Source organism: Aquarana catesbeiana, linkage group LG11 (genome assembly GCF_042186555.1).
Source record: "Aquarana catesbeiana isolate 2022-GZ linkage group LG11, ASM4218655v1, whole genome shotgun sequence".
NCBI classification, from domain to species: Eukaryota; Metazoa; Chordata; class Amphibia; order Anura; family Ranidae; genus Aquarana; species Aquarana catesbeiana.
The window spans coordinates 51459889-51604067 of NC_133334.1; the positions used below are offsets into that span (position 1 = coordinate 51459889).

The 144179-nt window shown below is 43.4% G+C and overlaps 2 protein-coding genes across 11 annotated transcripts in view; both read right to left on the minus strand.

The window, feature by feature from the left end:
• Positions 1–31470: 31470 nt before the first annotated feature.
• ARFGAP2 (ARF GTPase activating protein 2) lies at positions 31471–84623 on the minus strand. Of its 3 annotated transcripts, XM_073604339.1 has the most exons (17): positions 84465–84621; positions 75509–75627; positions 74011–74083; positions 72037–72168; positions 71477–71557; positions 69998–70094; positions 69862–69918; positions 65495–65539; positions 63743–63795; positions 63520–63656; positions 53345–53476; positions 49010–49135; positions 47280–47417; positions 44886–45009; positions 37204–37297; positions 36114–36232; positions 31471–32259 (listed from the first exon to the last, which is right to left on the minus strand). In XM_073604339.1, the coding sequence occupies exons 1-17, from the start codon at positions 84534–84536 to the stop codon at positions 32239–32241; spliced, it is 1620 nt and encodes a 539-aa protein (XP_073460440.1). In that variant the 5' UTR covers positions 84537–84621; the 3' UTR covers positions 31471–32238. The 3 variants fall into 3 exon arrangements, with proteins under 3 accessions (XP_073460440.1, XP_073460442.1, XP_073460441.1); XM_073604341.1 differs by lacking the exon at positions 71477–71557 and having other exon boundaries at positions 84465–84623; XM_073604340.1 differs by lacking the exon at positions 65495–65539.
• Positions 84624–96855: 12232 nt separating this feature from the next.
• PACSIN3 (protein kinase C and casein kinase substrate in neurons 3) overlaps positions 96856–144179 on the minus strand; it is a 170627-nt gene continuing 123303 nt past the window's right edge. For 5 of the 8 annotated variants that reach the window (XM_073604343.1, XM_073604347.1, XM_073604346.1 and 2 more), the window contains 9 exons: positions 138511–138667; positions 136866–137101; positions 121854–122009; positions 120530–120705; positions 119842–119962; positions 113695–113834; positions 109258–109320; positions 106585–106742; positions 96856–98664 (listed from right to left, as the gene is read on the minus strand). In XM_073604343.1, the coding sequence (XP_073460444.1) occupies positions 98549–98664; positions 106585–106742; positions 109258–109320; positions 113695–113834; positions 119842–119962; positions 120530–120705; positions 121854–122009; positions 136866–137101; positions 138511–138667 (1323 nt within the window). In that variant the 3' untranslated portion in view covers positions 96856–98548. The remainder of the gene's footprint in view (positions 98665–106584; positions 106743–109257; positions 109321–113694; positions 113835–119841; positions 119963–120529; positions 120706–121853; positions 122010–136865; positions 137102–138510; positions 138668–144179) is intronic. The other 3 variants (XM_073604349.1, XM_073604350.1, XM_073604348.1) reach the window with 3 other exon arrangements.

Consider the following 144179-nt stretch of genomic DNA (forward strand, 5'->3'; position numbering starts at 1 on the left):
TCAGCAGCGCCCTGCACCTGTGAAGCTCTGCGGAGTGATGCAATAGGGTGCCTGCACTAAAGCTGCCCCCTAGAGGACATCCTGCCTCGTTGGATTTGTGCCTCCTCCTCCTCTCTTCACTGAGGCACCCAAGTACAGTCAGTGACCTCATCATCCCCTCCCTCCTTGTCACTGGAGCAAACTTGGCATTATCCTGCAGCTGGGGGAACATGACTGCCAGTTTCTTGTCCTTCTTGGGTACCCCCTCTCTCTGGGCTCATGTTACTCCCTTCCTCAACCCAGGAACCAACATCAGAGCCTTCAAATTGCTGCGCATCCTCCAGCAGCATGTACCCAACACTGTGGTCGAATAATTCTGGGGACTTCTCCGTGCATGATGGTGGGGTTACGGAAGGAGTGACTGTGGACAAGGAGCCGATGGAATAGGGCCACTTTGACAGCTGCGTTGGAAGGCAAACTACTCTGAGCCTGGGTGACAGAGGATGAGGACGGCTTTGTTATCCGCTCCACCAACTCTTCTGCATGTTCTGGCTCAATAACACGGCCAGCAGCAGAAAAAAAGGACAAGCGTGCCCCACAGTCACCTGCAGAGGATGCACCATGTCCATGATGTTGACTGTAGACACAGAGGCTGCTTGCCCTCTTTTAGTGGCCTGTAAACATTTGCCTCTCCTTGGTGGCCTTGATGTATATTTTGTTTTGCAATGCCACACTACAATGTATTAGATACTGTGTATACCGCCTGCACTGTATTAGCAACTGTACTACGGCTGCACTGCATTGTGTGCTGTGTACACCACCAGAAGTGTAGTAGAAACTGTACACACTGTATTAGATACTGTGTATACCGCCTGCACTATATTAGCAACTGTACTACAGCTGCACTGTATTGTGTACACCACCAGAAGTGTAGTAGAAACTGTACACACTGTATTACTGTGTACACCGCCTGCACTGTATTAGCAACTGTACTATGGCTGCACTGTATTGTGTACACCACCAGAAGTGTAGTAGAAACTGTACACACTGTATTAGATACTGTGTACACCGCCTGCACTGTATTTGCAACTGCACTATGGCTGCACTGTATTATGTACACCACCAGAAGTGTAGTATAAACTGTACACACTGTATTAGATACTGTGTACACCGCCTGAAGTGTATTAGAAACAGTACACCATGGAATGCACTGTAGATATAGGCTACACTGGATGCAGAATTTGCAGGATTGCTTTACTGTTATTGTTTATTTTTATGACTTTGCAAACCACTTGTAAATAAAGCTGGCAACCCGCCAGATTTTAAAGAAACTGCCTGCACGCTGACCTTCATTTCGAGAAAAGGTGATCCCCCACAAGCTAATCTCCCACTATATTATATCCTGGCAGAATTTATGATTTCTTGGTCATTTTTTTAGAGAATATGAATAAACACAAAAACTTTTCTTTCACTCATGGTTAGTGTTTGGCTGAAGCCATTTATTATCAAACAACTGTGTTTACTCTTTAAATCATAATGACAACAGAAACTACCCTGATCAAAAGTTTACATACCCTGGTGACTTTGGCCTGATAACATGCACACAAGTTGACAAAGTAATTAGTGTGTGTGTGTATTTAAAAGGTCAATGAGTTTCTGGACTCCTGACAGACCCCTGCATCTTTCATCCAGTGCTGCACTGGCGTTTCTGGTTTCTGAGTCATGGGGAAAGCAAAATAATTGTCAAAGGATCTGTGGGAAAAGGTATTTGAACTGTATAAAAACGGAAAGGGATATAAAAAGATATCCAAGGAATTGAGAATGCCAATCAGCAGTGTTCAAACTCTAATCAAGAAGTGGAAAATGAGGGATTCTGTTGAAACCAAACCATGGTCAGGTAGACCAACTACAATTTCAGCCACAAATGCCAGGAAAATTGTTTGGGATGCAAAGAAAACCCCACAAATAAACTTCAGGTGAAATACAGGACTCTCTGAAAATATGTGGTGTGGCTATTTCAAGATGCACAGTAAGGAGGCACTTCAAGAAACATGGGCGAGTCGCCAGAAGAAACCCATTACTATGCAAATGCCACAAAGTATCCCGTTTACAATACACCAAACAGTTTGGAGTGATGAGACCAAAATTTAGCTTTTTGGCCACAACCATAAACACTACATTTGGTGAGGAGTCAACAATGCCTATGATGAAAGGTACACCATTCCTCATGTGAAACACGAAGGTGGATCGCTGATGTTTTGGGGATGTGTGAGCTACAAAGGCACAGGAAATTTGGTCAAAATTGATGGCAAGATGAATGCAGTATGTTATCAAAAAATACTGGAGGAACATTTGCATTCATCAGACAAGAAGCTGCGCATGGGTCGTACTAGGACATTCTAACATGACAATGATCCAAAACACAAGGCCAAGTCGACCTTACAGGCCATGGATACTGGGAGATCTCCTGAAAGTGAGCCGGTGGGCTGGTGAGTGTTAGCCTGGAGGACTGTGAGGAGAAGTTAGCCTGAAGGGCTAGTGAAAAGGGCAGCTGCAGCCAGGCAGGTTGGCAGTGCCTGAAGAGGTGGTGCTGGTATCAGTAGCCACAGGAGTAATGCAAGCTGGACGCTGAAATTCTACTACACACCCAAGGGGCTTCGGGTTCTTGCCTGTAATAGGCTATTGCTTTCATCTGACTGAATGACTGTCAGATCTTCACAGTGATCCAGCTAAGTTCTACAAACAAGAGTGTGCTGGAGGAAGAAGAGGAGCTGTATGTAGAGCCTGTGTATAGGAAGTTATTGAAGTCAAATGGACATTCCATAACCACCGATGCCTATCCAAGTTATTATCGTCAGTAAAGAACAACAACAAAAAAAAAAAGTCACAGACTGTTCTCGGACACTGAAGTGCCTGTGAAAATTCAGTGTGCCTGGTTGTGCAGGGTGGGGGATCCCAGTATACTTGCAGCTCCTTAGGGGGTGTGCTACATTACAAAGCAAAAAGAATACATTTGTAGGGCCTATCCTGGTATCTACCAGCTCTGCTGTTTGGAGGACAGTAATTAGCAGATTGATGCCATAGATAGAGCCATATAGTTCCTGCTACTTGAGATTTATTAGAGGTGGGAGCAGTCACATAGGGCACAGTTTAGCAGGTGTGACACCACGTCCCATTTGCAGGTTGTAGCAGACACAGTATGATAGCATTTGTTTACTTTGAAAAGCAAGCCACTGCATAATGAATATGAACACAAATGCTGATATTTGATATGTAAAATGACATACTATTAAGTCTAAGTAAATAAGATTTGGATTGTGTCAGAACCACCTGCAGCATGAAGCTTTTCCCAGAAAGGATTTCATGCTTATGCAATAGTTTTAGAGAAAACATGTACTGACAGAAATACAAGAGCTGCCATTATTAACTACCTTCTGAAAATGTTGGTTTCCTGGCTTTAAAGCAAAACTACAGACTTGTTTATGACAGTCAAAACAAGTAATGAATCTAGTTATATATGCGTCAGGGCTGGGCTCAGCCCTTCCTTCTCTGAGCTGGCCACTCAGCTGTCGGCTAATTGCCAGCTCCCATCTCTCCACAGTTATTCACCTGCTAATGATATCCTGCTCGTCAGTCCTGCCTACTTCAGCCATCCAGTCCAGAGGAGCTCTGCCTTCGCCTTGGACAACATCACAGAAATGATCTCCTGTGATCCTGTTCAAGACTTGCTTTACTGACATCCCTTCTGGCTCCGCTTGCTGTACATTGATCCCTAAATTCTGGCTTGGCTGACTATCCGTTCCGGTTACTGAACTTTGGTTATGTTTTGACTACGTTTGTTCTCTTTACTTTTATTATTAAACAAGTGTGATTTAACTGTACTTCTGTCTCGGCCTGATTTCATGGTTTCTGATAATGTGATGCACAAGCTTCAATGTAAAAAACAAACAAAAAAAACTTCCTTTACATTTCCTGACTGGCACAAACCCTCCATCATTTGTGTCTCACATGCTCCCCTCTCGGACAATGCAGCTCACAATGGGGGTGGGAATCAGCAGTAAAATCAGTGCTGTCAATCCAGAAAGTGATGTGTGGGACTAGGTGTTGCCAGGTGCTAATCGGCAAGCTACATTATAGTGAATCAGCGGTGATAACGGCAAAGGCCAAGCCCCATGCAACATCTTGTCATCCCACTATTGTGCAAACAGGCAGAATCTACATGAGAATGACAACTCTGCATGGAATTCAAGAGCAGTGCAGCATCATTACCACACCATTACAGGAAGCTGCATTAGGTGGACTTCACTGACATAATCAACAGGTGTCTGTGGGGCTTTACACAGGGACTAATGCCGTGTACACACAGGCGGACTTTTCGGCATCAAAGGTCCGACGGACTTACGACAGACTTTCTAATGAACGGACTTGCCCACACACGATCACTCCAAAGTCTGACGGATTCGTATGCGATGACGTACACCGGACTAAAATAAGGAATAAAAAGAAAGTCTTGCGAGCCACAACAGTCCAATACCAATAAAGTAAAAAGTAATACTACTCAGCTGCAGACGCAGATCACGAGTACACCCCTAAGTGAAAATATCCAAATTGGGCCCTATTTCCCTCCCCAGTGTCATGTGACTCGTTAACGTTATAAGGTCTCAGGTGTGAATGGCGAGCAGGTGTGTTAAATTTGGTGTTATCGCTCCCACTCTCTCATACTGGTCACTGGAAATTTAACATGGCACCTCATGGCAAAAAAATCTCTGAGGATCTGAAAAAAGGAAATTGTTGCGCTACATAAAGATGGCCTAGGCCAGGGATATGCAATTAGTGGACCTCCAGCTGTTGCAGAACTACAAGTCCCATGAGACATAGCAAAACTCTGACAGCCACAAGCATGACACCCAGAGGCAGGGGAATGATGGGACTTGCAGTTTTGCAACAGCTGGAGGTCCGCTAATTGCATATCCCTGGCCTAGGCTATAAGAAGATTGCGAAGACCCTGAAACTGAGCTGCAGCACGGTGGTCAAGACCATACAGTGGTTTAACAGGACAAGTTCCACTCAGAACAGGCCTCGCCATGGTCGACCAAAGAAGTTGAGTGTACATGCTCAGCATCATATCAGCCTGTCAGTGCTCAGACCATACGCCGCACACTGCATCAAATTGGTCTGCATGGCTGTCGTCCCAGAAGGAAGCCTCTTCTAAAGATAATGCACAAGAAAGCCCGCTAACAGTTTGGTGAAGACAAGAAGACCAAGGACATGGATTACTGGAACCATGTCCTGTGGTCTGATGAGACCAAGATAAACATATTTGGTTCAGATGGTGTCAAGCGTGTGTGGCGGCAACCAGGTGAGGAGTACAAAGACAAGTGTGTCTTGCCTACAGTCAAGCATGGTGGTGGAGTCTCATAGTCTGGGGCTGCATGAGTGCTGCCGACACTGGGGATCTACAGTTCATTGAGGGAACCATGAATGCCAACATGTACTGTGACATACTGAAGCAGAGCATGATCTCCACCCTTCGGAGACTGGGCCGCAGGGCAGTATTCCAACATAAAGACCCCAAACACACCTCCAAGATGACCACTGCCTTGCTAAAGAAGCTTGAGGGTAAAGGTGATGGACTGGACAAGCATGTCTCCAGACCTAAACCCTATTGAGTACCTGTGGGGCATCCTCAAATGGCAGGTGGAGGATCGCAAGGTCTCTAACATCCACCAGCTCCGTGATGTCGTCATGGAGGAGTGGAAGAGGACTCCAGTGGCAACCTGTGAAGCTCTGGTGAACTCCATGCCCAAGAGGGTTAAGGTTGTGCTGGAAAATAATGGTGTCCACACAAAATATTGACACTTTGGGCCCAATTTGGACATTTTCACTTAGGGGTGTACTCATATTTGTTGCCAGCAGTTTAGACATTAATGGTTGTGTGTTGAGTTATTTTGAGGGGACAGCAAATTTACACTGTTATACAAGCTGTACACTCACTACTTTACAGTGTAGAAAAATGTCATTTCTTCAGTGTTGTCACATGAAAAGATATAATAAAATATTTACAAAAATGTGAGGGGCGTACTCACTTTTGTGAGATACTATATATCACATGTGAAAATAAATGTCAATGCGCAAAAAATTATTATGGAACTTTCAAATAAAAAAAATAATAAATAGTGACAATACGGCCCAGAATCAATAAAATAATTTAAGTATTTACTCATTTGTATTTTATTGATTCTGGGCCACGCTGTCACTTTTTAAATTTGAAGGTTCCTTAATAATCTTTTTACACTTTTTGCCTATATTGAGCTTTTTTCAGCGAGGTCTTTATTAAATTGACATTGTGTCCAAACAGGCCTGAGCTCATCTCCAACCTCCATGCTAGTGCTGAAGGGTGTTTTAAGCCAGGGGTAGCCGCCGGCAAGAATCAGCAGATAATGGCTGGCGGTTCTAAATGCTACCCAAACACACTGTATGAGACCGGTGGTGGCTGTCAGATTTGTACTCTGTACAAACCAATGACTGGCGCCACTGCTTTTCACATGGAACTGCTCATCTAAGTGGTTATATACGAACAAAGCCTCCGACTGACCCTGGATGCAGATAGCGTGTGACCGGGTTTGAGTTTTCTGCGGAGTTCTGGCTGCAGCTAATCAGCCAGTTTGTATGCCGCCATACCTTAGCACAGTGTTGCTGCATTCAGAGGTGGCATTTAGTTGCCTCTGAATGCAGCAAACTATCTGCATTCAGGAAGCCGTGTGAATGTAGCCACAAAGTTGCATGAAGCGGGCTGAAATCTTTGCAACTGTTTTGTACAAGTTTGCTGTACACACTGTTCTATATAAGCTGAAGCCTTACTAGGGAACAAATAAGAAGAGGGCACTCGTATTAGGGACGAAATAAAAGGGGGGCACCCCTACAATAGAACAAATAATGCAAAAGAGAATCCTTACTGTAGAATGATGGATCATTACCTCCCTGGGACACTAGCTTCACTTGCAGGTCAATGACTGAAGCCACTGGACCAGCATGACAGCCCGGGAACTAGTACTTTCAGAAGTAAAGAGCAGCAATTGCAGGCTCCTTGCTTGCTGAGTACAGGTTTCCTTTAACCACTTCAGCCCCGGAAGGATTTACCCACTTTCTGACCAGGTAATTTTTTGCGATACGACACTGCGGCGCTTTAACTGACAATTGCGCGGTCGTGCAACGCTGTACCCAAACAAAATTGATGCCTTTTTTTCCCCCACAAATAGAGCTTTCTTTTGGTGGTATTTGATCACCTCTGTTGTTATTTTTTGCGCTATAAACAAAAAAAAATAAAAAAAAAGAGTGACATTTTTGAAAAAAACCCTACATTTTTTACTTTCTGCTATAAAACATTTCCAAAAAAAAATATATATTATATAAAAAATAAATAAATGAAAACGTATTCATCAGTTTAAGCCGATATGTATTCTGCTACATATTTTTGGTAAAAAAATCCCAATAAGGGTATATTGATTGGTTTGCGCAAAAGTTTTATGGCATTTTCATTATTTATTTCTAGTAATGGCGGTGATCAGTGATTTTTAGCAGGACTGCGACATTGTGGCAGACAGAATGGACACCTGACATTTTTTACACTTTTTTGGGAACCAGTGACATTATTACAGCGATCAGTGCTAAAAAAAATATGCACTGACATTGTACTGACACTGGCAGGGAAGGGGTTAACACCAGGGGCGATCAAGGGGTTAAATGTGTTCCCCATTTGTGTTTCCTAACTGCATGGGGGACTGTGTGACTGGAGAAACACAGATCCGTCTTCCTGCATAGCAGAAAGACAGAATCTGTATGATCTTGGCTGTCAGAATGGAGATTTGTCTTGTTTACACAGGCAGATCCCCGTTCTGTCACTGCGGGGCACGATCATGGGTGGCCGCCAGAGCATGCGCGCCCACAAAAGCGAGTTCCTGAGTCAACATACAGCTATGGCGATTTGTGGAAACGAGCCATCTTGCTGAAGTATAATGACGGCGGCTGGCCGGGAAGAGGTAAAATAGTATATCAATACCATTCACTATGCCAGTGATAGTGAACCTTGGCACCCCAGATGTTTTTGAACTACATTTCCCCTGATGCTCGTGCACTCTGCAGTGTAGTGGAGCATCATGGGAAATGTAGTTCTAAAACATCTGGGGTGCCAAGGTTCGCCATCACTGCACTATGCTAATTAAGACAAATACTTTGTGGGATGTCACATCAATCATACAGACACCAAAACTAAAGTTCGTCATACACAGAGTGAGTTTTGTCTGGTGCTTAATAATGTTGGCACCACTCTGCCCAACCACCTTCCAGTTAAAAAATGACCGCATAGCACCTGCCTTCAATCAGATACAGGCACTGTTTGGGTGTTCTGACAGCAGAATACAATAGTCGCAGCAGGAGATTCATCCATGCAATCTATGTGTTTAGCTAGCTTAGGCCTGTAGCTAATTAAAAAAGTTCCTCCCTGGAGTACCTACCTAATGGAAGGCAGGTAGTTGATCCCATCTTGCTTCATGCAAACACAGCAGGCTGCTCCCATTGCATGCAACTGTCCTCTCCCCCTATCCCAGGTGTAGCCAAGGTGTAGGTGTAGTGATGTGTAGCCAAGAACACCTTACTGCTTCAGCTGCAATCATTGCAGCAATTTCTTCCTTTCTCCTGTCTGTCGGTGTCACAGATCGTTAAGGGGGCCATACAGATCAATAAATCATCTATTTCTTTTCCGATCATTCTCTTTTTATAGGAATATACATTTATAGTTGATTAATCGTGCCTCTGTTTTCACAATGCAGTCTCATAATCAAATTAATTGAAATAGGATCAAATCCATGATCAAAGCATCTCAGTGTTGCCGATCAATACAGCACATTTGAAAAAAAATGTGCCCTCATCAATCACTTCAGTTTGACTGAATCTGATCTAAATTGATCGGAAAGGAAAGTTATGCCTATCCGGTTGTAAGCCAATTTGAATGAACCACACATCGATGAGATAAATAAAAAAGAAGTGTGTATGGCAACCATTAGGTTACCTGAACATGGGCGGTTTGGCTTGTCACCTTCACATGCCTGGGTTTTTCTGGAGGCACATGCCCAACATCCAGCCCTGGCAGCAGCCTGTTAAAATCTATGATGGGCTGAAATACATGGCTGGACGCTGCACTGAGCGCTACTCGCATTTAGGGCCGCATGCGTTCAAAGACATATGCCCTGAATGCAGGAATTCTGTGTTCGGCACATACGTTCCTGGACTTGGGTACTACTGGCAGCAGGGCTGGATGTTGCACCTGTGCCTCCTGGGTGCCCAAAAACTCCAGGATTTGAGGATTATGGACCAAACCACCTGTGTGCATTAAGCTGACCATAGACTAGTGGAAATTCATTCAAAATTTTTCATTTTAAGAATGTTTGTTTAATTTTCTAAACGTTAGTGGGGTCAGAAACAATGGAAAATGTTAGGCAGGCCATACACGGAGCAAATTTCTTTACTGCAACCAAAAACATTTGCACAATTCCCCCATCAATACAAACAGTGCTGACAGGGAAATCCCTCCTGCTGGGCCATTGTCTTCTCCTGGCAGGGGCGGAGAAGACAGTGATTATCGCTAGCGGCTATAGCAGCTGCTTGAGATAATCGAAGGCGAATCCGGCAGGGTGGTTGTATCCAAGTTGACCGATCATCGAGGCCCTGATCAGATGTACATTTACCTGGTGCAATTGGACTTTTTTGTATATCCTTTTTATAAAAATACGACCTCAGTACAAAGTACTGTAAAACCACATAGTACAGTTTGGCAATATCTGGTAAAAGCTACAGTTTCACTCAATAAGGAAGGAGGTGTCGCAGGGCCGATCCTTGGTGGGAGCATGAGCTGAGGCAAAGGGGGGAAACAAACAGTGTTGCCAATCGCCCGTTCTGAAGCCTGCCGGGATCAGGAAAGCTCGTACACGCTCGGCTGGGTGGTGCATGTGCAGTGACATAATGGTGCCATTTTTGAATGTCACACACCGCGTCACCAAGAGATCCCACATTCTTTCCCCGTTCTGCTTGTGCATCGTGCAAGGAGGGTCCCAGCTGGATGGAGGTAGGAGCAGCCTGTGCGCCGTGACAGGAGGGCAAAGAGCAGCACCGGGGGCCCGGCTAGTGATGTCACCGGGGGTGGGCGAACATGGTGGGCCGTGCTGGGCTCTCAGAAGATCAGAGCTCCCTCCCCACATTGGGGGGCTTTCCATGAATTGTGGTGACACATGTCTGCTGGGGGATTGTGGGCATCTCACGTACCATGTCTGCAGTCTCTGACCATCTCACATGCCATGTCTGCAGTCTCTGACCATCTCACGTGCCATGTCTGCAGTCTCTGACCATCTCTCGTACTAGGTCTGCAATCTCTGGACCATCTCTTGTATCATGTCTGCAATCTCTGGACCATCTCACATATCAAGTCTGCAATCTCTGGACCATCTCACGTATCAAGTCTGCAATCTCTGGGCCATCTCATGTACCAAGTCTGCAATCTCTGGACCATCTCATGTACCAAGTCTGCAATCTCTGGACCATCTCTTGTACCATGTCTGCAGTCTCTGACCATCTCACGTACTAGGTCTGCAATCTCTGGACCATTTCTTGTACCATGTCTGCAGTCTCTGGACCATCTCACGTACCAGGTCTGCAATCTCCGGACCATCTCTTGTACCAGGTCTGCAATCTCTGACCATCTCAGGTACCATGTCTGCAGTCTCTGACCATCTCACGTGTTGTGCCATTAACTCGATGCCAAATAAACATTTGTAAAGGGGAGGAGTTAGTAAGATGACAATGCCCATGTGGGGGTGTCAGAAATATTTCTGCACCCAGGTGTCTGTGACCCTAGGATTGGCCCCGAGGAGTCGAATATACCAATCAAAATTTGGGAGGTAGCGGCTGTCTGGAAGTGGGGTTCCTAATTCTGATACCACACTTAGGTTAAGATCCTGTGGATTCTGGTCCCCTCTCTTGGTATAATACAACCCCTGGCAAAAATTATGGAATCACCAGTCCCTGAAGATGTTCCTTCAGTTGTTTATTGTTGTAGAAAAAAAGCAGATCACAGACATGGCCAAAAACTAAAGGCATTTCAAATGGCAACTTTCTGGCTTTAAGAAACACTAAAAGAAATCAAGAAAAATAATTGTGGTGGCCAGTAACAGTTAGATTTATAGAACAAGCACAGGGAATAAATTATGGAATCACTCAACTCTGAGGAAAAAATTATGGAATCATGAATAACAAATAAAATAACACTCCAACACATCACTAGTACTTTGTTGCACCACCTCTGACTTTTATAACTGCTTGCAGTCTCTGAGGCATTGACTTAATGAGTGATAAACAGTACTCTTCATCAATCTGGCTCCAGCCTTCTCTGATTGCTGTTGCCAAATCATCTTTGCAGGTTGGAGCCTTGTCATGGACCATTTTCTTTAACTTCCACCACAGATTTTCAATTGGATTGAGATCCGGACTGTTTGCAGGCCATGACATTGACCTTATGTGTCTTTCTCAAGGAATTTTTTCACAGTTTTTGCTCTATGGCAAGATGCATTATCATTTTGATAAATGATTTCATCATCCCCAAACATCCTTTCAATAGATGGGATAAGAAAAGTGTCCAAAATTTCAATGTAAACCTGTGCATTTATTGAAGATTTAATGACAGCCATCTCCCCAGTGCCTTTACCTGACATGCAGCCCCATATCATAATTGACTGTAAATGTTTTCTTCAGACAGTCGTCTGCATAAATCTCATTGGAACGGCACCAAACAAAAGTTCCAGCATCATCACCTTGCCCAATGCAGATTGGAGATTCATCACTGAATATGACTTTCATCCAATCATCCACAGTCCACGATTGCCTTTCCTTAGCCCATTGTAACCTTGTTTTTTTGTGTTTAGGTGTTAGAGATGGCTTTCTTTTAGCTTTTCTGTATGTAAATCCCATTTCCTTTAGGCGGTTTCTTACAGTTCGGTCACAGATGTTAATCACCTGAATGACCGCAACATACAGGGATATGTAATGTAATACTGACATATAATCACACACATAGGTTGGACTTGATGGACGTGTGTCTTTTTTCAACCTCACCTACTATGTAACTATGTAAGATGTTGACTCCAGTTTCCTCCCATTTGTTTTGTTGTACATTTTCTGTTTTCAAGGCATATTGCTTTAAGTTTTCTGTCTTGACGCTTTGATGTCTTCCTTGGTCTACCAGTATGCTTGCCTTTAACCACCTTCCCATGTTGTTTGTATTTGGTCCATGTTTTAGACACAGCCGAGTGTGAACAACCAACATCTTGTGCAACACTGCGTGATGATTTACCCTCTTTACCTACATACTAACAAGCAGATTTAATCTGATACAGGTGTTAGTGTTTGTAATGAAAATTTACAGGGCGATTCCATAATTTTTTTCTCAGAATTGAGTGATTCCATAATTTTTTCCTCAGAATTGAGTGATTCCATAAATTATTCCCTGTGCTTGTTCTATAAATCTAACTGTTACTGGCCACCACAATTATTTTTCTTGGTTTCTTTTAGTGTTTCTTAAAGCCAGAAAGTTGCCATTTGAAATGCCTTTAGTTTTTGGCCATGTCTGTGATCTGCTTTTTTTTTCTACAACAATAAACAACTGAAGGAACATCCTCAGGGACTGGAGATTCCATAATTTTTGCCAGGGGTTGTACTACTGTTATAGAATAAGTTTTCTACCATGCTGTAGAAATAGAAAGAGATAGCCTGGCTGCCTGCCGCACACCTTACCTAGCCCAAGTATTAGGCAGGGAAAAGCAGCCTCCGCTTGACTCATCTACACCATGTCCTCAACATGTTTCACCCCACCCCAGGGATTAATCATGAGGCTGCTTTAACCTGCCTACCACTCGGGGTGGGTGAGGTATGCGGTGGCCACGCTATTTTTTCCCATTTCTTCAGCATGCTTTGGGTCTGGACAGACCCCTCCTCAGCCTGAACCCTTACCAGTTATTGGTATCCAACTCACTAGACCTTGTTGGCCCTTAAAGTGATACTAAAGGCTTGTTTATTGTTTTTAAAAAATAACAAACATGTTTTACTTACCTGCTCTGTGCAGAGCAGCCCAGGTCCTCCTCTTCTCAGGTCCCTCTTCAACTCTCCTGCCCCCCCCCCCCCAATTGGCTCACTGAGTTTGATTGACAGCAGCGGAAGCCAATAGCGCCCCACTGGTGCCTCAGCCAATCAGGAGGGAGAGGCCTGTACAGCCGAGGCTCCTGAGCAACATCACTAGATCAAGATGGGCTCAGGTATGCATTAGGCAGGCTGCTGCACACAGAAGGTTTTTTTTATCTTAATGCATAGAATCAATCAAGATAAAACAACCTTCTGCCTTTCCAAATCAGTGTAAGCATTTATCAAGGTTCCTACCATACTACTTCATACAGAGGAGGGGTATTGACATATCCACAACCAGCAATGGACACATACAGCTGGTGTTTCCTCTGTAGCACTTTTTTTATTTCATTTGAGGGGTGTAGTGTGAGCCATGCAAACCCAAAGACAATAGTTGGAACACTAGATGCTTGGGGTATACTGTAGGTATTTGGAGATTGTTAATTAGGTGTATATTTATTTATATGTGCCTCTATAGGTGTCTTACCCTGAAATATTTTGGTGGCACACTAGGAGTGACATCTTGAACTACCCCACTTCTCAGCACTTTGTAATGTATTATCAAGGGAGTTGGAAACACCTGAATTCATTAGGCATATATATGTGAGTAAAATTATTTTTCACATGTCCTTCGTTATACAACTTCATAGCCTTTGCTATTTGATAGAAAATGATGATATTATGTTTAATCTTTAGATAGTGGTAACATCCAGGTGAAAGACAGAACACCAACATTTCTGGCAGACATAATTCAATTTTAGTCTTTTCTTCAATTATTGGTAGTTTTTCAGTTATGTAAAAGGATGTGGCACAGAATACTCCTTGTCTGCATCCTTAGTACCACCCTGGGGTAGTGTACTTATATTTGCTCAAATCTAGAAAATAAAAACTTATTATATATGCCTTAAATGCCAACTCCTTTTGGACTACGTTTCACCCATATTTAGAGTATCACATGAAATATGGTCAGCGTGCACAATTTATACACACATCCTGAGGCAAATTTACAGAGGAGCCAATTATTCTACCAGGAGGTCTTTGGAATGTGGAAAGATACTCATGGAAGCACAGGGGAACATGCAAACTCCATGCACATAGCTTCCCCTCTGGGATTAAGACTAAGGATCTCAGTGCTACAAGCCAAAGAGCTAACCACTAAGCCACTGTGATACCCACATTATTAGTCTCCTAACAAAGACAAATGATATAAATATTGTATGAAAATACAATCTTGTGTCAGAAGGTGCTAGCACACTGTTCCTAAGGCTCGGTTCACACTGCTGCAACATGGAAACCAACTTGTGAGACCCCAAGTCGCATGACATGTCAAATTCAAGGTTTCCCTATGAGAGCCTTCTTAACTGACACTACACAAGTTGCTCTGACTTTAAAAAAAGGTTCCTGCACTACTTTGGTCCGACTTGAGTGCGATTTCAGGCCTTGTAAGGCTTCCAAATAGCATCCAAGTAGGAAAGGAAGGCGCAGGGCAAAATCGCACTTTGCCTTCGCAGCGGTGTGAACCAAGCCTTAAGGGAATATAAAGTTGTTTCTTTAGCATATATTTTATTATTTACACTGTTCAGGGCTAAAAATACAAAAATAGGACTTTTAACAATAAGTTTAGTTTTTTTCCCCCATTTAGTCATAAATATGAAATGTTGCACATACAAGAACTGTCTATTTACATTGGCAGTCTGTGGGTGCCAAGGCAAACAGCTCCTATTGTGTTCTTTAATTAGAAAACCCATAATGCATTGTGCCACTGTGTGTGTATCCTCTATTAAATGTGCGATAAATGTGTCAGAACAATTATTTTAAATTTAAGGTGGCAAAGTAATGTGGAAGCGTTCTGCTTTTTTTTTTTTTTTTTTTTAGCTACTTATAACCTCTCATAGAGGATCACTATACTCCCCCTGACAATACCTGATTTGCTTTTCCCTCTGTAAGTAAAGAGCCATCTTTATTCACCATTCCCATCACGTCCTGCACTGAAATGCTGCACAGAAATCGCACAATTGTGTAAAACCTGACACCTGTGCAGTTTTCAGATGTATTCACAAATATCATAGATCAGCCTCTAATATTGTGACCTTCTACAAGACTATAGTGGTGCAGTTTGATCACTTTTAGCCCAATTCTGAGCACAAAATAATAATTAAAAAAAAAAGACAGACACCTTATTCTAGGTTTCCACAGGCTCCCTCCAGTGGTGCTACTAGGTCACTGCAGCCTCTTCTCTAAGCTGGTGGTTACACGCTCGCTCTCTCCACCTACTACCATGTTTCCCTGAAAATAAGACAGGGTCTTATATTAATTTTGGCTACAAAAAACACATTAGGGCTTATTTTCAGGGAATGCCTTATTTATTTATTTACGGTATGTACAATAATCAACATTTATTCAAATACATCATGTATTTTACAAATGTCTTCTTCTTATGGAAAAAAAAAAATATCCTGATCAGTTAAAAGATGATAGACAGCAGAGTGCTTGTGCCGTGTCATTTACCCCTCTCTATGTTCTAAAAAACCTGGAATAAAACAATAAAATGTTTTTTTAAAACGTTTCTGTGCCCCCTCTCTTCTCTCCCTGTCAGCTCAGGAGTCAGCATTATGACATTCTGTAATCCGAAAAATAAACCTTGGTTAAAGTCATTGTAAAATTATGTAATCCATTTTGTAAAAAAGATTATATAATGTGCAGCGAGTCTCCTTTTGTAATGTTATTGTGGAAAATACTTTATTTACAGCGCCACTGGGTACTCTGTGCGCACAGGTGACTCGCTGGAGCTCTTCTTCGCTCCGAATACTGCAGAGGGAGAGGTGGAGATCCCTGCTGATGTCAGCCCCGCTCCGAGCACTGCAGAGGGAGTGCTGCTGTCAGCCAAGGGGAGAGGAGAAGATCGTTGGCGGGTCACGTGAGCGCCCAGCGGTGCTGTAAATAAGATATTTTCCACAGTAGTTACAAAAGGAGACACACTGCACATTATATAATCTTTTTACAAAACGGATTACATGTTTTTACAATGACAACTAGGGCTTATTTTCCGGGTAGGGCTTATATTGCAGCCATCCCTGAAAATAACGCTAGGTCTTATTTTCAGGGTAGGGCTTATTTTCGGGGAAACAGGGTAGGCAGGGTTAATAGCCCTGCATTGTAATGATGACACTAAGCCCTGGTACACACTAATGCGATTTCTGATGTGTCCCAGAATGCATGGAATCGCATGACAAATGAAATAACATGAGTTTCTATGAAGGCCAGTGACACCTGCAGCGCAAATCCGGGTCCTGCCAGAGTTTAGTGCGGTATGATTTGTAGCTCCATAGATTTGAATGAAAACTGCATACAGATTGCTTATCTGTTCTAAAATCAAATGAAAGGATTCCAGTACATTACGCAAGTGTTTGCTTTGTTCCTGACCTCCCATCCCTGGCCCATGTACTAATAGAAGGAAAGCAGGGGGGTGGGACTTTACATGAAGCACGTGGCAGCAAAACAGTAAATGGTGAACATGTAGGAATTTTATTGATAATTACAAAGATATATACGAAATAATAATGGTATCAAAGGTAAGATAAAGGTCAAGATAAAACCTCAATAATATTCCAAGGTCCACCAAGAAAAATGATAAAAAAACATTTCCAAATTGATGCCTACAGGACCTATAGCCTCACTGAGCCTGTATGTATGGATAGTGTATAGTAGCTTGGGAGTCTTGGGTAGGTATTATTATTATTATACAGGATTTATATAGCGTCGACAGTTTACGCAGCACTTTACAACATTAGGGCAGACAGTACAGTGCAATACAATTCAATACAGGAGGAATCAGAGGGCCCTGCTCGTTAGAGCTTACAATGTAGGAGGGGGGGTCAAGTTATACAAAAGGGTAATAGCTGCGGGGGATGAGCTAATGGAGAAAATAGTGCAGTTGTTAGATGGAGGCAGGATAGGCTTCTCTGAAGAGGAAAGTTTTCAGGGATCACCTAAAAGTGGATAAAGTTGGAGACACTCTGACAGATTGGGGTAGGGAATTCCAGAGGATGGGCGCGGCTCGGGAGAAGTCCTGGAGGCGGATATGAGAGGAGGTGATGAGGGAGCTAGAGAGCAGGAGGTCTAGAGAGGAACGGAGATGGCGATTAGGTTGGTATTTTGAGACTAGGTTAGTGATGTAGCTGGGGGCAGAGTTGTGGATGGCTTTGTAACTTATTGTTAGTATTTTGAATTTAATTCGTTGGGTGAGTGGCAGCCAATGGAGGGATTGGCAGAGGGGGGTAGCAGACACTGAGCGGTTTGTAAGGTGGATGAGTCTGGCAGCAGCATTCATGATGGACTGAAGGGGGGATAGTCTATTTAAAGGTAAGCCAATGAGGAGGGAGTTGCAGTAGTCAAGGCAAGAAATAACCAGGGAGTGAATCAGGAGCTTTGTGGTTTCATTGGTTAAAGGGACGTAGTTTAGAGATGTTGCGGAGGTTGAGGCGGCAAGCTTTGGAAAGTGATTGGATGTGGGGGTTGAAAGGAGAGTTCAGAATCTAGGATAACACCTAGCACCCTGACATGTGGGGACGGGTGGATGGTTTTGCCATTGCTCTTGACAGAGAAGTCAGGGGAAGAGGCACATGGGGGAGGAAATATTATAAGCTCGGTTTTGGACAAGTTGAGTTTGAGGAAGGTATTGGTAGAACCACGGCATTTGGTAGCTCTATGCGTGCCCTGGTCCATGCCTGCCCTGGTTGCTGCCCATGTGGGTCGTCTCTGCCGAATTGTCCACCACAGCTCCCGGCTAGTGGCACCCGGCCAAGCATACCACCAATCTACGTACTCACGTAAGTAAGCATGCACCGGGTGTGGGGTTCCCTTTACCCTACCCTTGTTCATGTTTTTCATTAATCTAACTTTATCACTCATATATCATTATAGATTCATCACACGTTCTGCTCCTGACAAGTGGTTCAAAAGCCACAAAACGTGTACCGCTACCAAATGCCGTGTTTCTACCAATATCTACCCAAGACTCCCAAGCTACTATACACTAACCATACATACAGGCTCAGTGAGGTCCTGCAGGCACCAATTTGGAAATGTTTTTTATCATTTTTCTTGGTGGACCTTGGAATATTATTGCGGTTTTATCTTGAGAAACCAATGTTATTACCTTGTTCATTGTTATGATTTTTACCTTTGATACCATTACTATTCGTAATTATTCATTGTTATAATTCTTACCTTTGATACCATTATTATTCATATGTATCACTGTAATTATCAATAAGTCCTCATGCACACGGACATTTTTACAGCTGCTTTTTTGAGCTTTTTTTTGCAACTTAAAAAGGCCTGTCTATGTTAGTCTATGGCTTCATGCCCACCTAGGCGTTTTTGAGCTGCAAGTGGCATAGGCGTTTTTAAGCTGTAAAAAAAACCCAGGACCAGTGGGTTCTGAGAGACGTTTTTCAGCTGTAAAAACGCTCTAACGCTGAAGAACGCTCAAAAACGTCATTCACCAACGTTTTTTAGCGTTTTTGATCCATTGAAAAAAAAAAAAAAACGCTCAAAAACACTAACGCGGAAAAACGCTCAAAAACGCTAATGCAAAAAAGCTGAAAAAAGCTGAAAAAAGTTTTAAAAAATCACTGCAAAGATACTGGCGTTTTCATAACGTTTTTTTAACAGCCTGTGTGCATGAGGGCTTAAATTCCTACATGTTCACCATTTACTCTTTTGCTGCCACGTGCTTTATGTAAAGTTCCACCCCCCCACTCTCCTTTTGAACTCATAGGGATGGAAACACATGACCTTACCAGGCCATGGTTTCACTGAAAGTCCCGGGGATGGAAATACAGGGCCTTACCAGGCCTTGGCTTCATTAAAGTCCCAAATAAAACTCTCCCTTTTGTATATTAATCATGTACTAATAGAGGGGAGAGGGAGGATAGAAATCAAAGCTGTATCCAAATTGTCTCAAAAATGCATTCAAATCCAATTGAACCGCATAAACATGGACTGTAGATGCTCCTTGAAATCATACTGCAAAAAAAATTGAAGGGCCAGTTCACACCACAAAAATGCACTCCGGATATGTTTCCAGATCAGTTATTGCATACAGTTCACACCACACGCAGTTCCAGTGCATTTTTGATACAATTTGCTATGTTCCAGTACAGTTCCGTGCAGAAAACATGCAGCACGCTCTACTTTATTTTCTGCACCGGAAACTGACTGGAACTGACTGCACTGGTGTGAACTAAAGCCATTGGAATACATGGAAAACACTGCATGCCTTTTTAGTGCAGAAAAAAAGCGCACAAAACTGCATCTGGTGTGAACTAGCACTCAACTCACACCGCATCAGTGTGAACCTAGCCTGAGGGAGCAGGCCAGAGCTTTGGAGAAAAGAGGGCAAAGCTGGGGATGGGGTAAGTAATAGTGCATCTTGTTCACAATCTAGGCATAACAAGCATTTAGCCCTTGTAGTGCAGGGGGTAGATTTTGACTACCTCCTGGAGTTGGGCTTTAAACCTAATACATTCCTTCTTGGATTAAAGGACTCTCTGTCCCAAAGAAAGAAACGATTTTGGGTGGCCAATATTCACAAATAATGTCGAGCAACATTTGCAGCAACAGGCCCTTTCTGGGTTAGTTTGGGGGCACTAATGGGGCGTTCTGCATATTAGGGCCTCTGTTTCTTTCCCAAAACCTACCACTAACCTATACGTCAGTCCTGACAATGTAAAGGGACACTAAACCTAAAGCCTGCTACACACTATTAGTAATGAAAAAATTTGAAGCGCTCAAGAGTCGCCGCTGTATTAGGTATGTGATGTTAGTACAGCGATCTCTCCCATTGAGCTATTGTATTTGGACAGGGGGACAGGGACACCGGTGTAGCGTCATATATGGCGACCCATCACATTTGCGACGCCGCCATATGCATTCCAACACTGTGGCGATCTGCGCTTGCGCAGAATTTTGTCGCCACACCCCTGAGTCCAGGTTCAAGCCCCACCATCCAAGTGGACACAGAGATAGATTATAATTATGCCGAGCGAAGCAAGCCCGTGCCCAAAGCGTGGCGAGCCCGTAAGGGGCCCTGTGGCAAAGTGGTCTTACAACAGTGTTGGAATGCATATGGCGGTGTCGTGCATGCGCACTCCAGCGGGTAGCAAAATGTGATGGGTAGCGAATGTGACGTGACACCCCCCTCCAGGACAAACCAAGGGCTGAGAGCGCTGATCGGCAGACCTTTTTCGGTCATGCCCCCTTCTCAGAAGCTGGCGGAACAGCTGGCTTCTGAGGGACCGGCTGGTGTACACACGGGCCGAATGTCAGCCGGTTTCTATTGAACTGACCAATGCTGCCTGATATTCAACCCTTGTGTATGGCCCTTAACAGTTTGGTAGATCTAGAGAGTGTTTCTAGAATGTACTAGAGTAATTTGGATCACCATTCTAAAAAAGGTAAAAAAAAAAAATCACGCGGTCCCCTTTTATAATTACCATATTTATCGGCGTATAACACGCACTTTTTTTCCCCCTGAAAATCAGTGGGAATTCGTGTGTTCGTGTTATACACCGATTCCTGCAGTCTCTGAGGGAAGAGGAGCAATCGCCGCTGAATTACACAGAGCCGCGATCTCCTGTGTACCAGGCGCTGCTTCACTCACAGCCACGCCTCCTGGCCCCGCATTGGGCCACTGTTCTGTCTAGGGTTGCACCGATATTAGTATTAGTGCCGATACTGAGTATTTGCACAAGTATCAGTACTCGTGCAAATGCACAGATACTTTCAGGCTCAGTCAGTTCTTTGAGCTGTCAGTGGGGATGAACAAATGTTCCTCTGTTTAACCCCTTATTAACCCTTAATTTACTCTAATCAGCCTTAATTAACTCCCTATTCTCCTCCATTTAATTATTTTCCTGCTTATTTTTTTTGGTTCATGTCTATTTTATAAAGATAAACAATTAAACATTTTTTTTTTTTTGCTTTGTTAGTGAATATTTTCACACATATATATTAATATATATATTTACACATTTCACATTAAAAAAGCTCAAAATGAACAAACAAAAAAAATTTATTTATTTTGTAAAATGACTTTTCAATGCTTTGTACCATTGCTGACAGCTGAAGTGTAAACAAAACAGGTGCGGTAGGTATTGGTAATGGGTACCGGTACTAAAAAAAAAAAAAAAAAAAATGGTATTGGTGCATCCCTAGTTCTGTCTATCATATGAGCAGGGCCAGGAGGCGTGGCTGTGAGTGATGGCTTTTTTCCTGAAACTTCCCTCTTAAAATGAAGGTGCGTGTTATACGCCGATAAATACGGTAAATACAATGCAGATTTTCCGATGAAACCCTAAGGCTGCTCTTCAAAATAGACAAGGACAATCTGTGTATTACTGATAGTGACTGGTCTTCTTAAATCATTGTTTTTAGTAAGAGTAAGTAAGTGTAGTCAGAATCAGAGGTGCACTGGAAATTGGGGCCCATTCACACTATGCATTACATCAACACTCCCTGTAGCATATAATAGCACTGTACATGGCTTCTGTGTGCAGTGAAATGCACATTTTATCACACAGTGTAATGCATTACCGTAAATAAGTCCTAAAGCTGGTTAAGGGTGAATGGGGGAAAAAAAAAAAATAAAAAAAAAAACTAACAGGTTCCTCCATCTACACTAATGGCACAAATGGACAAATCTCTCTGCTGGGTTATTGTATTCTGACAGCCTCTAACATGTGGGTAGTGTCTCCACATCCAGCTTTACTCTTTTTGGATACAGTGGTTTTAGGTCTGAACTATAGTGTGCAAGCTAATGACCATGTCGGGACTGGTGGCTCAATGCACAATAGGATTTGCTCTCATTTTATCTCAGAATTATTTTCTCCTAAAAGCATCTAAGGCTGGCCATAGACGTTGCAATTTTTTTTTTCCCTACGACCACAGGTTGCAGGAAAGAAATTTGCATTATTCCCCCATCATTACAGACAGTGCTGACAGGGAAATCCCTCCTGCCGGGCAATTGTCTTCTCCCATCGCTATAGCAGCCGCTTGCAAAAATCGGAAGTCCAGCAGGCTGGTTATACCCAAGTTTATCGACTGATCAACTTCGTACATTCAGCCTGCCCATTAATAGTTCGAATCTTGACCGGTTCCTGCTGAACCAGGCAAGATTTGAACCGTGTACCTGCTTCTTAGGCCTCATGCACACTGGCCCATTTTACAGCTGCAGTTTTTGGCTTCAGATGTTTTTTTCTGCAGCATATAAACTCCTCAGCATGTTATCCCATGTATCCATGCACACATAGGCTGTTATCAGCAGTTTTTGGCCAGGGGCGTTTTCTATCTGGAACACCCCCTGACCCCCCCCCCAGATTTAGTGGGTTTTGAGAAGAGTTTTTCAGCTGTAAATCATCTCTAACTCTGAAAAACAGGATTTTTTTTTATAACAGCTTACCTGTAAAATGCTTTTCTTGGAGTACATCATGGGACACAGAGGGACATAAAAATCCTATTTTCTTTATCGTACATCACGGGACACAGAGCCACAATAATAACTGTATGGGATGTCCCAGAGCAATGCCACCTGAGGGGAGGGGACACAAACAAAAGTAGGGTGCAATCAGACCTGAGGACTTATACTGCTCCCTGCAGCACACTGCGCCCAATGGCGATATCCTCATGCCTTCTTACATCCACCTGATAGAATCTTTTTTTTTTTTTTATTACGTCTTTATTTATATTCGTACAAAATACATCTCAATATGCGATATACTTACAAAAACATATTACTAATAGGACAAAACACCACTCTTAGATGTACATAAGAACCCCGTAACCAAAAGTGCTCTATTATTTTTATCCCTTTTTTCTCCCCTCCCCTCTTCCCTCCCCTTTCCCTTTTTTTTTTTCCCTTATGCCTTATCCCTTCCCACTCTTACCTTCCCTTACCCCTTCCCCTCCCCTTAAACCCCCCTATCCCGTCCCCCCTACGCATCCCATCTCGTACACCTTATTCCAACACATGTTAACATTCCTACTCGTAAGGGCCATATTTCTATAATTCCTTATAGCGGGTATCCCATTTCCTCCAACCAGGGTCTCCAAAGTTTTTTAAATGCTTTTATATTCTTCCTTCTTATATATACTGCCTTTTCCTTCCACATTGTTTCAGTCACCGTTTTAATCCATTCATCTTTCCGTGGGGGGGTACTTGCCTGCCATCTTTGGGCGATTAACTTCCTTGCCTGAAAGAGACATCTTTGGACTATTGTAATTTTGCAGCTTCCTACATCCATACTCTCCCCTACTCCTAACACACATAATTTCGGGTCCATTTTAAGTTCTAAGAAGAGGACCTTATTGAGGGTTTCTACAATCTCTGACCAATACCGGAATAATTTCGGACACTTCCATAGCATATGCAACAAGTCCCCCTCCTCTTGACATCTAGGGCAGTTGGCGTCCATTCTCCTCCCAAACTCGAATAATCTTTTTGGGGTGTAGTACGCCCTATGGATCAACATTAGATGCGACATCTTTTGGGCAGGGGAGACCGACACCTGATGTCCCCCCACTAGTATCTTCCTCCACTGCTCATCTGAAAACGCACCCAACTCTCTCTCCCATTTACCTCTACTTTTAAGTTTTCCCGGGGTCTCTATACTATTTTTACAGATATATGGGTATATTTCGGCTATGGACCCCCATTGGCCCATCTGGTCGCCCAATTTCTGAAGCACGCAGGTCTCATTCCAGGAGGGACCCTGTTCCCCAAACTGTGCCTTAAGGGCATGTTTAACTTGTATATAGTTATATAGAGAACTATCTGGTATATCGAATTCTTCTTTCAGTACGGAAAAGGATTTTAGCGAAGCCTGATTATATAACTGAACTAGTTTCTTTATTCCCTTTTTTTCCCATATTTTAATTTTTCCTATTTCTTGTAGTTCTTGTAGGTTCTTATTATTCCACAGCGGAGTACATTTTAACCAACCATCCATTCCTAGCAGTGCTTTAACGGACCTCCAAACTTTTTTTATTAGTTTGACCGTAGGGGTTTTGTGTATAAAGGAGTCCGCCTCCAGGGTCTCTAGCACGGTCCCATGTGGGGCTCCCGTGATCAACAAACTCTCATTGCTATTTTTCCCTAAATGTTGCAGCTGAGCTGCCAGAAAATAACTACGAGGGTGCGGTACTGCCATCCCCCCTTCCCGCGAGGGGAGTTGTAGGGTCTGTAATCTTATTCTGGAAGATCCCCCTTTCCATATAAGGTCTCTAAATATTGTTTCTATTTTGTCAAACCATTTCCTGCTTATCCATATTGGCGAGTTCTGCATTATATACAGTAACTGGGGAAGCCAAAGCATTTTAATTAGATTACACCTCCCCGCTGTTGATAACGGAAGGCCCTTCCATATTTCAATCTTACTTTTAAATTTCTTTAACAAAGGGGTTAAGTTATTATCTAAGTATCTCTCTGGATCCTTGGTTATCTTAATACCTAGATATTTTGTTAACGCTTTTATTTCTAACCTACTATTATTTGGAGGGGTACCTGCACTGGCGGGGTCTAATGGCAATAAAACTGATTTTCCCCAGTTTATAGACAATCCCGAGATTTTCCCAAACCCGGAGAATATCTCCATTACTTGTCTCAGGGATCCCTCAGTGTCTCCCATGAATATGAGGTCATCGTCCGCATACAATGCGATCCGCTCCTCACCATCCCTCCTCTGGAACCCCACTATCTTCCTGTCTTGCCTTACTGTTGTAGCTAATGGCTCCATGGCTAGGGCAAAAATCATGGGAGACAAAGGGCATCCCTGCCTTGAACCCCTCTCTAGTTTGAAACCGGTCGAATATTCATTATTGACTTTTACTTTGGCATATGGTTCATTATACAATACTTTAACCCAGTTTATAAACGAAGGACCAAACCCATATTCTTTTAATACTCGCCAGACATATTCCCATTCTAAACTGTCGAAAGCTTTTACTACATCCAACAGAAGAATTGCCCTCGAGCCACTGTTTTCCGTGGGAATCTGCAAGTTCAAAAGAACTCTCCTGATGTTCATACTAGTTGTTCGATGGGGTATGAATCCCGTCTGGTCCGGGTGAACTATTTTATGGATCACTTTCTTTACTCTGGTGGCTAAAATTTTTGCTAATATCTTAACATCTGCACAGAGTAGCGATATGGGTCTATATGACCCAGGGTCCAGGGGGTCTTTCCCCTCTTTGTGCAATACTATTATTGTAGCTTCTGTCATTGAAGTGGGTAACCTCCCTTGCTCTTTTGCCCAATTAAAGACGTCTAAAAGTTCCTGCAATAGTACCTCCCCATACTGTTTGTATATCTCGACTGGGAGACCATCGGGACCTGGTGATTTATGATTGGCCATTTCTGATATTGCCATTTTGATTTCTTCAATGGTAATTGGTCTTTCCAGTGCATCTACATCCATCCCCTCCAGTGTTGGTATATTAATATTTTGAAAAAATTTGTCCATTTCCCCCTCATCCGCGGCCCCTCTAGATTTATATAACCTCTCATAGTATTCTTTAAATGTTCCAGTAATCGTTTCTAATTGAGATGTTATCTCACCTGCCGGGGTCTTAATGGCCGGGATCACGGATGGGGGGGAACCGGACCTAACTATTTGAGCCAGTATCTTTCCAACTTTTTCCCCTTCCCCGTACATAGCTTGCTTCTGAAATGCCCTTTTATTTTCTACTTTCCTTATTATTATATCTTTATACCTTTGTTGTTTATTCTCCCACACACTGCTGTCACCTGATAGAATCTGATGAATGTATGGACTGAAGACCAGGTTGCGGCCTTACAGATTTGAGCCATGGAGGCTTGGTGATGCACTGCCCACAAAGCACTAACAGCCCTGGTGGAGTGCGCTTTGACCTGAAAAGGTGGAACCTTCTTCTTCAAGCCATAAGCTTGAATAATTATCTGCCAAATCCATTTGGCAATAGTGGATTTCGATGCTGCCTGTCCTTTCCTAGGACCTTCAGGCAACACGAACAAAACATCCGTTTTTCGAATCGGAGCAGTCGCCTTCAATAGATCTTGACTGCTCTCACTACATCCAAAGAGTGTAGTGACTTTTCTTCCTTGGAACAGGGTTCTGGAAAAAATGAAGGTAAAACAATATCCTGGTTTAGGTGAAAACCTGAAACCACCTTTGGCAGAAAGCTAGGATGAGGGCACAATACCACTCTATCCTTGTGAACGATTAAATATGGCTCTTTACAAGAAAGAGCCGCCAACTCTGATACCCTTCTTGCAGAAGGAATGGCTACCAGAAAAACTAGCTTCCTTGTCAAAAGGACCAAAGGAATATGTCGTATTGGCCCAAAAGGCTGTTTCTGTAATGCCAACAGAACTAAATTCAAGTCCCAAGGGTTCAGGGGGAATGTTGATGGGCAAGGTCCTTACGGTTCTGGACCATTTCCCTTGGACAGATGCTTCTTCCAGGACTGCTCCCCAACCTGAAAGGCTGGCATCTGTTACCACCTTCCAGGTAACCGGTAAGAAGGATTTCCCCTTCTGCAGATTCTCGGATATCCTCCAACTGAGGCTCTGGCGCACTTTTTGCATCAAACGCATTGGAAAATCTAGTGCCTGAATCTTGTTCCAGGTCCATAGGATATTGTTTTGCAGCAGTCTCGAATGAAACTGAGCATAGGGAACTGCTTCAAATGAAGCCACCATCTTCCCTAACAACCTCATACAAAGGCGAATGGAAGGACCATTACCCCTTGGACCAGCGCTGATCTTTGCCTGGGGTAAAAATACCTTCTCCTGGGCTGTATCTATGACCAGACCCAAGTACTCTAATCTTCTTACTGGCTTTAAAGACTATTTCTCTAGGTTGATGACCCAACCTAGGTATTCCAGATAGTCGTGGTGACCACGTTTTGGCCCAAGCGGACTACCGACCGGTCTATTAAGAGCAGGTCGTCCAGGTATGTTATTATAGTTATACCTTGAGTCGTTAACCTGGCCAGGGGAAGGGCCAGAAGTTTTGTAAACACCCGAGGTGCAGTAGCTAGACCAAAAGGCAAGGCTACAAACTGAAAATGAAGTCCTTCTACTTCGAAACGCAGATACTTCTGGTGAGCGGGGAAAATAGGTACATGCAGGTATGCATCCTTGATGTCGATTGATGCTAGAAGCTCTCCCCCTTGTAGGATGGAGACCACTGATCGGATTGATTCCATGCGAAAAGAGAGCGAATCTTCAGGAATCGATTTAGATCTTTGAGATCTAGAATTGGCCTGACATCCCCATTTGGTTTTGGTACCGTGAAAAAAAAAAACCTTTTTTTTTAAACAGGAATTCCAATTTTTTATCAGTTGGATCCCTAAGCATTTGTGCATTGTCAACCAGACAAGTCAAACTTTTACTCACAGAGGATATAGCAGCGTCAATTGCTGGTACACGCCACATCTTAGTGAATTTTTCCTCCATAGGATAAAGTGTTGAAAACTTCTTAGGAGGAAAAAAGTGCTTATCTGGTTGATTCCACTCAGAATACATAAGCTTTTCTAGTAACGAATGGACAGGAAAGGCACGCAAGGCTTGTGGGGGCTTTAGTGAACCCAAACAGGAAGTGGGCTCTTCAACTGACTCCGTTAAGGGTAGCTTAAATGTGGAGCGGACCATTTCAGTAAGAGAATGCACCAGCAACTTCTCAGCATGTGAAGCTGAAGAAGATCCTTCCCCACTTGATTCCTCGGAAGAGGAATCATCAGCCTGTTCACAGTCCCCTGAGGGGGATTCATCTTCCCCCTCCCACAGTTCCTCCGTTTAGGGATCCTGGGTGGTAGAAGGGGACCGAATGCGTTTTCCTCCACTCTGTGAAGACGTGATTAAAGCCACTAATCTTTCCTCTAAGCCACTCATAGCTGAGGAGAAAACCTGCTCAGTTATATAGACAGGGGCTGAAGTGTCGGAAGCAATTGCAGCCCCTGATGGCTCACTCGGACCAGCCTCCTTAGTATGGGATGGTGTTGCAGAGGGAGGGTCCTTAGGACCTGAGGGCGACCCCTTCGTGTCCTTGGTCTTTGCGCCATTTGAACCACCTCCTCTCGTCATAGTGCCGAGCACAACGCAGAGGTACCACCAAAAAAATGCACGCACTGTTGAGCAATAGTTCAACAACTGCTGCTGCTTTTAAGCTCAGCCTGATGCTTAAAGTAAATGTGCCTGGGAATGCCTGGGTCACTCACACGCCACCCATCCGCTCTGTGCCCCTCCTAGCTGTATGCACCTGAAAAAAGGTGCATTTTATAGCTATGCAGCCCGCGTTGTGGACGCCAATTTGTGCCAACACTGCTAAGCCCCGCCCCCTTCCTCCAACCACCCATTGCGCCCCCCCCTCATCTATTTTAAAATAGAGTGTTTTCCTGCGCGAGCGGGCACCGATCCTGCCCGGACCGCATGGAGGAGGGATGGGAAAGAAAGAGAGGAGGGGAGCTGCCAATGGGAACCACCGTAATTGCGGCGGGAGTGGGGTGGCACACCATCTGATGCCATGCTCCTACTGCCTGGAGGAAGCTATCCAGGTGGGGGGACATTCCTAAGAAGAGAAAAAAAAAACCCTTTCCCATGACTTTACTTGGAGCCTGGGCCGGAGGAAGTGTGCAGCTTGTACACCGAGACGAGACTGACAAGCCCCTGGTGGTGACTATAGGCATAGCAACATTTGCTTTAAAGGAGAAAACCCACAAGAATTAGAAAAATTCCTTTAGGAATCTCCCTTACCTTATCCAGCTGCAGGGTTCTGTGGTAACAGACCCAATCTTCACCTCTCACGGTGGGCTCTGTTTAGAAAACCTTCAGGGACTGGGGCCCCCTTTTTTATGGTGGGATCCAGAGCCCTGGGTCCATAAAAAGCACCTTGCCAGGAATATGGCCAAAAAAAACAAATACTGGATCCCGGGGTCCAGCTCTCTAAAAAGTAAGGCGTTACAGGCAAAACCTCGTTTCTTCGGACATGAGGCCCGGGTACCATTCAATTCAGCCTGGAAGAGACACTTTGAATGGATCCGGTTGCATGGCTTGACCCTGCGAGGAATATTACAGTGGAGCTCAGCAAAGCACATCTTTACTCGTGACCAACACTTAAGACACTGGCGAAAAAACCAACACTTAAGACACTGGCGAAAAAACTGAGGTACTCCTGGTAAGGGGAGGGGTTATATGGGGAATTGAACTTCCTGTATAGGGTGTGCCAGTGTCCATCACCTAAGGCTGCCATATAACCCATACAGTTATGACTGTGGCTCTGTGTCCCATGATGTACGATAAAGAAAAAGCTCAAACAGCTTAAAAATGTGGCTATTCTGTGTTTATCTGCATTTTTGAGCCATAAGCTTTTATGGGAGTATAGTTTTGCTTCAAAAAAAGCTAAAAAAAAAAAAAAACAAAAAAAACAAAAAAAAACAAAAAACAACCCGCTGAAAAACTCACGGCTTTCTACAGCTAACGTTACTGCCTTTTTTTATAACGTCCAATGTGCATGAGGCCTTATATGCAAGACTGTTTTGGTTCAGATTAACCTCATGTAGTGTTAATTACCACCTCCTTATAGCCCCTTCCAATCGTTAATCTGAAACTTGTTATTTTAAAAGGAATGAGAAATTGTGTTTTTTTTTTTTTTTTTTTAACAGTCAATAAGTCAATAGACCCATTGAGGAATAAAATCAAGTGCACGTGGAGACTTCCTGCTCCAACTTCTCCTAGACCCTTGATTAATGCTTCTACTTCACGATGGGCTCGAGACTTATCCTATAGACTAGGGCTTAGCCTGGTACACATGACGAGAATATCAAACAACAATCATCCATTTTTAAAATTTTTTTTGCATGCTAGTCTCATATCGAAAATGAATAAGTTACTAGGATTACGAAAATTCTCGTAAAACAGAATACAAGTTTGCGCAATGTAGTGTTTTGTATACTTTTATTTCTGAGCATGCGTAGTCTTGGTCACTCGATTTTTTACAAATACTTTTTTTTTCTGCTGAGTAAATGAAAATCATTTGTTCGGTTATTGTTCAGGGAAGAAAAAAAAACTTTTTGTGCTAATTTTGCATGAACTGTCGTGATAAGCTCTTAAAGGCGTTGTACTATCAATCAGATTATCGCGCGATTGCTCCAAAAGCAGTATTTTTCGTCCAATTGTGTCATGGTGTGTACTAGGCATTAGGCTGCTAACCCCCATTTTGACCCACCTTACGGACCCATACATAGACATCACTTCACTAATTTCCTAAAGCAACATGTCTAACATGGCCGTTCGTTTCTACAATTTGTAGGTTTCTCTGTAAATGTCCTTTGACTCTACTTTGTGTTTTATGTATTTTCTAATAAAAATTCAATAAACCTAGTAGATTGTTTAACCACTTCCCGCCCGGCCTATAGCAGAATAATGGCCAGGAGGTGGTTCAGTTATCCTGACTGGGAGTCATATGACGTCCTGCAGAATAATAGCTGCCGTGCGCCCCCGGGGGGCACATCGCGGCGATCGGTGGTGCGATGAGTCAGTCTGACACACCGCTACACCGATCTCGGTAACGTCGCTTTCGGAAGTCGCAACGCTGCATTTGTAAGTGTAACTTCCGGTCGGAACACTGTATTCGTAAGTGTAAAGTCCGCCTGTGCATGGATGTGAGATGTTCCGGGCGCTTGTTATGTTATCTGGGGCTCTTCTGGCCATGCCGGAGGTATCCAGGACCAGCATGGAGCACAAGTGACCAGCATTTAAGGCCGTTCGTAAGTAGGAGTCATTCGTAACTCGAGGACTGCCTGTATTTATTATCTAGCCAAACTTTTGGTGAGAGTGGGGGATAGTGAAAAACTCTACAAAGTGTTTATTTCTATTTACTCTCCTCAGGAGAATTTCCTTTGATTTTAGTCTCACAAAGACATCGGTCACCGGAACAGGGGTGCCTATTGGATGATTTACCATTAATTGTATTGACAACTTTGGTTGTCAAAGTTTTAGATTTCCCATCACTTGGATTACTTCTGATTGGATAACCCCAGAGGCTAACAGAGTCCATCGGGCGTTATCGGCTTCAACTAAATCAGGTAAGAAGACGCACAACATTAAAAAAAAAAATGGGAGGACTTTATTCCCCAAGACTGGAATATTTTCACATGAACATCAACTCTTTCTGCTGTCCAAAGGAAAAAAAAAAAAAAAAAAAAAAAAAACAAGAAGGACATACAAAGTAATTGTGCCTCAGTATTTTTATTTACTTGTATCTGGTAAACACTGTACGTGGCTTTCAAGGCAATTTACATCCCCTACCTCACATGTGATCGGCAATCGCAGGTCTACCAAGAGACATGAAAATAAATACACATGCAGCCAGCCTCTTTAATTGCCTCACCTGCCATGCCAGGGCCTGCATAGTCTCCGTGTCCCATAATAGTCCAGATGAAAAGGATTAAAATGACATAAAAGTAATGCTGGGACACAAGGGGTTAATAAATCACATGATGGGAATTCACTCAATGATGGGAGGCCTCACCCAGACAGTAACAGTCAGAGTTTCTGAATGAGGTTCCCAATACCCTTCCGTACTACACACACTCATCCTGTCCACTACGCACATTCATCATCTGTTACATATACATCCTGTCTGCAGCAACATTACTGGGGTCCTGCACAACACACCCCATCTATCATCTCACACAAACACATTAAAAGCACAATCTCTGGGCATCCCTAGCAGGAAGGGGAAGCAGCAAATCCTCCGAGGAGGTTGGGAGCAGCTGATGGGAACAAGCAACAGTGGACACTGTAAGAGGGGGAAATGATCCAGTGGTGTTTTGAGGAATACTGAAGCGGCCGTCTCCAAAGAAGGGGTGCTATCGCCACTTGCTGGAGAGAAGCAGGTCACTCTCTCCCAATCTGACCCCTCTATTTCCCCAGCCCTTATCTGGTGGGTACATGGGTAAGATGCTACAGCAGTAGACTCCACATTCTTCCCTGATGACTTAGTAGGAACTGTATCGATCCTGGGAAAGGAGGATAAAAGAAGTTTAGCATTTTCATTTGTATGCATCATTATGCATTTAGGAAAAACAAGTTTGACGAAAAAAAAAAAAAAAATTCTACACAGGGACCCCCATTTATTTATTACAAAATTTTAAATTGTTCTCTTCGATCCGCCCATGACCTCCTGCTCTCTTGCTCCCATTAAACCTCCTCCCATGCTTGCTTTCAGGACTTCTGAAGAGCCACTCCAATCCTTTGGAACTCCTTACCCCTATGTTCCATCTATCTCCTACTCTGTCCACTTTTAGGCAATCCTGAAAACGTCTCTTCAGAGAATCCTATTCTGCCCCCATCTAACAGCTGTACATTTTTATTTTCTCCATCAGCTCATTTTCCACAGTTATTACCTTTTGTATAACTTGACCCTCTTTTTTTAGACTGTAAACTCTAAACAAGGGGGGCCCTCCAATTCCTCCTGTATTGAATTGTATTATAACTGTATTGTCTGTCCTTATATTGTAAAGCACTGTACAAACTGTTGGCACTATATAAAATCCTGTATAATAATATAGGCAGTTTTTTATACTTCGTGGTGTAGCAGTGTGCATCCTTTCCAGGAAAATACTGACTTGCTTTTGAAGGTGCATGATCCTATATCCTACTCTTTTTGAAATTCTTAATTACTGTCAGGGAATAAAGCATTTGTCTCAGTATTTAAAATTATTGTTCAAGACCAATGGCTAACCCAGGTGTAATAGAAGAAAGTCCACAGTCCCATAGCCAGAACCAATCATTTTAGGTTCTTTTAAAGGAAACCTTTAAAATAAAATGGCAGGTGCTATAAGTGACTCCCTTTAAAAATTGCTAGCTGCATGGCAATAATGTTAATCCCATCCAGCACCAATACTGAGACACTGGCCTGGAACATCAGAAGGTCTGACTTCACCTGCTGCATGCTTGTTCTGGGCTAGTGAACCTACAGTATCTCACAAACGTGAGTACACCTCTCACCTTTTTGTAAATATTTTATTCTAACTTTTCATGTGACAACACTGAAGAAATGACACTTGTATAACAGTGTAAATTTGCCGCCCCCTCAAAATATCTCAACACACAGCAATTAATGTCTAAACCTCTGGCAACAAAAGCGAGTACACCCCTAAGTGAAAATGTCCAAAGTGGGTCCAAAGTGTCAATATTTTGTGTGGACACTATAATTTTCCAGCACTGCCTTAACCCTCTTGGGCATGGAGTTCACCAGAGCTTCACAGGTTGCCGCTGGAGTCCTCTTCCACGACGACACCACAGAGCTGGTGGATGTTAGAGACCTTGCGATCCTCCACCTGCCATTTGAGGATGCCCCACAGGTACTCAATAGGGTTTAGGTCTGGAGACATGCTTGTCCAGTCCATCACCTTTACCCTCAAGCTTCTTTAGCAAGGCAGTGGTCATTTTGGAGGTGTGTTTGGGGTCGTTCTGTTGGAATCTGGCCCTGTGGCCCAGTCTCCAAAGAGAGGGGATCATGCTCTGCCTCAGTATGTCACAGTACATGTTGGCATTCATGGTTCCCTCAATGAACTGTAGTTCCCCAGTTCCGGCAGCATTCATGCATCCCCAGACCATGACACTCCCACCACCATGCTTGACTGTAGGCAATGTAGGCAGTGTGCGGCATATGGTCTGAGCACTGACAGGCTGACCCCAACCCCTTCAACCTCGGCAGCAATGGAAGCTGGAAGCACTTATATGTCTATTTCCCCAAGATAACCTCTGGATATGACACTGAGCACGTGCACTCAACTTCTTTGGTCGACCATGGCGACGCCTGTTCTGAGTGGAACCTGTCCTGTTAAACTGCTGTATGGTCTTGGCCACCGTACTGCAGCTCAGTTTCAGGGTCTTGGCAATCTTCTTATAGCCTAGGCCATCATTATGTAGAGCAACAATTCTTTTTTTCAGATCCTCAGAGTTCTTTGCCATGAGGTGCCGTGTTGAACTTCAACCCGTGACCAGTATGAGAGAGTGAGAGCGATAACACCAAATTTAACACACCTGCTCCCCATTCACACCTGAGACCTTGTAACACTAACGAGTCACTTGACATGACACCGGGAAGGGAAATTGCTAATTGGGCCCAATTTGGATATTTTCACTTAGGGGTGTACTTACTTTTGTTGCCAGCGGTTTAGACATTAATGGCTGTGTGTTGAGTTATTTTGAGGGGACAGCATATTTATACTGTTATACAAGCTGTACACTCTCTACTTTACATTGTAGCAAAGTGTCATTTCTTCTGTGTTGTCAGATGAAAAATATTTACAAAAAGGTGAGGGGTGTACTCACTTTTGTGAAATACTCTAAGTATTAAAGTTAAAGGAATGACATTACAACCAAGCACCTAGCATTTTCATAAAATGAGGCATGGAGTTACAACATTTGTAAATACAGTAAAACCTTGGTTTACGAGTAACGCGGTATACGAGCGTTTTGAAAGAGGAGCAAAATTTTTTGAAAAATTTTGTCTTGATATAGGAGCAGTAGTTTTACTGTAAAAACAAAAGAATTACACTCACAGTGTTAAGGAGTCTGGTGTTCATCCATATAAAGCCGTTGTGTATATGTACAGTAAAGCTGTCGGAGACACCCAGAGACATTCTCAGCTGGATGGGGCGAGCGTAACGTGCGTTCGGAGCACCTGGAGGTGTCAACAGTTCCTGAGTGTCTCCGAGTTCTCCAGGAAGCGCTGGGAGCCACCATCGTCCCGAACCTCTGGTCACATATAGCGCCGTACACAGTACACCAGCGGCTTTACCTCAATATACACAGTGGCTTTACATGGATGAGCTCCAGACTCCTTAATATTTTGAGTGCAATTCTTTTTTATTTTATTACATTAAACTGTGATTCTATTTTTTTTTCTACACGGAGGTACAGTACAGAATTCCTACTACAGAACTGTACAGTATTAATATGATCATTTTTATATGAATAAATGGTTGTGGAACAAATTATCAGAGTTTCCATTATTTCTTATGGGAAAATTTGCTTTGATACGAGTGCTTTGGATTACAAGCATGCTTCTGGAAAGAATTATGCTTGCAAAACAAAGTATTACTGTAAAGTCTTTCAATCCATACAGTTGAATTATCATCAGCATAAACCTTATGAAGCATCATATTTCAGGGCACTGTCTTGTAAACAGGAGTTTTGATGCAACATTAGAGGAACACAGTTAATGTCCACAGTCCAACTACTTTGTAATTTGTATAGAAATCTAAAGAATAAACTGAGAAAATAACAACCAGCATCTAGCATTTTTAAGATAGCCATTAGCCATTTTAGTACTTATTTTATGATGGTTTATTTGTTAATACTTCTTGATCACTGCAGCTTTCTTGTTGCCATTTCCTGACAAATTCAGTTTTCAGACTTTTAGAGGATTTAACTTTGAAATGGGGTCCAAAATTAGCATTTACAAAAGTTACAAGAGAAACATTAAAAAGACTGCCCCTTTGCCAATTCAAGTGGAATTGGCGTGTATGAAATATAAAACGCACCTCCAAACCTATTACTAAACTCTTCAGTGATCCCCCACCCATTCCTACGTTGAACAAATCATTCTTTTCACACAATATCTGTCCTGATGGCCTTTAATTGTCACAGCTGAAGCTCCCTTTTAGTGCTGGAGGCTGCCATTGCCTGAGCCCCAGGCTGGGCTATTCATTCCAGGGCAAAGCAACATCTTTTACAGTGATGTGGTGTAAGGGAACTTAGTCTGTTCCTGAGAGTCAGGCAATGGCACATCTAGGAGAACCTCTGTTGTGACAGGCGACATCCATCCTGACAGATTCCTTTACAAGCCCCTTTATGTTACCTGTAAGGTGTTCATGACACCGTTTGCCAATACAGCCATCTTGCCTGCAACAGATTTCACACCCTGCTTAAAGTGGGTGATATCAGCAGAGGGCAGAACATTCCCCAACGAGACTCCAGCTGCAAAATAAAGGATTAAACCAATGTAGTACCTGTTTGACAAATTTCAATTGCTGCTTAAGTGATATTAAAAAGGCAAAAATATTTTTTTTAAATAACAAACATCTTCCACTTACCTGCTCTGTGTAATGGTTTTGCACAGAGCAGCCCCCATCTTCCTCTTCTCAGGTCCCTCACTGGTGCTCCTGGCTCCTCCTCTTCTCTGAGCGCCCCTACCCTATAGCAAGCCGCTTGCTATGGGGGCAATCGTGCATGCTCGCTCCCGAGCCATGCTGTGTGTGTCCATAAGACAGACTTTGAGAATGGGGCTTGGCCCTGCCCACCACTCATTGGCTCCCGCTCCTGTGTCTCAGTCAATGAGGCAGCCGAGACCCAGGACAGCAGCCGCTCTAGTGCACATCGCTGTATTGGGATCAGACTTGTGTAAGTATTAGGAGGAACTGTTGGGGAAGCTGCATACTAAGCGATTTTTATCTTCATGCATAGAATGTATGAAGGTAAAAAAAAATTAAAAAAAAATAAACCTGCAACCTTTACAAGCACTTTAATGATCTTTTTATTTGGCCAAATATCAAAGAACAGAGGACAGTGGATGATGCCTCCCCTATTATTTCTCTCTGTAGTATCTATGAGGCACAAACAAAGCAGGCCCTAAATTTAGGGACTGATTCAAAGGAGATCTCCAAACAGAATAAAAACCATTATCATTACAAACTTGCAGGTTATCAAACAGGTTATGTGCTCTTTGTAACTTTTTGTGCAACTACAGCTCAATCCCAAAACACTTTTCACTGTACACTGTGTGTAATTGGTAGGCTTATCTAGACCCCACAGAAGCACGACAATGAGACAAGCTTCCTCTCCTGCTACAAGCCCAAAAACAGCATAGATGCAGGTCATTTTTTTTTTTTTTTATTCCTGTGGGTAGCAGTGAGATTCACACAAAAGGCAGAGTATATTGGAGAAGGTACCTGCTGTGTTTACAGAGTCTGCGTCTCCAAAGAGGTCAGCTGAGCTGATGGCATTGCTGGAGGAGAGCTGCTGCAGACGGGACCGAGCTTCATACTGCAGAGAGACAAAGATCCATCAATTATGAGCATCACACATAACTTGTGCCAAAATATCACCAAATGATCTACAATCACACCGACGTGCTACACAAGACTCCAACACAAAAACAAAGAAATAAGAGAAACAAAAAAGTAATAAGTTAAATACTGACTGACCAATGACTCCTCGAGACTGATTTGGACCTGGGGTAGCTAAAACCACATGGGGGGGAATGCAATAAAGCATTTAGGACACATTTGGTCCCTTTAAACTCAGAGGCAGGCCAATGCTGAATCATGTCGCAATACACCCTGCCTCTCACTCTTCTTGCTGCCGTGTGCCAGATTTCTGTCCTCTAATCTCCCCAATATCCCCCCTGTGCACTCTTACCACATTTACCCCTTCCCAGCTATCCCCTGGCTGCTCTGTGGCCTCCTCCTTTCCCATGGTAACCTCTCCCTTCTGCCCCCATCATCTGCCTGAGCACTGGGCATCTTGTTTGCTAGGCCACCAGTGTCCTCAAAACCAATAACACTTCCTCAGCCCCATTTAGCTGCTGGCCAGAAAATTTTGTGGCCGAGTGGTGCAAGTAAACGAAAGGGTGATGAACCTGGCTGGTGGGACAATAGCACAACACACACAATTTACATTAGGAAGTGATAGTGACCTCAAAAGTTGGTATCGAAAAGTCCAATGCGTGCAACATCAAGTATTAGTACTTTTAAGAAAAGAACCTAAGTATATGTGGAATTCTAGACAAAAGTACTGTACACTACAAAGAGTACACTTGGTCCATTTTATACTAATGATCCTTTGCAGATGGGTGACCAATCACCAGTGATTGGTTAGCTTGATTGTCTAGATCCTAATTGTTTTAAACACCTGCCAACCAGCCGCCGCAAATTTTACTGCAGAATGGCACGGCTGGGCAAAACGATGTTACGTTGCTTCGCCTTTTGGTCACAAGGGTCAGGCACACGCGCGCCCGAAGCATGTGCCGACCCCCATGCGAGTGCCCGGCGGGCGCAGTGACCGCTGGGCTCCCGCAATCGCTCATGACAGAGCGAGAACCGGGATCTGTGCGTGTGTAAACACACACACAGATCCCGGTTCTTTTCGTGGAGAGGATACAGACTGTGTGTTCATACTATATATGAACACCGATCTCCGTCTCCTAGTCAGTCTCACTTCCCCCACAGTTAGAACACGTACTAGGGAACACTATTTACTCCTAGATCGCCCCCTAGTGTTAACCCCTTCCCTGCCAGTGACATTTACACAGTAATCAGTGCTATAATTGTCAATGGTTTCAAAAATGTGTCAAAAGTGTCCGATGTGTCCGCCATAATGTCGCAGTCCCGATAAAATCGCAGATCGACACCATTACTAGTAAACAAACAAACAAAAAAAAAAAAACACGCTATAACTTTTGCACAAACCAATCAAACGCTTATTGCGATTTTTTTTTTACAAAAATATGTAGAAGAATACAAAGACATGCTGGTAGGTTAATTGGCTTCTGTCCAAAATTGGCCCTAGTATATGAATGGGGACCTTGGATTGAGGGTAGGGACTGATGTGAGTGTGCGATGTACAGGGTTAGGGACAAGGGTCAGGGTTGTAGACACACACTCACTCAGGTTGAACTGGATGGACTGGTGTCTTTATTCAACCTTACTAACTATGTAACTATGTAACTATGTAACTATGTAACTATGTAACATATCGGCCTAAACTGAGTAAAAAAATTGTTCTTTTGATAAAAAATGTGGGATATTTATTATAGTAAAAAGATAGTATTGTTTTCAAAATTGTCTTTTTTTTATAGTGCAAAACATAAAAACCACAGAGGTGATCAAATACCACCAAAAGAAAGCTTTATTTGTGGGGAAAAAAAAGGACGTCAATTTTGTTTGGGTACAGTGTTGCACAACGGCGTAATTGTCAGTTAAAGCGACGCAGTGCCGAATCGCAAAAAATGGCCTGGTCATTAAGCAGCCAAATCTTCCGGGGCTGAAGCGGTTAATATTTATAAGACAAGCTTGATGTTCAGCTGGGATTCCCCCCCCCCCCAATGATGATGGAATGATGTAGTTAGCTATAGTTTGTGTAGCCTGCATGTTGTTTCTGGAATAGAGCACAGAACTATGAATTATAAATGGTGCTGTTCAGCGACTAGCAGAGAAAAGGTTACAGGATGAGTTACAGTGGGAAGAAGAGTGGGCCAGTCAAGCAGAGCAAATTCAAATTTATGTTGGGCCAGGCAGAAACCGTGCAGGCAAGGACATAAGGCTGGTGTTTTCAGCATCAATTAATCATTGTCCTGGAAGAGGAATCTGCACGTTAAAATTTTTCATGGGAGCCCTTGCTTACAATTGCTATATCTAGAGCTTACTGTACGTTACTGTAGTGCAAACAGTAAGTTGAAGGATACATTTTAAAAAAATAAAAAAAGAAGAAGAAAAATGTGGTATGTTTGGCATATTTGAAACAAACTATTTGACAATCATTTTTGGTATAGTAATGAAATAAAAATGATAAATAAAAAGCATTTCGGCTACGCTACATGGGGAACAGAAACTGCCTACAGGGTATGGCATCTGCAGCAACAAACTGCACCGTGCATTTAAAACTACAGGAGCCACATGTCTACATGGACCAGTTTCTGTAAAAGGTGAACTTATCCTTAAGGCCCTTCTCACACTTGTGCAACTTGTTCTGCGACTTGAGACTGCAAAGTCGCATAACAAGTCGTAACCCCATGATTTCCAATGAGTACCATTCATATCTGTGTGACTTCCGACTTCAAACTTTGGTACTATTTTGGTCCGAATTTAATGCGAGTTTAGGTCCATAGACCTCAAGTTTACACAGGATTTCCTGAAATTGTGCCAAAATCTCGCGACTTTCAAGTCGCGGCAGTGTGAAAGGGGCCTTAAGCCGCACAATTATTGTAGCCATCCTTCCCTATTTCCACTGGCTAACCTACAAAAATACAAACACTCTACTTTTAATACTATATGCTATACCAATGTACAATGTATATGTAAAGCGCTGCGTAAATTGACGGCGCTATACAAGTACCTGAAATTAATAAAAAATAAATAAATAAATATACCAGCCACTCTCAACCAGGGTTCCATGGAACCCTAAGGTCCCTCCAGATATTGCTATAGGTTTTTTAAGCTAACTGACCTCCCAATCTGATGGTTGCTGCATAGTTCCAGGCCCGATGCCATTTGGCAGAGGGTAACGTTCTGACTACCACTGTACAAAATTTATTCTTCTCATTGACCACCACTGTAAAAAGAGGCATTTTTTCCATTGACCACAATTGTAAGAGGAATATTTTCCAAATGACCCCAAGACCTGAAATATTTCAAGAGTTCCTCTGGGATTAAAAAAAAAAAAAAAAAAAAAAAAAAAAGGCTGAGAAAGGCCATGCTATATTAGTGTTTCTCAACCATTTTTCAGTCAAGGCTCCCTTCAACGTTATGGACAGTCTTGAGGCACCCCATTCTAAAATGTAAAAAAACTAGTCCAATAGCTTTACATAATGCAACAACACCCACACTTAGGACACCCAATGTAAGAGGCAATTTAATTCTTCCAAAGCAAATACACTTTTGCACACTGGTACTGATTAGTATGCCAATGTTTCTCTTCTCTCAGCTTCTCTCCATCACTCAGCTAATGTAACCCCCATGCTGACGGAGAGGGGCAAGGGAGGGTCACACAAGGATGCTGTGTAGGTGACCGACATCCTCCTTACCAACTGATGACATCATTGGTTGTTAGGATGCCCTTGGCTAGAAGGTCATACTGACCCTCGGGCCGCAGTTTGGAGACCACTGATCTAAGCCATGGTGCAGGAGTCTTTACAGAAACTTGTCAAATTAGAATCTGCCAGTGACAACTTGCTTTTAAAAGATTTATATCCCAGGGTGGCCCATGGACTATGAAATGTGAACAGCCAGTGACATTGGGAATTCAAACCCACCTACTTGTTCATAGACACCGATTCATCAAGCAGCGAGACATGGACAATGAGAGCAGCAAAGCTTTTATAATATAAACCAACAATGGAGCCTACTAAACATTCATCCTTGAAAAACTTCCTATAAAGAAAACTGAACTTGTTGGCTTTATGAACAGTTCTAGGTTTCAGGGTTTTACCCCCGGGTCAAACTGTTTGGATCTTGAATCTAAAAACGCTTTTGGATAAACAGTTCAACCCCAGCAGGCCTCAAGGAAGAGAGTTAGGAGGTATATGCAAAAGTTCAGGTTAAGCCAGCCATACATGGATCGAAATTTGGGCGGTTTAGCAAGGAACAGCCAAATGTCAATCCATGTTTGGGCACCCTGGTTGTACACAAGTCGATCGATTGACTTGTGTACAACCAGCCGGTGACAGTAATTATTGTGTTCTGCCGAAAAGGATGGCTCCCCACCAGCAGAAAACAATAGCACCGTGGAAGGGATTTCCCCATCAACACTGACTGTGTTGATGGGGAAATCAAGCAATTTTCTTTCCTTCACACTGCTGCAGGGTTGAAATTGTACAAGTTCAACTGAACTCGCACAATTTCATTCCTGAATGTCAGCCTGACTTCGGGGGCGATTTCAGAGACATCTGTGCGGGTTCCTGCATTTCTATTGAAATCGCACCCGAAGTCGCCAAAAGTAGTACGAAAACTATTTTTGGGAATCGGTGCGGCGTCGCACCGATTCGGACGTTGCCATTGCCGGCAATAGCTGCCGATTTGGCATTCGATTTGACATGTCAAATCGCATCAATATAAACCTAGGCTCCATCCGTGGTGGAAGGAAAGGAAATTGCATAATCCATGGTCTGCATTAGACCACTGAACAGCTCAGACAATAGGGTTTTCTTTTTTAAATTTAGACAAGCTAAGTGGTTTTGTATGTGCACAAGTAATTACACACTTTTCGCTCAATTTAGTGTTGGTACATACAGTATTTGTTGCATTTTATAGGATTTATTATGACTCATTTAAAACGCTTGTATTATAGATTTTATGAATAAAATTTATGCTTGGAGCCTTGGATACCCTTAGGGAGGTGACATCCTCCAAGCCAGAGGTGCTGCAACTACAGGTGCTCTGTACAATGTGCACAATCGGGGGCACACCACTATCACAGATGCCTACACACTGCAGGAGGCTGGGTGACCAGTAGGGGCAGTGTGTGGAGACAATCACAGATGGGTGGAAGGAATTGCTGAGCTCCACAAATGATCTGCTGGATATGGAGCCGGTTGGGGGTGGGTCCCCCACCAAACTCTGGGAGACCGCAGAGACATGAAAAAAATGGCATTCTACAAAGCAATACTATTATGCTAACTGGTGGGGTATTATACAATTATATATTACACAATTCATGTTATCACATGGTATATTTTATAGCCAATAGGTTACGCGGTACTTATGCCTAACATAGTGGAGCCCCATATTCTCAAATGCATATCACGTGTTGGATTTGATTATGTAATACAGGTTGTTCATTTTATTGTTGCTCTCAGATATTCACTGAAAAGTGGTTGATAAGTTAAATTGTTGAGATAGAAGGAAAAGCAAGAAGATATATTATGCTATTCTGGGCTTAACATTGTAAGTGCATTCATTTATTACTGTATAATTATATGTCAATTGAAGGAGGTGATCTCTATAAGTATGTACGAAGAGAGATGAAGAGTATGTATGGTCCCCTAATATTGGTGAGCTTCGCTCTGATGAAGAGGCGATTCCTCAAAATGCGTTAGCAAGAATATTAGAGGTTGGTCTTCTAATGAAGCACTAATTGATGGATGTGTGCCTTCATTGGTCGAGTAGATGTTGCTTATCAAAATTATGAAGTGTGTCTTTATATAACTTTTGTGAGTACAATATATTTAATATAACCGATTAAAAGGTTTTTTTTGGAGGATCCTACACTATGCCAGTTTATCGGAAGCAGCATTTATAATTTTAAACAAGCCACTAGCAAGTAGAGCTGCACGATTCTGGCCAAAATGAGAATCACATTTTTTTTTTGCTTATAATAAAGATCATGATTCTCTCAGCGTAACATCATCTTTCACATTATACAAAAAAATTGGGCTAACTTTACGGTTTTGTTTTTTTATTAATTCATTAAAGTGTATTTTTTCCATAAAATTGCATTTGAAAGACCGCTGCGCAAATACAGTGTGACATAAAATATTCCAACAACCACCATTTTATTCTCTAGGGTCTCTGCTTAAAAAATTATATTAATATATATATATTATCTCTATCTATCTATATATAATCCCCTTGCCGCCGAGCGTACGCAGATACGCGGCCTTGGCTTTCGGGGGTTATACCGGGAAGATGCCCTGCAGCTGCAGGCATCATCCCGGTACAGTTTTTTAGAACGGGCGATTGGCTATCCAGGGATAACAACCGATGCGGCTAAAAGCCGCTCGGTTGTTATCCCGGAGGAGCGGGAGGGGACATCCACCCCCCCCCTCTGCCTTCCGACACTCTTACCGATCATTGATCCGCCTCCTCCGTCGGCTAGAGAGAGACTGGCACGAAGCTGGAAACGGCTTTGTGCCAGTCTTCTCTTTGTAAAACGCGGAAGTGACGTCACAACGTCACTTCCTGTTTACTCGGCTGCCAAAGGCGCTGGTTTTTAAAAAATATACAGTATTCAGAATCGAAAATGGCGATCTGAATATTTTTTTTTTTAAAAATTATGAAATTAAAAAAAAAAAAAAAATTTTTAAAGCGCCCCCGTCCCCGTGAGCTCGCGCGGGTAAGAAAATGCATACGGAAGTCGCGCCCGCATATGTAAACGGTGTTCAAATCACACATGTGAGGTATCGCCGTGATCGTCAGAGCGAGAGCAATAATTCTAGCACTAGACCTCCTCTGTAATTCAAACCTGATAACTTATTTTTTTTTTTTTTTTAAATGGCACCTATGGAGATTTTTAGGTACCGTAGTTTGTCGCCATTCCACGAGTGTGCACAATTTTAAAGCGTGACATGTTTGGTATATATTTACTCAGCGTAACATCATCTTTCACATTATATAAAAAAATTGGGCTAACTTTACTGTTTCATTTTTTTTTTTCGTGTTCATGAAAAAGTGTCTTTTTCCCCCAAAAAGTTGCGTTTAAAAGACCACTGCACAAATACCGTGTGACATAAAATATTGCAACAATCACCATTTTATTCTCTAGATTCTCTGTTAAAAAAAAATATACATAATGTTTGGGGGTTCTAAGTAATTTTGCAATCTCGATTCTTTAACAGCTGTCAGCAGAGAACTCTCTGCACTGAATAGGGAAAATGCTGGGGGGGGGGTTAGAATTGCAATCTGGATTCTTTAACGATTAATCGTGCAGCTCTACTTGCAAGCTTTAATACATTTCAAGCAGAATTGAATCAAGTCTGTTGAAGCCTGCTAGCAGCTCGTTTAAAGTGACAGTCAGCACGCTCACCATGATCTATGTCTCCAAACTGAAGCTGACGATTATTGTAATGGTTTCAGAAAAACTATTTAAAGCCGTTAGCAGGAGAGCATCAAGAAGTGCTTAGCAGAGGTTATGTACTTACCTCAGCATCCTGCTCTCTGCCAAAGAACATGTCTGAGGAGATGGCTTTGGCGCTGGCAAACTTTGTGCGTGCTTCGTTGGATTCTGGAGATGGGGTGGGCTCTAGTTTTCTCCTGTTTGCAGGCCTGAGTGTAAAGAATACAATACATGAGAGCTCATCAATAACACACTTTATAAGAAAGGTATTATATATGCTCACAATCTATTGCTCTGGTCATTACAGAGACCAAGAATCACTGCTGATTTTTATGCTTCCAGGTTCCCTCAAAGCCATTAGAAAATCAAGGTAGTCTACCAGTAACACTTTAGATCGTTTCATGGTGCAAAAAGTAAATATTGAAGGTAGACTGCATTTATGGGTTTGTTAATTGTTGCCAACGAAAAGTGGCAGAAAGTGGTTTATATTACCATTTGTGTGCAAAGAGATGAAGGTGTGAAGCCAAGCAGACAGCAGAAGGTGCCTGCAGACCTTTCATGGCCACAGGAAGTCATACACCTGTCAGGTTATACTGCCACCTAAAGGAGGATTGGACACTGGCAAACAAAAAATTTGCAAGCCAGCCCAGGAAAACCCCACCTACTGTCAGCAGTTTTTTTGCTAATTTCATAGAAGGATGGGTGTCTTTTCTTTAGCTCTGCTGAGAAAGGCCAAGCCACTTGTGGTGCTTTCCAGACATCGGGCACTGGTAAAAGTTAGACATGCAGCGCTTTCCAGGTCTGGAGCTGTGTCATTGCCTCGGTGCATGCCCCGTCCCTAAATGCTCACTTCATAAGTAGGCTGTTTGGACCACAGAGCACCTTCAAATGTATCACTTTCCAGCAGTTCCACCACAGAAGGATTTTAAGGCTGAGGAACTGGGCACAAGCGTCAACAGCTGGGTGGAGTGTTACGTGCACTCCGTGATCCCTTTCTTGCTATCCAGTGTTGAGGAAGCATCTTCCATTGCTACTTTTTATATAAGAGTCTCGATTCCCTGCCCTACCACACCCCTACAGTGACCTGGTCACTTTTGGCCAGCCGGACCCTACACCTGTTTCCAAGCAGTTGGGTTTGAGAGTTCTGGAGGCTTTGCGCTGTACCCTGAGCTACATTGCTTTTCACCTTGCGGTGCAACGTCTGATTCTGGACACGGGGGGCCAGTTTTGCTGTATGGGGTGTCTCCACCTCACGCTTACTAATATGTTCAGGCATTTGCAGCCTGGAATTTTGCCCTCTGCTATTCTATGCCATTTTTTGGAGTCTTCCCTGGCTCTATCAGGCACCACCTCCTCTGCTCTGTCTAGGGAGGACTTCACAGCCATCAAGTACTTTAAATGTCATAACAGATGCTTGCTGACTCTGACGGCAGAGGCCACAATAGCCCCCCAGTGCCTTCTCCTGCAGATTCTGAGCCAATCCTCCAGTATAAGCAGACAGTATACTACCTCCTGTGTTCTTCAATGGATGAGAAATTGCAGCCTATCATTCCTAAGGTGTGGTGTCTGCATTTGGTTTTCTTTTTATTGTTTTTTTTTTTCAGGCTTTCCTTTATTTCCACCTGGTGAGCCTTCCAGTAACACATTTCCTGAGACAACGCTCACTCATTGTATTGTATCCATAGAGCATGGTCACACCAAGAAAAAAAAAAAAAAAAAAAAGACTACAGAACTTTGCCCTCATCATAACAAATGGGGATGAGAATTGTAATACACAGAGAACTGGGAAGGTAGCAGCTAATAAGAGTGCAGCAGAGGCAGAAAGTGCAAAAGTTATCAGCTCACTAGATTTCTGGCAGGATCGACAGATTTATTTTTCTTTTCATTTATTTAACAGATACAAGAACAACATTTTAATGTTATTTAACAATTTGTGATAGTTAAACAAACCTAAATGTAAAGGGAGGCCTTAATGACCAATAGAAAAAAAAAAAAGCAGGAGAAGGGTGGAGTTAAATGTTCTTCAGTAACAGTTGCTGTTCAAAGACCTTTAGGTGTCTGCTGAACATGTGTGATTGCACCTAAAGCCCAACTTGGGGAACCTTGAAAATTGCAAAAGTGGATTTACTTACCTGATCCTCCATGCTGCTAGAACAGTCCTTGCAGTTTCTTCTCCGATGATCCAGTGGTCTAAGGTCCCGACATCATCAAGATGAATGTAGGGTGCGTAGCCCTTCATTAAATGTGATGATGCAGAGGGACAGTCCACCACCGGAATGTGGGAAACTGAGGATTAGGCAAGTAAAAATGCTTTTTACTCTCCCCTAGACTAAATTAGCAATTAATCATTGCAGCGTGGGTGCAGCCTCTGAGTTGGGCTATAAGCTGAAGGTGAACACAAATTTAAAAACAGGAAAAAAAAAAAAATAAAAAAAAAAAGTACAAAATACTTCTCTAATAACATAGTGAGAAAACTCACCGGTCTCGTGCTGGCTGAATACTGGAGATAGTCACCTCTCGCTCCTCCTCACCCTTATCTGCAGACCCCCAGGTAGAGTTTTCAGTTTCCCATCTTGAGCTAAATCCTTCAGCTAGCGAGAATGGGTTGTCTTTATATCTAATAAAAAATAAAAACCCACAATAAAACAAACACACATTACAAAATGTAGTTAAATCAGGAACACTTAAAAATTTGGAACATATCTACTAGGCTGGAAACAAAGGAATGCAGTGCTACTACCCCACAGGCAATCTAAATCATCTCCGAAGCCAGTGTTTTGGCAAAAACGGCTGCTGAAACCTCACAAATAATCAGTCTAAAAAGAAAGCCGGCACAATAGCATATATAACTGAGCATCATAACTGAGTTTTTATTGATGCAGAGTAATACAGGCGCAAACTGGTCAACATGTTTCGGCCATCCTGGCTTTATTCATGACTGTCTTGAACAAGGCCAGGATAGCCAAAACATGTTGACCAGTTTGCAGCTGTATTACTCTGCATTAGAGCTGCACGATTCTGGCCAAAATGAGAATCACAATTTTTTTGCTTAGAATAAAGATCACGATTCTCGCGGTGTAATATCATCTTTGACATTATACAAAAAAAAAAAAAATTGGGCTAACTGTACTGTTTAGTTGTTTAATACATTAAAGTGTATTTTTTTCCAAAAAAGTTGCATTTGAAAGACCGCTGCGCAAATACAGTGTGACATAAAATATTGCAGCAACCACCATTTTATTCTCTAGGGTCTTTGCTAAAAAAATAAAATAAAAATTATAATATATATATATATATATATATATATATATATATATATATATATATATATATATATATATATATATATATATATATATATATGATTTCAAAGTAATTTTCTAGCAAAAAATAATGATTTTAAATTGAAACCAAGAATGTCAGAAAGAGGTTTAGTCATTAAGTGGTTAAACTTCCCTCATACACACCTGAAGTCCATTCCTTTGATCTAAGTCGCTGATGAATGTTGTGATACTCAGCAGGCTGCCTGTTTTTTTTTTTTTTTTGACAGCTAGCGGCTTCAGCAGAGAATTCTCTGCATAGAAAGAATCGGGAAAATGCTTTGTCAAGATCGCAAGGGGGAAAAGATCATAACGATTCTTAACGATTAATTGTGCAGCTCTACTCGGCATCAATAAAAACTCTTCAAGCTGCTAAAGTGTGCCATTGTGCCAGCTTTCCTCTTGGACATATCTACTTGGCCCCCTTATAAAAAGAAGGCGATACACATATTACAATGCTCATGAATACACTATACCTGCCATAGAATTGCAGTATATTACAACTGAAGATGGATAGCTACCACAATAGCATAAAAGGAAAGGGATGGTCAGCACTCTGGATGACATCCAAAATATATATATTTTTTTTATTACATGCATGTACAAAGCTGTAAAACAGCCTATGCGTTTCGGACATTAGTCCTTAGTCACGGCTGATAAAAAAAACTAAATAAGTAACACTTAAATAGTATATACAAAGGGTCACAGGTGAATTAAAAATGAAAAAGGGAAAACCCGTCATGATTCGTGCAATGGAACACATCACAAAAAACGTCCCCCTTATGAAACAAAGGCGATACATGTATTACAATGTCCATGAATACACTATTTCTACTATAGAATTGCACTATATTATAACTGAAGATAGATAGCTACCACAATAACATACTTTGGCGGTCCAGAGGTGAAGCTGGAGTCTTCCAACAGATCAAGCTGAGATCGTGACGATTTAGTTGCAACAGGCGTCTCCTGTTCGATCACATGCATCTCTGAGAGAACCGAATGCGAAATAGAACTGTGCAGAGGTAATGGCATCGTAATAAGCATTCTGCCAAGCAAATCACTAATACATTCTTAAAAGGTTAGGTCTGCTTTCAAATGGATAAATGTAAAATTAAACATTCCCATCCTCATCAAAAGCTCACACACATTTAAAGGCCTCAGGTTTAGACAACCATTACTGTGTTCTTCACAAGGCCAGATACTATTTGCAAGTTCCCACTGTGCTTCCTTCAGACCATACTGCTCCATGCACTAGGCATAGAGTATATAGCTGCCATTTATAGAACTACCCCATGATGCACAAAATCTGGAGCTTTCATGGTAGAGCAGAAAGTGCAGCAATGAAAGGCTGCAAACATTTCCCGGCTTTGAGAGGCCACATCAAAAGAACTTCAAGCACGAGTTCTCTGCCTATGTATATGGGGTTTAAAGTCAAGCCAAAGCAGATCAGTTCCACAACAAAGCCAGTAAAGTGAAGAACAAAGCTGTGAGTTTGTTTATATAACTAAGTGGAGCTTCCCCCTTTAACCTAGATTTAAATCGAGGGGGAGGCTACTTCAATAAGCAGACTTTGCTATAGGGGTCTACAGTGACTGATACATACAGTTGTGTTCATAAAGTTTACATACCCTGGCAGAATTTATGATTTCTTTCAGAGAATATGAGTTCTAACACAAACTTTTTTCACTCATGGTTAGTGTTTGGCTGAGGCCATTTATTATCAAATCGACTGTGTTTACTCTTTTTAACCCTTTCATGACTAAGCCTATTTTTGAAATTTGGTGTTTACAAGTTAAAATCCATATTTTTTGCTAGAAAATTACTAAGAACCCCCAAACATTAATATATATATATTTTATATCACACGGTATTTGTGCAGTGGTGTTTTAAATGCAAATTTTTGGGAAAAGGGACACTTTCATGAATTTAAAAAAAATCCAAACAGTAAAGTTACCCCATTTTTTTTGTATAATGTGAAAGATGATGTTACGCCGAGTAAATAGATACCAAACATGTCACCCTTTATAATTGCACGCACTCGTGGAATGGCGACAAACTACGGTACCTAAGAATTTGCATATACGACGCTTTACATTTTTTTTACGGTTACCAGGTTAGTGTTACAGAGGAGGTCCAGTGCTAGAATTATTGCTCTCGTTCTGACGATACCTCACATGTGTGATTTGAACACCGTTTACATATGCGGGCGCGACTTCCGCATGCGTTTTCTTTGCTGCACGAGCTTGTGGGGACGGGGGCGCTTTAAATTTTTTTTTTTTTTTTTTTTTAATTATTTAATTATATATTTATAAATTGCGTTAAAAAAAAAATTGATGACTTTTATTGCTGTCACAAGGAATGTAAACATCCCTTGTGACAGTAATAGGTGGTGACAGGTACTCTTTATGGAGGGATCGGGGGTCTAAAAGACCCCCGATCCCTCCTTTGCACTTCAAAGTATTCAGATCGGCGAAAACGGTGATTCTGAATACTGTGTATTTTTTTTAAATCGGCGCCATTGGCAGTCATGACGTCGCTTCCGCGTTTACAATTAGAAGGCTGGAACGAAGCCACCCACAGCTTCGTTCCAGCCCGCCCCCAGCCGCCGAAGCCAACCGATTGGCCAGATCGGGAGGCCCGGCAAGAGCGGCGAATGTCCCCTCCCGCTGCGCCGGTATAACAGCCGAGCAGCTTTTAGTCCCATCGGTTGTTATGCTTGGATAGCCGATCGCCGGCTCTAAACAACGGTACCGGGATGATGCCTGCAGCTGCGGGCATTATCCCGGTATAACCCCGGAAAACCGAGTACGCACATCTGCGTACGCAGGGCAGGAAGGGGTTAAATCATAATAGCAACGGAAACTACCCAAATGACCCTGATTAAAAGTTTACATACCATGGTGATTTTGGCCTGATAACATGCACACAAGTTGACACAAAAGGGGTTTGAATGGCTTTTAACCACATGCCGACCAGCGCACAAAGATATACATCGGCACAATGGCACGGCTGGGCAAATGGGCGCACAGGTATGTCCCCTTTAAGATGCGGCATTGTGGGCGTGCGCGCCGTGACCGGAGCAGAAGAACGGGGTGATGCCTATGTAAACAAGGCATTTCCCTGTTCCGCCTAGTGACATGACAGATCACTGCTCCCTGTGATCGGGAGCAGTGATCGCTGTCATGTCAGTGGTAGTCCATCCCCCCTACAGTTAGAATCACTCCCTAGGACACACTTAACCCCTTGATTGCCCCCTAGTGTTTAACCTCTTCCCTGCCAGTGTAATTTACACAATAATCAGTGCATTTTATAGCACTGATCACTGTATCCACAAATACCACAAAATACTTCAAGCTGTCATTTATGTTAAAGGGGGCAATACACGGTATGAAGAACTGGGGTACAGTGGATATAAAAAGTCTACACAACCCTGTTAAAATGTCAGGTCTCAGATGTAAAAAAAAAAAAATAGACAAAGATAAATAATTTCAGATTTTTTTCCACCTTTAAAATGTGACCTATAAACTGTACAACTCAGTTTAACAACAGAAATCTTTTAGGTGGAGGGAAGTAAAAATAAAAAAATAAAATAATATGGTTGCATAAGTGTGCACACCCCTAAACTAATACTTTGTTGAAGCACCTTTTAAATATATATTAGAGCACTCTGTCTTTTTGGGTATGTGTATCACCATGTCACATCTTGACTTGGCAATATTTGCCCACTCTTCTTTGCAAAAACACTCCAAATCTGTCAGATTGCAAGGGCATCTCCTGTGCACAGCCCTCTTCAGATCACCCTGCAGATTTTCAATGGGATTCAGGTCTGGTCTCTGGCTGGGCCATTCCAAAACTTGAATCTTTTTCTGGTGAAGCCATTCCTTTGTTGATTTGGATGTATACTTTGGGTTGTTCTAATGCTGAAAGGTGAAGTTCCCCTTCATGGTCAGCTTTCTAGCAGAAGCCTGGAGGTTTTGTGCCAATATTGACTGGTATTTGGAACTGTTCAGAATTCCCTCTACCTTAACTAAGTCCTCTGTTCCAGCTTAAGAAAAACAGCCCAAAAGCATGATGCTGCCACCACCATGCTTCACAATGGGTATGGTGTTCTTTTGGTGATGTGCAGTGTTGTTTTTGCTCAAAACATATATCTTTTGGAATTATAGCCAAAAAAGTTCAACCTTGGTTTTATCAGACCATAACATAAAATTTTCCCACATGCTTTTGGGAGAATTCACATGTGTTTTTGCAAAATTTAGCCAGGCTTGGATGTTTTTCTTCATAAGAAAAGGCATAGGAAGAATATGTGAGATTGCTGTCACATGTGCCACACAGCCAATACTTGCCAGATATTCCTGCAGCTTCTTTACTGTTGCTGTAGGCCTCTTGGCAGCCTCCCTGACCAGTTTTTCTTCTGGTCTTTCATTTTTGGAGGGACATCCAGTTCTTTGTAATGTCACTGTTGTGCCATATTTTCTCCACTTGATGATGATTGTCTTCACTGTGTTCTATAGTATATCTAATGCTTTGGAAATTCTTTTGTACCCTTCTTCTGACTGATACCTTTTAACAATGAGATTCCTCTGATGCTGTGGACGCTCTCTGTGGACCATGGCTTTTGCTGTAGGATATGACTAAGAAAAAGTCAGGAAAGACCTACTAGAACAGCTGAACTTTTTTGGGGGTTAATCAGAGGCAGAGCACTCTTAATGATGGCAGGTGTGTACTGGCTCCTATTTAACATGAGTTTGAATGTGATTGCTTAACTCTGAACACAGCTACATTCCCAGTTATAAGAGGGTGTGCACACTTATGCAACCACATTATTTTATTTTTACTTCACCTCCCTAAAAGATTTCAGTTTGTTTTTCAACTGAGTTGTACAGCTTAAAGGTCACATTAAAAAGGTGGAAAAAGTTCTGAAATTATTTTTGTCTCATTTTTTTTACATCACAGAAACCTGACATTTTAACAGGGGTGTGTAGACTTTTTATATCCACTGTATGTAAACTTTTGATCAGGGTCATTTGGTAGTTTCTGTTCTCATTAGGATTTAAAAAGAGTAAACACAGCTGATTGATAATAAATCGCTTCAGCCAAACACTAACCATGAGTGAAAGAAAAGTTTTTGTGCCATCATTTATAGTCTCTGAAAAATAGCCAAGAAATCATAAGGTCTGCCAGGGTATGTAAACTTAATGAGCATAACTGTGTAACATACCTCCTGGGAGCCAAGCCCATGCCCAGCCGCTCTGCCTGCTCACGCTTCTTCCCTTCCAGGTTCTGTAGCTTTTTCTCCTCTTTCTTCCTATCTATCTGAAGCTCCTGGTAGGCCAGTCTCATGGAAGAAACACTAAAAGGAAAAGAAAAATAGTTTGAACAATTTTGCATACATGAAATTATGCCCCATTCAATTTAGCACTGTCAGAAACAAGTGTTACCGTGCAATGAGAAGCTTCCTCATATGCACATAAAATACAAAAAAAAAAAAAAAAAAAAAAAAAAAATCAGCATTACCAGAGACTAGTCCCAGTGAAAACCTCATATCAAAACAATTGGATGATCCAGAGATGAGGGCAGTTATGTGCACATCTCAACTTGTTTCATAAAAGGCAAGTTTGATCGTATCTCCTGAACCTACCCACTGGTCACTGAGGCCAGTCATCAAATAGAGAGGACCAAGGATGGCCGAGGCAAGCTCAAGTCTTGCAGGAAAAGTTGACACTTTCCCATCATCCGCCTCCAGGACTTCTCCCAAGCCTCGCCCACCCTCTGGAATTCCCTACCCCAATTCGTCAGACTGTCTCCAAATTTATCCACTTTTAGGCGATCCCTGAAAACTTTCCTCTTCAGAGAAGCCTATCCTGCCTCCATCTAGCAACTGCACTATTTTCTCCATTAGCTCATCCCCCACAGCTATTACCCTTTTGTATAACTTGACCCTCCCTCCTAGACTGTAAGCTCTAACTAGCAGGGCCCTCTGATTCCTCCTGTATTGAATTGTATTGTACTGTCTGCCCTAATGTTGTAAAGCGCTGCGTAAACTGTCGGCGCTATATAAATCCTGTATAATAATAATAATAATAATAATAATAATAATAATAATAATCATTTGGGCGGCACAGTGGTGTAGTGAATAGCACTCTCGCCTAGCAGTAAGAAGGGTCGCTGGTTCGAATCCCAACCACGACATTACCTGCCTGGAGTTTGCATGTTCTCCCTGTGCCTGCGTGGGTTTCCTCCGGGTACTCCGGTTTCCTCCCAGGTTAATTGGATCCTGTCTAAATTGTCCCTAGTATGTATGAATGTGAGTTAGGGACCTTAGATTGTAAGCTCCTTGAGGGTAGAGACTGATGTGAATGTACAATGTATATGTAAAGCGCTGCGTAAATTGACGGCGCTATATAAGCACCTGAAATAAATAAATTTCAGTTGCCTATATCACTGAATTAGCCCTTTGCTTTGACATGTTTTCTCCAAGGAAGACAACCACTTTTACATTTTTTTTTTTAATCAAAGATAAAGTTTATTGAGCATAATAGACCGTACATATTGGAAATGTTAAAGTACAATGTATAACATACACTGGAAACAATTGGACTAGCTTTTATACTGAAAGTCTTGACAGATTATTACAAACCAATGTCAGGGTGTACCTTTTAATTAGATTAGTAAGAGGTTTGGTCATAAGTAAGGTTAAATGCCATTAAACCAACAGTCATGTACATATTATGTATTACCCGTCCGTGCACGTAGAGGCTTTGTTTATCCATCTATCCCATATCTTGTGATATTTGGCTGGGCAGCCGCGGTGGGTATACAGAACTTTTTTGTAGGGTAGGGTAAGATTCACTGCTCTCTTCCACTGTTGCACCGTGGGGGGGCCAGGCCGAAGCCATAGTTGGGCAACTTGCAACCTGGCTATGAAGAGGGATTCCTGCATAAATATTGATAAATACTTCTCCTCCTCTGAGACCACGAGCAAACCAAGTAAACATTGGCGAGGGCATAGTGTCAGAGGGGAGCCCATTTGGTCATGAAGAAATTTGACTACTTGCATCCAGTAGTTCTGAATAATTGGGCAGGACCATATTAAGTGATAGAATGTACTGGGGGTGCTTCCGCATCGAGGGCAGTCTGAAGTAGCCTCTGGCCTATATTTAAGGATGCGTGCGGGGGTGAGATAAGATCTGTGGAGGATATATAAGTGGGTGAGGCGATCTGATAATTTCGGGGAAACTTTTGTGCAAGTCTCAAGTATGTCCCCCCACTGGTCATCATCAAAGGCTCCGGTGTCTGCCTCCCATTTAACTCTTAATTTTTGTGTGTGGTTGGTGGCCGCAGGTAGGAGGAGGATATTGTATAGGGTGGAGATCAGTTTTTTGGGGTCATCACCCAGGAGTAAATCTGTGACTGTTACCACTTCTAGCGTGGGGATAGAGTTGTTGAACTGAGATTGAAGGGCGTGGCGCATCTGGAGATACCTAAATAACATATGGTTAGGAAGGGCAAATTCATCTTTCAGAGCCTGAAAGAGCCTGACCTCTCCCCCCGCAACGACCTGATGCAGATATATGATTTTATAGATGATCCATAGCTTGTAGTCAGGGATGGTCAATAGTTCAGGGAGCTGAGGATTATCCCATAGCGGAGTATGAGCGTGGATAGGGGGAGCTCCAATAGTGGTGAGTGCACGGTGCCAGATTCTGCTGTGATGTTGTAGTAGTCGGTTCCCGCCCACAGGACTAGAGATACCCCTGTGTTTGCAGAGGATTATCTGGAAGGGGTGAGCCACAACGTCAGAGGCTCGTGTGCATGCAAGGGTAGTGTAGCGAAGCCTGTCGTGCTTGTTAAAATAGTAAAAGTGGGACAACTGGGAAGCTAGGTAGTAAAGTGCGAGATCTGGGGTGGCCGTGCCCCCCAGGCGGGTAGGGCATTTAAGGGTCTGCCATGATAGCTTGTGTCTGGATGTGCCCCATATAAATGTGTTGAGTATGGACTCAAGGGACCTGAACACATGAGCTGGGATATACAATGGAGCATGCCAGAATAGGTACAACAGCTTGGGAAGTAGAATCATCTTCACCAAGCTGTTGCGACCCATCACCCCCAAAGGGAGTCTGGACCAAATTTGCATCTTATTTTTAAGATATTTGAAAATTGGTTCAATATTCAGGTGTATGTAATCTGCTAGGGATCGTGAGCACTGTATGCCTAGATATTTGAGCTGGTTGGTTCTTACCAATGGGAGGGGCACCTGAGTATTCGCTGGAACAGAGATATCAATGGGGAGTATTTGGGACTTAGACCAATTAATTTGTAGCCCTGAGTAGGTCCCATGCTGCTGAATAAGCTGCAGGGCCGCAGCCAGCGAGGGACCAGCATCTGATAAGTAGAGTAGCATATCATCAGCATATAAACTAAGTACCTCGGTGAACTGCCCCCGACGGAGGCCCTTAATGTCAGGGTGCGCTCTGATGGCTATGGCCAATGGCTCAACAGCTAGGGCATACAGCATGGGGGAAATTGGGCAACCCTGACGTGTTCCCCTTGACAGTAAGAATGGGGTGGACATTATCCCGTTGACCTGGATCCGAGCAGTGGGAGCCTGGTAGAGGAGTTGGAGCCATTTAATGAACCTGGGGCCAAAGCCGAATCTATGGAGGCACTCCCAAAGGTAGCCCCACTCCACATAATCAAACGCCTTGGCGGTGTCCAAGCTGACCACTACCCTGGACCCAGTTTCATCATGTGTAGCTTGAAGATTGGTAAATAGTCTTCTCAGGTTAAATGCTGTGTTCTTATTGTGCATGAAGCCTTTTTGGTCAGGGTGGATGAGGCTAAGAATGACTTTGTTGAGTCTCATGGCTAGGATTTTAGCGAGGATTTACACATCCAATTGAAGGAGAGAAATTGGGCGGTAGGACTCGGGTTGAAGGGGATCCTTGTCGGGTTTGGGAATGAGGACAATCAATGCCTCACTCATGGTGCGCGGGAGTGTGCCTGATGCGTATATGTGTGAATATAAAGTCTCTAATCTGGGGATGAGGACCTCCTGGAACTGGGAGTAAAACTCCAGAGGAAGGCCGTCTGTGCCAGGGGCCTTTGACGCCAGAAGGCTCGCTATCGCCGCTTTGATGCACTCCTCGGTTATAGGTGCCTCCAAAGTTTCTACCTGAGTGTTTGAAAGGGAGGGAAAGTCTATGCTATCTAGGAGGAGATGTAGCTCGTCCATAGGGCGGTTGGTCCTAGAGGTGTAAAGGTCGGCGTAGAATCTTTTGAATTCTCTGGCAACTTGTTCAGGGTCCGTGAGCATGGTACCATCTTGTGAGCGGAGCTGAACCACCACCGGAGGCAAATGGTCCAGATGGGCCATGTAGGCTAGAAGTTTCCCCGCTCGTTCTCCATGCTCAAAGATCCTTTGTTTTCTAAAAAATATTCCCTTCTTTGCTTTCTCAAAGTGAGCCTAGATTGCAAACGCAATTGGGCAGAGTTTGAGGGAGTTGGGTGTGACAGGAAAGCCTGCTCGAGGGAGCCCAAGTGCTCCTCGGCCTGTAGTAGAATGTTGTTAGAGGAGGCTTTGTGCCTGTTGATGTGGGTGGATAGAATCAGGCGGGCATGGGCCTTGAAGGCCTCCCATACCGCTCCGGGTGAGGCCGACCCCTGGTTAGTCTGAAAATAGAGAGACCATTCGCGCTGTATGATCTCTATGTCAGTGAGGGTTGTGAGCCAAAATGGATTTAGTCTCCACAGGCGAGGCGACGGGGAGGACTGGAGCCTCAGAGTAATCCAGTAGGGTGAATGGTCAGAGAGAACTCTCACGCCGAATCCCGCTGCAAGGAGGTCCGGAATGAGAGTGGGGGTGAGCATGATCATGTCTATGCGAGACATTGCGTTTTGTGCAGGTGTGAAGCAAGAGTATGCGGCTGTGTTGGGATACTTAAGTCTCCACGTGTCGGATAGGGCAAACTCCGAGAGGAATCTACCAAATCTAGTGAGGGTCTGTTTGGTTTGTGGCGTATCTGATGGGTGAAGCCTATCCAGGGAAGGGTCAATTACCATATTAAAATCCCCCATCCAGATCGCTGATACCATGGGGTGTTCAGACATAAAGGCTAGCCCCTCCCTGAGGGCAGTAAATTGGAAGGGTGGAGGTATATAAAAAGCCAGTAAAAGGGTTTCAAGACCCCCCACAGTCACATGCAAGAATAAAAAACCTCCCCTGCTGGTCCGACCTTATATTGTGCAGTTGGAAATTAACTGTTTTGGCTATGAGGATGGCTATACCTCTGGAGTTGTTGGTGAATGGAGCCTGGTAAGTCCAGCCCACCCATGGTTTTTTTAGGGCTACTTGAAGTTGCCCTGTGATGTGTGTCTCCACTAATACAGATATATCCGCGCGCATGCGCTTAAGGTGAGACAGTACGGCTAGGCGTTTGGACCTATCGCACAACCCCCTCACATTCCATGTGACTATCTTTAAAGAGGCCATCAGGTAATTGAGTGAAATGTGGTGACAAGTCGGACCAGCAGGAGAAGACCCACCACCCTAGTTATCACAGACATTCCAGCACCGGGTATCACAATATAAAAGTAATAAACATTTCCAACTTCAGAGGTCCCGGCTGGTAGATCCCGCAGACCGGCAAAAAAGCACCATAGCGTAGGCTCCGCCAGTCTGTAGGAAGCCCCACATAACAACGGTACAGTGAATACAGACATAAACCGACTATCTGTGTGTTGTATGGCATATAGTGTCAGACATTGCTCGTATGTAAAGAAGTCAATAGCATTAACGAATGAAAAAAGAAGAAAAAAAAACTGTGCCAACTCTGGACCAGCGTGGCTCATCAAACTTGTGGCAACCCTCCACATCCGTGGGGGTTGTTGCTGGCCAGGGAAACTTTTCTTTATACAGATACAGGGGGGCACCCAGACCGATCAGTACCATATGCAGGGGATTTAAAACCAGGGATATAGCTGGAACAGGTGCCACCTCATGATCTGTTGAGGGCGAACAAAAGTTAACTGAAGAACATGGTGGTGCTAAACAAATCAGCATCCGAACGTCTGAGGGGGGTGCCTCATCCTGCTTGAGCCCGGCTGGGCATTCAGTTCGTCTTAGGGGGCTGAGTGAGATGTCGAATTGACAGAAATTGGGGATGGCTTTAAAGCCGGTTAGGTGTTGGAAGAGAGAGATATGCAGTCAAACAGTATAGGCATCCTTTAAAGCAGCAGGGAGTTTGGGTTTAGCATGAGGGGGGGAGAGTAACAGGGTAACTCACTGTTAGGATGATGTAAGTCTTCAGGATGGTAGATTTCTGCGCATCGCGGGATGGAAGAGTGGAGGAGTGGTGTTCAATGCATGATGTCGTCTGGTTTGGCGTGACTCAGCTCTCCAGCCAGGAGATGACCGCCGAGGGATCCTCGAAAAAGTGCGCCTTGCCGTCCCGGACTACGCGGAGGCGCGCTGGAAACAGCATGGCATATGCCAGGTGACGGTTGCGTAGTTGGCGCTTGGCCTCCGAAAATTGTGCCCTCTTTTTTTGCACCTCAGTGGAGAAGTTGGGATAAACCGCTATATGCGTATCTCCAAATGGGATATTACCCTTTTCCCGGGTAAGGCGTAGGATGGTGTCTCTATCTCGAAAGTTTAGCAGTTTCGCGATAAAGGTTCGCGGAGGGGCTCCAGGAGCAGGTGGTCGCGCCGCCAGCCGGTGCGCGCGCTCCACCACGAAGGTGGAGGAGAAGGCCTCTCTGCCGAAGTTGTTAATCAGGAGATTCTCCAGGAACGTCGGGGGGTTAGAGCCCTCCGCTTTTTTTGGAAGTCCCACAAACCGGAGGTTGCAGCGACGCAATCTGTTCTCCATTTCGTCCTGTTTACTTAGGACTGTGTTCAGTTGATATTGTAGCCTCTCTACATTGATCTGCAATGGCGGGAGTTCATCCTCTGCCTGGCCAATCCCGCGTTCCGTCTCGGACACTCTCTCCCTTAGCTTGTGGATATCTTGCCGGATAAGTGAGATATCCACCTTGACCTCTTCTATTTTTGAGGTGAGGGTCGTTTGGCAGACTGAAACTGCCTCCAGGATCCGAGCAGTGTCTCCGGATGCCGGGGCCTCTTCCCCCGAAGCCGGGGGGGCGCCATCTTCACTCGCCGACTCCCGCTCCTCATGGCGGTATTTGTCCAGCTTCCCAAGCATCCCAGTGTTTCGCTTAGGCGGCGACATGATCGCGGAGGATGGCTGGGTGATCTGTGGTACTTGTCGCCGAGTTTTAGGGGTGATTCAGCCCCGAAGGATGAGTTTGCAGGATATTTGCAGCCGGAGCTCTCACACCGCACTCCTCACTCCATGAAGCTTCAGGCCACGCCCCCCACCACTTTTACATTTAATGTAGGCGCTTTCCTTAAACCAAACTTTTAAATTTAATTGTACACATTTAGGATACAGTACATCCCCATTACATTACTCTTTATTACTTCCATTCCACTAAACGCAGTTAATGGGGTAATGCAGTAAGAGAGGAAAGCAGGGCAAAAACATTGGAGGTTTATTTTTTTTTACCTTAATGCAGAGAATGCATTCGCTGCATGGAAGATGGGCTTAAAGTGATATTAACCCTTTCATGACTAAGCCTATTTTTGAAATTTGGTGTTTACAAGTTAAAATCCGTATTTTTTGCTAGAAAATGACTTAGAACCCCCAAACATTATATATATTTTTTTAGCAGAGAATCTAGAGAATAAAATGGCGATTGTTGCAAAATTTTTGGAAAAGTGACACTTTCATGAATTTTAAAAAATCCAAACAGTAAAGTTACCCCAATTTTTTTGTATAATGTGAAAGATGATGTTACGCCGAGTAAATAGATACCAAACATGTCACCCTTTATAATTGCACGCACTCGTGGAATGGCGACGAACTACGGTACCTTTGAATTTCCATAGGCGATGATTTAAAAAATTTTTACGGTTACCAGGTTTGAGCTACAGAGGAGGTCTAGGGCTAGAATTATTGCTCTCGCTCTGACGATCGCGGCGATACCTCACATGTGTGGTTTGAACACCGTTTACATATGCGGGCGCGACTTCCGTATGCGTTTTCTTCGCTGCGTGAGCTCGCGGGGACAGGGGCACTTTAAAATTTTTTTTTTTTTTTTTTTTTTTTTATTTAATGTATTTATTTTTGTACTTTATAAATTGTGCTTAAAATTTTTTTTTTTTTTTTTTTTTTTACTTTTATTGCTGTCACAAGCAATGTAAACATCCCTTGTGACAGTAATATGTGGTGACAGGTACTCTTTATGGAGGGATCGGGGGTCTAAAAGACCCCCATCCCTCCTTTACACTTCAAAGTATTCAGATCGCCGAAAACGGTGATTCTGAATACTGTGTACTTTTTTTAATTCGGCGCCATTGGCAGCCAAGTAAACGGGAAGTGACGTCAAGACGTCGCTTCCGCATTTACAACAAGAAGGCTGGAACGAAGCCGCTCGCAGCTTCGTTCCAGCCTGCCCCCAGCCGCCGAAGGCAGCCGAACGGACACCGGGCCTCCCGATCGCACGGGAGGCCCGGTAACAGCAGCGGGAGGGGGTGGGGGGGGGTGTCTCCTCCCGCTCCTCCGGTATAACAGCCGAGCGGCTTTTAGCCGCATCGGTTGTTATACACGGGTAGCCGATCGCCCGCTGTAAACAACGGTACCGGGATGATGCCTGCAGCTGCGGGCATCATCCCGGTATAACCCCGGAAAGCCGAGTACGCATATGTGCGTTCGGTCGGCGGGAAGGGGTTAAACCCAAAACCAAAAGTGTAATATACTGCAGCTTTCCAATTCTTAGATGTGGTGGGTGCATTCGTTTTCTTTTTTACGCCCCCCCCCTCTGTTTTCACCCAGTGATTTGGCCAGTAACACACGTCCTGTATTAGATTGCCCCCAACTCTGGATGAAAGGTGAATTGTCAGTCTGGGGGGAGGGAAGTGTTAGATGTACTAGCAGATTGAAGCCAGCCATAGACTGTTTGAATCTTGGCTGGTTCAGCAGAAACCGAACCATGATTCGAACCATGTATGGGCAGGCTGAATGTACCCAAGTTGATCGATCAACCAGTCTGTTGCATTTTACATGCAATTATGGCTAAGCCGCTAGCAATAATCAATGAGGTTGATTTACTAAATGCAAACAGCCTGTGCACTTTTCAAAGTGCAGTTGCTCCAGAGCTTAGTAAATGAGGTAAAGCCTCATTTTGCAAAGAATACCCAATCACGTGCAAGGAATATAATAATCAGCATTTTTACTTGCACATGATTGGATGATGAAGTCAGCAGAGCTTCCGCTCATTCACTAAGCTCTGGAGCAACTGCACTTTGCAAAGTGCACAGTCTGCCTTTAATAAATCAGCCTGTGTTCTCCTTGCGGGGACGGCTTCTCTCACTGGGAGAACACAATGGCTCCACAGGAGGGATTACCCCATCAACACTGACTGTGCTGATGGGGGAAATTGAGCAATTTTCTTGTCTGCAACCCGTGGTTGCAGGAAGGATATTCGCTCTGTCTATGGCCAGCCTTAGATACACTAACAAATCTGAGCCAAACTCCAGCTCACACAAGTAGTAACAGCTACAGTTTTGTTCCTTTGGGGATAAAAATTTTACCTAAATAAAAGTGGATTATTATAAGCACCCCAGTGGTAAATTGTTTGTCTCAACGCTCTAAGCTGCTGCATTTGCAGCAGAGCTTGCTCTTTTGAAAGAAAGAGTTATGCCCTGTACACACGGTCGGATTTTCCGACGGAAAATGTGCGCTAGGACCTTGTTGTCGGAAATTCCGACTGTGTGTGGGCTCCATCACACATTTTCCATCGGAATTTCCGACACACAAAGTTTGAGAGCAGGCTATAAAATTTTCCGGCAACAAAATCCGTTGTCGGAAATTCCGATCGTGTGTACACAAATCCGACGCACAAAGTGCCACGCATGCTCAGAATAAATTAAGAGATGAAAGCTTTGGCTACTGCCCCGTTTATAGTCCCGACGTACGTGTTTTACGTCACCGCGTTCAGAACGATCGGATTCCCTGACAACTTTGTGTGACCCGTGTGTATGCAAGACAAGTTTGAGCCAACATCCGTCGGAAAAAATCCATGGATTTTGTTGTCGGAATGTCCGACCGTGTGTACAGGGCATAAGACAGATCATCAGATCAAAAAAAAAAAAAAAAAAACCCCACACAAAATTCAGCCATTACTTTTAAACTCAAAAGCAGCCTACCAATTCTTAAAGCTGCTTTATTTGCCTAAATGAGCCCTAAGGCATGTTAACTGCTTCTGTTAAATCTAGTGTTCTCTAATTGCACCAGGATAACAATAAATGCACAATTTGGTAAATCAAATACTTACAGGGACTCTTCTGCTTCCTTCCTCATTTCAGCCACCTGCTGCTCTCTCATCTTTTCTGCCACCTGTGCCTGTCGCTCGATCTCACTGAAGCTCTGGCTGCTCACCTTCTGCGCACCAAGACCTTTCTTTGCCCCCAGCTGCAAGACAGAAAAGTTGACTGGGCTACTGTCACTGCTTGCTGCAGTGTTGCTATAAAATGAACTTATATGCAAAATATACTCACTCCTTTCTTTGTCGCAGCAGGTTTCTTCTTTCCAATGAGAGATGGCTTCATCTCTAGAAAATAAAAAGATTTGCAGACATAGGAAAGGACTGTAGCGCACATGCACCAAGGGATTAGTAAGGTGGCAGAGCCCCATAGCACAGCAAGGTGCCCTGTGCCAGAGAATTTGAATTAGTTCACCAGATACTTTAAAAGGCAGAGTATACCGAGAGCAAGCCAATGAACATAGTCTTCCCTTCATTTGAATACAATGGCTAACTCTGTAGCAGCAATAGTCACTAAAGTGATAAAAAGACCAGTAAACCTAAAGCCTGCGACATATACATTTTTTACCACCGAGTTGAATAAGAAAAAAAAAAAAAAAAAAAAGGGGAGGTTGCTGTACTAACACAAGCGATGTTAGTGCAGCAATCTCCCCCACTGTGCTATTGCGTTCTGATAGGGGGACCCCCCCCACCCACCCAAAAACACTCAGCGCTCGCAGCCATTGGGATGGTTTTCCAGCATGCTCGTTTGACAGAAGCTGGGTATATATACCTGCCTTTACACGCACTTTAATGCCATCCCAGTATTAGTCTGTAGGGCTCAATATTGAGTTGGCCCACCCTTTGCAGCTATAAACTACTCCAACTCAATTTTTAAACCCTACGGACTAAGACTGGGATGCCATTAAAGTTCATTATCATGGCGGGGGGGAAAGAGAAAAAAAAAAAAAAAAAAAAGTAAGACCTTCTTCTGCAAGCATGAGCTGCAGGCATCTAGGGATGCACACACCTGAAACAGTCTTCAATAATCCTGCCATTACGGTTGAACAAGCTGTTTTAACAGGCAAAGCCCAAATAATTCTGGGTACGGTTTGAGCTTGCCGCTACCTCTCGCCCTTAAAGCGGTGTTCCGCCCAGAAAAAAAAAACCAAACAAAAAAAAAACCAAACAAACAAAAAAAAAAAAACACACAATTAAAAGCCAGCAGCTACACATACTGCAGCTGCTGGCTTTTAACAATAGCACACTTACCTGTCCTGGAGTCCCGCGATGTCGGCACCTCAGCTCATGTTTCCATCAGCTGTCGGGTGCTGCCGCCGCCATTGCGGCAGTGTAGCTTTACAGCTTCATGCCCCGAACCCTACTGTGCATATGTGAGGCCCCGCTCCTCTCTCCTACTGGCCCGGCGACAGGGAGAGGGAGCCCCGCGGTGATGTCACGGGCCACGGCCCGGACTCCCGGAAGTGTGAACCGGATACCTGTCAAAGACAGGTATCCTGTCTCCCCTCTCCCCCCAGAAAGGTGCCAATTGTGGCACCGGAGGGGGAGAGGAGACAAATGAGTGGAAGTTCCACTTTTGGTTGGAACTTCCCTTTAACCTACTTTACTACTGGCCCATTACTATAACAGTCTGCCTTACCGGCCAACAGGAATGTGCAGTAGGTAGGAAGGAGCAGGCAAGGTTCGAATCGTCACCATAAAAACTGAAGCTTTGCCAGTTAGAATAACCAGCATTTTGAAGGCTGCTGCAGGTATGAGAAGTCACCTCTACGTTCCATGTACGATTCCAGCAGTCTTTTTCTTAGGACAGAACCTCTAAGTCATTATTACACTGGACTGCACTGCAGGAAGCACCAATAACTATTGCAGCTACAAGAGACTCCTTAATTGAGAAGACGTTCTAGACTTCGGCATCTCTGGTATGAAAAAACGCAAAAGGCATGCCAAGCACACAGCAGCCAGAGCGAGCCAGTCACCATCTGGTCACCTGTGCTGGGGTTCGGCTCCTGAGCACTGAGGCACATGGCCAGGTCTGAGGAGAGAGGAACATATGGGTTTAGCTGTTGCATGAGCTACAGGCATAATATACAGCCTCAGTAGAAGTACAGGATATGGCCATTGTCATACCTGGTCACACACCCTATGATTTTGATTGGTCAGGCCAACAAGGTTTGCATTATTAGGTGAGCTACACCTTACCAGTTTTAAGACTGTGGAGTGTCCCACATTTCAGAATTGTTAGTGAAACTATTTTAGTTGGCTGGTAAAGTCCTACTGTGTGACCATTTAAAAATGATACCTAAAAATATATACACTTTACACGTTTCTTACTATTGATGGCTTCTACCATGTGTGCACATTTGTAAATAACTGCATATTTGATAGAGAAAAGAAAACAGCATGAAGCAGACAGCAATGGCTTTTAAGGTGTACTTAATAGCACTTAAAAAAATGCTACAATGACAATAATATTGACAGAGAGGTCACTTTAGCATGCCTTAAATACACCTTATCATGCCTACTTAAAGTTCACAAATCTGGGCCAAAAAGTTGCTGTCTTTGGTTCAAAGGAATCCCATTATGCACTGTGCAGTGAAAACATCCTCCAACGTCTCCAAGCCTATAGCTAGCACTGGGAAGTATGTCAAGCAGAAACCGGGAGCACAAAGACTAGATCACAGTTGGCCACCAGGACAAAGGGATTCACAGATCGAATAGAAACAGAGGTGTAGCGACATCACTTTGCTTGTAGTCCATTTAATTCCTCCAGCCCTAGTGTGGTAAGTTGGTACCTGGGGCGGAGAGGTAAACAATACAGGAGCCTGCAAGCAATGCTCTGCATGACTGACTGCAAAAAAATAAATGCACATTTTTCTTTATCAATATGACTGCATTATTAAAGATCAACTATGCCTTTAAAGTTTAAATTCACCTTTGTAAAAAATGAACGCACCTATATTTGTAGGTAAAAAAATTGGCATTCACTATTTGTTTTTTTTACTAGGAGCTTGCAAAGCACCTATGTGCAGCAGATCGCAGGTGCAATGAAGGGCTCTTGCTGACTGTCAGTGGAAGCCATCTGCTCATACCTCGTACGGGCAGGCAGTTACACACTAACAGGAAGCATCAATTACCAGGCAGCGCCCTGGTAATTTATTGAGAACTACAAGCTGACAGCCACAAACGCTGTTGGTACTTGTAGTTCACACATTCACAGGGATCTGTGTACAAACTATGGGCCTGGGTGGGCACAGCACTGCACAGCTGCATTCTTTTTTTTTTTTTTAAATTGCGACACTGAGTGCGTGGAGAAGATCTCCCGCTTGCTGGTACAACAGGGGATAGGGGTGATGTGGGGGCTGCTGCAACAGTAACATGTTACACCCTGAATACGAGTGTAACATATTACAAAAGGTGAACTTTTCCTTTAACCTGAAGATCACAGGACCTAGGATCTATTTATCTATCAAATCCAGCTGCTATCGTTTAAAAAAAAAAAAAAGAAAAAGAAAAAAAAGAAGTGTACTTTAAACGTAACTTTACGCACAACAACTTGATCAAAATGATATTCTTTAGCAAGGAACATACATTCCATGCTAATTATACTACCAAAAAAGTCCCAAAAACTATGTCACTTTCTGCAATTAAAATGCATTTTCCAGTCTTTATTTTACATCTTGGCTCAGCTAGAGTGCTCAGGTTTATAGGAGAGAAAGTCAGGGAGATAAGATAAGACACTATCCTGTAAGTTAAAGGCTTTTGTGTCTCCCTGACAGCAGAGTTTGTTCTATCACCTCTGCTGCTTTTCTTATGTTCTCCCCCCGCCTAGAACCGTCTGCGTCATTCCTGTTGCTCCGCTCCCCCCCAGCAGAAAATCTTAAAGCGGTTAGCAGATAAGCCTTTAAAAAGGACTCACTGATTAATCGGCACAGTGCCGAGAATACAGGACAACTGAGCATGTGCGCAGAGCAGGGTGAGATCATGCAATACTGGATTTTAAAACAGTATAGGAAATGTTTTTTTACATAGCTGTAGCTTCATAAAGGTCCCAGCATGAAGTAATGCATCAGGACTTAATGTTCTGAATACAATTCCACTTTAAGCTGCGTACGACTGTCTTTCCATAATGCAGCACTGGGTACCTGAGCAGCCAATCGCTAGGCCTGAAAACCATCACATGGGTAGGGGAGAGCATGCTAAGCCCTCTGTAAGCTCCAGACAGATGGATTTGTAGTTTACACTGGGATTTCGATTTTTTGCTTCTGCGGCCAAAGTAGCAAAGGTAAGTACTTTATATGCAACCAAATTGCAGTCCAATGCAACTTATTGAAAGAGAAGATGTAAAAACAAGGAGGAGGCGTTGTCAGTAGCGGCAAGTAAGGCTTCATTTACACGAGACGCTTTTTAACCTCTCAACGATTTAACTTGACAGCTAGAAACCGACGTCTACAAATGTCCGTTTAGCCATGTTTATGTCTAGAAGTGCTTTTTTTTTTTTTTTTTTTGGTTAAAATGAAAAAAAAATGTCTGTAAATGAAAACGCTGCTAAATGCGAGTTACCGGGTTTAGTAGCACTTACAGGCTGTTACAGGCATTTGGAGTTTCAAATGCCTCTGAACATCCATCCTGAACGCATTTTTTTGTGTTCCAAAAAATGCTTCTAAACTCAACTGCCTAGAAAGGACTATAAAGGACCCAGTGTACATGTACTGATAAGATAACAGAGGAGAGTTCAGGGGCAGCTGAAAAAAACACCGATCCTAAATGTCTGTTTACCAGCAGCGTACATGAGGCCTTAGATGTCAGTCTTTATTTTGTAACAGAAAACAAAATGACTTACTATGGGTAATATATACATTATTCAGTTTTACTAAGTAATACACAATATTTTCTGTATGGAACTTTGTCACTTCGAATAAAGTTCATGTTACTTATATGGTAACATATCAGCCAAGGAATGCATCCAACATGTTACAGTACTAATGAGGAGGCAGAAAGGAAATGGCCATAAGTTGATCTCGGTCTCTCTACAGAGGATTCGAACATACAGTTTTGAAGTGATATTAAAAGGTTCATTTTTTTGTTTTTTTTCTTTTAAATAACAAAAATGTCATACTTACTTGCTCTGTGCAATGGCTTTGCACAGAGCAGCCCCGTTCCTCTTCTTGGGTCCCCTCGCTGGTGCTCCGGACTGCACCCCCCCCCCGGTTAGTGCCCCCAATAGCAAGCCGTCGCTCCCGAGCCCCACTCTGTGCATCCACAAGACACAAAGTCGTGTCTCAGCACCGCCCCGCTCTCTCCTCAGTAGCTCATTGACTGACAGCAGTGGGAACCAATGACTCCCCCTGCAGTCTTAGCCAATGAGGAGAGAGAGAGACCTGGGACAGCCAAGGCTCCCGTGCAGATCACTGGATCAAGAGGGGGCTCAGATGAGTATTAGGGGGGCTGTGGGGGGAGCTGCACATGGAAGTTTTTTTACCTTCATGCATAGGTAAAAAAACCTTCAGCCTTTAAACGAAGAGAACTTCTGTAAAACGTAGGTTTCCATCATTTACCAAGCTGAGAAAATATGTAGGGCAAGCGCTCTGACCAAATCTTGAAAAATGCTAACTGCCAGGCTATCATGCCAACCCTCTGAATCTCTGACCCAGAATAAGAACGCAACCAGTGCAGTCAGAACTGATTTCCAGTTGTACTTAGTCAGGGTTTTTTTTTTTTTCTTTTTAAGAGTTTTGAAATCAATGCACGCAGCAGTCAGTTGAGCACAGGGGTTAATTTCCTAAAACTGGAGAGTTCAAACTCTGGTGCAGCTGTGCATGGTAGCCAATCAGCTTTTAACTTCAGCTTGGTTTCTAGGGAGAGCTGCACCAATTATTGCACTCTCCAGTATTAGTAAGGCTCCTTTCACACAGGTTGTCCGATCGGGTCCGCCTGTCATTTTTTTTTTTTTTAGGTGGACCCCGATTGAACACCGCATTGTCCTCTATGAAGCGGCGGATGTCCGCTGACACCCGTCACTATCTGATCCCATTTTCTCTTTGTCCAGCAGATTGGATGGAAACAGACAAGCGGTCCGTTTCCATCCGATTTCCCCATAGAGGAGCACAGCAGAGTGGACAGGACCAGTCATCTGCATGCTCACCGGAGCATTCATTGACCCCACAGAAACTGGAACCTGCATTCTTTTTTTTTTTTTTTCCAACACAATTTTCTTTATTATCACTGTTCCGAAACAACTAGGGAAAAGGCCTTGAATCCTAACCTCCTTCCTCCACAGCCTATTCAGCTAGCTCATAAAGTGATCCTGTTTGAAACAAATAAGATTCAGAACAAGTAAGTTTTAATGAGACTTACCAACTGTGGCTTTGGGTGACGTGCACAGACTGTCAACACTAGGGCCAGTCTCCACACCTGCAGACACAGCAATGAATGTTACACAAGAACTCAGAACAAGTCACAGCACTGCCAAAAATAAAGAGCCAACACTCACCAATCGGCTCACTGCTCACAGAGACACCAACCGGCTGTTTTGCAGCTGATGGACTTGTCACAGCTGCTTCAGTTACTGGTGCTGCCTCCCACGAGGACTAAAAATTTTATAAATAAAATAGTTTCTCAGTGTGAGAATACACAATCCATTCATTCATAACAAAGCAGCTATAAGACCAAAGGAATGCAATTTTACCTAAAATGAGCTCACCCTCCCCACATGCATACTTACTTCAATCCAATGACCATGGCCTCTGGTGTTTGTTTATATCCTGTGCTGACATTTTCAGTGCGCTGGCCTTTCCTGCACAAAAATTCCCCATAGCAGAGGTCAAAGACGCTAAGGACCCAAGTTTTCTAACAGGGCTAGTTCCCTTTAAAGCAGAACTAAAGTCCCAATAACTTGTCCCTCGCCAGCATCTTGTACCCAGCTTCTACCTGGTGCAGGCTGCGGCCATCTTCATTGGCCAGAGATAGTTGACGTCACTCAGGCACATGCGCAGGAGTTCAGGTATCTTGGCACACAGGCACAGTGCCAGAATGTAAACTGAGTTGTGCTTGCCTGCGAGAAGGCAGTTTATTTTATTGCAGATATGTGGCTTATCACTTCTGCAATAAAGATCTGGCCTGCTCGTAGTCTTTAAATCTGGGACTATAGTTCAGCTTTAAAGTATTGACTTTTGCTAAAATTACAGAGCCTGGACTTAGAATCCCATTCATTCCCCATGCCGTATACAGCCTGAACCTAGGATCCCCATCATTCACCAGCGCTGTGTACAGACTATGGCTAGGACCCAAACTGCTTCCAAGGTGACCAATCTGAAGATTAAAGAAGAATTTCACTTTTACAGACAAAAAAAAATAAAATAATAAATGCACATATTTTTGTAGAAAAAAAAAAGTGCATTTATTTTTTTTCCTGCAGGAGCTTAGAAAGCATTGCACTCTTGATCAGTGAAATAGAGGTGCAATGTTAGACTTCTGCAGACAAGTCCTGCAGCTTTCTGCCCATACCTCCATATTGCCTGGCTGTCTGAAAGCTGCAGGGCTTGTGAATGAACTACAAGAGTGCTCATCAGTGCCCTCGTGGTTCAATCACACCTACAACCTGTCAGCAATGGTGGCTGACAGTACTAGTAGTTCATTAATTCACAGGAAACTGTGAAAGAATGACACAGCTGTGTGGTGGATCCTCGCATAGCCACACTTTTCAAAAAGCGATAGCTTATGTGGGGAGAAGATCCCCTCCCACACAAATTTTTAGGCATGTCACTGATTTTACCCACACCTTGATAACTCTTCAGCATTTTAAAGAAAATACACATGTAAAGTATTAAGCTGTCAATTAGATGAAAAAGAGCAGGCACCTGGAGTTCAAGTCAAACTTCAAAACCTGAATGTTGTGCAGGTGCCTCTTGCATCCAGCCAGAAGTTTACCATTTTTCATGTACATATGGGTTTCCTTCATGATAAGACATACCTGGGTCAGTTCAGCAAAGAAGTCAGACTCCTCCTTCTCTGGGGAACTAGCAAGGGTGCAATTCATTCCATCTATCCACAGCTAGAAGAAAAGTCCACAAATATTGTTCACGTTCTTTCCAGGACATGATTATTTGTCTTTGCATTCAAGCAGAACAAGGCCCTTTTTGTAAACAGTGAGTGTTTCAACAGAATTTTCACTGAACAAGATTTGATATGATACATTTAGTGGCATAAGAACTGCATTTGCAGCCTTTAATTGTAGGAAGCGGTGTACTGACAAATGGCTTCACCGCTCTGTAGCCTAGCTTCCGGTGTTAGGACCTGAATGTACAGAGGTTCAAGGGTCGAGCAGAGAGATCTGAGTTACCAGTAATAAAACACTGTAATGAACAAAACAGGGTTAGGGGGCACTAGGGAGGGTAGTACAGAAAAGCAAGCTGACCTAAGTCTTCTTTTCATGTACATACTTGCACTTTGTACTCCAGTAACACAATGTTGTATGATACTATCTTGCATAGGAAATCCCAGTGCTGCATAAATCCCTCTGCAAATACTCACATCAGTGCCATGTTTGGACATGGCTGCACTGGCCAATTGCCGGACCTTCTCCCGATACATTTGAGCACTGCGACTGTTGTACTTGGCATTGGTGTCATTAGTGGTACAGCCATGCTGGTGGAAGAAAGCATTCTGCAGCAAGAACACAAAAGAATTAGGTGAACAATCACAAGCTTCAAAGGAACCCAGGTCAAAAATGCAAAGTATAGTAGAAGCGATCATCAGGTAAAACTGTGTGTCATATGCATACACTACATACACGGCTGACAGCGGCCACAACAATTAGTAAAGGAAATCGTTTGGTTTGGCCAGCTTGGCCCAAATGAACTACATAAAGTGATACTAAACCTGGCGTTATGCTCTAAGTCTTATCTTTATTTCTCTTATATTGTAATTGATCATTTTAACCACTTCAATACCAGGCACTTTCACCCCTTCCTGCCCAGGCCAGTTTTCAGTGCCGTCACATTTTAAATGGCAATTGCTCGGCCACGCAACAATGTACCAAAATTACATGTTTATAATTTTTTGAGGCAGATAGAGCTTCATGTTGGTGTTATTTTATCATCTCTGTTTCTGTTATACAAATTTTCTAAAAAGTAATTTCTCTTCACTGAATTGCACCGATGAGGCTGCATTGATATCAGTATGAACAATGTACTCACTGTGCCCTGTCAGATCAGCTCTCCTTTCCTCACTGTTTCCATGTGACCAGCACTTTTCCGTGATCTGCAGTGGCCAAAGCACACAGCGGTCACAGTGCATGCCCCATGGGGCACGTGGGAGGCATGCATATTGGCGCATGTCCATGGACGTCCTCCCAGAACTGGAGGCCTGTGCTGTAACGGTCTTTCAGCTATAGAGCAGGCGGGAAGTGGTTAAACTGTTTTTGACTTGGATAGATTTTAAAACACCCTTTTTCTAGTGAAGTTGTCTCTTTCCCTCCAGTGCTCTGCGCTGGCATATGCAAGTTAACAGCCCTACCCCTATCAGAAGTTTCCTCACAGAGACATATAGGGTAGATTAACAGATGGGAATGCCTGTAAGATCTATGGCGTGCACTGGGCAGTGTGGTCAAACTCTGCTATCCATGCGATTGTGCAACTGCTACAACAGGAAGGTGGATTTAAGCTTATAAAAGTGTGTGTGTGTGTGGGGGGGGGGGGACTGAATGTCTACTTCTGTAACTTCAATTGGTCCAAGCTCTTCGTTACAGGCTAGTGAGGTTGCCTATTACATTTAAAACCTGTAGGAATGCCTGGAAAGCGTAGAGGCAGGGTAAAACTGACCTTTGAACAGAAACAGATTTGCAAGTACCTTGCTGCCTATATTACTAGGTATACTGATTGTTGTTTGATATGTGTGTGTTTTTGTAAGTTTTTTAAAGGGATTGTACTTTTTTTAAAATAACAAACATGTCATACTTACCTCCACAGTGCAGTTCGTTTTGCACAGAGTGGCCCCGATCCTCCTCTTCTGGGGTCCCTCGGCGGCTCCTAAGCGCATCGTATAACCCCCTAGGAGAAGTGCTCTCCTGGGGGGTTACCTTGCGAGCTCGCTCCAGAGTCTAGCATTCGGCATCCATAGACACTGAATGTAGGACTCGGCCCCACCCCCCCAGGTGTCCGCGTCATTGGATTTAATTGACAGCAGCGGGAGCCAATGGCTGCGCTGCTATCAATCTATCCAATCAAGAGCCGAGAACCCAAGGCAAAGGAAGTGCGCATCTTTGCTGTGGGAAATTACAGGACTCAGGTGGGTAAAACGGAGGGAGCTGGGGGGCCGGTCACTAGAAGAAGTTTTTTCACCTTTATGCATAGGATGCATAAAGGTGAAAAAACACAAGAGTTTACAACTCCTTTAAGCTCTGGTTATGTTGGCATGCACAAACAGTTGTCATTTTCTAGGTTTACGACAGATCACATTAATTAAAAATTCCTGCGGCATAACTAGATGCCACTAGTGGTTACTCACAGCGTTGGCATTGCCTCCAACTTGCATGCACCTCAGCTGATACCAGCTCCAGTTGGAATCAAGTTCAGTTGACCTGAAAGAGAGACCCAAGTCAGCACTGCTTCCATTTTTGTGAACTAGACAACACAGTGGCTTAGTGGTAAATGCTACTTCTTGCTTTAAGCTGACACTATACTCTGATAAAAATAAATAAATAAATAAAAATCTATTCATGTATGTATTCTTAACTCAAAAAAATATACCTTCTATTGCTCTGTGACCTGTCTTCCTGTTAGGGCGTGTCTACAGTCATTCTCCATGGTCCCACTATATGTATGAATATAGCCACACTGTTTTTCTTGCTCACAAGATAGACTATGGGATTTGTAGCGTACATAGAGCAGTGCATATAAAATCGCCATTAACATGCACTACTCGTTCAAAACAACCAGAGGGGAGGAGAAAACGCAGCAGTTCCGGAGCACACAAAAGGATGCAGAAAGACACAGTAAGAAACAATTAAAAATAGATTACAGGACCATTAAGTAGTGAATATGTATGAATTATTTTTTTTTTGGGGGGGGGTATCATTTAATGTAATTTTAACAAATGTAGATTAAAGTGGTTGTAAACCCTTACAGACCACTTTGACCTACAGGTAAGCCTAGATTAAGGCTTACCTGTAGGTCCAAGAAATATCTCCTAAACCTACACGGTTTAGGAGATATTTGCAAAAAGACAGGCACTGCTGTCTACGGTGCATGCGTAGGGTGTAGAAAGGGTTTATGCAAGCACCATTGGGTGCCTGATGAACAGACAGTATGGAGGCTAAAAAGGACCATTCTGTAGAATTAAATATGAAGCAAACATAAGGGGTTCATTTACTAAAACTGGAGTGCAAAATCTAGTACAGCTGTGCACTGTAGCCAATCAGCTTCTAACTTCAACTTGTTCAGTTAAGCTTTGATCCAGTTTGGACCAACAGAACTATGCATTTACCATACCTGGCTGATGCCCCTGGAAGCGGGACATCACTGAAATAGACACAGCTACTCCACTGACCTCCACTAGCTTCTGGGTCCTGCGCTGAGCGGCTGTCCTGCTGCATTCCAAACACAGGAGGTTGGCCACTCCGTACAGTCACCATTCAGAGAATGTTTTGCAGCCTTGAATGAATGTAAAGCGTTCTCTGATTTGATGAGGTGGAGAGGCAGGGCACTGATGTAACATCCACTTCATCCGATCAGAAAACCTATTATCTGAATGGCACATGTCCTGAGTAGCCAATTCCCTGTGTCCAGATTGCAGAAATGCAGCTGCTCAGCATGGGACCTGGAAGAAAGTGGAGATCATTGGAATAGCTGTGTCTACTTCAGTGATTTCCAGCTTCCCAGAGCATTGTCCAGGTATAGCGTTTTGCATACTTACATAGGTCCAAGCTGGACCAACCTAACAATGTATAAAATATCTACATATTTCAAAAGCTTTGCTCATGCTGTGTCTACTATCTATCACCCACCTGATGAAGCTGAGATGAACTCCCAGAGATCGATGTATTCCAGAGCAATCAATGCATAGAAAGACTCCATAGGGGATGCTGGCCCAGCTGGGGTTCTTCGCTCCACAATCAAAGCAAGACTGGAAAAATGAGAAAAACAAACAGATGAAGCAACCAGTGCAGCAATTGGAACATGTATGTATGTATGTATGTATGTATGTATGTATGTATGTATGTATGTATGGTCATAACTTTTCAGCTTTGGATAGAGTAGGGAAAGGTTAGAACTCAATCAATTTATTTTTTGCCTGTGTTCTATTGGGGGGTTTTCACTTCCCATCCCAGATATACAAGAGGAAATCCTTCTTGATGGTGGTCTTCAGGACAGGAGTCCCTTTTCATATATTTACCATGTTCTACAGTTCCAAAGAAGAACTTCAAATTTGGGATTTCACTTCACTTTCTGACACTGCGACAATGAACAGCAAAACAAAGGGAGTGCAAATTTCCCTAGCAGGGCAAAGACTGCACTAAAAATGTGACGGGGTTCCAATTCTCCACGGTTCTGTCCAAACCTTTAAAAAAAAAAAAAGTGAGCTCTACATACACTTTAAAAAAGAAGTGCGGGAATCGAAAATAAACATTGAGGCCGGGTTCACATATGTGCGACTGCGGTGTGGTGCGTGTCAGTTCACCGGTTCAGGTGTGATTCCGGTCCGAATTTCTGCCTGAAATCGCACCCAAAAAACGCACAGGTCCCTTTTGCAATCTGCTCCACAGCCGCTCTGGACCTGTGTGGACCGGCTACATTGAGAGCCAGTAACACTTGCCTGTCATGTGACTTGGAAGCAGTGAAAATCTCATCCAATTTGCACATATGTAAACCCAGCCTTATACTTCTCTAGATGGCTGCAGCATCGATCCGATGCTGCAGCTGTCCCCTCACCAGCTCTACACTGAGAGCTGAGCAATCAAAGACCACTGATCGTTCTCGGTCTTCATTGACCTAATCAGTGACACTTAATCACAGCTCCATGCTCTGCCCCTCCAGCGCTCACTGGAGTCCCGGGCTATGGAGTGGACAAGAGTGGCTGGCTTTGGCCATCAGCGGCACGCTATGAGGCTGAGCCAGCTGCTCATCAGGCATCTGGGCAGATCCCGACATTATTGTTGGGATACCTGCAGGGCCTGCACTGGCTCTGTGACTCCAGCCAATGCAGGCTTCAGCTGAATCTAGGTCACAGGAGTGCAAAACTAAGTGCATTCCTGTGACCTATAGGAGAAATATGGCCAAAAGAGTTTTGGGTATACTACTCCTTTAATTATAAAAGATAAGCCAACAATGATTTTTTTCCCAGGGTGAAACATACACAACCTTGATAGGTCAGGGGTAACATTCACATGAAAAAGCAAATCAATCTGTAATAAACCACATGATGAAAAAAGGAAAGGTGTGCCCTAATGGCAGGTCTTCACTCATAAACCGGGTTGCCAACTGCACCCTGACCACTTCGAACCATTTTCCTTCATTCTGGCCACATCAATGGTGGATATGCCTTTGGGATCATATGCATACTTACATATCATGCAACCCTAAGGGCACATTCATAACTGCACTATTTAACCACAAGGCAAGTGTCCTTGTATTCGTAGGCAGACAGTAATGGTGGTCAACCTTTTCAGCACAGAGGAAACTTTGAAATAAGGTTCCGGTCTCAGGGAAACCCCCCATTAATAATGACTATATCCACAACTCATGATACATGAATGAGATGGTCAGAGGGAAGAATGTCCCCTTACAGATTGCTAAAATAATCAATGATGTCTGTGGGAACTTATTGGAGATACAGAAATTGTTCATTGCTCAAGGAACCCCTTAGCAACCTTTGGAGGAACCCTAGTTGAGAATCCCTGGAATAAGCGGGCCATACACTGCGACTTTTTCCCTGCAACCCATCCTCGCCGGGAGAAGACAGAGACTATCGCTAGAGACTATCGCTAGAGGCTATAGCAGCCGCTAGCGATAATCGTAAGAGAATCCGGCAGGCTGGATGTACCCAAGTTGAGGAATCGACCAACTTGGTAAATTCAGCCTGCCCACTAACATTTCAAATCTCAGCCAGTTTCTTCTGAACCGGTCTAGATTTGAACAGTGTATGGCTGGCCTTAGAGAATTTGTACTCAAGAAAAAGCAAGGGTGTCTGGAATCAACTCTCCAATATCACAAGCAGGGAATAAAAGAGGAATTCCCAGGCTACCAGATTCCTCATACAAGTTGTTTGGGTGAACTGGTGCAATAGAGAAGTGCCTGGTTGACAATCCCAAACCCCGAGCACAAAAACTGCGTTCCTGTATGGATCTCAAGGCTTAGGTTCCAGTAAATAAAAAGGACAGAAAGATGGGAATTGCCCATGGAGAATAACATTTAAAATGCAAGCTTTGGTCTGTCATCCCGATCCTATCTTCACTTCACTAGTACACAGGCAGTAAGTTCTGACCAGCGCACGTCACTCACTATCTGGAGTTGGCAGGACCTGGATAAAAGCAGCAATGCCGGTTGGTTCCTCGCCACTATACGTTCACCAGTAATGCACTGACTGGCCATCCCTCTAATGCAGCATTTCAGTTGCATTAAGGGGGGGGGGGCAGCTAACAATTCAAGAAGAAGGTCTCCCTTTGGACTCAATTACACTTCGTACAGGACCCTGAATTCACTACATCTGGTCTCCCACAGAACATTGAAAATGCAATTATTTTAGTAAATATAAACTGCTAAATACCTTTTCTTGTCAGCAGTATATAGCAGTCTTGTGATTTCTATCAGTGCCTGGTTAAAGTGGTTGTAAACCCTTACAGACCACTTTGTGCTACAGGTGAGCCTATAATAAGGCTTACCTGTAGCTACCCAGGATATCTCCTAAACCGGATATATCCCCTGTATTTGCATGTGCCGACCTCATCTGCACATGCGCACTGACACAAACTGAAGCACGTATGTGCCTTTGCTTCAGTGGGTGTGCCGTTACTGCGCACATGCGTGGGTGTGACATCACCGCGGCTCCGGCCAGTCACAGTGCCGGAGCCGCGATACCCGGAAGTAACCCCCGGGAGTGGGTGTATGGACACTGCAGCGAGAGCTTCGATCTCAAGTGGGTATTACATAATGAGCTCGGATGCAATGCATCCGAGCTCATTATGCCCTTTTTTTAAAGTGGGTTTACAACCACTTTTTAGCTTGTAGGAGGCGTTTTTATTCTCCCCTGGTTGTCCTATGAGGCTGCAGGACCCCTGACCCTCCGTCTGGACAGTACTGATTGGCCCTGTGCTGATCACATGCACCCCCCCCCCCCAAAAAAAAAAACAAACACTCTAGTAATAACACACCAAACTGAGCATATGCAGCTCGTCCCCAAGGCTCTGTTTCATCAGCAGATGGCTTGGGGACAGTGGAGGAAGGAGAGGTTACGCGAAGACAGGATCAAACAGCCTTTTTACACAATGTAGAGGATTAACCCCTTAGGTTCCACAAGCATGCTTTATTGCATATACAGACTGATTTTACTGTTGTGGGTTTAGTAACACTTTAAGCATTTGACAGGCGGTGAGGTGACACTGTATCACCTCCTCACTGCTTGTTTTAACCCCCTAAAAGTTAAAGGACTATTGCACTGCAACCACGTGCATTGTTCACAGTTGCAGTGCAGCCCCATTCATTTGAATAGGTTGTGTTTGGCAGGCAGTAGCTAACCACAGCGGAGGGTATAATTCCTGCCGCGACATGTGTACATCCCCAGCCAGTGCCTTTCCTGCTAAAGAGGGGCCAGTTTAGGGAGGTAAAAATGGGGGATGAACTGTGCCGTTTTATTGTCCGCCAACTGTAAACAAGCTCTTACAGTGGAGATCAGAATACCAAAAAACAACTAAAAATGATCACTGATGTTGTGCCGCTGGCTCTTTCAAGTGGCATTGGCTCAGGAACTAACGCAGGCACCATCAATAGGAAGAAAAAGTAACCAAAACTCAAAGAACCCCTAGCAAACTCTGGTAGAACCCTGGTTCAGAATGGCTGCTCTAAATAAATCTCAGGTGGTGTGCAGTCACCATAAAAAGCGTCAACATACTAGGCTAACAAGACCATTGATAAGGGGATTTTGCTCCGTCATGGTAAAGTCCAGAGCAATCAATAGCAGCCTTTGTGTGACCCTGTACTCTGAATAGGGGGAAGGGAGGAGGAAGGAAGCTACACACCTCCGCCAATAACCTTCAGGACAGCAAATCTTGCATTGCCCAACAATACAAGATGATTTGTCACCCAACCAGACCACCATCAACTCCCAGGGCAGAGCTGGATATTCCTGATCGATCACAGTTCTACCCCAGGATAGGACAGACACTCACATCACACAACACTAGGGTGACATGAGAACGAATGTTCAGGATGTGATCACTTACATAAACAAATACCTGAGCCAACCTATGCCTGAGGCTATCTATGCTATAGACAGGACTAAATCTGACGTGTGTGCAGGAGAATAGATCTGACTCCACACCATCTACATTCAGATTTGTGCACCTGCTACTGCATGCATGATCAGTTTTGACATGCGGCTGTGTCCATGCAGCTTCTGCATTTGAATCTACATCTATTGGCGCCCCGTGCACAGCCCGTGGAGGATGCACACTAAGGAAGAAAAAAAAAAAAAAAAAAAAAAAGGCTCAGCCTGGCAGGACAGGTAACAGCACCCGTCTGAACCTCAAAAAGAAAAAAAAAATGTCAAATTGCAGATTACCTGTTTATAGGTGTGGTGGCTGCATTAGTTTTAGTTGGAGCTGATTGATCGCTTCCATGGGTGCAGTAACATCACCCCCACTCCTCCGGCCACGCTCATCCTGTGTGCCTGGGACAACCATGGTGGGTATCAGTGGGAGTAGCGGGGGGGCTGACCTGCCAATGAACCCGGAAGCAACAAGCATTTTGTCACTTCCGATTTCAGTGTTGTCATTTCTTGGCAGCTGTGGTCAGGAAAAAAATCCAATTGACCCGGGCAACACAGTGGCTGAGTGGTTAGTACCTCTGCTGAGTGTGCCAGGTGCACCAATGATGACTGTGCCATACATATAAGGTAAGGCTGTGCTTGTCAGGAGGTACCGCAGTCGCTCTAGAGCCATCAATCCCTGTGAGCTCTATACTGATGACCTGTAAAGGCTTTTAAACGCTTCAATACCAGGCCCTGCCCGGGTCCTTCCTGCCCAGGCCAATTTTCAGCTTTCAGCATTGTCACACTTTAATCACTTCAGCCCCGGAAGATTTGGCTACTCAATGACCAGAGCACTTTTTGCGATATGGCACTGCGTCGCTTTAACTGACAATTGCGCAGTCGTGTGACGTTGTACCCAAACAAAATTGACGTCCTTTTTGTCCCACAAATAGAGCTTTCTTTTGGTGGTATTTGATCACCTCTGCGGTTTTTATTTTTTGCGCTATAAACAAAAAAAAAATAGCAACAATTTTGAAAACAAACAAACACAATAATTGGTACTTTGTTATAATAAATATTCCCAATTTTTTTTTTTTTAAAAAAAAGCAAAAAAAAAGCTAAGTTTTTTTTTTCAGTTTAATTTTATTTTTTTATTTATTTCAGTTACTTAAATTTATAGCTTAGGCCGATATGTATTCTTCTACATATTTTTGGTAATAACAAACGCAAAAAGCGTATATTGATTGGTTTGCGCAAAAGTTATAGCGTCTACAAAATAGGGGATAGATTTATAACATTTTTTAAATTTTTATTTTACTAGTAATGACAGCGATCTGTGATTTTTATCTTGAATGCAACATTTTGGCGGACACATCGGATACTTTTGACACATTATTGGAGCGATTGACAAATTTACAGCCATCAGTGCTATAAAAATGCACTGATTACTGTATAAATGTCACTGGGTGGGAAGGGCTTAACACTAGGAGGCGATCAAGGGGTTAACTGTGTTCCATGACTGTATTTTCTAACTGTAGGGGGAGGGGACTGACTAGAGAAAATGACAGATCGTGGTTCCCAGCTATTAGGAACTCACAATCTGCCTCTCCTCTCAGAACAGTACAGAGATGACAAATGCGCGGTCATGCAACACTGTACCCATATGAAATTTTCATCATTTTTTTCACACAAATTTTGGTGGTATTTAATCACCACTGGGTTTTTTTTACTTTTTGCTAAAACAAAAACAAAACAAAAAAACGAAGACTGAAAATTGTAAAAGGAAAAAAAGTTTCATAGTTTCTGTTAGTAAATGTTTTAAATTTTTGATTTTTTTTTATTAGATTTTTTTTTTTTTATTGGTTGAACTAGATAGACTTTTTCAACCTACCCTGTTTCCCTGAAAATAAGACCTAGCGTGATTGTCAGTGATGGCTGCAATATAAGCCATACCCCCTAAATAAGCCCTAGTTAAAGTCCTTGTAGGTCTTATTTTCAGGGTAGGGCTTATTTTTGGGGAAACAGGGTAGGGCTTATTTGGGGGGTAGGGCTTATATTGCAGCCATCACCGACAATCACGCTAGGTCTTATTTTCAGGGAAACAGGATATGTGAATAATTATTGTTTTTCCTTCACTGATGGGCACTGGTTAGGTGAGTTTCTGTCAAAATAGACAATTCATCAAGATCTCCAAATTACTGTAAGCCGTCAGTAATTGGAGATTTAGACGACTTGCCGTTTTGACACAACACCAGCAAGCGTGTACACTCCGGGACACGGATACTTCGTTTTTTTGACACACCAGCGGGTAACAAGGAAAAAGTAGTTGCTGCTGCAGAGGCGTCCATTTTGTTGGTTAGTATCGGAGGGCACTAACAATATCCGCTCATAATACCGTGTACCGGAGTGTATACGGTTCCTGGTGTGGTGTCAAAAAGCAAGTCATCGAAATCTCCAGTTACTGACGGTTTACAGTAACCGGAAGTAACGTAATTGGAGATCTTGATGAATTGGCTCTTTTGACAGAACAGTGGAATGGATGAGGCGGCACTAATATGCCGCACTGATGGGCATCGATAGGCGGCACTGATTGGTGTCACTGATGATCAGTGCTACGATTACCTGTACAGGTCCCCCTGTGAGGAAATCCTGTTAATCGGCTCTCCTCGCCTCACACTCTGTCAGTGTGAGGCGAGGAGAGCCGATAAACGGCACTTCTGTATTTACATGCGATTGGCTGTGATTGGACAGAGCCGATCACATGGGTAAAGAGCCGCGTCACTGGCCCTTTACTAAGATCAGGGTTGCGCCGTGTCCGCGGACATGCGAGAGCAATGACACCGGGGCGACGTCATCCCAGAATGAGAGGGGCGGTTAAAGCGTCACCCATGGACCATCCCGTGCACAGAAATTGGCCATTATATTACGTTTGTGTGTGCGAATATTAAACCCGAACACCAGGCACAACACACTTTCATTTAAAGACAAGGTTCAATAGCCACAAAGGATATAACCCCACCCCAGTGTTAATTTTGTCGACTAAAACATTTTATTCGACTAAATGAATACTATTTTAGTCGACTAAAACAATTGAGATGACTAAAATACGACTAAAAAGGCATTTTAGTCAAAAGACTAAGACTAAAACTAAATTGAAATTTGACATCAAAATGAACACTGGTCTGTAGTGCATGTTCATACCTCAATGTCATAATAAATAACATATTAGATTTTTTCACTCCAGCAGAATATAATGAGTTTGGAAATTATAGAGAAATGTTAACTAATGCATTACAAATGAATTACACCCATTAGATTTTAGATGACTAAAATGAGTTTTAGTCTACTTAAATGTACTGGAGATTTAGTCGACTAAATACAACTAAAACAATTGCAGAAGACTAAAATGGGACTAAAACTAAAATGCCGTTTTAGTCCTAAGACTAAAACTAAATCGAAATTTGCTGCCAAAATTAACACTGAACCCCACTTTATGTGCATTGTACGCCTACGCAAACCCAGACAGGACACAGTGTTAATTTTGGCAGCAAATTTCGATTTAGTTTTAGTCTTAGGACAAAAACGGCATTTTAGTTTTAGTCCCATTTTAGTCATCTGTAATTGTTTTAGTCGACTAAATCTCCAGTACATTTTAGTCGTCTAAAATCTAATGGGTGTAATTAAATTGTGATGCATTCGTTAACATTTCTCTACAATTTCCAAACTCATTATATACTGCTGGAGTGAAAAAATCTAATATGTTATTTATTATGACATTGAGGTATGAACACGCACTACAGACCAGTGTTCATTTTGAAGTCAAATTTTAAGTTAGTTTTAGTCATCTCAGTTGTTTTAGTTGTATAGTCAACGAAATTAACACTGGCTGTACATGGCCTGTGCAGAGAGCAGAGCTGTGGGAGGGGCCTGGGATTCTCCGCCCACTTCCAGGCTGCCTGTAGAAAACAGGAGGGGGCGGAGACCAGACCGGTCACCTGACACAAGGGCAGAGAGCCGCAGTGAGCGGTCTTTATTACAGGGAAGGATGTGGAGGAAATACACAAGGCACACGGAGACTGAAGGAAGAATACACAGGATGTACTCCGCATTCCCTTCTCCTGGAGGTCTGCTCTCACTGCAGTGTATTATTTACAGAAAATACGGGTTCATAAAGTGTTGTGCTGATATTACATGACGGAAAACATTGGAACTGTCCCCATTGTACTCTCTGGGATCTCCGCCTCATATATCCGGATTGGGGGATTACCGAATCTTCAGGCCTAATATGTGAAAATAAACAGAAGAGGTAATGAGAGGTGTGGAGGGGTAATGGTGTCCTCCCTCCTGGACTCCCCTCACTATACATGACTTGGTATGAATCCTCCTCCATGCTGGGACTTGTAGTCCTCCAGAACAGTGCTGGCAGATAAGGAGGCCATGACACCATAACAAGACCCCCCCAAGTGCAGGCCCAGGCCTTCCCCCCTCTCCCTCCTCACCTTGTTAGTCTGTACAGCCCGCAGCCTCTTGAACACGGATTGAATGTCCGCTTTAGTCGGCTCAGCAGCCATGTTTCCTTTCCTCACTCTACGGCCCTTCCGCCTCTCCTCCAATCACAGAGCTCAGCACATTCCCCAAAACCACACAGGCAACCGGCCAATCACAGAGCTCGGAATATTCTCCGCACCATTTGGACCAATCACATCGCGTGCACCCAACGACCACTACACCCAATGACGAGTCCAGACCTCCCGCCCACCAGAACACAAGCCACTCCCCCGTCATCTCTGGTCTCCAATCTCCTGCATGATATTACCACGTGACTACTCCTTCGTACGTCCCATCACAAGCCACTCCCCCACCTCCCATTCGTTCTTGATAGACCTCATAGACTTCACGTATTCCCTAGTACAGCATCCTCATTTGGCCCGGCCCCTTAACCTCCCGCAGTTCCTCCCTCCTCAGCCCACACCAACCAAGTTGCATCTCCCCGCCCATCATCTTCACTGTATCCCGCCCCCCTCCACCCCTAAAGCCTCCTGCAATTCCATACTCCTTAGCAGAAAACCCTCCGCCCACAGACCATCCAAGGCACTGTCCCCGCCCAGTATCTTCCCTGGGTCCCGCCCCCGGATTACTGTGCAAGTTCTCTCCGCCCACAGTCCATTAATTCCCATTCAACTCAGGCTCCGCCTCCAGACACTCCCCCACCCCATCAGACTACCTCCCCCTCAGTCCCTTCTCTGGGAGATGTGTCATCAGATAGACGCAAACCGGGCGTAATGTGGGCGCAACAGAGGCGTAAGGTGAGCCCTAGCAAGGCGCTGGATAGGCGTATTGTGGGCGCAATGTACGGGCACCGATAGTGGTAGTAGATGATTATAGGAGATCAGAGGACACATATCGGAGCTCGTATCTCCTCCCACTACCCAGAGAGAGACCGGTGTCTTGTCAAATAGAGTCCCCTATCATATAGTGTCCTCCCTGTACTGCGCAGGCGCAGTACGGAGGACAAACGAGCTATGAGGGCGGCCGGAGTCCCGGACATCGGATTGGCTCTGATGGCAGTACAGGGGGCGGGGCGGAGTTGTCTGGTGTGTAAATGACAGGCTGAGCCCTGGAGATCGGGGGGCGGGTTCATCACCAGTGCCCGGGATAAGAGGGGTTAACATTCACCACCACAGATCACCATCACCACGGGGGTCACAGAACTGACACCGATGTTCTGGCGTCACTGAACGCAATAATTACCCCAAAAATCAGTGTAGTGTAGACCAATGCAATAATAACCCCGGGCATGGTGTCAGTGGGTGCAATAATAACCCCGGGGCCGGTGTCAGCGGGTGCAATAATAGCCCCGGGGCCGCTGTCAGCGGGTGCAATAATAACCCCGGGGCCGCTGTCAGCGGGTGCAATAATAACCCCGGGACCGGTGTCTGGGTGCAATAATAACCCCGGGGCCGGTGTCTGGGTGCAATAATAACCCCGGGGCCGGTGTCTGGGTGCAATAATAACCCCGGGGCCGGTGTCTGGGTGCAATAATAACTCCGGGGCCGAGTCTGTGGGTGCAATAATAGCCCCGGGACCGGTGTCAGTGGGTGCAATAACTTCCAGAACAGGAGTGGCTGCAAAAAAAAAACAAAAAAACACTTGGCCTTGGAGTCAGCGATTTCTAATTTCATGTACACTGGACTTTTCTCTTGTTTTCAAAAAATAGCCAAAAATGAAAAACGCCTGTAAATGTGAGTTACCACGTTTAGAAGCGTTTGGCGTTTGAAATGCCTCCAAACTCAGCTTTTAAACCCATTTTTTTGTTTTATAAAAAAAAAAAAAGCCTCTAAACTCAACTACCTAGAAACCACTATAAAGGACCCTGTGAACCTGTACTGATAGGATAACATAGAGGAGAGTTCAGGAGCAGTTGAAAAAAATGCCCAACTACTCCTAAACGTCCATTTACCAGCAGCAGCGTACATGAGGCCTTCGGGCTCATTCACACATGAGGTTGGGGGGCAGTAAAATCCTGTGATTGAGCCACATTCTTACCACGCTTAACAGCTATGCCCTTTTGCTGCACCAGTTAAGGGCACAGCTCTGCTACGGCCCCCAGCAAGAATTTTACCCCTCTTAGCACAGTCTGGCCACAACCAGCATTCTGCACAGTGCACACTTAAGCCCCGTACACACGATCTGATTATCGGACGAACGATCGTCCGTTTTTTTTTTTTTTTTTTTTTCGCATGCTAATCTCACGTCGAATCTGATGAGTTTATAAAGTACCGAAAATTCCCGTACGACAGTATAAAAATTCGGAAGTGATGTCGTGTTGTAATGCATTTGTATTGCATTTTCGAACGACAGCTGTACTGATTGAATGAAAATCGTACGATCTGGCATCGCATGAAAAAAATTTCCACGCACGTCCGATAGAATAATATCGGCTTTCGAAAGCTCTGTACTAACGATCTGATTATCGTAGATCATTAAGAATGCAGCATTTTTCGTACAGATTTTCGGATCGTGTGTACGGGGCTTTAGGTAAGCCATAGATGGTGCTACTTTTTCTTCTGCAACCACAGGTTGCAGGAAAGAAAAACACTCCATTCCTCTATCAACACGGGCAGTATTGATGGGGGAATGCCTCCCATGGAGCCACATGTTCTCCCAGCAAGTGTGGAGAGTGCAGGGAGCCACTCTTGCCAGGAGAAGACAGTGAAGATTGCTAGCAGCTACAGGCCACACAGCTACGCCATTCATTTAGATCGAGGGTGCAGGAACTAGATTTCTCAATGGAGCACCACACTGTGATGTCACCACGCTTGTAGTCAATTGTTACTCCCTATAGCCCCATAACTGAAAGTATATCTAAAAAGGCAAAGACTTTTTTTTTTTTTTTTTAGTTCTAGGTAGAGTGGAAGTGGTATAAAACACCTGTCAGGTTTTTTTTGCTGTGTCCACCTTGGGGAGATTCACCCTCCATTTTTTCTGTATACCGTTATTACTAAATGGAAGCAAATTCATCTCACTTCCTGTTTTGGCTGTGCGACAGGAAGTGAAGGGAAATCCCCCGACTGGGTTACAGATAGCAAAAAAAAAAAAAAAACCTGATGGGTTATATCCCTTCCTTACTCTATCCCAATTTTTGTTTTAAGTATCTTTAGTTAGTGATACTTTAACCACTTCAGCCCCGGAAGGATTTGCCCCCTTAATGACCAGGCCATTTTTTGCGATAAGGCACTGCGTCAATTTATCTGACAATTGCGCGGTCGTGCGACATTGTAAAAACAAACAACAAACAAAATTGATGTCCTTTTTTTTCCCCCACAAATAGAGCTTTCTTTTGGTGGTATTTGATCACCTCTGCAGTTTTTATTTTTTGCGCTATAAACAAAAAAAGAGCGTCAATTTTGAAAAAAAAAAGAAAACAATATTTTTTGCTATAATTATCCAAAAAAAAAATAACAAATGTCTTCATCAGTTTAGGCCAATGTGTATTCCACATATTTTTGGTTAAGAAAAATAAATTAAAAAATTGCAATAAGCGTATATTGATTGGTGTGCGCAAAAGTTATAGCGTCCACAAACTAGGGGATAGATTTATGGCATTTTTATTATTAAGTTTTTTGTTTTTTTACTAGTAATGGCGGTGAACAAATTTTTAGCGGGACTGCAACATTGCAGTGAACAGATCGAACACTTTTGACACTTTTTTTGGGACTATAAAAAAGCTTTGTAATGTGTTTACACTAGGGGGCGATCAAGGGGTTAAATGTGTTCCCTGGGAGGAGTTTCTAACTGTGGGGGGAGGGGACTGACTGGGAGTAGAGAGAGATCACGGTTTCTGATTACCAGGAACAGACGATCTCTCTCTACTCCCCTTTCAGAATGGGGATCGGTTTGTTTGCATTGACAGATCCCAGTTCTGCCTCTCTGTGGAGTGATCACGGGTGGCCGGCAGACATCGCGGCCGCTGCCCACGCGCATCGGCTCAGCGCCTGCTTTTGCTCTTAAAGCGGCTGACGTACACCTACGGCAATTCCCGCAGCCGTGCCAACTTGCAGTATAATGACAGCGGCTGGTCGGCAAGCGGTTGAAGTGGAATTTAAAGATTCTGTTTTTTTTTAAAACAACAAACAAGTTATACTTACCTGCTCTGGAATGCCACAGGGTGCTGATGGCCAGATGATGCCAAGCTGAAGACCGTGAGCCAGCAAGTAAATCATCCATACCAAGCTGTACATGTTTAGAACTGTTGGCCAGGAGCTTGATAAAATCCATTGTCGGACTTGGCCTACCCCATCTGGAAAAGTTCATGTACAATCCTGAGGAGCAAAAGTGGATATGATGACCCTTTATAGTGGAAGTAAAGGCAAAACCCAACGCTAAACCTGCTCCCATCTCCATTCTAAACCTATCTAGCCCTGTAAAAAAAAAAAATAGACGACCACTAAACTTGCCTATTCTGAAGCCCCTTCGGTCCGGTCCAGTCCCAGGCTGAGCTGTCAGCGGAGGCTTCAGTGTGCAGGAGAGGCAGCCAACAACGGAAGCCCCATAATAAGTCTATGGGTGATGTCACTTCCCAGGCATGGTTGGCCTTCTCCTGCACACAGAGGGTTCCACTGGAGACCGGTGTGGATCCAGAATAGGCAAGTATAGCAATGTTTTCTTTCCAGGGTTAGATAGAGTAGTCTTAAGCCCCGTACGCAAAGCGTCAGACTTTTGTCCGAAGGGCGTTGGCCAGGAACTTGTCTTGCATACAAATGGCAGGGAATTGTCGGCCAACAAAACACAAACGTAGTGACGTACTACGAGCCGATAAAGAGGAAGTTCAATTGTAAGGCGCCACCCTTTGGGCTCCTTCTGCTAATTTTGTGTTAGTAGAAGTTTGGTGAGAGTGTTGATTTGCGCTTTTCATTTCGTTTCTGAACGGCCGTTCGTCAACCAGCCATGTTGCGGAATCGGAGGAGATAACGTGTTATTATTGGCCTTGGAGTTATTGCTTTGACCCAAGTTCAGTCCAGGAACAGGAGGAGGAGGATTGCCTTTGACCAGAAATTGGTTGCTTTATTAAATGTGACCAATTATGTCATATGCCTTTGCTGCGGGAGCTCCAGTAGAATAATCCGATGATTTTCAGAATTATCCCCAGATGACGGACCCCTGCTTTCACCAACTCTTGACAATGCTGACCCCCTATATTAAGAAGCAGAACACATGCATGAGGCTTTTATTTTTTGGTTGAATAATGATTTGATTTGATATATTTTCTATATTTTTGGATGCATAGAATGCACTTTTTGGTTAAGTTCTATTGGCACATAGTATATCTAATTTTGTTTTTTTTAATGCACAATAAAAAAAATTGTGTAGAATAATACTTGGGTATGTGGTTTACTTCAAATGACAATTTGGGAGTAGGCAGTTACATTTTAAAAAATACAATGTAAAATTAACAAAGGACACCAACATAGTTGTATCTTTGATCTTAAAAACTGGGATAATAATGTTGTGGTAACTTGCCCAAATAAAAAAAAAAAAAAAAAAAAAAGAAGGATAAGAATTCTTGATATCACTAGAAAAATAAAGCCTTTGAAAATGTGTTTGCCATAACTCCATCAGTATCACCAGCAAAGCAGCTTCATTATTATCCCATTAAAGAAGAAGAGAATTGTGCGCTGCATTTCAAGATTTCATAATTAGCCACGACATGAATGTTAATTCTCCATTACGAACGCTAGTTTACAAGACCGACCGCTTCTGGCTTGTCCTTGCTTCCGAGCATGTGTGTTTGTACTTTGGATTTTTGTCTGACGGACACATGATCGGAAAATCCAACAACAGATCATTGTCCGTGGAAAATTTTAAAGCCTGCCATCCAACATTTGTCCGCAGAAAATCCGACAACAATCGTCCGATGGAGCGTACAAACGGTTGGATTTTCCGCCAACAGCCTGTCATCACACAATTCCCGTCAGAAAATCCGATCGTGTGTACGAGGCTTTAGGATGGGGGTAGGTTTAGTTAGTTAGGTTTTGCCTTTACTTCCAGTCTAAACGACCCGTATGTTTCGACTTACCCTGGTGTTCCCAATGTGAACTAAAGCAGTAGGGCATAGCAGACATTATGAATTAAAAAACGAGACATTATTTTTCTTTTGGCAACTTTCCCCTTCCCGCTTAGTCCTACCTTATCGTTTGTCTTTGTTCATGCTAGACTGATTAAAACACTGCTTTTTTTTTTATGTGTCTAAAAACCTCAGCGAATAACTTATTTTGCAGATCCTTACCAGTTTTGTTATGCAGAAATTCAAAATAGATTTTAAAACGCATTTCCCAAAATAATTACTACATGGAAGTGTTCACATTTACAATGATGAGTTGATCATTCCTACTGAAATATTGAATGCTGCTTTAGATCACGTGTCAAACACAAGTCCCGCAGGCCAAATCCAACCTGGCAGGACATTTCATGTGGCCCTTGCACTTTTCCTGCAGCTGCAGCACACCCCCCCCCCCCCCATCATCTCTAAATGCAATATTCCCAACACACACATTCCTGTATAAATAAATGGCTTTATTCAAGAACGGGTGCTGGAGCAACCAACGTCCGGAACCGTGTATAGTCAAAGGAAGTAATGTCACCAGCACACCATGATCTCCAAAACTGCGTCCAAAACTTTAATCGGCGATCACATAATTACAGCAGATACATCACATGCCTGATGAAGGGGTCCTGCGTAGCTCGGAAATGTCGCTTTCTGCTGTAATTATGTGATCGCTGATTAAAGTTTTGGACCCATTTTTGGAGATCCTGGTGACATTATTTCCTTTGACCCCCCCCCCCCCCCCCCTCATCTCCACCCCCACATTGTCTCAGCAGTCGGCAGTAAAGAGCGTGACAGAACTCCACAGAGAGGCTCGTCTACCCCTACCACCCCCCATTTCAGCGGTCAGCAGCAGAGGACAGAACTCCTCCTACAGATCCTGCCCCTCTCTATGCAGCCACAGCACTTCCTCGTCTCTGCCTCCCCTGGTCTCAGGCCTCCTCTGGTCCTCCTCCAGACGCTGTCCTTTGGCTTCCCAGCTCCTGTTCTCAGCTTCTTTTTCTCGGCAGCAGCACATGGTAAGCGAAGGTGCACCGTGATGTAAGGGAGTGTGAGAGACTTTGGACATCTGATGTAAAAGGGGTAGGAGGAGGGGTGCTCTGGACATCTAGTCTCATAAATCCAACAGGCCCTATGAGGTCAAACATAATACTGATGCAGCCACAATGAAATGGAGTTGGATAGCTCTGCTTTAGATGAACAGCTTTTAGGTGTATGTAGCCAGAATACAGATTATCTTATAGGCCATTTGAGGCTGAAGGAGGCTTTCAAGTGACAGAGTTCGTTTATGGCCATGCAACCCACTAAGTTAGAGAAAATCTCTTTAACACCAAACCACCTTTATTTTTAAACAGAACTCCAGGAAAAAGGAACTCCAAGTCTCCTCCTCCTAGGCCAATTTTCAGCTTTCAGCGCTGTCCCACTTTGAATGACAACTGCTCAGTCATGCAACACTGTACCCATATTACATTTTTAGAGCTTTCTCTTGGTGGTATTTAATAAAATCGCTAGGTTATTTATTTTTTGCTAAATAATAAAAAAAATCTATTTTTTTTTTCTCTCCCATTTCTCTTATGCCCCGTACACACGGTCGGATTTTCCGACGGAAAATGTGTGATAGGACCTTCATCACACATTTTCCATCGGATTTTCCGACACACAAAGTTTGAGAGCAAGCTATAAAATTTTCCGACAACAAAATCCGTTGTCGGAAATTCCGATCGTGTGTACACAAATCCAACGGACTAAGTGCCACGCATGCTCAGAATAAATAAAGAGATGAAAGCTATTGGCCACTGCCCCGTTTATAGTCCCGACGTACGTGTTTTACGTCACTGCGTTCAGAATGATCGGATTTTCCGACAACTTTGTGTGACCGTGTGTATGCAAGACAAGTTTGAGCCAACATCCGTCGGAAAAAATCCTAGGATTTTGTTGTCGGAATGTCTGAACAAAGTCCGACCGTGTGTACGGGGCATAAGAATTGCTGTCATCTACCGGCCCTCTGAACCAGTATCAGCCTTCCTTGATGACTCCTCTGCCTGGCTACCCTACTTTCTCTCTTCTGAAATTCCCACAATTATTCTCGGTGACTTCAACATCCCTGTTAACACTAACACTACTATTACTTTTAAACTTCTCAGTCTAACCTCATCGATTGACCTGAAGCAATGGATACAGGCTCCTACTCACTCCAACAGCAACACCCTTGACTTTGTCATCTCCTATCTGTGCACTCCGTGCAACCTTTCCAACAATCCTCTCCCACTCTCTGATCACCACCTTATTAGTTTTGCTCCCTGTCTTCCACCTCCTCTCCCTCCAACCGCCTAACAGTTACACGTAGAAACCTTCGCCACCTCAACCCTTCTCTTCTCTACTCTGCTACTGATCACCTCTATGACAAAATCTCACCCCTGTCCAGCCCCAACCTAGCCACTTTCATCTACAACAGCTCACTGTCTTCCTCCCTAGACAAGCTTGCCCCTCTCACTACACGCAGAATTAGGCCCCAACTGCTACAACCCTGGCAAACAGATGACACCAGAAGTCTCAGAAAACGTAGCTGTGTTCTTGAGCGCCTACGGCATAAGACTAAGTTCCAGGAAGACTTCACACAATATAAATCTGCCCTCCTAAAATACTATTGCTGCCTTCACACTGCCAAACAGACCTACTTTATCACACTCATTAACACCTTCTCATCCAGTCCACGTCAACTCATCTCTACCTTCAACACTCTACTCTGTCCTCCACTGCCTCCACCCAACAACTCACTCACTGCCCAGGAGATCGCCAATCACTTCAAAACTAAGATTGATACAATTCATGAGGAGATCTCCAATGCGCCAAAACCTCCCCCATGCAACACCCCAAGTCCACAGATACAATCATTACTTCCCTCATTCAACCCTGCTACTATTAATGAGATTGCTAAACTTTTATCCAACACTCATCTAACCACCTGCCCCCTGGATCCTGCTCCCTCGCAAATGCTACGCTCACCCTCTGACTCAATTCTACACTCTAACTCACATTTTCAACTTCTCCCTCTCTTGTGGCATCTTCCCAAACTCTCTAAAACATGCTCTAGTCACCTCCATACTTAAAAAGCCCTCACTGGCCCCACCAATCTTAACCTACGTCCCATCTCCTTACTCGTCTTCTCCTCCAAACTTCTTGATAGACTGGTCTACAACGATTAAGCGACCATCTGACCATGAATAAACTTCTTGATCCCCTTCAGTCTGGATTTCGCCCTCAGCACTCCACGGAAACTGCGCTCCTTAAACTCTCAAATTACCTACTAATGGCTAAAACCAGTGGACACTATTCTGTACTACTTCTCCTGGATCTCTCTGCTGCCTTTGACACAGTGGACCACCCCCTCCTCCTCAATAAACTTCACTACTTTGGTCTCCGTGACTGTACTGTGACTGGAATGCTCTATCCCAATCTGTTCGATTCTCTCCTGCTTTATCCACTTTCAGACGATCCGTGAAAACTCATCTCTTCAGAGAAGCCTATCTGGCCCCCACCTAACAACTGTACATTTATCTTCTCAATCAGCACATCGCCCACAGTTATTACCTCTTGTATCCCTTGACCTTCCCTCTTAGATTGTAAGCTCTAAGGAGCAGGGCCCTCTGATTCCTACCGTAGTAAAGTGTATTGTATTTGTACTGTCTCTCTCTTCACTACCTATCCCACCGCTCCTTCAGTGTCACTTACAACTCTACTTCCTCCTCTCCTCTTCCTTTCTCTGTTGGGGTCCCCCAAGGTTCTGTTCTTGGACCTCTCCTTTTCTCAATCTACACCACCTCCCTGGGTCAGTTGGTTGCCTCCCACGGCTTTAAATATCCTCTCTACGCTGATGACACCCAAATCTATCTCTCCACCCCCCAGCTCTCTCCATCTGTCTCCTCACGCATTACCAACTTACTAGCAGACATATCAGCCTGGATGTCACATCACTTCCTCAAACTCAACCTATCTAAAACCAAGCTCATGATATTTCCTCCCTCAGGTGCCACTTCCCCTGATTTTCTCTGTCAATATCAACGGCTCAACTATCAACTTGTCCCTCCACGCCAAGGTCCTAGGTGTAGTCCTGGACTCTGAATTAACCTTTCCGCCCCACATCCTATCGCTATCCAAAATTTGCTCCCTCAACCTCCGCAACATCTCCAAGATACGCCCCTTCCTAAACAATGTCACCACAAAGCTTCTAATCCACACCCTGGTCATCTTCCGCCTCGACTACTGCTACTCCCTCCTCACTGGCTTACCTCTAAATAGGCTATCCCCACTTCAGTCCATCATGAACGCTGCTGCCAGGCTCATCTACCTCACAAACCGCTCAGTGTCTGCTATACCCCTCTGCCAATCCCTCCATTGGCTGCCACTCAGTCACCAAATTAAATTCAAGATACTAACTATAACTTACAAAGCCATCCACAACCTGGCCCCCCAGCTACATCTCTAACCTAGTCTCAAAATACCAACCTAATCGTTCTCTTCGCTCCTCCCAAGACCTCCTGCTCTCAAACTCCCTTGTCACCTCATCCCATGCTTGCCTTCAGGACTTCTCCAGAGCCTCTCCCATCCTCTGGAATGCTCTACCCCAATCTGTTCCATTCTCTCCTACTTTATCCACTTTCAGACGGTCCCTGAAAACTCATCTCTTCAGAGAAGCCTATCTGGCCCCCACCTAACAACTGTACATTTATCTTCGCCCACAGTTATTACCTCTTGTATCCCTTGACCTTCCCTCTTAGATTGTAAGCTCTAAGGAGCAGGGCCCTCTGATTCCTACTCTATTAAAGTGTATTGTATTTGTACTGTCTCTCAAGTTGTAAAGCGCTATGTAAACTGTTGGCGCAATATAAATCCTGTATAATAATAATAATAATTAAAAAAAAAAAATTTTTGAAGGAAAAATAAATAAGCGTTTGTTTCGGTTATAAAATTTAGCAAATAATCTCCTATAAGTTTAGGCCAAACTGTATTCTGCTACATTTCAGTGTATATTATTTAGTCTGTAGGAAGGTTATAGCGTCCACAAACTATGGTATATATACAGTATCTGATCCATCTTTTTTTTTTTACATACTGTCACAAGTTCCCTACAGGGTCATCATATAACTTGTCTGGCAGTGATCAGAGACACTGGTGACAGCAGGTAAAAAAATAAATTATACAGCATCTCTCAAAAGTTAGTACACCCCTCACATTTTTGCAAATATTTTATTATATCTTTTCATGTGACTACCCTGAAGAAATGACACTTTGCTACAAAAAGTGAGTACACCCCTAAGTGAAAATGTCCAAATTGGACTCAATTAGCCATTTTCCCTCCTCGGAGTCATTTGACTTGTTAGTGTTACAAGGTGACAGGTGTGAATGGGGAGCAGGTGTGTTAACTTTGGTGTCGCTCTCACTCTCTCATACTAGTCACTGGAAGGTCAACATGGCTCATCATGGCAAAGAACTCTGAGGATCTGAAAAAAAGAATTGTTGCTCTACAAAAAGATGGCCTAGACTATAAGAAGATTGTCAAGATCCTGAAACTGAGCTGCAGCACGGTGGCCAAGACCATACAGCTGTTTAACAGGACAGGTTCCACTCAGAACAGGCCTCGCCATGGTTGACCAAAGAAGTTGAGAGCATATGCTCAGTGTCATACCCAGAGGTTGTCTTTGGGAAATAGATGTATGAGTGCTGCCAGCATTGCTGCAAAGGTTGATAGGGTGGGGGGTCAGCCTGTCAGTGTCAAATTGGTCTGCATGGCTGTCGTCCCAGAAGGAAGCCTCTTCTAAAAATGATGCACAAGAAAGCCTGCAAACAGTTTGCTGAAGACAAGCAGACTAAAGACATGGATTACTGGAACCATGTCCTCTGGTTTGATGAGACCAAGATAAACTTATTTGGTTCAGATGGTGTCAAAAGTGTGTGGTGGCAACCAGGTTTATTTCCTCCCAACATCGGTACCCGATATCAAAAATAATCTTTGAGTGGGCACAAAGTCCCAGAGATACAATCCAAAATCTTGTGGAAAACCTTCCCAGAGGAGTGGAGGATGTTACAGTCATAAAAGAAGGGCGGGAACCCATCATTTTGGAATGCAATGACCAACAAGCTCATGTAGGTGTGATGGTCAAATGTCCACAAACTTTTGGCCATATAGTGTATATTAGCCTCTTTAAAGAACAAGTTGCCCGCAATCTTTTACATTCACACCATTCATGCAGTATCCCAGAGACACAAAAGCAAATTAAAACTGTGGATAAAAACAATATGGTTTTTTATTATTATTTAAATACAAAATACATTTTTCACAATAAGGTCACTTGCATGATGCGATGGCACAATATTGAACCTCCCTACTCGTGTGTCTCACCAGCGCAAAAAAAGTGCTTTTAAAAGCCTCATGCTAATCTCATTGGCTTCCTGAATTTTGGGGGGTCATCAGAAGACAAATACCTGACCAATGACCGAGCGAGAAAACACACTCGGAAGAGTTATTCTTCACAAACAGTATTTAGAATAAATCATCCAATCTCGACATTTACTAAAGTAAAAAAACTCCGATCATCATCCCAAACTTATATCAGGAAAAAATAAATCCTAAAAACAAAAACTTTTTGGGAATCCTTTATATCCCCTGGCTACCAGAGACTGGAGATGCGTTGTAAATGTAATTCCAATCCTGCCAGCAACCAAGGCAATAGTACACCAACTAAAAAATTTTTGTAACAGACTACAAGGTGTTTGCTGTGCAAAAGGTGGAAACTTTAAAGGCCAACACCATCCAAAATGGATTTCGATTTTGGGTGGGCACCAGTAAGCAGAATTGTCCAAAAGTTTATTGTATCTTATCTAGAGTCTATTGAGGAAGTTAACCAAAGTTTTTTTGTGTCCCCCTCCAATGAGGTCATAAAAGGAGTTGTCAGCTCTCTTGGATTCCCTAGTTATGTTTTTATTCTACATTATCCCAGAGGGGATAATGGGATGAGATGGGATAGCTTTAAACTAGTAGTCCCCAAGATATAAGAAACCATTATATTTGTATGCCAGCAGCTGTACAAAATTGAAATCTGACTGTTTGGATTTGGCCTTTAAAGTTGCCCATTTGTTCACAAAGTTGTTCACCAATTGCACAAACTTAAACAGCTAGGGCATTACAACTTAATCCCCAGCACGAGGGGCAAAAAGGCTGGCACCTGTGGGCTTTATCCATTTGGCGTTTACATATCTGATAATTACAATACTTTTTACAGGTCACAACCTTAAGAGGATGGTATGTTGAAGACACCAAGTCTAAATGGCGTTTAGCACGATCTTTACACTTTTGTAAATTCCTCAACAATGTTCTCAACATCCTCCATATCCAAGAGCTTTAGTATTTACACCCAAGAATGACTTTAAAGTGTCAATTCACCCAAAACTGGATCTTTTAGGTTTTTGGTAGATACAGGTGGTGTTAGTCGCCCACTCATTTATATCCTTTGCTGAAAGCATTGCCCCCAGCCACTATATAGCAACAAAGGGAGTCTTGTTACTCCTGCTATACTATCCATTATCTAGATGAAGAATTTGATGGCAAAAGTGAGGCTTCTCATCAATTATGGCTGGGAGGCAGAGCTGGGAACTTAAGTAGAGTGATGCTTGAGTGAATTATATAAAGACAAAGACTGAGTCACTCCTCCAGCATTCTCCCATAACTAAAATTTCAGTTTTGGGTAAACTTTCCCTTTATTTCTCATAATGCTGCAGAGAACATCCAGATATTATATCTTCTGGGTTGTTTTATTAAGAAAATAATAAAGAAAAGAAATAACTGCATGTCTAAAATAAAATGGTAAAAGCAGCAATGGATTCACTATTAGGATCCAATGTTCATAAGTTTGCCCCAGTCCTCACGACTACTCAGGGCACACACGCACACAGCTTAACGGAAATGCAAGGCTTGGTCAAGTCTCAGGACACAACATCCTCCACGTAGTTCGCCGGATAAAGTCCGATTTTCCCAGAGGTGAGGCGTCCTCGGCACCAGCCCTGTTCATCTTCTGAGCCTAGTTTTATGAGCTCTTCCCCTAAGGAGCGAAACAAGAAACAATGCAGGGTAAAGTCAAGCCTTTAAGACATGTCGGCAACCGCACTAAACGCGGGACTAAACTCAATGATGTTACATATTGCAAGGTTGTGAAAGGGAGTCTGGGTTTGACTATACAAGCACACTAGCCAGGAATATTATGTGCAGAATTTTTGATGAATGTACAAGGTAGCATTTCAATCTCAACCTGGATCTTAGAAGCAGTGTTCACTGCAATAATACAAACCTTCATTGGAGCTTAGTACTGTTGGACGAAGTATCTAAAAGAGAGGGGTCTGTGGGACTTTATATGAGGAGATGAAGTTGTCATCAGCATCCATCCCCATTTTATACAAAAGAGAACAGGGAGGCGGGACTTTAAATGAAGTACGCGGAGGGTCAAGTGTTGTGTGGCATTATATTTGACATATCTATAATATATGTAAAGGAGTAGGACATGCAGGTATTTAATTATATGTGTAGTATATCAATTTTCTATCGAATATGAATTATGAGACAACTGTCCTACTCCTTTACATATAATATAGATATGTCAATTATAATGCCACACAACACATGACCCTCCGCGTACTTTATTTAAATTCCCGCCTCCCTGTTCTCTGTTCAACAAAGTATGAACTGGACTGATAAAATTAGTAGGATCCTAAGGGTTAATTAGTATGGTTTTTCCAGATGCTGGTTAAGGATCTCTCCAATTTTATAAGTCCAGTATACACTCCTGAAAGTGATATTAAAGGGGTTGTAAAGGTTCATGTTATTTCACCTTAATGCATCCTATGCATTAAGGTAAAAAACACTTGTCAGTGACCAGCCCCCCCCTCCCCATTTTACTTACCTGACCCCTCGAACTTGACCCACGGGGATGCGCTGTCTCTCTGCTCGGGGTTCTCTGCTGTTGATTGGATTGATAGCAGTGCAGCCATTGGCTCCCGCTGCTGTCAATCAAATCTAATGACACGGGGGGCGGGGTAGAGTCCCGCAAGGTAACCCCCATGGCGCTTCTCCCAGGGGGTTAACTGATGTGGGGAGGAGCCGCGAGAGCCATCGAGGGACCCCAGAAGAGGATGTTCAGGGCCACTCTGTGCAAAATGAGCTGCACAGTGGAGATAAGTATGACATGTTTTTTTTTTTTTTTTTTTTTTTTAAAATAACAAACACCTTTCGTGTTACTTTAAAGGCAATTAAAGAAAGAAAAAAAGTTAAAAATATTATATATGTTATACTTACCTGCTCTGCGTAGTGGTTTTGCACAAAGCAGCCTCGATCCTCCTCTTCTCGGGTCCCCCGCTGGCACTCCTGGCCCCTCCTGTCTGCTCCCAGAGCAAGCAGCTTGCTCTGGGGGCACCCAAGCAGGCTTACTCCCGAGCCGCTGCTTTGCGTGTCCATTCACACACAGCCCCACTCCCTCTCTCTCCTCACTGGCTGCGATTGAAAGCAGCGGCTGTCCCAGCCAATGAAGAGGGGGGTTAGAGTCCCCGGAGAGCCGAGGCTCTCGGGCACATCGCTGGATTGTGATAGGGCTCAGGTAAATATTAGGGGGGCTGCTGCACACAGGTTTTTCCCCTTCATGCATATAGTGCATGAAGGTAAGAAACCTTCAGCCTTTACAACCACCTGAAGTTTAATTAGTATGATCGCTTCAGATGCCAATTAAGCAAACTCAGGATCCGATCCCTCCATTTTATCAGTCCAGTATTTGCTTCATTCAACAGTACCAGACATTGAAAAAGGGAACACTTTGAACCCCCAAAGCACATTGGATTTTTATGATACAGAATTAAATCTTGGCTTCATATGTTCTGTTTTAGTGCTTTCTTCACCTAGTCCCAACAATAAAAACCTGTCAGGGATTGGCTCGGAGCTGCCATATGGGGCAAGTCCTCTCTACTCGAAAATTATGGTTATATACCACTGGGGATAGAGGACTTAAAGCAAAGCACAAGTTTGCATTTAATGTGATTGTAAAGTCTCCTCATTTTTTCAATAAACATAACAAACATGTTATACTTACCCACCCTGTGCAGTTGGTTTTGCACAGAGCAGCCCAGATCCTCCTCTTCTCGGGTCCCTCTTTGTCTCTCCTGGCCCCTCCCTTTGAGTGCCCCCACAGCAAGCAGTTTGCTATGGGGGCACCTGAGCCGTGGATACACAGAGCTGCCCCTGGCCCCTGCCCCTCTCTCAATGGCTAACTGACTTTGATTGACAGCAGTGGGAGCCAATGGTCCCGCTGCTGTGTCTTAGCCAATGAGGAGGGGAGTCCTGGACGGCTGAGGCAGTCGTGGACATTGCTGGATAGAGATGGGGCTCAGGTAAGTATTAGTGGGGGCTGTTGCACACAGAAGGCTTTTTATCTTAATTCATTAAGATAAAAAACCTTCTGAGTTTACAACCCCTTTAAGAAAAGTCATTAGGTCCACCAATGTGCCCAGACTAAAAATGTTGTAAATGTAAAAGGGACCTTGTGGTGCTTTCAAGTTTCTTGGTTAATCATCTAAGCAACATCAGTGAACCCAGGAATCCACCAATCCTGAATAATGGTAATGTGGAGTGCACACCTGGAATCCAAAGCCTCGGACTAAAATGATTTCTACTACCAGAGTCTCCAATAAAAGCATAGCTCTTAGATGTTTCAAAATGTTTGGATCTACCTAAAAACAAAACATCAGTTTTCGGTATATTCAGCATTTAAATCGTTTTGTGGACTTCAAGTATTTTTTAATTTTTTTTAATTTTTACTTCTTTTGTGTCTCCATTCAGATAAATCCACTTACCGGATAATGACTATATTCCTTTATAAAACAGCTGTAATTATGCAGAGGAAGGATTTAGCAGCACTTTGTAAATAAGACTGTCCCCACAGTAAATACTCTGGGATAATGCACGATTCATCTGATTTGAAAGTAAAACCAATCCTACCAAGATGGAACAATTAAAAGCAAATGCAATCCTTGCACTGATTCATTTAACTACCATAACAATGCAATGGAAGAATAAATGCCAGAGTCCAATCTATCTGCTGGGACTTAAAGCTGAACACTGGGCAGAACAAGTTACCCTTGCAGTGGGCCCCCCTCCACAATGCAAAGGCTAAATGCATGTTGTGTCTAGAGGAGTAGGATTCGGGTGACTTACCTTATCCCGCCCCCAATCTTTCTTCTCTCTGTGCAACCACCCTCCTGAAGTGCAGGAGGCCCAATTGCATGCACGTGAAACCTTCTCCAGCCCAGAGTGCAGATTTTTTTCTTGCTGTAGCTGGGTTTCCATTCATTCCCCCTCCCCACCAATAACCAAAAAAGAATGACAGAGGAAGATTTCCCTTGCTTCTACAATCCCAATCACTACACTGAGAAAATATTGGGCACATGGATTTCAATGTGTTTTTTTTTTAAAGCACGTGATTAGAGTTGTAGGCTCTATTTGCTAATGTCTTGAGCGCTGGGTGGGGTGGGTGTAGTGCGAGTGGATCGCCTCTGTCATCAATCGAACGTGAGCCAGGGGGGTTAGGAGGTGCCAGTATGAGTGAGGGGGCCAGGTCTGTTTGGCAAAAAAGTTTTGACCACCAGCCACCACTGATCACAACTATGATGACTACCAGTGTAAATCTTCTCTGAACCAGGAGTAGGCAATTCATTTTCCCAAGGAGCCACATGAGAAACTGGGACTGTTGTGGAGGGCCTAACTTAATTCTGTTCAATATTAATTTTGGACCACGAAGGACCATTAAAGAGGAACTCCAGACATTTTTGCGTTCATTAAAAGTCAGCAGCTACAAAAACTGTAGCTGCTGACTTTTAATAAACACACACTTACCTGTCCCAGGATGCAGCGATGTGCTTATCTGAGCTGTCCGTTCCCTCTGTCTTCTTTCCCCCAGCGCCAGCATTTCATCTGTGGGCACTTAGATATGACAGCTTGTGACTTCACAGAAGGGGGTGCCTGGGGGGGGGGGGGTGGCCAGGTCTGTTTGCAGAAATTTTTTTGTGACTTCAGTTAGGTGCCCACTAGAGCTGACTCTCCAGTAAACTCAGGCATAGGAAAGCCATTTACAAGAGAGCTGCTTTAAAAAGGCATGTCAGCAGTGACAATCTTTTTAAAATTGGGAGCAGAGGCTGAAGAATATTGAGATCTCTCATGGAGGAGGGGGGGGGGGGTACCCACAGCACAGGGTGGGGATCACTGCAACAGCATTAACGTGCTATACCCCAAGATTTCATATTCCGGATATGTGCCTGCTGTGCTATGTACTTGTATGAAAAACTATCCTATTCTCTCTGTATTGCTCCCTTTGTGTGAAATCACTGGTGTTCCTGCCAGTCCCTCTGATTTCCTAGCAAAAACTGACCATACTAAGCAGGATAGCCCATCGTGGTCAGTTCCCTAACTATGCTGGGAACGTAGGCTGCTCTGCTTAAACGACTAGACTTGTCCTGACTTCCCCCAGCCTTTCACTAGGACGCTCAGTGTGCTGCTGTTTATTCTCTCCCCCCCCCCCCCCAGCTCTTATGCAGAGTAGAGCAGAGGGAATATCATCACTTATATAAAAAAAAGTGGGGGGAAGGGTATTTATAATGTTTTTTTGTAAATCTATACACACGTTTTGACTTTCATTTCTAATTTAAACTAATCGGGTTGTTTTATGTGTTTTTATTGTTTACAATCACTTCAAGCCAATTCTTGCATGGGCTCAAAAAAGGAATAACCCCTAAATCTTGGATCTTTGGCGGGCCACAGAGGATCTGTCAAGCTGGTCTGCTGTACAGAATGTTTGCAAAGACTATATATATATATATGTTTGCTGCACTATTCAGTTAATTATCAACACTACAAACTCCAGCTCTGGTACAAAGGAATGTCAGGCACTGAATCAGTAGACTTGCCCAGCACAGTTCTCAGCGCTTGTTACGCCACTTCGGGGCCCATGACCTCCATTGATTGGCTTTGTCCTTGACATCCAACCTGAACTCTTTCTGCATTACAATAGTGAAGTAAAACGTTTGAGCGGAGTATTGCTCCTAAGTAAAGAAAAACACAAAATCCTTGTATTTGCAGCTTTTAAATTCATACAATCCCGGACAGGATTTGAATACATTTTCTTTTGGGCTGCTGCCACACCACTTGAATGTCGCTTCTCAATTGCTACCTTACTACAGGTAATGTTTAGACTTTATCCTGATCGGTCTCTATTGTTCTATATACTGCTTTCTGTACTACCCTGACTGATATACAGTGGGGAAATGTAGTATTTGATCCCCTGCAGATTTTGTAAGTTGGCCCACTTAGAAAAAAATGAGAATCCACAGAATCTCTTCCTTTCACACTTGTGCAACCTGAAAGTCACGTGACTTGAGGCGATGCCCGTGTAATCTTAAGGTCTATGGACCTCAAGTCGCATCAAAGTCGGACCAAAGTAGTGCAGGGACTACGTTGAAGTTGCAAAGATATGAACGATACCCATTGGAAATCATGGGGTGCGGCTTTGCAGTCCCAAGTCGCAGGACAAGTCACAACATGTGTGAAAGGGGCCTCAAGCGTCACCATCATCAAAACCAAAGGATGTCAGGGACAAGATTGTGGACCTGCACAAGGCTGGAATGGGCTACAAGACCATCAGCAAAAAGCTTGGCGAGAAGGAGACAACTGTTGGAGCGAATGGAAATACAAAATAACCATCAATCGTCCTCAGAATGGAGTTCCATGCAAGGTTTTGCCTCATGGGGTTAAGGATGATTATGAGAAAAGTGAGGGGTCAGCCCAGAACTACAAGGAAGGAGCTTGTGAATAATCCCAAGGCAGTTGGGAGCACAACCACCAAACAAACCACTGGTAACACAATACGCCGCCATGGATGGAAATCCCGCAGAGCCTGCAAGGTCCCCCTACTCTAGAAGGCACATGTAAAGGCCAGTCTAAAGTCTGCCAATGAACAAGGATTGGGAGAAAGTGCAGTGGTCAGATGAGACCAAAACAATCCCTACAGTCAAGCACAGAGGTGGAAACATGATGCTTTGGTGCAGTTTCTCTGCTAAAGGTACAGGCTGACATTGCCGCACTGAGGGGCCAATGAACAGGGCCATGTGTTGTAAAATCTTAGATGAGAACCACCTTCTCTCAGCCAGAACACGGAAGATGGGCCTTCCAGCATGACAATGACCAAAAACATACCGCCAAGGCAACAAAGGAGTGGCTCAAGAAAAAGCACATTAAGGTCATGAAGTGGCCTAGCCAGTCTCCAGACCTTAATCCTATATAAAATGTATGGAGGGAGCTGAAATGTCGAGTTACCAAGCGACAGCCAAGAAACCTTAAGGGTTTAGGGAAGATCTGTAAAGAAGAGTGGACCAAAATCCCTCCTGAGATGTGTGCAAACCTGGTAACCAACTACAAGAAACGTCTTACCTCTGTGCTTGCCAACAAGGGTTTCTCCACCAAGTACTAAGTCATGTTTTGCTTGGGGAACAAATACTTATTGTACTCACTGAACTACAACTCAATTTATAACATTTGTATTATGTGTTTTGTCCGGATTTTAGGTTTATATTCTGTCTCTATCATTTAAAATACACCTATGATAAAAATTATAGACCCTCCAATTTCTTTGTAAGTGGGCAAACTTACAAAGTCTGCAGGGGATCAAATAATAATTTTCCCCACTGTAAGACTTTTTTTAGCCCTTTGCTTGGTGTTTTTTCCTCCTCTTTTTTTTTTTTTCCCTTTTACATTTCGACACATTGTTTTTCTTTCACATGAGGACCATCTTGAAATGATGGACATACCATTGGTCCTGTTCAGTAATTTATAGTTTATACCTCTACTTTGATGGTTCTTACACAGCCCTTTATCTATTTTGGTCCAGTCTTCCCAGTTCCCCTTGTGCTTCCTGGGTGGTGGACCCGCCTTACCTTAATTTCCCAGACTGAGTGTGTCCTTTGGCTCCCCTCTGTGTCATTGCCCCTTTTGTGAACAGTCCTCTGGCTCCCGTTACTCCCTAAATTCTTATGTTGCTGTGTAAGTACACCATATCCATCTTAAGGAGTGGAAATTGTGATCTACACCCACATTCTGATGTTTATGTGGGTACATATGTAGTTCTTTTTTATTATTATTTTTATGACATGGTCTTTTCACAGGTATACTGGATTTGATTATCTCCAGAAGAAGTGAACACTGCTTCACGAAATGCGTTTATATAGTCCAACATTTACCTACCTGTTTATCTCTGCAAGTTTGTTCATATATTGAAATATACAACGTTAATGTGTCTTCATTTTTTTTTTAATACTTTGACATTTGTAGTGTTCATTGCATCCATTTTTAACTTGAATATGGAATAAAAGATGTAGAATTTTTTTTGTAAAGTGGCATTAAGTGGCGCAACTCTAAAAAGACCCATGGGCACATTTGTCTTTCAAATCCATACAATCCCCATACGTCTGTGCTCTGGTGGATTAATAATGCCAGTTGCTAAGCAAATCTCTGCATGATTTAAGCTGCAGAAATCAGAGTTTTAGTATAGAGTGCAAGATTTGTGGAAGGAACTTATGCAGTGCTAATATTGGGGAGTCAGTCCCCAGAACTCTATCCATACTTCCATACAAGTAGCCTTTGTTCATCCACACTTAAAGGCCTTTCTAAAGCATTTCTCAGAGGCATGATTTTGTTCACGCTGGAATTAGTGTTACGTTAATGGTGCGTTGGTGGGTGATGAGGGGGTGGGGGTGGGGGGAGCACAAAGGATTGTTCATGCACAAGTGCCAGTCTGCATGCTCTGCCTGTTGTCAGATTCATGCACTATGGCCTGACCAGGGGATGGAGGTATGGGAGAGGAGGAAAGGGTGGGGGAGGCGTGCCTGTGGAGAGGAATGGAAGGATGGGTTGTTAAGGGAAGGTTAGTGCTCTGTACCTGCCATAAAGCTCAGCTCGTCAGCTTCCTGTCCAGTGTAATCATACAGAGCCTGCACACGCACGCCCTCTACCTGTGACGCCTCCCGACCATTACTGTCCAGGGACTTTCTGGGGCTTTCATCTTCCGACCACTCAGATGTATCGTCCTTTGCACCACTGCAAAAATACACAGGTTAATACAGCTTTTAAGCGCAATGATAATATTCCAAAACTTAGGTACATTGAGTGAGAAATTTAAAGGTTCAGTCCACCTAAAAATGGATATTTCAGATTTCGGTAGATGCCGAGGAGTTTATTGAATACCAGGTCTTGTCTTGGGGACCCCATTGGTGGGACCTCTGCACTTAAATCTCCAAGTTTGCACACTTGCTGAGGCCATAATGAAGGGGCCCTCCAGGTGGATTTCAAATTGTTTATTATGGTTTTTTTTTTTTTTAAGTAGTACAATAGAAAATAAAGTGCTCCTTAACAACTTGAGCTCTGGAAGGTTTTACACCCTTCATGACCAGGCCATTATTTGCTATTTGGCACTGCTACTTTAGCTGACAGCTGCGTGGTCATGCAACGATGTACCCAAACTAAATTTATTTTTTTTTACACAAAGAGCTTTCTTTTGGTGGCATTTGATCACCACTGGGTTTTTTAAATGTTTTGCAATATGAATGAAAAAAAATACAAAACATTAACCACTTCTGGACCGCCCGCCGTCGTTTTACGTCGCTACTTTGAAGAGGTATACTGTTGTTACGGCAGCAGCTAGTTGCTATAACCCCGGCATCCTCTTCTTCAGCGGGCGGTCCACTTCAAGATAAAAGTGGTCTCTGTGGCGGATTCACCGCAAGATCACTTTTATCGGTGGCAGGAGAGGGAACCCCCCCCCTTCTGGCGCTCTCCGGTGCCCTCTGCCGTTTACCAGAGCCGTCGGTAGCGGCGGAGGCCATCGGGTCCTGTCCTTGGCTTGGCATGGAGACGAGTGAGGGGAAGATGGCCCCCAGCCGTCTCTACACCACTGCAGGACGGAAGCAGTGTCGAAACGCCCATAGCTCTTAAAGGGAACTTTTTTTTTTCAAATGACATTAAATTTTTGTTTATTTATTATTCCATTTTAGTGCAAATATGAGATCTGAGGTCTTTTTAACCCAGATCTTATATTTAAGAGGTCCTGTCATGCTTTGTTCTGTTACAAGGGATGTTTAAGTGACGCAGTTTTTTTTAAAAAAAGAACAGTGTAAAAAAATAAAATAAAAAAAAAAAAACATTTTCCCGTCTCGCCGAGCTTGCGTGCTTTGCAGGGAAAAGAAACAGATAGATTGTCAACACAGGGCTCTGGGCTGTGATTGGACACAGCCGATCAGCAGGTCCCAGCCATGAATTATTTGCTGGGATTACTGACAGACTCCCACTGTGTACAATCACCATGGGTGCCTGCAGGGGGGTGGGAGGGGGGGTGCATGCACGCTCCCTAGACCTGGAAGCAGGCAGAGACATACAGGTACGTCTGTCTCTTTGCCTGCATGGGTTGCCCATCTGCAAATGGATAAAGATAAATTCCACAGAGTAAAAACTGTAATTTCAAGAAACAAGCGTAGGCATTGCAAAAAGAGCACAGACAAAAGAATATACAGGTCTTTTATTAATATACCTGACGTACATAGAGCTACAAGTGCTCAACCCGTGGCCCTCCAGCTGTTGTGAAACTACAAGTCCCATAAGGCATTGCAAGCTGCTGACAGTTACAAGCATGACTCTCAAAAGCAGAGGCATGATGGGAGTTGTAATTCCGCAACAGCTGGAGGGCCACAGGTTGAGCACCCATGTAAAAAGTCAAAAATGGCTCAAACGACCACGTCTTGGTTTATGTAATGCTCAGTGTGTGGATTTTTTGATTATAGAGAGAATGGAAAAGAAGGAACTTGAACACACAAAAGGTGGGCAGGAACAGAGTCCAAAAATGCAGCAGGGAACTTTCACCAATAGAGTATACAAGACAAAAAATAACCTGGGAGGAGAATCAGCTCACTAGGCTTTACCGAAACCGATACAAATCAATTCTGGATGGACGGATCCTTCAAAACAAGTATACTTAGCAAGTCAAATATCAGATAGTAAAGTACAGTAACTTTAGCAATCAGTCGGCACTTTGCCTTTTAGCTTGCTCCTCGCACCACCTTACTGAAAGAGCCTGTAGCTTACGGAGATCAGCTGACCAAACAATTTTAGCTGCATGAAAAAAAAAAAAATAGCATACCCAATTAGATAAGTACAGGCTTATTTAGGAAGGCATAAAGAGCTGTAGCTACAATTTGGTGCGAAGAGCTTTGTTGATGTGCTAAGTGAAATAATATAGAACAACCAATTAGTGTTTAATAGTCATTATCAATTAACAGGCCTGACGGATGTTCAAGAAACAGAATACAAGTTCATCTGATCACCATAAGCATCCCAACTGTACTTGTGACCACCAACACCAAAAAGAAAGATACAAGTGAAGAAATTAGAAGGAGGCGTTTCTTATTAGAAAACGTATTTCTTCATCTAATTAGAAAGGAAGGAGGTTCTCGAAACCCATCACCGTTATTAGCTAAATAAATTCCATGTTAATGGGGAGAAAAAAGGAGTTTAGACAAGGCCTCCATGGCCCTGGTGGGCTCTACATGAGAGCTGTACTAACTCTGAGTGTTGGGTCTCCGTTAGGGTGGCATAGAAATCCTGGTCTTCATCTCCGTACGTAAACCTGGGAGGAGGACGTCAAACAAAATGTGAACCAATTCTAAAACTTCAATCTTTTAATCACTTCTGGAACTGCTTTAAGTACAGTAATCCTAAGGCTCGGTTCACACTGGTGCGATGTCAGATACCGCAAGGGATTCGCACCGCATGGCTGTGCAGATCACAGGCGATGTGAATTCAGCCATACGGATTGTATGGCTGAATTTGCATCGCATTTGGACCAAACTCGCGCAGGACCCTTTTTTTTTGTCAGCACCAGAATCGGTGTTCACACCCATGCGATCCGATTCCTGTTTGAATTCACAGTTCGCACTGCGAACCAATCTGGGGGCGTCATTAACTTTGTATCGATACTCCCAGCGGTTCGCATAGGGCAGTGTGAACCTCCGGCGATTCAGGTGCGATGCGGGGATTCGCAGGGTTTCACACATCCCACCAGTGTAAACCGAGTCTAAAGGCACAGTTTTATTTATTTTTTCTAAACCTGCGTCGTTTTATAGTGCACCTCTGGACATATAAAAAATTATTTTCTCTAAAGCAGGCGAGGATCGTAGGTCTTTCTCTGGTTTTTCTCTATGATAAAGGAATTTGGATACCTTGAAAGGGTGTTCTTATGCTCTACCTTCCATACAAAGTTCTGTCATACCCCCTAAAACAGAAGGAGGTTGGGATGTAGGAGATTGTGTGTTCACAACAATGTTCAGAGGTGCTAAATGACATCTATGGCTGGCCATAGATGGAGCGATTTTCTTTCCTGCAACCACAGGTCAGCGTTGATGGGGGAATTGTGGGGGAGCCGCTAGCAATACATGATTCAAATCTCGGCCAGTTCCTGCTGAACCAGATGAGATTCAAACCATCTATGGCCGGCTTAAGCCTGTTATGCTAAACTTCATAGGATAACCTGTTGGTTCTAGCAGGATAATTTAAAAAACAAAAAAAAACACACCAAATCATCAAGGGATGGATCTGTATTCAGATATTCAGAAGAGTCAATGGGGTTGATTTACTAAAAACCGGAGAGTACAATATCTGGTGCAGCTCTGCATAGAAACCAATCAGCTTCCAGGTTTTATTTTCAATGTTTAATTGAACAAGCTGGAGTTATAAAATGATTGGCTATCATGCACAGCTGCACCAGATTTTGCACTCTCCAGTTTTAGAAAACCAACCCCTATGACTGATTGGCTGACTGTGCCTGAAACTCACCCTTTGCGATTGCCCTTGTGACCGTTGCAATGGTTTTTTCCACTGGCCTCTACTTACTATAGGACACAGTAATGAAGAAAGGATCTAACACATCGGGAAGGGTCTAGGACATGAATGCTCAACCTGTGGCCCCTCCAGCTGTTGCAAAATTACAAGTTCCCTGAGGCATTGCAAGGCTGACAGTTACAAGAATAACTCACAAAGTCAGAGGCATCATGGGACTTTTAGTTCTGCAATAGCTGGAGGGCCACAAGTTGAGCGGCCATGGTCTAGGAAGATTCTGAAGCTGCTGCAGCTTTCAGACCACAAACATCTGGGGCACAGACCACAGGAGATGTATTAATACTTGTTTGCCTCGTAGTAGTCCTCGTTTGCAGAGGGTCAAATTTGTTTGTCTTTTTAGGCGACAGCGACTTTAACTTCTAACCATCTAAAAGGTAATGTAGAATTTCTGCCCAACACTAACTAGCCTTAAAAATGTCCCCTCTCCATCCTGCTACCTATACTGACTAACCTGTGTAAAATAAAATGTGTATACTTACCCATTTTTGGCCTGCCCTGGTCTAGTCACCCGATTAGGCTCCCCTGTGTCAGTCAGCAGCAGCTGCAGGGGAGAGGAGGGAGCACCAACTCTGGCTGGAACATGTGTGTGACATCCTGGCTCCTGGATTTCCCAGCCATTGTCAGGCGATCTCCTCTCTCCCCTGCAGCTCACTGACACAAGGGATCACATGATTGGACCAGGCTGAAAATAGGAAAGTATATACAGGAGGGGGGGGGGAATAGGAAATGAAGGCTATTTAGTATTAGGCTGGAATTATGCTTTATACATTAATCGAACTCCAGGTCTGGTTCCAATATTTACTGGTCTACTCCTTCAGACTATTACAATATGGGTTAATCTTGTAATGGAGCTGAAAGTATCCCATGTATGTATGATGTATGTGATCATGAGAACTTGCAGTAGCAGTGTGCACAACCATAGCAACTGGATTAAGTTACAAAAAGGTGGACAATCATACCTGTGTGCTGATAGGGAATGCTCCGGTTCCTATATTTAGTAGTACTTATGCTTTTCCAGGTCTTCCTATTATGTAAAGGACAGTAGAGATACTACCTGACTTATGCGAATATGAAATCCTACGTATTATTTTCTCCAAGTTCTGTATATTCGCTTGTCTGACTAAAACACGGCTTTTGTAGGGTTAGAAGTCTGCATGTATAACTTGATAGCCTGTGAATATCTGGTTGGTGTTCTGTACACCTTTTTTTGTTGTTTTTGCCACAATGTTTGTTTTGTTGTATAAATGCAAAAAATCTTAAATAAAAATTATTTGAAAAAACAACCAAAAAAAAAAAAAAAAAATCATCTAAGCTTGAACAGTAACTCAATCTGCCCATGGATGGATTGAAATTCGACTGGCTCAGTTGGAACTGGATGAATTTCAATCTATGTATGGGCGCTGTGGTTGTACAAAAGATGATCTACCTATAGACCTCTGTAGGATCACCTGCTGGAAAATGTCCTCTCAATCAGCGCTGTGGGCTATGGCCTGCGGTGCTGAACAGTGTATTCAGATGATTGGGAAGCCTGCCTGTTGTTGGAATACGACACAGTGGGAAGATTCCCATTAGTGCATATCATTACTCTTTATTATGGTCGGGACTAAAAAAAAAAAAAAAACAACAAAAAAAAAAACTATCCATTCTTAAAATGCACTTAAGCAGAGCTCCACCCGAAAGGGGGAAGCTCCACTTGTTCGCACCCTCCCCCCTCCACTACCACATTTGGCACATTTTTTTGGGGGGTACCTGGTTTTGACAGGTACCCACTTCTGGGTAAAATCGCTGCACGGCGATCTACGACATATCCAGCCCCTCCTCCTCGCTGCCTTCTGGGACCTGTGTGTGTCCCAGAAGACGGGACAATTCATAAAGCACAGCGTGACTCACGCATGCGCAGTAGGAAACTGCCTGTGAAGCCTGAAGGCTTCACTGCCGGCGCCTGCACCTGAAGCCGATCGAAGAATTGGCTTGGGGTGCTGGCACCGAGTGATCCCTGGACAGGCAAGCATCCTATTAAAAGTCAGCAGTATTTGTAGCTGCTGATTTAACTCTTTGTTTTTTCCATACGGAGCTCCGCTTTAAACTTTGAGCATAACCCCAACCATAGCTTAATGCCTAAACTGAACTCCAGCAGGTGATAAAACGACATTATATGAATTACATCAATCTGTCTTCCTTACACAGCAGCACTCACACTGGGTAAAGGAGGGGCAGAACTAACAGCCAACTGGGTTCTGCTGCAGTGTACATGGGATGGCAGGGAACATGCTGACAGATGGAGAGAGCGGAGTTGCTGATTTTTCAGTGTTACTGCTCCTTCATTGTCCAATCAGTTTTCAGGAAAGCGACAGCACAGTATTTCTTTGAGAAAGGGGTACCACCCTTCTGCCTGTGCTGTCTGGTCGAGGTGTATCAATCACAAAAAAGGCTGGAGAGTCAAATATGTGCATTTCAATTGTGCATTAAGAAATGTTCTCATAGGTCAGCTCTAAAGTACAGCTAAAGTCAAAACTTTTTTTTTTTTTTTTTTTTAGAGTTGGGAGAAACTAGAACATCTGTTTTAATTGCGGTCTGTATCACCGTTAGGGAGATTTACCCTATTTTTGTCCTGTGTGCTGTAAACCCTGAAAGGGAAAAAAAAATCCCAAATTTTGAGTTGTCACCATAACAGAAACAGAGCAAATCCTTCAATGGAAACACTAGTTCTGATAAAATCAGGGATTCCCTCACTTGGGAAGGATTTCCCATTTCCTGTTTTGACTATAAAACAGGAAGTAAAAGGGAAATCTACCCAACGGGGACACTGATAGAGGTTATAACCCTCCCTTTCTCTATCCAAAATGAAAAAAAGGCTTTAACCTTTTGTTTAAAGATAATTTAACCCCCTAAAGCTTTAACAAGCAGGGCCCTCTGATTCCTCTTGTACCAAATTGTAATGTAACTGAAATGACTGCCCTCATGTTGTAAAGCGCTGTGCAAACCGTTGGCGCTATATAAAACCTGTATAATAATAATAATAATAATAAAGCCTTATACTTACTTAACTCCAGATGTTATTCTGAACCCCCTGCTGGTATGAGGAATAATAGGAATCATCTCTTACCCTCTGTTGAGCTGCTGGGTGGGGGTCCCTGGAGAAACTCCATCCTTAGCTGGAACAATGCCAGTGAGGGTCACCTCTTCTACATTTTTACTGGTACGCTCCTTCTTGCTGATTGGCCTCTGTGTCTCTGGAGACCATTCCTGTAGTGGAAACACATAAGTACTGAGAAACCTCCTTCCCCGCTGTGGTCTGATCAGCACAGACTTTGGAGACCATAAAAAAAGCACATCAAAAAATATCGGTCATCTGCAGCTCTGGAACATAGCAAATGTGTATTGGGGCTCATGCAACTCAGGCGCCTCCTTTTGTACAGTGTAAACATGTTGGTGTATTTTGGTGCCCGGGAGCCGAGTACAACTGTCTACAGACCTGAATGAGTGTAGGCAGCTGTACTCAGGTATGTACCAATATTTTCTCAGTCCTCCAAAACTACTCTAGAGCTCAATCCAAGGTTCTCCCAATGGTGCTCCAATGCATAATGCTTCCTCAGATGCAGACCTGTACAGATTAGGAACTATTCAGTCAATTGCACAAAAAAAAACAAAAAACAAAACAAAACAAAAAAAAACAAAAAAAACACACAGAAGGGCGCAAACTCCTCGTGCATTACCACCAAATAGAAATCCCCAAAGACAAATGGATACTCACAAAAGTAGTAAGGCTCCATTCACATTAGCGTGTCTCCAAAGTCACATGATTTCCAGTGCGACTTTAGAGCAGGACTTTGATCTGACTTTACATTCTCTGTACCAAAGTCACATCAAAAGTTGCACCAAAGTAGTTCAGGCACCTGACTGGTGTACAGTCATGTTAGAACAGGAAGGGGCCATCCCCAAACTGTTCCCACAAAGTTGGGAGCATGAAATTGTCCAACATGTCTTGGTATATTGAGGCCTTAAGAGTTCCCTTCACTGGAACTAAGGAGCCAAGCCCAACCCCTGAAGAACAACCCCACACCATAATCCCCTCCACCAAATGATTTGGACCAGTGCACAAAGCAAGGTCCATAAAGACATGGATGAGCGAGTTTGGGGTGAAGAAACTTAACTGGCCTGTACAGAGTCCTGACCTCAACCTGACAGAACACCTTTGGGATGAATTAGAGAGGAGACTGCGAGCCAGGCCTTCTCATCCAACATCAGTCCCTGACCTCACAAACGCGCTTCTGCAAGTATGGTCAAACATTCCCATAGACACACTCCTAAGCCTTGTGGTCAGTTTTCCCAGAAGAGCTGAAGCCGTTATAGTGCAAAAGGGTGAGCCAACGCAATATTGAAACCTACGGACTAATGGTATACAAAAAAAGCCCGAGCGCATCGCCGTTGACATTGTGACTTGCATGTGACGTCATCGCGCAATACGAAAGTGAGGCTTGACACTGGGTGTGGAGCGCGGCGGCGCCGCCGCTCTCCCACCCACTATGTTATTGTAACCTGCGCGTGACGTCATCGCGCATCACGCGAACGAGGCTTGGCATTGAGTGTGGAGCGCGGCGGCGCCGCTGCGCTCCCACTCACTATGTATTAGGTATCGACAGTGAGGCTTGGTTTCCGGATTGAGCAACCGGACCAATGCCAAACTGTATAAGTTAGTTTTCATTACAGATCGGGGCTCAAAATACATTATGGGTTCCTATGTACACAGTCCCTTTTAGTTTTCAAGGAACTACTAACATATTTGCTTTTTATGCCCCTATGAACCGGAAATGATGGCTATCCGAAGTACTTCCGGTTTCAGACACTTCCAGTGGGGGTCACCATTTATTTATATAAAGAGCGGTGGGATGAGGGGGTCCACACCCCAGATGATGACTGTTTAGTTGAAACATGTCGGGTGGACCTCTCATGACTACCGCTACACGATTTACATGCTGTTTTCTTCTTCTAAAAATGTGAGTCTGTTTTTATTTATTTTTTAATAAATCCAAGTTTGAAAACGTTATCACGCTATGTGAGTGTTTTTTCCTCACATGCCACACATATTATTCGCCTGGCTTATGGTGTATCCATTGAAGAGGAAGCCGTGCTGATTCCCTTCCCCCCCTTTTCTGTGTGACGATGACATCTGACCAGTTATAACATTCAGACCTGTCGGTCATCAAGCCTTTTTGACCTGTTTTGGCATATGCTATTTCAGGCCACTATCTCTGGTAAGCCTCTATGATTCCTGGTGACGGTCCTGGCACTGATTTCAATCTTTTGTGCACGTTTGGTCTCCCTGTGGTCCATTCACCTACCAGGTTGCTTGGTCAAAAAAACCCCTCTGCATGCTCAGGAGACACCTGTTCATCATCGTTTATGCACCATCATCACAGATTTTTTGCTTATATATATTTTATTTATTTTTTTTTCTCACTCATTATGACATGGACTTTATATTTAATACTGTTTTGTGATGTTTTTTCACTTATCATTGGATTTAGTGAATGTATTTAAGTTTTGTTTACTAATCACATTCTCTTCACGTAAGCACCTTTTGGTTCACACTGAAATGTTTGCTTTGTAATCACTCAATATTTTAAGAGTGTTCATTATTTAGATTCATTTTATTTATTTCTTATTTACGGAGTTTATAGCGCCACACTTTTTGAATTTTTAAACCTACGGACTAAGACTGGGATGCCATTAAAGTTCCTGTGCATGTAAATGCAGGAGTCTCAATACTTTTGACACATCTGTGCCTTAGAGGGACACACTGTTTATTATTACTATTTTTTATTATCATTTACTTACGCTCTGCATAGGCCTCTGTAGACTACTGTGGGTTGCTTAGCGTCTACTCTCTTACCTACCTACAATGTACAAATACCTGGAAAATGCAAATAATAGCACTGGGCTCAGTGCATTACCACAAGGCAGTGAGGTGAATGGGCCCGTATACCCTTATAATTCACAAGTGATCCCTTTTGCTAGAGTAAGCATGCCTTTAGGGCTCATTTACATTTGCTTCAACATGCTTTTGTGATGTGTTTTTGATGCTTTGATGATGCTTCAAGGATCTCTCTTTAAAGATTTAGCTTGGCAAATGCCGTGTGTGTGTGGGCTGATATTCTATTTGTTTTAAAGGGGCCCAGCAGAACCCAAGCTCAGTAGTACCCCCCACTCAGCAGATCCCCAAGCTCATTGGTACACACATTTTGGCAGATCCCCTGCTCAGTAGTAACCCCCAGCTCTGCTGATCCTCTGGTTTGCTGATCCTCCTCTCTCTCTCTCTCTGGTCCCCACTCATTTCTCACTCTGTTGCTCTCACTGCGCACCACATCTGACATTGCTCATTTCTCCTGCTTTGGTCCCCCAGCTCTGCTGATCAATGCTCTCCCTCTGGTCCCCGCTCATGTTCCGATATAGCGTTCCCATGTTGCACACCACCTGTGCCATCTGCTAGTTGCTCTGCTCCGGTCCCCGCTCACCTTCCTGCTGCTTTTTGCTGCACACCGGATGCGACGTCTGCACCAGACACTCCCAGAATATATTCACATGAACCAGAAGTGACTGCTGATGTTGTTTTTTTTTTTGTTCGCTTGTTGGTTTCTCAGTGCATGCTGGGATATCTCATACCTGCAATACCTCCAAAACAAAAGTAAAACTAAAAGCCGACTAAAAGCTGCAGGTCTGCCTGCTAGTGAGCTTTGGCACAGACTTCTATGGAGGCTTTGAAGCACCAAGAAATGGGGTATCATTTATGAAGTGAAGCAAAGTGCAACGTGTAAACAAGACTGCAAGCTTACCATTTTATTTAGTGGTAGGTGCTTTGATTTGCATTCAGAGCGCTTTAAAAAACGTGTCCAATGCCACATTTTGAACCAAGTGTAATAAGCCCTTAATGTGCTTCTGATGGAATTGCAGACTCTGTGCTACGCTGCCTTGCTCAGAACTATACTAGCTCGCTGCAAGGAAAACGTCCTAGTGATTGTTATAGGACAGGTCAGGGTGTGTGCATTATAAAATATGTTCCTCAACATACAAAGAACTCTGTAAAAATGAGAAAAAATATCATTTCTTTAGTATACAAAATGCAGCAATATCAATACTTGTGGATAAATGCAATTGATTCTCTTTACCTGAAAATGTCCAACTGCTCAACCCACTTAGGCGATGCCAGGACTTAGAGTGGCAAGAGAGTTCAGCGCGAGTTTAACACAGGAAACAATGGAGGATGTTTATCTCTATATTACTGTAACCGCTATATATTTTTTTTTTTTTTTTTAGGAGTCCAAGATAATTTCTAGTATCCGGCTAGAAGGAAATTACTTTGTCAAGGTTTCTATTTACTCTACATGATAAATTGTGATTCATTTCCTTACTTATTTAGGAATATTATATTTCACAGTACTTTATACAGCGAAAAGTCAGTCTTTCGTATCAGTATCTACCGCATAACGCCCTAATACACATTAATGTCCCTACCACACTCCTACAAGACACATGTGCTTGGCAAGACCAGATCTACCATTAAGCACAGTATGCCATTGCCTATAGGTGGCACAGTCAAAGGGGCAGCCTGGAAAATAGGATCATTCGTCTGGATTTTGCCGATAGGATCGGATCTGATCTGATAACAGCGGATGTCTGTGGACAATTGACCGCTGACATCCTCCGCTCCATAGGGGTGAATAGAGGGTCCGATCAGGTCCTCCTGAAAAAACTGACAAGCAGACCTGATCGGACAGCCCGTGTAAAATGGCCCTTATAAAGAGAACTCTGCAAAAAAGTTTACAGTTTGGGCCTGCCAAAAAGCATACGGTTATTAACTGCCAACAGTACACAGATATGCAGCCTCACAGAAGCGGACCTTTATCCAAGAGGCCGCATATGCGTACTTCTCGTTGTGCTGGGAGCGCACCTCACAGCACGCTCCCAGCACAGAGACTGGTTTCTCACGAACGATCGGAGCCCAGCACTCCTGGTTCTCGGTCATCCGATTGTTGTGATATCCTCTGATTGGCCATTGCGGTGATCAGTCACTGTAAAGCCCGCCCTTGTCCTTTCTTTCTTTTCTGAATGGAGGGAAAGATACATTGCATCTTTCTCTCCTTGCAGGGGAGAAAGATGTAAACAAACAAAAGTGTGTAAAAAAAAAAAAAAAAAAATGTAATTAAAAGAAAAGTATGGGAATCCATTTTTTTTCCCAATCTCAGTCCGATGCTGCATCTGTCCCCTAGCGCCTCCAACACTGAGAACCAAGCGATCTAACACCGCCGCAGTACCCATTCTCTGACAGCTCCCTGAGTAGAGAGCTGCTGACTGTCAGTAGCTCTCTACTCTGACACACACATTTCCCCCCCCCCCCCCCCCCCCGGAACACGCTCACAGGAGCATTGGGCTGTGGAAGGGGAGGGAGCGGCCGATTCAGGCTCTCAGAAGCTCGCTGAGAGGCTGAGCTGGGTGCCGGTCCAGGAATATGAGCGAATCCTGACTTCATTGTCGCGATCCTTACTGAGTCTGGACCGGCTCTGTGACGTCAGCCAACTTCAGCACGCTGTCTGCTGAAAACGGATCACAGGAGTGCAAATGATCTACAGGAGAAGTATAGCCAAACGAACTTTGGCTGTGCGTCTCCTTTTAAAAAAATAAACGAAAAAGTTAGCTAGATCAAGGTTTCATATAGGTCAGTGCCAGGGTTAGTGTTCGGGTCAAAGGTCAGGGTCAAAGGTCTATAGCAATATATTTTGAGATGGATGTTTTTTTTTTTAGTATCAAGGTCAGTGTATTTTAGGTGAGAAAAGCAAATACACAATATTTAGTTTCTGGGTTGTACTAAGGGTACAAACAACATACAGGAAAATGTATTTTGGGGTGTTCATTGGTGGTAAACTACTGTATGGTAATCGCAAGAAAAATGCAACTAAATAAAAAAATATATATATTATTATCAAAGGAAAATTGGCCCAAAACAATGAAATTCAGGAGATATCCATGACCATTTACCACCAAAAGAAAGCCCAATTTGTCCTAAAAAAACAAGGTATAATCCATCTGGATACACAAAGACCCAAAGTAGTTGCAAGGATATGTACAGTTTAACACATGTCAAAGTTGCTAAATTGTGTTCAGGCATTAACATTTGTTTAAAACAACTTCACTAAGGGGTTAAATAATGGAATCCATGAAAAGTATGACTTGTCTTTCCACAGACTGTGGTACATACCTCAAACTGAGGCCAGTTCATACCCATGCCTGGTCCATGGGTGTTTTTCCACCATTTTAGATCTTGCTGGTCATCAGAGGCTTGGATATTTTGGTACAAGTCTTTGTACAAAGCATGGAAGCTGCAGGAGGGGAAATACACAAAACAAACATGATGGATGTGAGCTAGGTGGAGAACAGGGTTAGATGTAGATAATGGGATCATAGAATGGATAAACCTGGTGATCCAAATCCTGGTATCTTAGGAAGCACCCGGCTGCATAGGAAGTGGGGACACTCTATTATAACTAAGGCAGGCCATACACGGTGCAAACTGTATTTTGTTTCCTGCAACCACAATTCCCCTGTCAACACAGACAGTGCTGACAGGGGAATCCGCAATTGTTTTCTCCAGGGGCAGCTATCCCCAGTGAGAGAAGACCATGATTATTGCTAGCAGCTATAGCAGCCGTTAACGATAATTGCAAGAGAATCCGGCAGGCTGGTTTTACCAGGGTTGATAGTAAATTCAGTCTGCCCATTAAAGGTTTGAATCTAGGCCGGTTCCTGCTGAACCGGCTGAGATTCGGACCATATATGGCCGGCCTAAGCTTTGTCCTTCTGCACGTGTTCATTATCATTGGGAAACCATGCTCCTTCATGGCTCAATAAGGAAGACCCTTAACATACAGACATGCCATTTTTTTTACCTCTCTTTGCTGGAGAGATCGAGATGCTTGTGAAAGTCCAACAACATCTCCTTAAAGAAACGGAGACGCTTCTGCTCAGCCTCCTGGCAGCTCTCAAACTGTTGTTCCATGTCCTCCATATAGCGAGGGTTGTATTTGTTCAACTCATCCAGAGCCTTCTCATAGGCAGTTTTATCCTGAAATAAAATATATATGATTGAGGCAGACTGATCATAGAAGAGGGAGAGTCATGTTTGCATTCATTGCCACTACTCTGATGCCTACGCATTTCATTCCAGACCTCCTCCCCTAAAAATGATAGTTGCCCCATTTCCATGTTGATCCATTGGTTCCAGTATTACTTGTATCAGTAACACAGGACTAGTATTCAAATCAGGAATTGGGAGTTCAATTTAGGCTAGAAACAACCTAGTATTGAGTAGGTACAGAAGGAGGTCAGCAATTGCAGTCATTATGTTTTTCTTGGTACTCGAGGCAGACTAAAAAAAAAAAAAAAAAAAAAAAAAAAAGACAGATTAATGCAGCACTGTAATTATTATTACACCCTGTACAACCACTTTTAGCTACAGGTAAGCCTATAATAAGGCTTACCTGTAGGTGCTGGAAACATCTTCTAAACCTCCACGGTTTAGGGGATATTTACAATAACGCCGTGCGCTGATGACTACGGCGCATGCGCACTTTAGAAAGGGCAGATCATGCCGTTTCTAAAGAGGGTCATGCCGTGACTGGCGGCTCCCACACGCATGTGCCGTCACAAGACCCTGGCCAGTCACAGAGCCGGAGTTCGCGGACCCAGAAGGAAGAGGGGTGAAGATGGACGCTCACTGCTAGAGGGGACAGCAGTGACATCGCAGGCTTCGTTTTCAGGTGACACATAATGGGCTACTATGCGGTGCATAGTAGCCCATTATGCTTTACCTTTGCAGGGAAATAAAGAGGAAGTAAAACCCATCAGGGTTTACTTCCTCTTTAAATGTATACAGCTCAGAATGCGTGTGTGTGTGTGTGTGTGTGTGGGCTATGATCCAGTTAAGGAGCATGCTAATATTAGGAGAGAGCAGAGTGATGGATAGAGCAGCTCATCATTTCTCCTTTCAGTCACAGGTTAGGGAAGTGACAAAACCTGTAAATCTTCAACTGCCGCAGAGAAAAATCAGGTCTCCTCTGCCAGACAGGAAGTGCGGCGTTTTAGAGCTGTTCAGACAGAACTATAAATCTTTCGCCTTTTTGTATTTAACTCTTTGCGTACAACAAAAAACCCCGAACAAAACTATTTCCCTAAATCCCATTGTGTTCTTCGCTGTCAAGCCCAGCCTCTAACCTTTTCTACTTCCTGGGTGCATCTCTCCACCCGCTCCTGAAGTTTACAGATCTGTTCCTGTGACACCGACGCATCTGCTTTTGCGTGATCCTCTCGAACTTGTGCTGCGCGCTCATCCTTCCGAGCTGCATGGTACTTCTTTTTAGAGGTCTCCACCTGGAGAGAGAAAGAGCAATGAAGCAACCCAAACATAATGAGCACCCAACTCTATGACAGTAATTAAAAAAGAAGTTAAACCCTTACAGACCACTTTTTGCTACAGGTAAGTCTATAATAAGACTTACCTGTAGCTACCCCGGATATCTCCTAAACCTGCACAGTTTAGGAGATATCCCCTGTATTTGACGTCATCGGCACATGCACACTGACACAAACTGAAGCAATGGCACGTATATGCCATTGCTTTAGTGAGTGTGCCGTTACCGCGCACATGCGGGAGTGACGTCATTGCGGCTCTGATTGGCCGGAGCCGCGATACCCGGAAGTAACCCCCGGGAGTGATGTCGCCGGCCGGTGCTGTGTACGGGCACCACATCCAGGGCTTCGATCTCAGGTGAGTATTACATAATGAGCTAGTATGCTATGCATACTAGCTCATTATGCCTTTGTCTTGCAGGTGTTAGTTTTTTGTTTGTTTTTTTCAAAGTGGGTTTACAACCACTTTAACACTGCCACTTACCCTAAGGCTGCATTTACACCTCAGCATTTTTCAGCTCGCAAAACACCCGAAAACAACGCCTGAAAAATGCCCAACAAGCCAAATCCCATTAATTTTAATGGCACCTGATCACATCTGAGCGTTTTGTCACAGGAAGCAAAAATGCCTGAAAAACGCCCCAAGCTCAAAAAAACAGCTTCTTTGGGGCAGATTACAGGCGTTTTTCTGCATTTTACATTGGTGACCTGAACAAAAATGCAGCAAAATGGCGGTAAAATCTCACGACTTTGAAACGCTCAGGTGTGAATGCAGCCTAAATGTTTGATCACACATTTTTACAAGCTATATATTTTATTACATGTAAAGATTAGCCACAACGAAAGAAAGAAACAGATACCGCCATCCATGCCCTACAGCACAATGGGCTATTATATTCTGATAGCGGGCACCCATGGCTGTCAGAACTCCCAAACAGTGACTGTGGCTAATTGACCTGCAGTCACCGTTTGGTCAAAAATGTTTCGCTTTTCACCTTCGATCCTCAGATCGACATTTGTTGAACCACATGGTGCCTTCAGCGCCACCCAAGGATTTGCCCGATTCAGCAGAAACAGACAACGTTCAATCCTTTCCTTCTTTAGGCATGGTTTTCTCAGACCAAATGCTCAGTTTTGGAAAAGTTATCAGCCACAGAGAGATTGCATTGTTTTTATGAAGTCAGCTGATATAGATTTGCATTGTGAGAATCAGCAGTAAAACGCATTCATTACAATGCACTGGAAATCAGTAAGTGAAGCCTGAGTATTTGAAGGAAAAGAATATAGAAAACAAAAAGACTTTGTAGGGTGTCACATGTAACCCCCAAAAGACAGTGAACATTCAACAGTGTTAAAGTAGAACTATAGGCAAAACTTTTTTTTTCATTCTTGATAGAGTAAGGGAGGGCTACAACCCCTGTTAATTTTTTTTTTTGCCATTTGTGTCCCATTGTGGAGATTTTATTTCACTTCCTGTCCCATAGCCAAACAGGAAGTGAGAGGAAATCCCTGCAAATTAAGGGAATTTCTTGGGGTCCCCCCAGGTCACCAGAACTAGTGTCCCCATTGGAAGATTGCCCCTCTATTACTTTTCAGGGGACAACCCAAAATTTGGGATTTTCTTTTACTTTCACTTTCAAATGATAATGGTAAACAGGACAAATAGAAAGGGGGAATCTCCTTAACGGGGGCACAGACTGCAATAAAAAAAACGACTGGTGTTCTAATCCCTCTCCACTCTATCCAAAACTAATAAAAAAGTTTTGCCTTTAGTTATACTTTAATTTTGTCATCTAAAAATGAACACTATTTTAGGCGACTAAAATAAGACTAAAAACACGACAAACTAAGATGGCATTTTAGTCAAAAGACTAAAACGAAATTAACAAAAAGGCAAAAGGTTTTTCTTAACTCCTTCAGTTCTGCGCTATAGCCGAATGACGGCTACAGCGCGGATCTACTTTGCCGGGAGGCCGTCAATAGACGTCCTTCCCTTTTGCATGCTCCCCTTGCCCCCGCTGCAGGGACTGTGCTGTGATCACCGAGTCAATGAGACTCGGGTGGTCACAGATTGGAGTAAGGGGTCGATCCCGGCCCCTTACCACGTGATCAGCTGTCAGCCAATGACAGCTGATCACGTGATGTAAACAGAAGATCGGTAATCGTTTTTTTTTTTCTCCTTACGCTGACAGCGTGAGGAGAAAATAAAGCCAATCACCGGCTTCTGTGCAAGGGACATCAGTCCTGAAGAGGAAGAGGCGAACCCGCCTCATCTGTGCCAACCAGTACTGCCTGCCAGTGCCCACAGTGCCATGAATCAGTGCATAACAGTGCCAGCAATCAGTGTCCACGAGTGCCACCTATCAATACCCACCAGTGGTGCCAATCAATGCCACCTAGCAGTGCTGCCCATCAGTCACCTACCAGTGCCCATCACTGCCACCCAGTGCCCATCACTGCCACCCATCAGTGCCAGCTATTAGTGCCCTTCACTGCCACCTATCAATGCCTATCAGTGCCCACCAGAGCCGCCGATTAGTGCCCATCAGTGCCGCCTTATTAGTGCCCATCAGTGCCGCCTCATCTGCGTACATCAATGAAGGAGAAAAATTACCTGTGTGCAAAATTTATTAACAAAATATAAAAAATGGTTTTGTATTTTTTTTTTTAAAAGTTCGGTCTTTTTTAATTTTAACAAAAAATTAAAACACCGGAGGTGATCAAATACCAACAAAAGAAAGCTCTATTTGTGGGGGGGGGGGGAGAATGATAAAAATTTCATTTGGGTACAATGTTGTATGAACGCGCAATTGTCGTTCAAAGAGTGAGAGCGCTAAAAGCGGAAAATTGGTCTGGGCAGGAGGGGGGTTTAGGTGCCCAGTAAGCAAGTGGTTAATATTTAACATTTGGAAAATATTCAGGTAATATGTGCAATGGCATTACAGCCAGTAGAGTTTACAGTGCTGCAGCCTTGAGACAGATCCTCTCTGGAGGGCAGGGAGGTGTATGTGAGACATATGCTGGCCACCAGTTTGATCACTCCAAAGGTTTGGAGAAGGCCTGGCTCGCAGTCTCTGCTCTAACACATTGGGGCTTGAAGGGCTGATAAATCGCTCTTAGAGGACAATACGGGACACCGATCTATCAGAAGGGGTTACTCAAAATATATTTGTATCCAAGAGAGTCTTCCCCTGCAAACCCCCCCCCCCCCCCCGAAAATCTGGTCAGCATAAGGCGTACACGTACTTAGGTCAGTTAAAAGCTGATCTGCCGGTCCATCCGTGTGCCTCCATAACCCCCATGCATATGCAGGAACGGCATATGAACCCTGAGTATTTGGTGGGAAAATATGACTGCCCCCATGTACAAACAATGACTAAACAAAGAAAAGGTATTAAAAAAAAAAAAAAAATGAATAACTCACACAAACAACATTGTTTTATTTAAGTCGGAAGTAAACTTTTTTTGCACTTGTACCTACCAGGTAAGTCTATAAAAAGGCTGACCTTTACATTCTGTGAATATCCCCTAAACCTGAACTGTTTAGGAGATATTAACACTGCAGGAAGCCAGGTGATGTCAATGGCGCATGCCCTCTGAAGGGACGGCATACCCGTGCTGCAATCCATGACTCCCACACGCATGCACGGAAGTGACTTCATCCCGCCGCGCCCAATCAGACAGATGGAGCATGTGAATCCAGAAGGAAGACCAGGTGAAGATAAAAGCCTTCTCAGCTGTGACAAATGCGCCACTGGAGGGCTTTGTTCTAAGGTAAGTATTTCATATTGCGCTAGTATGCAACGCATACTAGCACATTAAGCCTTTACCTTGCAGGGTTTATACCCCTTCCCACCGAGCGTACGCAGATGTGCGTACTCGGCTTTCCGGGGTTATACCGGGATGATGCCCGCAGCTGCAGGCATCATCCCGGTATCGTTGTTTACAGCGGGCGATCGGCTATCCAAGTATAACAACCAATCCGGCTAAAAGCCGCTCGGCTATTATACCGGAGGAGCGTGAAGGGACGCTAACGCAGTGGGCGGCTTTGTTCCAGCTTTCTAATTGTAAGCGCGGAAGCGATGTCATGACGTCACTTCCCGTTTACTCGGCTGCCAATGGCGCCCGTTTTAAAAATATACACAGTATTCAGAATCGCCGTTTTCGGCGATCTGAATACTTTGAAGTGCAAAGGAGACTTCTTTTAGACCCCCGATTCCTCCATAAAGAGTACCTGTCACCACCTATTACTGTCACAAGGGATGTTTACATTCCTTGTGACAGCAATAAAAGTCATCAAAAAAAAGTTTTTTTTTAAAAACACAATTTATAAAAATAAAAATAAATAAGAAAAAAATACATTTTTAAAAGGACCCCCGTGAGCTTGCGCAGCAAAGAAAATGCATACGGAAGTCGCGCCCGCATATGTCAACGGTGTTCAAATCACACATGTGAGGTATTGCCGCGATTGTCAGAGCGAGAGCAATAATATTAGCACTAGACCTCCTCTAACTCTAACCTGGTAACCATAAAAAAATTTAAAGCGTTGCCTATGGAAATTCTTAGGTACCGTAGTTTGTCGCCATTCCACGAGTGCGTGCAATTATAAAGCATGACATGTTTGGTATCTATTTACTCGGCGTAACATCATCTTTCACATTATACAAAAAAATTGGGCTAACTTTACTGTTTGGATTTTTTAAAATTCATGAAAATGTCCTTTTTCCCAAAAATTTGCATTTAAAGCACCGCTGCACAAATACTGTGTGATATAAAACATTGCATCAATCTCCATTTTATTCTCCCTAGATTCTCTGCTAAAAATATATACATAATGTTTGGGGGCTCTAAGTAATTTTCTAGCAAAAAATACGGATTTTAACTTGAAACCAACAAATGTCAGAAAAAGGTTTAGTGTTTAAAAGCGGGATTCCGGCCACTATAATTTTTTTTAAAAAGTCAGCAGCTACAAACACTGTAGCTGCTGACTTTAAATAAGTAAACACCAAATTTCAAAACTAGGCTTAGTCATGAAAGGGTTAAAAAAATAAATTAAAATGGCGATGTTTACTACCGCTTTAGGCTCATCTATTTATTGCTCCAATAGTATATATTTAAAAAAAAAAAACAAAGCAAAATATTACTACAGGACACAGCAGTGACAAAGGTCAGAAGAAGGTGCCATGGCATGATAGACCTATGTAGGCATCTGACAATCTCCAAAGCGTTGAATGCAGTAGACACTGCCAGGAGGTTTCATTGCTGGAACTGCATGGAAGTAGGAGGCAAGGACCAAGGGGGAGTGAAGTATAATACCTCTTCTCCTAAGCTTTATATTTAGACATGCTTTATGTGTTTCTGCTGCCCCCAACCGCCTCTCCTTAAAATTTCCACAAGCTGTGGACGAGAGCGTTTACACGCCGTGGTCACAATGCTTTGCTCTGCCTAATGTGTAGAGATTTGTAGGTGGCAAGCCTTCCGAACACAAAACACTCAAGCAAATGGATAAGCATTGCAAACGCGTTTGTCGGCAAAAATAAGGTTATAACAGGCGGTGAGGTGTCACATCTCCTTCTCTCCACCTGTCAATAGCCTCTGAAGCACGATCCAAGGAAATGAAGATTAAAGGAAGTATAAATCTATCCAAGCTGGATTCGGAATGGTGCTGCTGGTGCAAATGGGATTTGTTTGAGACGCTGATGAAGCATGCCGGACAGCCATTGGGGCCAGTAACTGAATCGTAGGAAGCCCGTAATTTCTCTAGAGTAGCCATTCTCAAAAAGGGTTCCGTGGAACCATATGGTTCCTCCAGAGGTTTCTAGGGGTTCTTTAAAGTGTGGCTTATTGACTTCCCATCCCATGGTGCCCAAACAGCTTCAGGCCAAGCTGCATAGAACCAGCAGCAGAAGACCAATTAAATCTTCTTAGTGGTCATTCTGACCACCACTGTAAGGCTATTTTCACACTGAGGCTCTTTACACTAAAAATAGCGTCTGCAAAGCGCCTCTCCTGTTACTCCAGTGTGAGAGTACTTTCACACTGGAGCAGTGCGCGTGCGGGATGTTAAAGTCCTGCAAGCAGCATCTTTGGGACGCTATAGGAGCAGTGTGTACACCGCTCCTAAAATGCCCTACCCATTGAAATCCATGGGCAGCGCCACTGAAGCGCCTGCAAAGTGCTTTGTGGGCATTATTAACCCCTTCATTGTCCGCCAGTGGGGGTTAAAAGCACCCGGCTACCTGCCAAAAAGCACCGCTAAAACAACGGTAAAGCGCCACTAAAAATAGCGGCGCATTACTGACGACGTGTCCCCCCCGCCCCAGTGTGAAAGGAAAGTGCCCTAAGAGGGACATTTTTCCTACTAGCCACCAATGTGGCATTTTTTGGCACTGCCCCCTAATTAGTAAGAATTGAAATTTTAGAGGTTCCTTTGGTAAAACCGTTGAGAAAGGCAGCTCTAAACAAATATATGAGGGATGTATTCTAGAGTGGAAGACAACAGAAGTTTAAAGTGCCACTAAACCCACATAAAACGATCAGTAGATGCTGTATTACATGCTGTTCATACTCACTCTGTCACTATGAGATTGGTTTTCTGTATTATGCAAAAATCCTGGTTTATCCTGTTGTTCCTTATCCCAACCATCTGTCCATGTCCCCAGTGCATTTGGGGATTTTGCAGAGCAGTGTTGGCAACTCTGCACATGCTCAGTCTTCAATGAGTTTATATGCTGAGCATTTTCTCCCTATCACATCTGAGCAGTGCATATGACTATAGAGTCACACATATGGGTGTATACAGTGTGGTAAATGACAGCCCACTCCCTCCCTCCTCTATGCCCACTAACCAACTAAAACACAATGGGGTTGGGATATTACATGTTGGATTGATGGAGACTTCCCCTCCCTCTTATTGTAAGATACAGGCTGGAGGGAGTGTTACACAGGATGTGACTGGCAGAAATCCGCCCACACCATGTTATTGCCAAAAACATAATGCGAAAAGGTGTTGATATAACTCAGAATGCGGCACCACATCCAAATCCAAATGTGAGAAGCAAAGAAAAAACGTGGAGTAATACTGGACTTTAAATTGGTAGCCACTAGTAGACCCAAAACGAAAGAAAAAGAGCACTCAGTAGAATAAAAATCCCCAAATGTTTTATGACATTATAAAATCATGAAATAGATTCAAGAAAATAAGTACATATGGTATCATCCCATGTGGGTAGATCCTATGTATACGCAAGATAACCTGTAGGTAAGCCCATAAACATGGTAAACTTGTGACTTGGATTAAGGGTAGTCTTCCATATTAGGGCCCCACAGAAAGTGAAAGTACCAAGGGATCACTACGTGTTTCGCCTATAGCTTCCTCAGGCGATCCTATTGGTACCAGGTTTCAATGGGAAATAAGAAATGCCCAGCACACAACATGAAGAGGAAAGGGGAGATAAGAGAAAGCAGCGCACGAATAGCCCCAGATCGAGAATACGTCCAAAATACTTCAGCCAAACAAAGGAACTTGCCCTAAGGTCAAGAAACATACCAATTGCAGAAGGTTATACGGGGGGGTAGGGAGGGCTCTTAGTGCGTGTAATAATGTCAGATATTTATATGTACTGATAGACCCAAGTAATCTTCGGTGGGTATGTCATCCCCATATCTCATAAATCTGCTCAGTTGTATAGATTCCACTGGTGCCAGTGCCGATCCTGGAATCTGATCCCTTACCTACATGGAGGCTGGGAGATCCACTCGGGATGCAGATTATGTACTTAGCGTCTTGAATCTATTTCATGACTTTAGTGGTTTTATAAAGTTGTCATAATACATTTTGGATTTTTATTCTACTGAGTGATCTTTCTCTTTCATTTTGGGTTTATTAGTGGCTACCAATTTAAAGTTCAGTATCACTCCACATTTTTTTTATTTCCTATTGCCAAAAATAAAGATTAAAATATAGATTTGTTTGACAATTTAAAACAGTTTATTGGTAGTATTTATTTTTACTTACATCATAAAAAAAAAAATCAATAAATGGTGTATTGCATTTTATTCATACTCTGTCACTACGGGATTCGTTTTCCGTATTGTGCAAAAAACCTGGTTGATCCTGCTGTTCTCTAGCCCCACTTTCTTTTCATGTTCCCAATTCAGCTAGAGATTTTGCAGCTGTGGTGGCAGCTCTGCACATGCTCAGTTTTCAGTGAGTTTCTATGCTAAGCATTTCCTCCCCATCACGTCTGAGCAGCCCATGTGACTATAGAGTGACACATGTGGGCGTGTACACAATGGTAAATGACAGCCCACTCCCTCCCTTCCTCCTCTATGCCCACTAACCAGCTCAACACAATGAGGATGGGATATTACATGTAGATTAATGGAGGCTTCATCTCCCTCTTTACAAGAATACAGGGTGGAGAGGGTGTGAAACAGGATGTGACTGGCAGAAATCCGCCCACACCCTGCTATTGCCAAAAAATAAGATTCAAATATATAGATATTTGCATGACAATTTAAAACCGTTTGATTTTATATTTACTCTGGATTCCAAAGGCTGTTTTTTGTTTTGTTTTTTAACATGTGATCATTAGTAGAGGACTAGAAGATTCTCCTGCTTATGTTTCCCTGCAGACAGGCTGGGAGAGATCTGGGTCATGCATATCGATTAGAAAAGAGGTACTTTTTTTTTTTTTTTATTAAAATAATCACAGTGCAATCATCCACATACACAAATAGAAGGCACAATGTAAATTAAACAGTGTGTGTTTAGTATCGCTTTAACTTACAGACTTGCCCTGCGTGTCACGGGGACAGGAAGTAAATTAAAAATCCTGGGACAGACAACAATGTTCTAACCCTTCTGAACTCCAGAACTTCAAAACATTTTGAGTTCAACATGTCCAGGTTATGAAGAATAATTAGTCTCTGGTGTCCAATATCGGAAAACCTTTTCCTAGCCATTGGCATCCTGCTTTTCTAGAATAGAAATTGTTTTGTTCAATGAATTCACAAAAATATTTTCATATTTCCAGGAAATCACCATAAGCACTTTATTATTTATAAACCATTGCACACTTCTCATGATCGCTGTTTACTAAAAACCATGTTCAAGGCAAGTGCGCGAACGGTTGGTGGAATTTCCTGCAAACCGCGCCATTGTGTCCCAGTATGAAATAAGAGCCACATCAAGACGCACAACGCAGCAAAGATCTGCAACAAGTACAAAATTATCGGCTTACTTTCTCTCCTTTATACAGCCAGAAATCACATGTAAGCCATGAGCACTAGTAGATGAATTGGATAAAATGAGAAGCTATTTGAAGTTGGCGATTCTGTAGCTCGATCCGAATGCTGCAAAAAGTAAATTGCTCAGCGACTGAGCTACAAATCATTGTAATTGCTGCAGCACAGCACGCTCACCGATTGGAATTCATTTTTTTCCTAAGAGCAAACATTAAAGAGGTGTTCCAGCCTGGGGAAAAATATAAAGTATAAAATACTGTAGCTGCTGACTTTTAATATTAGGACACTTACCTGCCCAGGGAGCCCGCGATGTCGGCACCCGCAGCCGATCTTCGGATCGGCTGTCAGGTGCTGCCGTCATCTCCACTAAGGGATACAAAACAGACTGACTGTTCCCTACTGCGCATGCACAAAGCACGCTGCGCTTTCAAATTGGCCCAGCGGCACAGGAAGGTGGGTGAACATCCGAGAGTCGCACCGCCGTCACCGGAATTGGGAAAGGGGGACCCATCAAGAACAGGTCCCCCCTTCCCCCATAAAAAGGTGCCAAATGTGGCACCGGAGGGAAGCAAATAAGCAGAAGTTCCACTTTTGGGTGGAACGCCGCTCTAATGGCTCGCTTACACTTACTTCAAAATGTGCCATTGGACATGCTTTAACCACCTCAGGTCTGGAAGGATTTACACCCTTCATGACCAGGCCATTTTTTTCTATTTAGCACTGTGCTACTTTAATTGGTAATTGCACAGTCATGCAACGCTGCACCCAAACAAAATTTGTATTTTTTTTTTTGAACGCAGAGCTTTCTTTTGATGGTATTTGAACGTTTTTAATTTTTTATTATATAAAACGAAATAAATATTTTATACTTTCTACTATAAAATATATTCAATTAAAGAAAATTAAAATAAATCAAACGTCTTCAAAAATTTTGGCCAAAATGTATTCTGCTACATGTCTTTGGTTAAAAAAAATTCCAATAAGTGTACATTAATTGGTTTGTGTGAAAGTTATAGCGTCTACAAACTACTATATATATATATATATATATATATATATATATATATATATATATATATATATATATATATATATATATATATATATATATATATATATATATATATATATATATATATATATATATATATATATATATATATACACACATATACATACACACACAAACGCTTTAATTTTTATTTTTTTTTCTACTAATGGCAGTGATCAGCGACTTGTAATGGGTCTGTGATAGTGTGGTGGGAAATCTGACACCAACAGACACTGAGGCAGAAATGACTGTCACTGACATCACCAGTGACACTAATACAGTGATCAGTGATAATACTATGCAGTACACTGTCACTGTACTAATAACATTGGCCAGGAGAGATCATTCCCTCTGTAAAGAGCCCTGTGTTGATTGTTAATGCTGGGCTGTGATTGGCCTATCAGCAAGTCCTGGCCACGAATCACTGGAAGGGGACCTGACAAACTCCCGCTGTGTACAATCGGATGTTGATGGGGGGCGCATGTGCGCATCCTAAGCCCAGAACCAGGCAGCAATGTACCAGTACGTCGCTGTGCCTGTATGGGCCTCCCGTCCGCAGTACATTGTGGGGGGGGGGGCGGTTCGGAAGTATTTAAAGCATTCTGAATGCCAATCAAATCACATCTCAAAAAAATGTTTTAAAAAAATTTTTAAAAATAATGGTTAGCTTATAGTTGTGTTTGCTTCAAAAATGATATCCCATGTCACCTTCTTGGTGCTTCAAAGCATCTCCAAAGCCTCCACAGAAGTCTATCACAAAGCTCGCTAGCAGCACCTGCAACATTTGAGGGGCTTTTATTCAGAGGTAGCTTTGCTTTGTTCTGAAGGTATGAGATATCCCAGGATGCACTGGGAAACCAACAAGCAAATCAGAAAGACATCAGTGGTCACTTCTGGTTCATGTGAAAATTATTTTATATATATATATATATTATATATATATATATATATATATATATATATATATATATATATATATTATTATACACACACACAGTATTCTGGGTGTGCCTGGGGGAGACGTCACACCTGGTGTGCAGCAGGAAGATAGGCGGGGTCTGGAGCAGAGCAACTACCACACGGGTGAGTGGGGACCGGAGATATAGGACTGAGCAGCAGAGCTGGGGGACCAGAGCAGAAGAAGCTAGCAGATGTCACACATGGTATTCAGCATGTGAGCAATAGAGCAGAAGGTGAGCAGATGCTGTAGAGAGAAAGGACTGAGTGGCTGAGAATCAGCAGAGCCTGGGGACCAGGGCGGGAGAAGTAGATGTCACACATGGTCATGGTGTGCAGCATGGGAGCAATAAAGCGGGTGGTGAGCGGGCACTAGAAAGAGAAAAGGATCAGCAAACCAGAGGATCGGCAGAGCTTAAGGTTAATACTGAGTGGGGGATCAGCAGAGCTGGCGGTACTACGGAGTAGGGCATAAGAAGAGCTGGAGGCACTACTGAGCCAGGAATCTGCTGACTAAAAGGTACTAATGAGATGGGGGTATTACTGAGCTAAGGTTCTATTGAGACCCTTTAAAACAAAGAAAATCAACATACACAGGGCATTTGCCAAGCTTCAGAAAAGCATCACAGAAGCATCAAAAACACATCAGAAAAGCATGTCGAAGCAGTAGGTGCTTTAATGTGTGTTAAAATCGAAGCAAGTGTAAACAAGCCTTAAGAGGAGTAATTTTGTTTCTGCTGGAAAACTCACTGGAATTGCATAGATCTAAAAGCTGGCTAAAGGCATCAAAGTATATGTAAAGCCTGGTAGACACTTCGTTTTTTTCCATTCAACCCAGCGGGTTGAATGAAAAAAAAAAAAAAAAGGGTCAGCTCCGGTCGGAGCCGCTGTACTAACGATCAAACGTTAGTTCAGCGATCACCCTTGCTGAGCTGTTGTGTTCTGACAGGGGGATGGGCCCTAGCTTGTACAACTTTGTATTGGTTTATTATAAGGAACTGTATTCTAATGCCTTGCTGAAAACAAGATATGTCCACAGCACCCCCTTGGTCCAAAACACTGGTAATATGGTCAAAAAATGCAATCAGATTAGTCTGACATGATCTGCCCCCAGTAAAGCCATGCTGCTTTGAGTCCAGCAAGCTGTGTATTTTTATGTGATCAATGATCCTTCTATTTAGGAGTGATTCCATTAACTTCACTACAATTGATGTTAAACTCACTGGCCTGTAATTGCCAGCTTCTACCTCGCTGCCCTTCTTGTGGATAGGTACAATATTAGCTGCCTGCCAGTCATGGGGAACTTCTCCTGTTAGAAGAGATTGATTAAAAAGATCCTTTAATGGTCCAACAACTATATCTCCAAGTTCTCTTAGAACTCTGGGATGAATACCATCAGGGCCCATTGCTTTATTAAGCTTTAACCGAGCCAGTTCCTCTGCTACTGTACCTCTGTCTCCAAAAATCCTAAAAATCAACCGTCATTACTAGACCCAATATGATCCACCAACTTGTTATTGTTGTTTGGGGGAGCACGTCCCCCTTCAACCACTCCCAGGATTCAGAACCCAATTTTCAAGCCAGAACACGGTCACAAGGGTGGGGGGGAGAAGGTCAATAAAGCATGCATAGCCTCAATTTTTTTTTTTGTTTTTGGATAAAGCTGGGAAGGATTAGAATTACCTTTCTCTTTTCAGCTTTAGGCTAGGTTCACGCCTATGCAGATTAAGGTTGATTAATTTTCCCTGCGCATTGTTTTTTCACATGCATTTCTAATGCGTTCTGCATTTTTGGGATGTGTATTGTCAATAAAAAAGCAGAAATGCATCAAAAATGCAAGCACTGCATTTTTTTTATGCATTTCCATTTTAAGTCTATAAAACTGAAAACGCAACCTGTTGTAGGCAAAAAAAGTCCCTGACCCTTTAAAAAAAAAAATGAACCTTTTGAAAAATGCACAGATGTGAATGTGACCCATAAGAAATCATGTTAAAAGGACTGTAGTACATTTCTGCAAACCTGAAAACACACAGCAAAACGCATAGGTGTGAACCTAGCCTAACGGCCTGTACACACAATCCGAAAATTGGACGGAAAATACCGCTTTTGACGCGATCGTACGATAATTGGATTGTTAGTACAGAGCCGATCACGAAAGTTCATCCGATATTATTCGATCGGACAAACACGAAAGTTTTCCTTGTACGATACCAGATCGTAAGATTTTAGTTCAGTCAGTACAGTTGTCGTCCGAAAATACAATACAAATACACTACAACACATGACATCAGTTCCAATTTTTTTTTTCCTCTGTCGTATGAGAATTTTCGTGACTTTAGTAACCCATTTAATTTCTACTTGCAACTAGTAAGCGAAAAAAGTCAGACGATCCGTCGTCTGATTTTCGGATCGTGTGTACAGGGCATTAGAGTCCTTTCACACGGCCGTTCCAACGTCTGTCGGTTTTTCTTTTTTTTTTTTCTAATTCTTTATTTAGCTTTAGAGTACAAAGGCAACCAACACATTGTATCGAAATCTGAACTGAGAAAATGTAGTCCAACAGAATAAGTGCATGAATAGCATAATTCCTCAGATAACGTGTATATATACATATAGTGTACAAAAGGTCAATAGTACCGCTACATTAGCGAATGTAAAACTAAGGAATGGAAACGAGGTTGGATGCCTGGGGGTTTTGCAATACCGTCTTGTCTGTTTTTTTTGTTTTTTACTCTTTTTTACTCATCTGTTGATTGGTGAAAAATGGGCAAACCGATGTAAACAGGTGATCATCAGTTTACATAAGCGACTGTTCAGGAAGAGGATCCAAACTGATGTAAAGAGACCAATTGTTCTTTTCCATCCATTTTAGCATTGGTTGTTAGGAGCTGGCACCTGCTGGCTGACAGAAGGGATGTCACTGGTTGTGAATGACGCCGGCGGGTGCCAGCTCCTAACAACCAATGTAAAAACGAATTGTATGTCCGTTTACATCTGTTTGGGTTCGCTTCTGTTTTTTTAAATGGAACAATAGAGACTTGTTCCATTTAAAAAGAAACAGACCTGAACGAACGCAGATGTAAATGGATGATCTTTAAAGTGGCTGTATACCCTTTTTATTTTTACCTACAGGTAAGCCTATAATAAAGCTTACCTCTAGGTAAAATGAAAATCTCCTAAACCTGTACGGTTTAGGAGATTTTCACCTTGCATGCAGACGCTGCCGGAGCTTGCCGGCAAGAAGACTCCCGCGTGACGTAATCGCGGTTCCAGCCACTCACAGCGCCGGAGCCGCGAACCTGGAAGACACACCAAGGGGAAATGTCAGCTCCCTCGGCGTGGACCGGTATCAGATGCCGACACCTCATTCTAAGGTAAGTATTTCATAATGAGCTAGTATGCACCGCATACTAGCTCATTATGCCTTTGCCTTACAGGTTTTTTTGTTTAAAAAAACAAAAAAATTCTGTGCGGGTATACAACCGCTTTAATTTGTGCGGGGGTGGAGCTTTAAAAAGACTGTGTTTATTCTGATTGTAGTTTTATCATGACATACTTACATCTTTCAGCTTCTTCACCCAGGGTTTCTGAGCTTTACTAAATTTATCCTCCGCTTCCTTCGTCTCCCGAAATCCTCCAATCATCTGCTTGTGAAAGGCCTCCTTCTGCCAGTCTCGCACCTTCCCACTGTCCTCGTCCCACAGCTGATTCCGGAGCTCCGCGTGGATCTCGCTGAGGGCATCTGCTGCTGTGAGGAACGCCTGCCAAGCCTTTTCCAGTGTGCCATACTGAGGGCCTGCAAGGCAAACGAGCCAACACCATTAGCAAGTAGCCTGCTGAACATGTGATATACAACTCATGTCTGTCAAAGTTATTTTCTCCTGGTGACAATTTAAACTTTCCCCTGTGCGTGTGTACCATGTCATTGCTAAGAAAAGAGCTCCACTCCTCTGAGAACTTGGTGAGCTAGCAGAAGTAACCAATGACGTAATCTAAACCCTGCTGATTGGCTGATTGTGTGTCAAATGCTCACCATTGAACTGCAGGGTTGGAAAATTATGCGGGTTTGAAACTGAACTCATCCAACATCAAAACCAATCTTCTTTATTACACTGGTCTAACCGCAATCTTCCGAGTCCCATGCTGAGCAGCTGCTCCACTGCATACTGACTACAATGGGTCACTCGCTGGACACCACCGCCATTCACAAGGTGACTTCAAGGCATTCTCCGATTGGACGGATGGAATTTTTATTCATTGAAGAAAAGCAAAGCATTCTGTGAATGGCAGAGGTGCTGAGCGTGCGACCATCTGTGGCCATTATGAAGTGGAGCAGCTGTTTGGCACAGGAACCAGAAGATGGCAACAATTGCTGTAGTAATGGCAACTACTACAGTGATTGTTGGTTTTCACAGCTGTCCCTCGGGTATGGGATGTACATACAAGCTGGACCAATGTAACTATGCAAACAAGATCATATCTAGAGTTCAGCTTTGGATATTTTTTTTTTATATTTCCTGTAACCAATGTAGTTAAGGTGATATCAAACCTTTGTTTTTTTTTAACTAACATGTCATAGTTACCTGCTCTGTCTGTGCAATGGTTTTGCACAGAGTAGCCATAATCCTCCCATTCTGGGGTCCCCCTGCCAGCGCCCCCTGCGCAACCCCCCACCCAAGCTGAGGCGCGGCTTTGTGTGTCCATTCACACAGGGATCCGTGGTTCGGCCCCGCCCACTCCGCCTCCTGATTAGCTTACTGGCTGTGATTTACAGCCACTTAAATTTTTATATCTAAATAGCTTTTCCTTACTTTTACCATATACTTATCACAAGGTGACAACCGATGGTAAAAATGATCAAGAGACCCAGAGATACCAGGCAGCTGAAATTAGAATCAATCCCAGCATTGTAGCTTTGGATCCTCGTTTTATTCCACCACGGTAAAAAGTTGAAATTGTATGCAAATTTTAACCTTTCTTGACAAATACATGCTAGGCCATGATTATATCTTTGGAACTATCAACAATCAAGACACATGGTTTTCACAATAGTATTGTAATACGTATTTATTTTTTTCCCCACCATTGACCTACTTTAGATTTTTAGGCAAGTCACAGATTTAGGGTCACTTTTCTAATAAATGAATTCTAATCATTAAAATACAGAAAAAAGTATTTGATTGTCTGCCGTAGATAGCCGCTTACCCTTCTCCAGGTTAGTCTTCCACTTGCGGCTCCAGTCGCTCAGCTGCTGGGAATAGGCCTTTTCAATTTTGGCCCTCTCTCGGAAACAGGTGACCAAGTCGTTACATAGTCTGTTCCCATCTTCGATTCGTTTTACCGTGCGGCGATAATTACCAGCCTGGATAAGGGAGATGGTGACATAGAAGATTAATCCAGGTTATAACATGTACAGCAATTACAAGCAATTTCTAACAGCAACACACTAACACACTGGGGCGGTGTGGGCGCTGGCGGTAAAACGTGCCATTTTTAGCGCCGATTTACCGTTGTTTTAGCGGCGCTATTCGGCCGCTAGCAGGGCAGTTTTAACCCCCACTAGCGGGTGGAAAAAGGTTAAAACCGCCCACAAAACGACACTGCAGTGGCGCTTTGCCGGCGGTATAGCCACGCTGCCCCATTGATTTCAATGGGCAGGAGCGGTGTATACGCCGCTTCTTCACCTCTCCAAAGATGCTGCTTGCAGGAGTTTTCTTAGGCCCCTTTCGCACTGGGGCGGTGGGGGCGTCGGCGTTAAAGCGGTGCTATATTTAGCGCTGCTTTACCATAGTTTTAGCGGCGCTATTCGCCCACTAGCGGGGCGGTTTTAACCCCCGCTAGCAGCCGAAAAAGGGTTAAAACTGCCCGCAAAGTGCCACTGCAGCAGTGCTATGGCGGCAGTATAGCCGCGTTGCCCCATTGATTTCAATGGGCAGGAGCGGTGAAAGCCCTCGGGGCTTTCACATTGGAGAGACTGCAGCGGCTTTTTCAGGGCGCTTTGCAGTCGCTATTTTTAGCGCTGTAGCGCCTGCAAAGCACCCCAGTGTGAAAGGGCTCTTACACATGAATGTATACATTTCACATACATACCAAAAAGGTTTGGGGATCAAGCAAGGGCATCCAATGATTTGACCATGACCAGCTTAAAGTGTATCAAAAACAAACATTTTTATATATTGCAGCATATAAGTCCCTAAATGTGATGGCTGCATTCATTTTCTACTCTCAGGCACCATTTTTTATTCTTTTTTTTTTAAACAAAATGTGTCATAATTAACTTGTCTGTGAAATGGTTTTGGTTCCTGCTCTTCTTGGGTCCCCCGACGGTGGTCCCAGCCCCTCCACTCCACCGAGTGCCCCCAGAGCAAGCTGCTTGCTCTGGGGGCACTTGTGCATGCTCACTCCTGAGCTACCTCTGTGTGTTGGCCCTGACCCCACTCCCCCCCTCACTGGCTGATTGACACCAGCCAATGGCTCCCGCTGCTGTGTCTCAGCCAATGAGGTGGCAGAGACCCAGTAGAGCTTCTGCTCTTGTGCACATCGCTGGATCGAGCTCAGGTGAGTATGGGGGGCAGAGGGGGCGGGGGGGGATGCATGAAGGTAAAAAGCCTTTAGAACCACTTTAAATCTATGGAGGAGCAGCGCTGTCAGCTTAGGATAGGAAGTTTGTTAGGACTACTGACTCTTCCTCTCCCTTTGTCTTCATAACACATGGGAAGGTGTTTTGTAGACCACATACAGTGCATCAGGAAACTATTTACAGCCTTTCACTTTTTCCACATTTTATTATGTTGCAGCCTTATTCCAAAATGTATTAAATTCATTATTTTCCTCAAAATTCTACAAACAATACCCCATAATGACAACATGAAAGAAGTTTGTTTGAAATCTTTGCAAACGTATTAAAAAATAAATAAATCCCATGTACATAATAAGTATTCACAGCCTTTGCTCAATACTTTGTTGAAGCACCTTTGACACCAATTACAGCCTCCAGTCTTTTTGAGTAAGAGTCTACAAGCTTGGTACACCTATTTTTCGGCAGTTTCTTCCATTCTTCTTTGCAGGACCTCTCAAGCTCCATCAGGTAAGATGGGGAGTGCCGATACACAACAATTTGCAGATTTCTCCAGAGATGTTCAGGTGCCTTTTGGAAAACTCCAGGCGGGCTGTCATGTGCCTTTTACTGAGAAGTGGCTTCCCTCTGGCCACTCTACCATACAGGCCTGATTGGTGGAATTCTGCAGAGATGGTTGTTCTTCTGGAAGGTTCTCCTCTCTCCACAGAGAAACGCTGGAGCTCTGTCAGAGTGACCATCGGGTTCTTAGTCACCTCCCTGACTAAGGCCCTTCTCCCCCGATCGTTCAACTTGGCTGGACGCTCCGCTCTAGGAAGAGTCCTGGTGGTTCCAAACTTCTACCATTTACGGATAATAGAAGCCACTGTGCTCATTGGGACTTTCAATGCTGCTGTACCCTTCCTCAGATCTGTGCCTCAATACAATCCTGTCTCGGAGGTCTACAGACAATTCCTTGGACTTCATGGCTTGGTTTGTTCTCTGATATGCACTCCTAACTGTGGGACCTTATATAGACAGGTGTGTGCCTTTCCAAATCATGTCCAATCAACTGAATTTACCACAGGTGGACTCCAATCAAGTTGTCGAAACATCTCAAGGATGGTCGGTGGAAACAGGATGCACCTGAGCTCAATGTTGAGCATCATGGCAAAGACTGTGAATACTTACAGTGGCTTGCGAAAGTATTCGGCCCCCTTGAACTTTTCAACCTTTTGCCACATTTCAGGCTTTAAACATAAAGATATAAAATCTTTATTTTTTGTGAAGAATCACCAACAAGTGGGACACAATTGTGAAGTGGAACGAAATCTTTTGGATTTTTGAAACTTTTTTAACTAATAAAAAAATGAAAAGTGGGGCGTGCAAAATTATTCAGCCCCCTTGCGTTAATACTTTGTAGAGCCACCTTTTGCTGCGATTACAGCTGCAAGTCCCTTGGGGTATGTCTCTATCAGTTTTTCACATCGGGAGACTGAAATTCTTGCCCATTCTTCCTTGCAAAACAGCTCGAGCTCAGTGAGGTTGGATGGAGAGCGTTTGTGAACAGCAGTTTTCAGCTCTTTCCACAGATTCTCGATTGGATTCAGGTCTGGACTTTGACTTGGCCATTCTAACACCTGGATACGTTTATTTGTGAACCATTCCTTTGTAGATTTTGCTGTATGTTTGGGATCATTGTCTTGTTGGAAGATAAATCTCCGTCCCAGTTTCAGGTCTTTTGCAGACTCCAACAGGTTTTCATCCAGAATGGTCCTGTATTTGGCTGCATCCATCTTCCCCTCAATTTTAACCATCTTCCCTGTCCCTGCTGAAGAAAAGCAGGCCCAAACCATGATGCTTCCACCACCATGTTTCACGGTGGGGATGGTGTGTTGAGTGTGATGAGCTGTGTTGCTTTTACGCCAAACATATCATTTTGCATTGTGGCCAAAAAGTTCGATTTTGGTTTCATTGGATCAGAGCACCTTCTTCCACATGTTTGGTGTGTCTCCCAGGTGGCTTGTGGCAAACTTTAGACGAGACTTTTTATGGATATCTTTGAGAAAATGGCTTTCTTCTTGCCACTCTTCCATAAAGGCCAGATTTGTGCAGTGTACGACTGATTGTTGTCCTATGGACAGACTCTCCCACCTCAGCTGTAGTTCTCTGCAGTTCATCCAGAGTGATCATGGGCCTCTTGGCTGCATCTCTGATCAGTCTTCTCCTTGTCTGAGCTGAAAGTTTAGAGGGACAGCCAGGTCTTGGTAGATTTGCAGTGGTCTGATACTCCTTCCATTTCAAAAATGATCGCTTGCACAGTGCTCCTTGGGATGTTTAAAGCTTGGGAAATCTTTTTGTATCCAAATCCGGCTTTAAACTTCTCCACAACAGTATTACGGACCTGCCTGGTGTGTTCCTTGGTCTTCATGATGCTCTCTGCGCTTTCAACAGAACCCTGAGACTATCACAGAGCAGGTGCATTTATACAGAGACTTGATTACACACAGGTGGATTCTATTTATCACCATCAGTCATTTAGGACAACATTGGATCATTCAGAGATCCTCGCTGAACCTCTGGAGTGAGTTTGCTGCACTGAAAGTAAAGGGGCCGAATAATTTTGCACGCACCACTTTTTAGTTTTTTAATTGCTAAAAAAGTTTAAAATATCCAACAGATTTCGTTCCACTTCACAATTGTGTCCCACTTGTTGGTGATTCTTCACAAAAAATTAAAATTTTATATCTTTATGTTTGAAGCCTGAAATGTGGCAAAAGGTTGAAAAGTTCAAGGGGGCCGAATACTTTCGCAAGCCACTGTATGTACAGGGGATTCTTTTCATTTTTTATTTTAAAAAAAAATTGCAAAGATTTCAAACAAACTTCTTTCACGTTGTCATTACGAATTTTGAGGAACATAATGAAATTTAATCCATTTTGGAATAAGGCTAGAACATGTGGAAAAAGGGAAGCGCTGTGAATACTTTCCGGATGCACTGTATATAGGTGTGAACAATTTAATGGTACAGCACAAGCTGAGAGTACAGGAAGTTTATCAGCTCACAAGTTTTTATTTTTTTTTTGTTTGATACATTTTTATTAAACTAAGAAGAAATGTTACAAAACAATACGCCCATAGAACAGATGGGCATTAGAGGTCTAAGAATAAACTGCATAGAAGCCAAATACCACATTTAAGCATCCAGCCAGGGGAGGTGGATATTCCCACTACACCGACATTAGGAAATCAAGTAGGGGAAAGAGGGGTGAGAAGGAGAATAAAAGAAAAAAAGGGAAAAGGAATAGGATGGGGAGAACTTTGTCTTGTTACCCGAATTTCACTGTAACAGATATTTCCTGTATTACCAAAGTAGGAAATTAGCAAAAGGCAGGAATCGTATCAATCAGCTTGAGACATAACCACCGCATAGGTAGTACAGTAGGTAAAAGCGAACCAACAGGCCCATATTTTGTGCAATTTGGTAGCCATATTGTGAGATTTTTTTAGGCAAGGTCTGCCATATGGTATTCATCGTGTGTCAAACACCTGGCCCGTCATTTTATGTGGCCCATGCACCTCTCCTGCAGCTGTGGCACCCTACATGTTATACTTACCTGCTCTGTGCAACGGTTTTGCACAGAGCAGCCCCAATCCTCCTATTCTCAGGTCCCTGACCTGCACTCCAGGTACCTCCCATGCTGAGTGCCACTTTCTATGGGGGCACTAGTGCGGGCTCGCTCCTGAGCTGCCCTGTCTGCATCTATTGACACAGGCAGCTGGGCTTGGCCCTGTCCCCTGCTCCATCATAGGATTTGATTAACAGGCGCGGGAGCCAATGGCTATTGAGGAGGGACATAGGGCTCCTGTGCATAGGGCTGGATCGTTTATAAGGTATGGGGGGGGGGGGGGGGGGGGGAGAAACCCAGGACCCTGCATTCACTAAATCTGGTCTCCCACAGTACACAGAACATGGAAATGCAATTATTTTAGTAAATATAAATGGCTAAATACTTTTTCTCATCAGCAGTATTTAGCAGTCTTGTGACTTCACTACAGCACTGGTTAAAGCTTGAAGGTGGAGTTTTCTGACTGTCCTATAAGACTGCAAGACCCCAGACCCTCTGTCTGGGCAGTGCTGATTGGCCCTGTGCTGATCACATGTACTCTCCCAAGAAAAAAAAAAATCTCTCTATCAATACACACCAAACTGAGCATGTGCAGCCTGACTCCACAGACTAGGAGTTATCAGGAAATTTTTAGGATGACAGTGGAAAGAGGGGAGGATCAGAGAAGACAGGACCCCCTTAGGTTCCAC

What these genes read in the sequence shown, in the direction of transcription:
- ARFGAP2 (XM_073604339.1), bottom strand. Translation starts at nt 84,536, where the DNA reads ATGGCTGCTGAGCCGACTAAAGCGGACATTCAATCCGTGTTCAAGAGG. An exon ending in GTTCATCTCAGCTTCATCAG is followed by an intron (nt 74,084 to 75,508) that starts GTGGGTGATAGA and finishes TCTCTCTTTCAG; the next exon opens with GTCAACTGAACTTGATTCCA. An exon ending in ATGGGCTTGGCTCCCAGGAG is followed by an intron (nt 49,136 to 53,344) that starts GTATGTTACACA and finishes ACCTCTGCACAG; the next exon opens with TTCTATTTCGCATTCGGTTC.